Raw genomic sequence first — 144,179 nt, forward strand, 5'->3', positions numbered from 1 at the left:
GGAGATAACTAGTGTGGGGAGTAGGCCTACAAGGCCTTGGGTGGTACTTGGAGAGAAAAATTTTGGCAACAACCAAATTCTCTTTTGGAAACCCTCCATTTCAATGGGATTTGTCATACCAGCCATAAAAACAGGTGTGTATGTAGGTGTGGGGAGATAAAACAGGTGTGGGGAGTAGCCCTACAAGGCCTAATAGTTATTCCGAAACTAACACAGTCGCATATAAACGTTTATAACCCTCAGGGACATCAAAATAAAGTTGACTAATGCTATAAATGCATGCATGAGAAATGGGCAAAAAAAACAGTAATTTGCTTCCGATTTCTCGTTTTACTGTCCCAACTTCTCTTTACACATTTATCACATCATTACAATTATCACATTATCATTACACTTCATCACAATTATCGTTACAGTTTCGGCAACAACCAAATTCTCTTGTGGACACTCTCAATTTCATTGGAATTTATCACACCAGCCATGAAAACAGGTGTGTTTGTATGTGTGGGGAGATGAAACAGGTGCGGGGTATAGCCCTACAAGGCCTCATATTCTTTCGAAAACTAACACAGATGGACACTACTCAGAGGTGCTAATCTGGGCAGGTAGGGAGAATGAAAAAAATAAAAAATAAAATAAGATGCGTCGTATGTAATACAACATACGGCATTCTCCAACTACGTACGTACAGAAACTGGTAGGTACGAAGTGAGAAATGAACAGAGTGAGGCGTAAAAATTTGAGAAGTAGAAATAATATGAAACAGGTACGCACATCAGGCCTGACACTCGGGGGCCTGTTGGGGGTTGGAAGGGTAGTGAGGGACAAGGAGGGAGAGATGGGGTGGGGTTTGGGGGGGGGGGACGAGGCTAGCAGGGAGGGAGGAGGGGTAAGAGAGGGTGGGAAGGGACGCAGGTTGTTGTGGGAGGAGAGATGCAGTTGCGTGGAGGGGTGGGAGAGTGATGGGGGACAAGGAGGGCGTGAGGGAGTGGAGTAGAGGGTGGCATGGAGGCTGCCGAGAGGGGGGTGCCCCCCCACCGCCCAGGTTGGTCCAATCCCCCCTCACGCCACATCAGGGGCGAGTTCTCATTGGCCTGAGGCCATGTACGTCATAATCGGGGTGGAGCAAGTGCTCCACAGTTTTTTACAGGCCGCGTTCAATTGATGTGATTAGGCATTTTGACATAAAACTAAATCGCATCAATTGATCCAATTAGGACTTAAGGGATTAATCAGGAAACGTTCCCGACCGTTTTCCCATGCCATTGTTAAGTGATGTCCTGCACAGTAATGGACCTGAAAATATGGTCTTTTCTACAATCGATTTATTAAGTGGCTATCATCAGATAGGCTTAGATTTAGAATCCCGCAAATACACTGCTTTCTCTACAGACAGTGGGCATTATCAGTATAAGAGAATGCCGATGGGATTAAGGACAGCTCCAGGCACATTCCAGCAATTAATGCATAGCGTATTGGCTGAAATATTAGGTGACGGTATATTTGTCTACTTGGACGACATCATAACTGCAACACACACAATAGATGAACATGTACAGAAATTAGACCAGCTCTTGCACAAGTTAGCCAATGCAGGTTTAAAACTTAAGCTGTCTAAATGCAAATTTTGTTTTGAGGAGTAAAATTCTTAGATCACAGAGTAGATACGGAGGGGATCCACACCTCTGAGGATAAAATACAAGCAGAAATGGATTCCCCTGAACCAACAAATGTGGATGAAGTAAGACAATTTTTAGGGCATTTATAAAACGATTCTTTCATATAGCACAACCATTATTTCTCCTACTGAAACAACAAGTGGCATTTCAATGGGGAGAGGAACAAAAAATTGCATTTAATGAAGTAAAAGATAAACTTACATGTGCACCTTGCTTGGTCTATGCTAATTTCACAAACCCATTCATAATTTGCACAGATGCTTCATCAAAGGTTTTAATTGCTGTACTGATGCAAAAGGATAAATGAGGTTAATACCAACCAATTGCTTTTGCCAGTAGACAAATAAAAGGAGTTGAGAAAAATTACTGTACAGAAGACTTAGAAGCCCTAGCAGTAATATTTGCTCTACAGAAATTTCGTGACCTTGTGTATGGATACGAAATTCACCTATACACAGACCACAAGCCTCTCGTGGGCATGTTCTAAGAAAAACTCCTTTGTGGAGGAGAGCATGATGGTAATGTAAAATCCAGAATTACAATGTAAATATTCACTACATAAAAGGTAAATTTGGCAGCAGATGCCTTATACCATACTCCATTAGCCAATGTTGCTACAATAAGTTCACGTGAATCACTCTCCAACAATGGGGAAACGATCCCTACAAATTAAGAAATCTCACAGGCATAGAGACAGGAACCAGTATGGTCTAAAGTAATATATCATCTCGGAGTCAGGCAGTGATGTACCATTACCCTAGTTACATGTACAATTGATATAATTCACAGTGATAAACAATGCCTTATATAGGATAAATCCAGGACAACCAAATCATAAAAAAAAAAAAATAGGCAATTAGTTATTCCTAATACAATGATATCACACATTTTAAGGATAATACATAGCAGTCCACATGCAGGGCATCCTGGCAAGGACAGGACAGTCAGGCAGGCCAGGCCCGGATGTCATATTATTAGCCAACGTTACGCAAAGACATACATAATCACAACGACAAAATAATGTGAATCATGTGCAAGGCACAGAGGTTACACTTTATCACCTGCGCCTATAGGGAAATATCCTGTACCTAAACAACCGTGGGACACTGTCATAGTTGATTTACTTAAATTACCCTTAACTACCAATCACAATCAGTATCATTTTGTTGCTACCGATCATTTCTCACGATATGTGATCTTGGTTCCTATTAAGGATAAAACAAAAGAAACAGTCACACAGGTATTCACTGATAGTGTGATCTGTAGGTTCACCACACCGAAGGTGCTAAGAAGTGACAATGGTGGTGAATTTAACTCTGAAATTTTGAAAGAAATATGTAAACAATATATTATAATGAATGTTAAAAAAAATATATTAGATGTACTACGGCACATTCTCAATGAAAGTTATGGAAACTGGGATGACTGGATCCCCAGAGTTGAAGCATCACTCAATTGTGCAATTAATATACCCGTAGGAGATACACCTCATTTCAACATTTACGGGTCAGACAAAAGTCTGCCTTACGAGACGTTAGAAGGTGAACAAATTCCCGTATATAATCATGACGATTATCCTAAACTTCACTGACGTGAATTTCAAGAAATACACACAGAGATAAAGAAACAGTTAACGATGTCCAAGGAAGAAATGACAGAATCATTTAACAAGAGGGCAAAAGAATCAAACATCAGCATAGGTGATATTGTCTATGGCCTCATTCACACTAGACAATAAAGTGTCCTCAAATTTTGAAGGCCCATACAGGGTAATTAAGAGAAGAGACAATAAGGTAGTGGTTAAGTCACTATCGAGTGACAGCATTAGAAATACATATTGATCACTTAAAAAAGGTCTCAAGAAATTTAGCTTGCAACTCTGTAACACCAGACACGACAGAAAAGCCTAGTACACACGGTGAAAATAAGCTGCAGTTAACACATATCAGAATAAATTGTGGTCGCATAGCAGACAGACAAACATGGGTGAAACCATATCAGCTCTCACCTTAACAAGGCATTTACATGACTTAGGAATCGATTTAGACTCCTTTTTTGGGTAGTAATATTAAACAAGTCGAGATAACTGTAGTATTCATCATCACTATCATCACCCTTAGCATAACTTGCTAATAATAGTGGATTATCTAATATAATTATTCTTTCGAGAGGTAAAGATGAGGAGAATTATTCCATGGATCATATTCCTGTTGATATCAGGAGGATCCTCTCACTTACACCCTCAACATGTAGTCAGAGGAGGGTGACTGATTTCACCAACAACCTCAACGGCAATTGTACAGGACATAATAAGTACCGAAATTAGTTTGGACGTACTGCAAGACCTACCAAGAATGCTACAGAAAATATCAGGACCACTGTGAACTCTGGAAGCGGTATTAATCAATGGACTTTATTTTAGGTGCCAAGGTAGGCTTCGTAGCACCTCTTCCTTGGCGATTTGTTTTGCATGTTACACCTTGATGTTCTCTTGTATGTTATTTGTTTGTTTTTTATATCAACATACTTTGTATCAGTAACATAGAAGAGGATACTGAGGTGCAATGTGCAGAATAAATCACTAAGGAAAAGGTGTTACGAAAACTCCAAGATCACTTATAAAACGACCCAATGTGTGTTATGCATCATAGAGCCAGGTGGGACATTAGTTAGCAAATATTGCTCGCAAATGATGCTGGAATGTGACGTCTTCAAGTGGTGGCACCGACATGACCGGGTAGTGGAGCTGCCCTGTTATACGAAAGTTTCTCACTGTCCCTCCTATACCCCAAAAGGGACTGGAGGAGGAGAGCAGCTTTAACCTGCAGTCCACTGGGTTAACACTTTGGTGATCCAGGGGTTGCAGTAGCTACAACAATTAAAACAACACCTAGCTCACAAATGGAAGAACCCCATTTTGATTCTTGGGCCGATCAGACTTTTGAAAAAAGTTGTTTTTTCCCCCTTGTACTTGTTTCATTGGTGCTGGAGAGGGACGCCCTCACTCTGTGGCGCTGATAAACCGGAAAAGCTTTTCTTTCCAGTGATATAAACTTCCTCCAGCTCCTTTTCTACCAGTGATATAAACTTCCTCCAGCTCCTTTTCTACCAGTGATATAAACTTCCTCCAGCTCCTTTTCTACCTGAAATGAGGATGGTGGACTGCAGAGAAAGGGCAACTTCAGCCTGCACTTCACCGAGTTCACCATCCACATAAACCCTGACCCACAACAACGACATCAACTACTACTACTACTACTATTGTTTGTTTACCTAGCAGTATAATTAGGAGCCTGGATATAACAACGAAACTTACGGGTTATATTCTAGGAGAAGACCGAGATTTAGCAAAACTGTTTATTATCGTTAACCACCTCCGTGAAGCTGATATGCATTAATTTAACGCCATGTCTTTTGCAACTGATGGGTCACTGGATACAGCGTTTCTGAAAAGGATGGAGTCAAAGTTTTCTCTCACATCCACCCCTCTCCTCTTAATGACTCTCTCTCTCTCTCGCTCTGTCTCTCTCTCTCTCTCTCCACTGCAGTGTTGCATCTCTTTCCCGAGCACATCGTTGTGTCGATGATCACTGAGTATCTGCACTGTCTGCTTGCATACCTCCCCAGTTAAAGGCGAGTATGGAGCACTTAACCCTTTTTTTCTCTTTTTAGATCATTTGTAGTAGTAGTAGTAGTAGTAGTAGTAGTAGTAGTAAAACGAGCCTCAGGTCCTTCTGAAACGTGAACCCATTGGGCTGGAGCTGAGGTTGTTCTGCGGTCCATCCTCCTCCTTTCGGGGGCTAGCGAGGGATCTGAGGGATGTTCATGTAACCCGGCGGTAAAGCCAACCAGTTCGGTGACACCACATGAAGGCGTCCTTCCTTGGTATCGTCCTAGTGACCCAGTTTCTAGTAGCAGTAGTTATCTGATGCTCTTAGTCCTTCACGTAGCCTATGCAAACGATCACGTTTGGAATTATCTTCTTTAGTTCCTATTTCCCTCATCATATGAATTCGAGTCGTTCAAATGTGTCTAGGTGTCTAGAAATTAAAGAATTTTTATTTGGGGTCTCTTTTATTAATATTAACTTCCTTTAAATGGAGGAGAAACATTTCAAGAACTTAACCTTCGGTTCATTCATTCTGCCATTAAAAAAAAAAAAAAAAAAAAAAAAAAAACTTTTCCACCTCCTCAGCCTTGGCGATTTAATTGGCATATTATACTTCTGTTTGATAAATTAGGCGTAATACTCTTGGGTTTGATAAATTTGGCATATTACTCATGTGGTTGATAAATTTGGCATATTACACTTATGTTGGATTAACGTCTCATTAGTGCAAAAACAGAGTGGATAAACAAGATATACCGGTATGGAATTATTACACAGCTACAATTAGAAACAAACCGGTAAGAAGGAGGTGCTCAAGTATCTCCTAAGCCGATGAAAATTCCGCCCGTGGAGCCGTGTTATCATCAGTTAAAGACCAGTTAAGGAAATGAATATGAAATCGGAGTTCTATATAGGATCAGATATTTTTATTCGTCTTCTGCCATCGTGCTGAGTGAAAATCGATATTTTTTTTTTTCCTCTTTAACAATCCACTATACACTGATTAAAAATATACTAATCAGCAACTCGCATTCGAGAACCAACGTCGCCTACTTAGACTCAGCGTCACAGGAGCCAGTTACAAACATGGTGTTGGTTTGTCTAGGAGACACATCAGGCCGTGCTACAACACATTTTTCGTCACTAGACACCCATGTTTCATTTTGTATTTACATACACTCCAGTATAGCTTCTGGACACACACACACACACACACACACACACACACAAAGGCTGGTGATGCCATTGGAGATTTTTTTTCCCTTAACGTTTCGGTGCCAGACGCTGCGTTCTGAACAGGTCTGGCATATGATATAATGCTTTTTAGTACTGTTGAAATATTATGCTCCAGTACAAAAAATTTTTCTACCAAGGCATTGTTTCTGCTGAACAGAACTTCATGCACAGGTTCATCTGCATATTTGACCTTAAAGGAGTCTCCGTAGCTCAAGCTGCTCACCAGTTTACTTTTGCGTGTGACGCGTTAGTATTCTCCTATAGGGTATTTATGCAATCCATGATCTCGTAAAAGAAATGTAAAAGACATTAAGGTAAAATGGGGAAAATAAATCAATAAGGAAGAAGAAAAAGACAAACCTAAAGTCCGTACTTCCACTGGCTAAGGCAGTTCCTTAACACATTTCTCTTGATGATTCATTCAGAATATTACACATACAAAACAAAAATCTTATGTGTTATTTATACCACATTAATGTCAACATTATTTACATAAGAAACGTATTACAGAGCTAGAATGGTGAGTGAATAAGTGTGACCCATACAACTGGTCAGACCTTGGTTAGCTCTCATTTTGTCAAGTGGTTTTGTTCCTTGGACATTTCCTCACGTCATCTTTGGGGAGAAAAGGAGGTCTGGGTGATGATGATGACGATGATGATGAACGTACACGAGAACAATAACCACTCGTATGCAGAGATAAACTAGGAAGGAATAAGTGATGGGCAGCCTTGTTCACGGGGTAGAATATGGGCCTTGTAGAGCTTGTGCATCTACAGCTCAGTCTTGACAGGTGTCCTTGGCTCCACGAGGTAAGGGTGGAGAGCTTTGTTGGTTGGCGTGGGCAGAGACGAGAGGAAGTTGCGCACCTGAAACACATCACAGATATTTGCTCATCGCTATCATATAGTTGGAAGATCTAGTTTAAGGCTTACTGCTGTTTATGGTGTACCACATATCATAGTAAGCAGGAAATCTTATTTAAAACCTCTCTCCCTCCTCTTCCTAATTATGCTTTAGGTTAGATAAGGGTACACCAGCTTAGGTTAGATAGAATTTTGGTTGAATTACATACTGTAAGTCTAGGTTAAATTAGGTTAGGTTAGGTTAAATTTTGTTGCTAGGTAAGGTTACGTTAGGCTAAGTTAGAATACATTTTGGTTAGAATAAGAAAAAGATTGGTTATGTCAGCTCAGGTTAAGTCTGGTTAGGTTAAATTAGGTTAGATTAATACTACCTGTAACAAGTCCTATTTCCTCTCCGACATTACTATCCATGGACGTACACAACATATGTAGCTAAAGTGAAAGAGCTGCTAATGACGCTAATCCATGGGTAAATATATTCATGAGTGTTGCTAGAGATTCATGAGGTTGGCTGTCAGATTCCATGGAGAGAGAAGTAAGAAACGCGATTGCATTTTTATTTTAGAACAAAAATCATGTAGTTTTAAGCTTTATAACAAGAGTGTTGTTCGATATATTTCATAAAATCTTTCTCATCGACATGCTAAAAAATTTTGCAGGTGTTCACACATTTTAATTCATTCTTGCAAACTCCAATAATATTCAGTATAAGCCACATTTCACAAGTAAGACGTCACAGGGAAACGATTAATTGAAAGAAAAATTAAGAAAAAGATGCAGCTGTCATCTGTACTTCGGACTATATAATATTCGTACAATTTTCAGCATCAGTGCGTATCAAGAATTTTTTTTTTTTTCCATATAAGGGTGAACAGTCCACAAAAGTGGCTCGTTCTTTTTTAGCAAAATTTAATGAAACTTTCAAACACACACACACACACACACACACACACACACACACACACACACACACACACACACACACACACACACACACATATCTATCTATTTATCTATCTATTTATCTCTATCTATCTATCTATCTATCTATCTATATATGTAGTATAATATATATATATATATATATATATATATATATATATATATATATATATATATATATATATATATATATATATATATATATATATATATATACATATATATATTATTTTCCTTAAATATATAAAATATGACTATATTCCTTAAACATATATATATATATATATATATATATATATATATATCATCAGCCGTTTGAGTGTCCACTGCAGGACCGGCCTATCCTGACCAAAGTGGGGACGATACAACCAATGTATCTCTACCAAGTGGCTTAGGCTGTCTAGTAGAGATTGTATGTAGGGTGAGAAGTGCTTGCAAGTGTAACTGCAGTGTTGGAGTGGCTTTGGATGTGTGTGTAGTCTGTGAACCAAGTGTAATCGGCCCGCATAAGCCGATTGGGTGCAAACATACTTTATGGTATGCGCCACTGGTTCAACCACAGCATCCCTTATGTCCGCCAATGCAGTTCGTGGCCTAACGAACGCTCCCAAAGTTTATTACCCTGGCGGGGCGCGAACCCTCGTTCTTCAGTGTATGAAAACGCACACTTTACCACTGTACCACAGAGGCTCCATTTATATATATATATTTATTTATATATATATATATATATATATATATATATATATATATATATATATATATCTCTCTCTCTCTCTCTCTCTCTCTCTCTCTCTCTCTCTATATATATATATATATATATATATATATATATATATATATATATATATATATATATATATATATATATATATATATATATATATATTTTACAGGGAATTCGTGCAACCAGCGATTTCATGAAATCCCTTGGAAATTCATGAAATAAGTTTAAATTGGGATGGGTTAATTACAGTAAGATTAGGTTATTTTAGGCTGCGGTTAGGTTAAGCTGGGATAATCTACTGTAAGTTTAGGTTAGGGTTGGCTAGGATAGTTAGGTTACGGTAGGTTAGGTTCGGTTACATTTGATTAGATTAGGTTAACTGAGATGGACGATTAACATAACTTAGCATTTATCAAAACTAACCTAACTCAGCCTAACCTAGCCTAACCTAACCTAAACTTTGATTATCCAAGCCTAATCTAAATGCTGCCTAAAATTAACTACGGTAACTTTTTTTTAACCCATCCCAATTTAAACTCATTTCACCATTTCCCTAGGAATTTCATGAAGACACTGGTTACACAAAATCACTGTAATATATATATATATATATATATATATATATATATATATATATATATATATATATATATATATATATATATATATATATTAAAACACTTAGCGCAGTAAAAAGCGGGAGAGATAATATAATAATGGTTTCCATAGTTAGTTTGAATTTCAGAACAGCAGCAGATTCAGAACAGTAGCAGATTTTGTGACAGAAACAGGAGTACAAGTTGAAAACCGGCCCGCCCACTTATTTACCCTAAGTAAACTGAAGACAGAACTTCCCAAAATATGGTGTGATGCAGTAGTTAGTTTGCTTTTCTAGGAAGGCGGCTCAAAAGAGCTTAGAAACTACTGACCAATTTGCTTATTATCAGATATTTACAAACTTGAGAGAAGAAACATTATCAACAAATTTGAAAGAGAATCAGCCTCCTGAACAAGCAGAATTCTGAAACAGATATTCGACTACAGATCATCTCCACACAATGAATCAACTAACGGAGAAAACAACAGAATACAGTAAAGTACTGTGCTTAGGCCGGGTCTGTCACTTTCGAGAAGCCCTTCAACTCAGTGGAGCACATAGCTAATGTACATTCATCACGGGAACAATGAGTAAAGAAGGACATTGTCAAACTGATCGTAAACAAGTACAAGAAGTTAACTGCTATAGTAAAGTTATATAAATTCTAAGAAAAACTTAAGGCTCAGAAAGGCGTGCGTAAGGGAGATACAGTTTCACCATAAAATTTATGACATGATTTGAAAGCATTTTCAGTCTAGAATGGGACAACAAGAGAGTAAACATTGATGGAGAAAACTTAAACCATTTATGATTTGCACATGACATTGTCCTAATCTCAGAAACAGCAGCGACATTGCAAGAAATGTTAAATGGCATGAAAAGAGAAAGCCTCAGTGAAGGGTTAAAGAATAACTGAAATAAAATTAATGTTTCATCCAAATACACCAAAGAGAGTGAAAAAAAATAAATTAATAAATAAATGAAGAAATTCTCAAAGAAGTTAAGAAGTACAGATTCCTGGGGAAGTACCAAAACTAACAGAAGACTTCCAGTATATTACCACTACGCCGGGAATCGAACCCGGGACTCTCAAGTGAGAGCCAGGCAGCATACCACTACACCACAACTAGGTAAAAGTTATCTCACATTTGTCACAATCTTGTAACCAATGTCCCTCCAACCCCACTGCGGGCCTGAAGAGGATGAGATAACCCCCTGGCACTCGGGCAAGTAGATGCTTTTACTCTATCCCAAGCACTTATGGCAAGTCAGAATGAAGAGAGAAACCTGTACTTTACACGGGAAAATTCATCCAATATATTACCACTATGCCAGGAATCGAACCCAGGATACTCAAGTGAGAGCCAGGCAGCATACCACCACACTACGACCAGGTAAAAGTTAGCTCACATTGTAACAATCTTGTAACCAATGTCCCTCCGCCCCGATCGTGGGCCTGGCCCCGAGTACCAGGGGGTAGTAGTAGTAGTTGTTCCCAAGGCAGTCTGGCCGAACAGCACCGAGTCCCTTAGGAAGGCCTTGACCGAGACCGGGCTCTCCCACAGAGCTCTCAAAGAGTGTATGTTGTGTTGTTGGTATAGGTGATTGTGTGCAATGCAGTCTTCAATAATGTGCTTAATAGAATGGGGTGCTGTGTTGTATCCTGGACAGGCATCAGCAACGGAGTCATCTAGCCTCTTCTGGTAGCTTAAGAGGGCTGGATGGTACCCACATCTCAGCCTGGCCAAGTGGACCCTGTCTTCACGAGGGAGATAGGATTCAGAAGGGTGGATATCACGAGGCCGTGCATGCAGCTGTGTGTTGTCTTTAAGTGACTGAATGGAGCGGTGAGTGATTTGAGTGTGGATATGCTTCTGGAAGCTGGTCTGAGGTGGGCGAGGGGGGAGAGATGACAGTATTTGTGTATGGTATCGTGTGCTGGGTGTTGTTTTGATGTTTCTTGGTGTGGGTGGATGTGCTGCCATGTAATATAGTGGATGTTGTGGGTTTGTGGAGGCTGCAGCAAGAAACTAGGTGCCTCTCATGTCTAGGTGATCCTTGACTTTGAGGACTTTGGTTTCTTGATGTAGGTGGTCTGTGGGTGTGGTAGCTGTGCAGCCTGTGATTATTTTTAGGGCCTTGTTCTGTATGGTCTGTAGAGTGTTGTAGTGTGTTTTGGTGAGGCTAGAAGCCCAGGCATGGCTTACATAATTCATCACTGAACGTATGTATTGTTTGTATACTGTGGTGGTGGTTTCTTTGTTGTGTCCGAATGTTATATGGGCAAGTGACCTCAAAACATTGAGTCTTGGTGTTATTTTGTTTTTAATGTTTGTGATGTGTTGTTTAAATGACATTGATGTATTGTATGTAACACCAAGGATTTTGTGTGTGTGTGTGTGTGTGTGTGTGTGTGTGTGTGTGTGTGTGTGTGTGTGTGTGTGTGTGTGTGTGTGTGTGTGTGGTGGGGGAGTGTTGTTTATGGTGAGGTGTGGGATGTGACTGTTCTGCTGTCCAGTTTGTGGGAAGGGTCACTGTAGATTTGGCTGGGGCTATTTTGAGCCTGTTTGTGGTGAACCATTCGTGTAGTGTGTTGAGGTAAGGTTGAATGATGTGTGCAGCTGTGTTTGCGTTTTGGTGCGTACATGTAAGTGTTATATTATCTGCATAGGAGGCTATGTGTATCTGTGGTGTGTGGGGTGTGGGTATGTCATGCATGTATAGGTTAAAAACTGTAGGGGACAAAACAGATCCTTGGGGGACACCGTTTGTGAAGTTTCTGATGGTAGAAGACTGACAGGCAAATGTTACGTGTGCACATCTGCCTGCTAAGTAGATTGCCAGCCATCTCTTTGTGTTATTATGCATGTTTGTGTTGAATATTTTGTTCGTGAGGTTGTGGTTGGGGATGGCATCAAAAGCTTTGCTAATGTCTAGTGTGATTAGGAGTGTTCTGTGTGGTGGCCTAGCTGAATTCATGCCATCGAAAACTCTCTGTGTAAGGTCTGTAAGAAGGGTGTTTGTGTAGTGTAGTGACCTAAAGCCATGCTGTGACTGGGCATGGGGAATGTGAGGTGTGACTTGTTGTAGTACCAGTCGTTCAGTGACTTTAGACGGGGTGCAGAGGAGTGTAATGGGGCGGTGTGAGGAGGGTAACGTGGGGTCTTTGTTGAGTTTAGGGATAGTGATGATAATGCCATGCTTCCAGATGTTGGGTATTATGTTGTGTGAGTAGCTGTAATTTGATATTTTGGTGAGTGCTTGTATGCCTTGTGGTCCAAGGTGTTTAAGGTGAATGTTGCTTATGTTGTCTGGTCCACAGGCAGATGAGTGCTTGAGGTTGTTAATGATGTGTTTCGTCTGGTTGTAAGTGAAAGGTGCGTAGTTTGGGTCTGTGGGGAACTGTCTTTTATGTCGGATGATACGTCGGTCTTCGGGATGGGGGTTTAGATGGCTGACTTGTGAAATGTGATCGATGAGTGTTTGCTTGTTGTTTGTTTGAGGGTATGGTGTCTGCTGTTGTGATGGCAGCATGTGATTGTGTTGTGTTGCTGTTGGAAAGTGTGATGCTGTTTAGTGTTTTGTAGAGTTTGCTGATGTTTGTTTTGTGGTCAAATGTTTGGAGGTAATTTTTCAAGTTTAGTGTTTGCTGTTCTGATATTTTATTGTTTATCTGAGTGTTGAGTTCTTTTATTTGTTGTATGGTGTCTTGTGTATGGGGTGTTGGGGAGTGTCGCAGTGTGTCCCGTTGTCTGATGAGGCCTTGAATTTCTGGTGTGAAGTTGGGGTTGTGTCTCTTTCTGCTGCCTCTAGGGATGTGTCTTTTGTCTGCGTTTTGTATAATTGTATTGAAAGTGTGCACAGCGGTGTTGATGTTTGTGATGGGTGTACTGTTTAGTGTTTCGAAATGTTGTTCTGTTTCAGTTACAAAGGCCTCCCAGTTAGCTCTCTTATAATTAGTGTATGTGTGTTTGTGGCCAAGGTAAAGATGTAAAGAAAGTGGTTGAGGAGGTGAAGGGGAAGACAGGAGGAAGCAGCTCCTGTGAGAAGAGTGGAGAAATTGCAAGATAGTGAGAAAATGACAGAGTATAAGAGCATAGTGGAAGAAAGATTGGGAAGGTATGAGCTAGAGCAGATGGAAGGGGTGGAAGACGTATGTAAGATATTCACGGAAGAGATAGGCGCAGCGTGTGAGGCGGTTTGTGGAGTGAGGAGGAGATGCAAGGGTGTGCAAGGGACAGCATGGTGGAATGATGAGGTGAAACGAGCTGGGGAACAAAAGAAGAAGGCATATAGTAAATGGTTGGCGAGTAGAGGTAGGGGAGAAGATGAGAGAGAGAAGAGAGAGGTATATGTGTGTGCAGGAGAAGGGAGGTTAAGAGACTGGTGAAGGAGAGTAAGAAGAAAGTGGATGAAGAGTTTGGGAGGAATCTGAGTGTGAAATGGAGGGAGAGTAAGAAATTGTTTTGGAAGGAGGTAAAGAAAGTAAGGCAGTGTGAAAGGGGAAATAATAGGGGAGTGAAAGATAGGAATAATAGATTGTTAGTGGAGAAGAGAGAGAAATTGAGGAGATGGAAGGAGCACTTTGAGGATTTGTTGAATGTAGAGAGTGAGAGCAGTGTGAGTATAAGTGGTTGGGGAATAGCTGGGAGAAGAAGAGATGAGAGGAGGGAGGAAGAGATCAGTAGGGCGGAAGTAGTGGAAGCGATGAAGAAGATTAAGCTGGGAAAGGCCCCAGGAATTGATGGAGTGTGTGGTGAAATGCTTAGGTATGGGGGTGAGATTGTTGTGGAGTGTATATGGAAGTTGTGTAGATTGGCTTGGGAAGAGGGAAGGTTCCAGAGGACTGGAAATCAGGTATAATTGTTCCTCTGTACAAAGGGAAAGGGGAGAGAGAAGTATGTGGTAACCATAGGGGTATTTGCCTTCTTAGTGTGACTGGTAAAATATATGGTAGAATACTCATTGATAGGGTTAGGCATATGACAGAGGAGCTAGTTGGAGAAGAACAAGGGGGATTTAGGAAGGGAAAAGGGTGTGTAGATCAGATATTTGTTCTAAGATGTTTAGTGGAGAAGTATCTAGAGAAGGGAAGGAAAGTGTATGCTGCCTTCATGGACCTGGAGAAAGCTTATGACAGAATAGATAGGCAAGGTATGTGGAAGGTATTAAGAATATATGGAGTGGAGGGGAAATTGTTGAGTGCTGTGAAGAGTATGTACGAGGGGGCTAGGGCTACGGTGCGAGTGGATGGTGAGCTGAGTGAGTTCTTTGATCTCAATGTGGGACTGAAACAGGGGTGTGTGATGTCTCCATGGCTGTTTAATATATATATATGGATGGGGTTGTAAAGGAGGTGCAAGGTAGGGCAGTGGATGTGGGGCTGGCCCTAATGAATGAGGGTGAGATTTGGAAGCTTCCGGTGTTGCTGTTTGCTGATGATATAGTATTGTTGAGTGAAGATGAATGGGAGTTGCAAGGTTTGGTGAATGAATTTGGGACAGTGTGTAGGAGGAGGAAGCTGAAAGTTAATGTAAACAAAAGTAAAGTTATGGTGTTTGAGAGGAATGAAGTCACAGAGTGTGCAGTGAGGTTGGGTGGTGAGGATATGGAGAATGTGAGTGCATTCAAGTACTTGGGTAGTGTGATGAGTAAGGATGGAACTTTGAGGGATGAAGTACGTGAAAGGGTACAGCAGGGAAGGAAGGTTGTTGGTACACTGAAAGCAGTGATGAGAAATAGGGAGGTGAGTATGGAAGTTAAGAAGTCACTGCATGATGGTACTGTGATCCCTACCCTGACGTATGGAAGCGAGGCGTGGACCTTGCAAGAGGGGAAATAGTCAAGAGTGAGAGCAGTGGAAATGAGTTACCTGAGAGGAGCATGTGGAGTGACGTGGAGGGACAGGTTGACGAATGAAGAAGTGAAGGAACGTTGTGGGGTAGATGTGGATGTGGTTGAGAAGATTACTCGTAGGAGAAATACACTGAGGTGGTTTGGACATGTGGAGAGAATGGAGAATGAAAGACTGACTAAGAGGGTGTATGTAGGTGAGGTGGAGGGAGGGAGAGGGAGGAGTAGACAGAGGATGAGGTGGAGGGATGGAGTTGAGAGGTATTTGAGGGGGGGGGGTGAGTTGGGGGGAGGGTAGTCAAATGGTGGGTGACGGAGTGACTTGGAGGCGTTTTGTCTGCGGTCACCCTTTGCGGGATTAGGGCGTCGGGCTATAGATAGATAGATAGTGTTTGTGGCCAGCTGGGGTGATTCTGATTTTGGTACTGATGATGATTGGGAGGTGATCAGAACCTAAGGTTTTGACCACTCTCCATGATGTAGTGGGGGCGAGGTTTGGGGAGCAGAAGGTGATGTCTGGAGATGATGGGAGGAAGAGGGCTTGGTGTGGCATATGGGTATGTTGGTCTGGATTGTTCAGTATGACAAGATGATCTGTTTGGGATTGTAGTACCAGCCCTCTGTCTGTGTCAGGGTTGTTGACATGCCAGGCCGACGACTTGGCGTTGAAATCACCACCCTGGATGATGTTGGGTATGTTGGTAATGTGGTGTATCTGTGGAGAGTAATTGTGTGGTACCATGGGGGATGATTGGGAGGGAATGTATGTGTTAGCGATTGTTATGTGTGATTTGTAACCAGTGTGTATTTTAACTGATTGTATTTCTGTTGTGGAGTCATGTGGGGGGAGAAGTGACTTTGTGCGTGCACTGGTATCTGCAAAGTTGATGGATTTGTGTACCAGGGTGATGAGTCCACAGCCACCGCCGTCGGCCTGGTCTTGTCGAATGGTGGTGAAGTTATGAAATGTCAGTGTTTTCTGTGCTCTGTGTAGTTTTGTTTCTTGTAAGATGGCAATGTGTATGTTCTGTTGTTTGATGAATTGTGTGAGTTCTTGTTTTTTGGTGTTTATGCCATCTATGTTTAACTGAAGGATGTTTATGTTGTGTGTGCGATGTGTGTATTGGCTGCTGCAGCACGGAGGGGAGGTGGTGTCGGTGGAGGGGAAGAGGTAGGAGGAGGTTGTGCTGGAGGTAAGGGTTGAGGTGGATTAGGATGGGTTGGAATGGGAGGAGTTGGGGGACTGGATGGTGTGCGAAGGATCGGTGGGTTTGGCTGTGGAGGTGTGAAGGAAGTAGCAGTAGGATTGGTAGGAGGGTTGGTGAGTGGGGGGAAGGAGCAGGTCCAGGTGTTTGTGTAATATTTTCTGGATGCAGGTGTTGTGCAGGTGTAATGGGTCCAGTTCTCGCAGGAATTGCACTGAACTGAACCCTTTGTCTGTCGGTTCGACATGATAGGTTTTGAGCATGTTGAACATATGTATTTGTTGGTGGGTCCTAGATTGCCCTCAATGTCCCAGGAAAGAAGGAGTCGTCGAGAAATGACAGCCGGGGAGTCATTTCTCGGTGTAGAAATAAAGGTGTTGTTGTGTGTGTTGTGTTGGGAGATGTGGTACTTGCCCGGGCGACCGAAGCCACTCCCAGGTACTCGAGCCCCCGTGAGGGGCCGGGGGGGTTTGCGGTGGTTATCTCATCCTCTTCAGGCCCACAGTGGGGGTGGAGAGACATTGGTTACAAGATTGTGACAATGTGAGATAAGGTGTAGTGGTATGCTGCCTGGCTCTCACTTGAGAGTCCCAGGTTCAATTCCCGGCATAGTGGTAATGTAGTGGTATGCTGCCTGGCTGTCACCTGAGAGTCCAAGGCTCGATTTCTGGAGAGTGGTAATATATTGGATGATTTTTCCTGTGTAAAGTACAGGTTTCTCTCTTCTAATGGAAGACCATGAAAAAGAATAAAAATACAATTGGATGGACAGCATTCTATAAACACAGACATATCATGGAAAGTAGCTTGCAGTGTGTATGGAACGAAAAGTATACAACGAATGTGTATGGAAGAAAAGTATATAATGAATGTATACCGCACCGTTGTGAGACATAGACATTGACATTGACATTGACAAAATCATTCCCAAAGAAGAAAGAGAAGGTCAGTGTTGAGAATATCTTTGGGAGACAGGAAGAGATCAGCTTGGATGAGATGACAGGCAAAAGTCAGTCATTATGGAAATTATAAAACAACAGAAATGGAGGTGGGTATATGATTTAGAAAGAACAAGATATAACCGATAGGACAAGTGGCTGACTGACTGGACTCAAGGAGATTTTAAGCGTAGCAGAAAAAAGCCAGCCAGGGGGCAGAGACATGAGACAGACAAGTTTGTTGGCAAAACCTGGCAGAGACTGACTCAGTCAAAGAATTCATGGATAAGGTTGGGGGAGTGGACTTGCAACGGCAGATGATGATGATGATGATGATGATGATTATCTATCTTTCTATATACAGTATGTACCGCATGTGTGTGTGTGTGTGTGGATACATATATATATATATATATATATATATATATATATATATATATATATATATATATATATATATATATATATATATATAATGTTGTTACATAGCCTATGATTTCATCATCCTTTGTGTAATTTTAACGCACAGTATGCTGCATGTTTGATCACGAGCGTGTTCTGCCTCAGTCCCCCCTTCTACCGTTATAGTAGAGTAAGTCGTCCTTTCTGTTGTTCAGAATAGGATTGTCAACTCTTTGTCCCTATGGCTTCATTTGCGCGTCCTTCTTACAAGTTGTATCAAGCTCTGCCGGCCCCTATATAATGAGCTCAGTCTCTACATTAATTGCCACTTAGATCTACTCCTCATTTTGTTCACATCTCTGTCCTCCCCTGTACAGTTATTATTGTGAGTGCTCAGGAAGTCTCCAACCATCTAGCAGCTGTGTAATTTGAGTGTGGGTGTTATTGCATTTTGTTCTTGTACTGTGTAGCATGGGTTGTTGATTTGTGGGCCTAGTGAGGTTTTTGTAATTCATGTAAGGTTCTTATTGTTAGCCATTGTTCATAATAGTTTGTATCTGTAATAATTTATCTTGCATTAACTGAGCATTACCCAGTGTATTTTCATTTTATCAGGGCTGACTTAGGTAAATTTACTCCTGCTAATTTCGTGTTAGTAGAGGCTATTGCAGTTAACCATTTATTTAACCTGTTTTTTGCCATTACATTATCCTTATGAGTCCTGAATGTTTTGTTGTTAGTTTGATCATTAAACTTTAACTTGTAATTTTACCTAACTCTTTTGTTTTGAACCTGGAACTTTACGGGACAGTAGTGATTTTTAGTATTCTCACTTAAAGTGTACATTATCTTTCGCTGTTCCATAACATTAAACTTGGCGACCTCTTATCAGGATATTCAGGATATTATCATAAGGATATTGCTTGATATTTTGTGACTGTGATTTATTCATGATGTCTACTATTCCTACACTTGATGAAGCCAAAGATTTTTTGTCAAATGTGCAAACAGTGTGTGATGTAAAAAACAGAACAAAGAATGAACTTAAGCTTGTTGCTCAGCAATTGGGAATTGCTGTTCGATCTCATCATTCTAAAGATCAAATTGTTGGTATGATTAATGAAAGCTTGTTTAATGAAACTCCTCCAAATGAGCAACCGCAGATTGAATTAGCTAAGTTACAGCTAGCCCTGCAGGAAGCTCAGGCTAAGGAGGCGGAGTTTCGTGCTAAGGAGGCTGAATTTCAGGCCTGTTCTAAGGAGGCTGAGGCACAAGTTGAACTTGCTAGGATTCAGGCAGACCATGAGTATCGCATGAAACAAGGGGGAACTGGATCATCTAGCTCTGATGATTTTGATGTGGCTAAAAATGTTAAACTTGTCCCTCCTTTTAATGAATCTGATTTAACAAAGTATTTTCAGTTGTTTGAGAGGGTAGCTACAGGTTTTAATTGGCCCAAAAAGTATTGGCCAATACTCCTTCAAACTGTTCTCACCGGTAAAGCTCAAGTAACTTATGCATCTTTGCCTCAGGATCAATCTGATAATTATGATGTAGTTAAGAGCTTGATTCTGAAGGCCTATGAGCTTGTTCCTGAAGCCTATAGAGTAAAATTTAGGGCAACTTACAAGCAAGATAAGCAATCCCATGTTGAGTATGCAAAAATCAAAGAAGATCTGTTAGAGCAGTGGTTAAATTCTAAGAATGTGGATTCTGATTTTGACAAATTTAAGCAGATGATTTTGCTGGAGGACTTCAAAAGGTGTATTAGTAAAGATGTAAGCCTATATCTTGATGAGAAAAGAATAGATAATTTGTCTGATGCTGCAGTTTTAGCTGATGAATTTCTCACTTCCAAGAGATATTCTAAAGAAAAAGGGAAAGCTGAGAGCAAGTACGTTGCCTCTACTCAGAGTACAGGTAACAGGAAAGAGAATAAAGATGATGTTTCTCAGGAAGTAAATACCAGCTTCACCTCTAGATTTCAGAAAAGTAAATGTACTTATTGTAGTAAGCTTGGTCATACTACGGAGAGATGTTTCAGGAGACAGCGTGATGTGAACAAAAAGGAGTCTTTAAATATTCAGTCAACTGGTCTAGTGTCCACTCTTGAGAGTTCCCAGAATTCTTTCACTGAGTTAACTGAACCTGCTTTGAGGGGTAAATTAAATCCTCATGATGAAGCTCCTCTTTTGAGCAGTAACGTGGGTGACACTCTCAAGAGTTCATGTGCTAATTTCCTGTCTGATGGTTTTGTCAGTCCTCTGGACAGTAACGACAGGAAATCAGTTAAAATATATCGTGATACAGGTGCTTGCCAATCCCTTATGCTGACCAGTGTTCTAGGCTCTAATGTTAATTCCTCTGATGAAACTGTACAGGGTGTAGGGAATAATTACTTCTCTGTCCCTCTGTGCAGAGTGAATTTAGAGTCTGGTTTTGTTAATGGTTCCGTTATGGTTGGGTTGGTTGAGACACTCCCAATGTCAGGTGTAACTTTCTTACTTGGAAATGATATTGGTGGAAGTCAAGTGTGTCCAGCTCCTCAGTTGTCTAGTGAACCAGTGGCTGCGACCCGGGATTGTGATGTCCCTGATGTGTTCCCTGCATGTGCTGTCACTAGGGCTAAGTCTAAAGTTACTGGTGATTTAGAGGATAATGATGATGATGATGTTATCCTAGCTGACACTTTTCTTGCTAATTTGGACCACTTACCAGATGAGGCAGTACCCCGTAGTGTTGATAATTTGTCTCGTCAAGAGTTGGTTGAGTTGCAGGTTACTGACCCTGAGTTGAAAGGTCTAGCTAACTCTGCTTACAGTGAAGAAGAGTCAGCCGGTGCTTCTACTTGTTATTACGTAAAATCAGGAGTACTTATGAGGAAGTGGAGACCCCCAACAGCATCAGCCGACTGTGAATGGGAGGTTGTACATCAAGTTGTCATCCCTCGTGTTTGTAGGCAGGATATCATTAGAGTGGCTCATGATTCCAGTTTGGCAGGACACCTTGGAGTGAGGAAGACTGTGGCACGCATTTTGAAACACTTCTACTGGCCAGGTATCTTCAGGGATGTTTCCTGGTATTGTAAGTCTTATCACACCTGTCAAGTTGTGGGGAAGTGTAATCAGACCGAAAAGGTTGCACCTCTAGTTCCCATTCCTCCTTTTGAGGCGTCTTTCACCCGTGTGTTGGTGGATATTGTGGGCCCTCTTCCTAAGACTTCTTCAGGATTTTCTTATGTGTTGACCCTGATTGATATGGCTACTCGTTATCCTGAAGCCATTCCACTTAGAAATATCTAAGCAAAGAACGTGGTTCAGGAAATGCCAGGGTTCTTCACAAAGTTTGGTATGCCCAAGGAGGTACAGTCAGACCGGGGAAGTAATTTCATGTCAAATGTTTTCAAGCAGTCCCTGAAAGAGTTGGGCATCACCCAGATCACGTCTTCAGCTTACCATCCCCAGACCCAAGGAGCGTTGGAGAGATATCATCAAACACTCAAATCGATGCTCAAGAAATACTGTTTGGAACATCAGAAAGACTGGGATAAAGGTCTTCCATTTGTTGTATTTGCCGCAAGAGAATCTCCAAATGAATCACTGGGCTTCTCACCTTTTGAACTACTGTTTGGCCATGAAGTAAGAGGACCCCTTAAGCTACTCAAGGAATGCTGGCTGTCGGAGGAAGATGACGTCAACCTGCTGGAGTATGTGATGAAGTTCAAAGAACGGCTGTCCACTGCTTTACAGCTGGCGAGAGAGAATTTAGGAGCTGCTCAGGAGAAGATGAAGACTTGGTATGATAAGAAGTCCAGGTTACGCCACTTTCAGCCAGGAGATCAGGTTTTGATTCTGCTACCGGTTCATGGGCAACCTCTTCAAGCCAAGTTTAGTGGTCCTTATTTCGTGGAGAAGAAACTCAGTGATATCAACTATGTCATCGCCACACCAGAACGTAGAAAGAACTACTCAACTGTTGAGAAAGAGCTTTTGGCCTTGATTTTGGGTTTACAGCATTTTTCATTTTATTTGTGTTCTGGTTTTGACCCCATAGTCATTTATACTGATCATAACCCACTGAAATTCCTTAGTAAGTTTAAAGATAAAAATCAGAGATTGACAAGATGGAGTCTACTTCTTCAGGAGTATTCATTAGACATACAACATGTCAAGGGGAAAGAAAATGTTATTGCAGATTGCTTATCTAGACTTTAGACAGATTGTTTTAGAGTAATAAGAAATTTCCTTTGTAAATTTCTTTTTCTTTGTGGGGAGGTGTTACATAGCCTATGATTTCATCATCCTTTGTGTAATTTTAACGCACAGTATGCTGCATGTTTGATCACGAGCGTGTTCTGCCTCAGTCCCCCCTTCTACCGTTATAGTAGAGTAAGTCGTCCTTTCTGTTGTTCAGAATAGGATTGTCAACTCTTTGTCCCTATGGCTTCATTTGCGCGTCCTTCTTACAAGTTGTATCAAGCTCTGCCGGCCCTTATATAATGAGCTCAGTCTCTACATTAATTGCCACTTAGATCTACTCCTCATTTTGTTCACATCTCTGTCCTCCCCTGTACAGTTATTATTGTGAGTGCTCAGGAAGTCTCCAACCATCTAGCAGCTGTGTAATTTGAGTGTGGGTGTTATTGCATTTTGTTCTTGTACTGTGTAGCATGGGTTGTTGATTTGTGGGCCTAGTGAGGTTTTTGTAATTCATGTAAGGTTCTTATTGTTAGCCATTGTTCATAATAGTTTGTATCTGTAATAATTTATCTTGCATTAACTGAGCATTACCCAGTGTATTTTCATTTTATCAGGGCTGAGTTAGGTAAATTTACTCTTGCTAATTTCGTGTTAGTAGAGGCTATTGCAGATAACCATATATTTAACTTGTTTTTTGCCATTACATTATCCTTATGAGTCCTGAATGTTTTGTTGTTAGTTTGAGCATTAAACTTTAACTTGTAATTTTACCTAACTCTTTTGTTTTGAACCTGGAACTTTACGGGACAGTAGTGATTTTTAGTATTCTCACTTAAAGTTTACATTATCTTTCGCTGTTCCGTAACGATAGATAGATAGATAGATAGATATAGATATATATATATATGTGTGTGTATATATAGTCATCATCATCACCATCACCAGCAGTTTGAGTGTCCATTGTAGAACCGGCCAATCCCGACCGACGTGGGGACGATACAGCCTATGTATCTGTACATAGTGTCTTAGAATGTCAAATAGAGATTGTATGTAGGGTGAGAAGTGTTTGTAAGTGTGATTGTAATGTTCGAGTGGCTTTGGATGTGTGTGTAGTCTGTGAACCAAGTGTAATCAGCCCGCTCAAGCCGACTAGTTGCAAGCATACTCTATAATATGCGACACTGGGTCAACCACAGCACACTTTATGTCTGCCAAAACAGTACGTGGCCGGGTAAACACTCCCAAAGCTTCCTAAACTGGCGGGGCGCGAACCCTTGTTCTCCAATTTATATATATATATATATATATATATATATATATATATATATATATATATATTATATTCCCCTGTGGCGAGGGGGACACACTCTGGCCGCACTATGGGATGGTACTACTACAAGCGGCCAGGTTGTGTTAGGAAGAATACTGCCACCGTATTCCCTGCATGTCGTAAAAGGCGACTAAAAGGGGCGGGGTGAGGGGACTAGGGACCCCCTCCTCTGTTTTTTAGTTCCTAAAAAGAGACAGGCCAGAGAAAGGGATGGGGGATGGAGTTATCCGCATACCCTGAAGACTGGGTCTATGAATGTGCGTGGATGTAGTACGATTGAGGCTAAAAGGGAGGAGATTGGGAGAATGTTTGTGGGAAGAAAGTTGGATGTGTTAGCTTTGAGTAAAACGAAGATGAAAGGGAAGGGTGAGTCTATGTTTGGAAGTGTGAATGAAAGATTGTCAGGTGTTGATAGAGGAAGGGCAAGAGAAGGTGTGGCCTTGTTAGTGAGTCCGGAATTACAGCAGTGTGTGATTGAATGGAAGGAGCTGTCATCGAGACTGATGTGGGTGAAAGCGAAATTTGAACGTGAGTTGTGGGTGTTTGTGAGTGCATATGGGCCTGGTAGTGAAAGGAATGAAGAAGAGAGGGAATCTTTCTGGAATGATGTTGATCAGTGTCTGCAGAGTTTTGGAGCGAATGTGAATGTGGTAATGATAGGAGATCTGAATGCTAGAGTGGGAAATATAGCAGTTGAAGGTGTAGTTGGTATGCATGGTGTGCCTGGAAGAAATGAAAATGGGGGACGAATGATAGGGATGTGTGTTGAGCGAGAGATGGTGATTGGAAATACGGTGTTCGAGAAGAAAGATATTTATAAGTATACATGGGTGAGACAGGAGGGTGGAATAGTTGTGGATAAAACACTGATGGTCTATGTGATTGTGTCTAGGAATGTAATAGGAAGATTGTTGGATGTGAGAGTTCTGAGAGGGAAGAGTGGAGGTATGTCTGACCACTACCTGGTGGAGGGAAAGTTAAGAGTACGGTAGGTAAGAGATGGGTGACAGCAAGGAGGGTTAGGTGTGGCAGGGAGGTTTTGAAAGTGAGTGAGTTGGATAAAAGGGAAAAAAATGATAGAGTATCAGGAGAAATTGAATGATGAGTGGAACGCAGTGAAAGATCAGAAAAATGGTAGTCTGGAGGAGGAATGGCACTTGTTTAAGAGTGCTGTGGTGGGGCATGCAGAAGAGGTGTGTGGTGTGAGACGTGTGGGTGGTGGTGTAAAAAAAGGAAGTGAATGATGGTGCGAGGAAGTAAGTATGGCTGTGGCTGAGAACAGACGTGCATATGAAGTGTGGCTGCAGAGGAAGGATGAGGTGTCATATGTGAGGTATGAGGAAAAGAGGAATAGAGCGAGAAGGGCTGTGCGCAATGCTAAAGTGGCAGCAGATCAGAGGTGGGGTAGGCGGCTGACTGAGAATTTTCAACAGAATAAGAAAATATTTTGGAAGGAGGTTAAAAGGGTGCGAAAGGGAGAGTCTGGGAAGGAATAGCAAGTAAAAGCAGAGGATGGAAGGATGTTAATTAAGATGGATGCGGTAAGGAAGAGATGGGCAGAGTATTTTGAAAGATTGTTAAATGAAAAGGAGGAAAGGGTAGCTGAGATTGTGGCGGATGGAAGGGTGCAATGAATAAATGTGTTGGGAGAGTTGAATGATTCTTTGATAACGAAGGAGGAAGTGGAGAAGGCAGTAAAAGAGATGAAAACAGGGAAAGCTGCAAGTATGGATGGGTGTGCTGTGGAATGCCTGAAGGGTGGTGGAGAGACTATTGTTGACTGGTTAGTAAGATGGTTGAATGTGTGCTTTGTGAAAGGTATGGTACCAATTGACTGGGCAAGTGCTTGTGTGGTCCCGTTGTATAAAGGCAATGGTGTTAAGTATGAATGTACTAGCTTTAGGAGTATGTAGGTAAGGTGTATGGCAGAGTGTTAATTATGAGAGTTAGAGAGGGTACAGAGGGAGTGATTGGTGATGAGCAGTGTGGCTTTAGGAGAGAGAGAGGATAGGTGGATCAGGTGTTCGCTGTGAGACAAGTGTGTGAAAAGTGTTTAGCGAAAGGCAAGGATGTGTTTAGCGAAAGGCAAGGATGTGTTTTCGGCATTCATGGATTTAGAGAAAGCGTATAATAGAATTGATAGGGAGGCTTTGTGGACTGTTTTAAGATTGTATGGACTTAATGGTAGGTTACCAAAAGGGGTGAAAAGTTTTTAAGTAAATAGTAGAGCGTGTGTAAGAGTGGGAAATGCTGTGAGTGATCGGTTTCCCGTGAGAGTGGGGCTGCGACAGGGATGTGTGATGTTGCCTTGGTTGTTTAATATTTATAGAGATGGTGTTGTAAGGGAGGTGAATGCAAGAGTTTTAGGTGGAGGTCTGAGTCTGGTGAATGTTGATGGTGGAGAGTGGGATTTGAAGCAGCTGCTGTTTGCAGATAATACTGCACTGGTGGCTGATTCAGAGGAGAGATTGAGACAGTTGGCAGAGGAGTTTGGAAGGGTGTGTGAAAGGAGGAAATTGAAAGTAAATGAGAATAAGAGTAAAGTGATGTAGGGTACGAAGTCGGTAGATGGCAGAGGGATGAATATAGTTTTAAATGGTGAGTTGCTTGAGGAGGTAGAGTGTTTTAAATATTTAGGGTCACATGTTGCTGTGGATGGAAGAATAGATGCAGAAGTGAAGTTTAGAATGAATGAAGTCGGTAGGGTGCTGGGAAGAATGAAAAAAGTGTTTAGATGTCGTTCGCTTAGAATGGATGTAAACAGAAGGCTGTATGAGGGTGTTGTGGTACCGACTGCATTTTATGGGGCTGAAACATAGAATATGGGTGTAGCAGAGAGGAAAAGTTTGAATGTAATGGAGATTAGGTGTCTGTGGAGTATATGTGGAGTGACGCATATGGATCGAGTGCGAAATGATGAAGTGCGATGGGGAACTGGAGTTGTTCGGGAGATGGCTGGTAGAGCTGAGCAGAGGGTGTTGTGATGGTTTGAGTATATGGAGAGAATGGGTAATAAGCAATTGCTGAAAAAGATAACTAGATCTGATGTGAGAGGTGTAAAGCTCAGAGGGACACCACAAATAGGATGGATGGACAGTGTGAATAGAGCGTTGGATGCAAGAGGCATGTCTGTTGAGCAAGGAAGAGTGGCTGTGCATGACAGAAATATATGGAGAGAAATCGTTAATAAATAAATGATGACGCAGCCCTGAGGGGATATTCTCCCGCATTTGGTCTGATCAGCTAGTCAGGTAAGGTGCGCATAAGGGGATGGGTCTATTATGATGTGGCAGGGGTAAACCAGCTCTGCTGTCTGGCCCTGCTGCGGATGTCACTGATTGCACTGCGCCGTTGACCCTTGTGTGGTGTGTTGTGGTGAGGATCTGTCCCTCCTCCACTTTGGGGCTAAGATGCGAATGAATGTGTTTGAATGGATGAGTAAATGGGGAGTGTGTCGTCCTGTCTCGGCTACCTCCCTTTCCTTGGGGAAAGCAGCCTAGGTATATATATATATATATATATATATATATATATATATATATATATATATATATATATATATATATATATATATATATATATATATATATATATATATATATATATATATATATATATGTATATATATATAATATATATATATATATATATATATATATATATATATATATATATATATATATATATATAATATATATATATATATATATATATATATATATATATATATATATATATATATACATACAGTATATATATATATATATATATATATATATATATATATATATATATATATATATATATATATGTATACATATATATATATATATATATATATATATATATATATATATATATATATATATATATATATATAAATATATATAAATATATATACATATAGTATATATATATATATATATATATATATATATATATATATATATATATATATAATCATCCGGACTTCCTTTCCCACCCTCGGCCGGGGTGAGGAGTAACATATCTCCAGACAGCCCAAATTTGCCCAGTCCAATGGGCCATGTGCTTTCATTCACTCATCATTCAAGCTCTCGGAATCCTGGCTCTATCAGATAAGCCAAAAACAGTCAGCACGTTCTCTAGTTTCACATGAACGTATCCAGTAGAGTCAATCCGTACTGTCACGTTAAAAAGGGATGCCAAATCTCACACACACCACAAAGCCAGCCAGGAGACAGGACGTGTGTGGTGGGCAATCCCCAGGTCATGTCCTCCCCCCTTACTGTTTTTTAACCAGCCCATACCCCACTGACCAGGCTAATTTATTGCCCGGCCTGCACAATAGGTGCAGGGAATCTTTAAACAAACGAACGAACCTGATCATGCACTTCTCTTCACAACATTCATCCAGCCAGCTCTATCTCTTGTCAGTTCCCTAACCTCACCCTCTTCCAAACCCCTTTTCCTCACACATTCATCCACCATATCTCTCCAACTTCTCCTTGGCCTTCCTCGCCTCCTCCCTCCTTCAAATTCGCTCAGATATACCTTTTTCACTACTGTATTGTTATCCATTCTCTCCACATGACCATACCATCTCAGTACACTCTCTTCGATTCAGGTGTCCATCGACTTCCTCGCTCCAGGTGTCTCACGAATCACACTATTTCGTATCCCATTCACCTTCTGTACCCCACATATATTCCTCAGCAGTCTCATCTCCAGTGCTCTTACTCTTGACTTTTCACTTTCATGGCACATCCATTATGTTAAAGTTGGCACTATCACTCTCTCGTGTAAACCTCGTGCAGCTGCAGCACTCCTCTGTTTCTTATCAAGGCCTTCATTGCATCAGCTACTTTTCTTCCTTGTGTCACTCTACTTTCAACATCTTTTACACACACACACACACACACACACACACACACACACATATATATATATATATATATATATATATATATATATATATATATATATACACAGTAATCCCTCCAATATCCGACATAATAGGGCCATAGGCAGGTCCGGATACTGGTCCTGTCCGGATATTGGGCCCCAGCTTATGGACTTGTACTTATGGACCCTAACTCAGAGAAACAACTATACAACTCCTTCTGGACATGCATAGCACCTATTTATGACACAAATCACACCAATAAGGCACATAAATGACTGAAGTAAATGCAAAAGAAGCATAAAATGAGGGTTTAGAGGTAGGTTCATACAATATTAAACATTCTGGTTACTGGCTCCTGGACTGGTACTTATGGACCCTAACCTAGCCTAACTCAGAAAAGCACCTTCCTACTGCACATGCAATGTGAAAAATGTTTAATAGTTCTGGTAAACAAATCGGGGCCCTCTTTCTGGGCACCAAAATGTGAAAAATATTTAATGTATACAAGTCGGTATCCCTGCCTGGGCACCGCTATGTAAGAAATTTCTGGTATTTACTAATAAACAACTCATAAGTCGTTACTTGTCTATAAAGTTGTTCTTAAGTAAATCAAACAAGTCTCATAGAGTTAGGCGAAACTTAACCTTAACTCACCTACAATAACTATTTCTCTTCTATCTCATAGCTAATCCCCCCTTGAATTGGCCAATTCGTAAAGGTTACTTAGCTAGTGAAGAGGGAGTGATCGATAACCGATGATGATGAGGCTGCTTAGTGTAATTGCTTGAGCAAGCAAGCGTCCTTATGGTGTGTATATACAACCTAGCTTGAGGATGACTAGGAACAAAGTGTTAACTCCACAAGGTCTGGGAGCAGAGTGAGTGAACGCGGCAATCTCTACCTCCCTCATAGAATGATAGGTTGTCAACTTTTAATTATTTACAGTACCAAATACAGTTAGATTACATCATGATATGTACAGGGTAAATCTAACAAATTAATCTTAGTTTTACTTAAACTAAGGTTAGACCAAATATTTCCTTTAACTGTGTAAATATCTTAATTCCACATCTGCCTTAACAGGAGAATCTTTCCCTGCTTGCCACATCAACTAACGCGCAGACGCAGTTTAGGTCAGTGGAAAATACCACATAATTACATGTATTTACAATGTATAGTTGTCCACGGGGGTTAAATGCAGTAGCATTTAATTTATCAACAACAAGAATTATTAAAGAGAACGTAAGTTCTGGGTTATTAAAACCGCTTGAACAATTAACAATGGTCTCAATTTTTCCTCTGCCTTTAACCAGGGATAACTATGATAAAAATAGATAGCGCAACTGCTCTGGGGGAAAATATTTCCCACATGCATAGCTCCTAACAAACTATTCACACCAATAAAGGACATTAAAGAGTGAAATGAGGTGTTTGAGGTAAGTATAGTATGGAAAAAAGTACAGTATGAAACATTCAGCCTACTTACAGCAAGTCCATAGCCATCTCGATGAATAACCGCCTCCTCTCGGACTCTGACAGTAAGAAGGATTTCTTGAAGCACTTCCAGTACACTGTTCATGAAGTCTTGCGCTGAACTTAGTCAATCGCACTCAGAAGTCCGTTCTATTCACAGTGCGCACTCTTGTCTAACTAATGCTCCATTGTAACTTACTAAGTGTTGCACTCTGCACTTTAACTTTTCCCATTCTTCTAATAATTTTCTAAAGCAAAACAAGCAAGTCTATTTACGTTAAATTTTGTTCCAAATTAGTCTTTTCACTCACAACTGTAAATCCTTAACACAACACACTGTTTTTTTTCACTGCACAACACTGTAAATTCCCGTGTGGTCTAGTGGAGAAGTTCTTGCTGTTTAATCACTGTCAGAGTCCGAGAGTATCACTGGCAGGTGACCTAGGGGTGCGTCGCTGGGTCGTGGTGATGGCGTACCCACTGCAGACGACTCTGAAGACAGACGCAAACTCACGTCGAGCGGTGACTCCACCGTGGCTGTGCTGGGCTGTGGCTCGGAGCATGAGGGCCTGTCTTGGGGAGGCAACGGAGTGGAGCCAGGGCTGGGCACAGCGGGGGTCACGGGCCTGGAAAAACTGTCAATCGTTGATTGACGCAAGGACCGACGATTCTGACGATTGATGATGTGCTGCCTGAAAGCATGCACTTCCTCCACAAGTCCCAAGGGCCCCATCTCCCCGTCACAGTCCGGGTGTTCCAGGTAGTCAAGTACGAACTCTAGGTACTCCCGGAGTGCACTCAGCTTGGGGATGGCTGGAGTAGTGTCCTGCTAAGAGGAGTCGCATCATCTTCGCCTTCCTCGTCTGAACCTTCAAGCTCGGTACTGACACCTGCAACTGAAGACACGATCTCGATATCAGACAATGTCTGATACTCAGGATCGCCCTCGTCTTCATCCAACCACTCACGCACATCGTCCACATCAACATCATCGCCATGCGTACGTAGCCATGCATGGAAGTCATCCACGTCAAACCCTAGAAAATCGTACTCCACATCCGTTCTGAGAAGCAGACGAGACCAACCATTTTCTAGAGTCTTGACAGGGAGTTCCTTCCATGCACTGGCCCAGTTGTAGAGTGCAGACTTGATGTTGTAGCGGCGAAGGTTTTCCAAAGTCCACTGGCCTCGTGTGTCCCGTCCCTCCCTGCGCTCGTCCTCGTCCTCGAGAACAACCATCACCTCGTCCAGGAACTTCCGGCAGTATAGGCGCTTTGTTGCCACAATCACTCCTTGGTCCATTGGTTGGATGAGAGCAGTCGTATTAGGTGGCAGAAACATGCACCTAATCCGGCCATTCTCAGCCACCAAGTCCTTGTTGCACGGTTGGGCAGGTGCATTGTCAAGGAGGAGGGCCTTTACCTGGTCACGCGGGATTCCCAGTGTCTTCGTCTGGTAATGTATGACCTCCTTGACGAAGTGGCTGTGGAACCAGTCTTTGAAGATCTGGGCTGTAAACCATGCCTTCAAAGAATGGTACCAGACAACAGGAAGGACATCCATCACCCCACGAAAACACCGAGGCTGCTTTGCACGGCCAACAATAACGGGCTTAAGCCGGTGCATGCCGTTAGCATTGGCACAACACAAAGCAGATATCCGTTCCTTGGAGGGCTTGCGGCCAGGTACACGCTTCTCCGTCTCCTCGGCTAGAGTGTTCGTTGGCAAAGAGCAATAGAATAAACCGGTTTCGTCAGCATTGTACACTTGACCGAGAGTGAGGCCCTCCCTGTCGATCAAGCCCTTCACCTTGTGCCGAAACTCGTCAACTCCATCCTCGTTAGCATCCAAAGCTTCGCCATGAGCTTTACGGTTGGTAAGGCCATGCCGTAACTTGAACGTGAAGAGCCAACCCTCGGATGCCTTGAAGTCTAGGGCGTTGTGAAGCCTTGCGAACTTCTCAGCAGCAGCCTTCAGCTCCGTTCCATGTACCATCACACCAGCAGCACGTTGCTGTTGATACCAAATCAATGTGGAGCGGTTGATTTCAGCAAACTTGGGAGTAAACATCACCTTCCTCTCCACGTTGCGTTTGCTTCTCGACGAAAAGTCAGCCGTGTACTGCATGAGTTTGTCTTGGGATCTCTTGATATCGAACAAAGTAGATCGGGCCAGGTTGAACTTGCGGAGGATGCGGGAAGAAGACCACCCCGCATCTACTTTCTCCAATATCTCCCGTTTCTTCTCCAGAGTCAACACCACTCTCTTCCTCTTCTCAGGCGGCAGGGCCATCATCACACACACTAATAGGAGGCCCGAGAGCAGCAGGAGTGCCTGCAGCAGGTAAGGCACCACCACAAAAGCGAGCACGTGGGCAGCCATAACGACGAGCGTGCACTCGCGGCGAGAGACAGGAGGAAAGTGGGGAGGATGCAGCAGCGCTCTATCGGACGTCGGAGGAATGATGCGCCACAACAAAGCTGTCTCGCGCCGTGCACGGCAAGTTCAAATTACGGACGGGAAAATTTCATTTTTTTTTTTTTGGTTTTTGGACCATTTTGGGAATGTTGGATCCCGGGACGATTATGTCCAGTTAATGGGGATGTTCGGATATTGGGCGTTCGGATATTAGAGGGATTACTTGTGTGTATATATATATATATATATATATATATTTTCTTTCAACATCTTTTGCATATCTATCTATCTATCTATCTATATATAAATATATATATTCTATCAACATCTTTTGCTATATATATATATATATATATATATATATATATATATATATATATATATATATTCTTTCAACATCATTTGCATATGTATATGTATATATATGTATATATATGCAAAAGATGTTGATAGAATATATATATATATATATATATATATATATATATATATATATAATGTCCCACTCTGGGCAAAGGCTTCGGGGCCTATTGCCAGGGTATATTCCCAAGGCCCGGTAGTCTTCCATCATCTCCACGTCACCATTGAGGCGCTAACACCACCGTCCATATTGAATACATGCTAGGGCTGTCTCATACGTATATGGTGTATTGTTATTTTCGGGGATGTTTTCACATGTCGGGGGGTCTTCTGGTAGATCAGTAAAGTCTGTTTTTTTATGAAAATCAAATACGTAAACTGTTCCTTGTCCCCGCGGGAATTTGAACCACGGTACGTTAGGAATGCAAACAACCTCTCTTTCAATGAAGCTGCCTATCTATCTATCGATCAAGTTGGCCATCTCTCTCTCTCTCTCTCTCTCTCTCAACACACACACACACACACACACACACACACATATATATATATATATATATATATACACACACACACACACACACACACACACGCGAACACCTGCATAAGGGTAAGGTTTTGATTCTCTCACGAATCGTCTTCAGGCCTTGGTTTAGACAATAAAGTGGAAGTGAAGATTGAGCTCGGCCTTGAGAAACCTGAGGTAAAAGGCTAGACCTCAGGTTTCATCATCTTTTCCTTACCATCTGTGTCAACCAAGATCTGGTGGTGATATATATATATATATATATATACACACACACACACACACACAGTGTACGAGAGTGCTATAAACAAACGTTGTGAAATCGTTGCACCTCGGTTTCTGTCTAGTGTCCGCGGTTCTGATGGCCAGGTGTGTGAACGTGTCGGGCAAGGTGTTCCAGGGTGTCAGGTAAGATGATTATGGTGAGGATGAGCGTCTTGCCTTCCATCTCACAACGTACTAAAGATGGTGATGCTGATGATAATGGTGATGATGGTGATGATGATGATCGCTTTACCTTCTGCCTGGTGTCCGGGATCATCTTTGGGTTGGGTGTGATGGCCAGGTGTTGGAAGGTGTCAGGAGTTGTGGCCTCCCATATGAAGCCCAGCGTGGCATCTGGCGTCGGATGCCTGAACAAAAGTAAATACGTAAATGATCATATATCTATATCTATCTATCTATAAAATAGATAGATAGAGAGATATAGATAAATAGACAGATAAAGATAAACAGATAGATAGATAGAATGATAAATAGTTACAGATAGATATATACAGTATAAATAGTGAGGGCAGACTGAAGCACCAGTCGAGCAGGGCAGTACTTCCAATGTGGATGGAAAGCTGATAAAAGGGAGAACTAGAACTCCCGTTTCATCAGCCCTCGGGGCTACTTCCTGACCATCCCCTTTTGCTAAACCTTTTCAGTGTTTCAGTAACACAGAGAGTAGGCCAGCATGCTTTCCAATACAAGTGTCTTTATCTGTCTACACCAATCTACATGCACAGTACACGCTACATTTACTTTTGAAAATTAAAATGAAAAATGGCACACATTAACAATGCCTCGGAGTCCCGGGGTGGGGGGACCATAAATACCCTCACTATCCACCCCTCTCCTGGTGACAACTCAACGAGCTGCCTGGAACCACTGCCTGACTCACTTCTTCATTTCTGCAACATTCGCGGTCTTTCCTCTAACTTTCTCTCTGCTGAATACCACCTCTCTTCCTCTAAAGCTCACCTTCTCTTCCTAACTGAGACTCAGCTGTCTGAGGCAACTGACAGCAAACCCTTTTCTGTATCCTCCTAATTTATACTCATTTCAAAGCCAAAGGTGGCTGTTGTGTATATGTACGCAACGACTTATCTTGCTCTCGTGTTCCTGAACTTCATTCTTCTGAATTCTCTACTCTCTGGCATCGGCTCTCATGTCATTCTCTGACTAAATATATCTGCGCTGTTTATTTATCCCCTAATTCTATTGACAATCAAAAATTCTTTGACCATCTCACTTCAATGATGGAACACATTCTATCCATGTCTCCTTTTTCCGAAATCTCCATTCTAGGAGATCTCAATGTTTACCACCACCTGTCGCTCTCCTCTCCTTTCACTGATCCACCTGGTGAACAAGCCTATATCTTTTCTATCCGTAATGACCTAGAGCAGCTTGTACAGTACCCTACCCGTATCCCTGACCACCATGTAGAGAGCTCCAACATACTTGACCTCTTCCTTACAATTAATCCTTCTGCATACACTCCGTTAGGCTCGTCCGATCACAACCTTATTACCTTAACCTGTCCTATCATTACGGTACAGCATGTTGACCCTTCAGAGAAACGTCGACTTTGACACTTTGGAGGTGAGGATTGGGAGGCTCTCAGGCAGTACTTCTTTGATTTTCCTTGGAATGATTATTGCTTCCATGGCGGGGAGCCATCTTAGTGTGTCTTGCGCATTAGGGGGGTTATTTTCTCGGGCATGGAAGCATACATTCTCTTCTCATATCTTTTGACTACTGCAGAAAACCCCTGGTTTAATCACGCTTGTCCTAATACTGTCCGCAAAAAGGAGAGGGCCTATGAAAGGTACCATTGCCAACCCACCCCTGAATCACATTTTTATGTTTCTGGCAGGAATCATGCTAAGTCTGTTCTTCGCTCTGCTAAAAATAATTTCATCCATACTGAATGCTCTCAGCTCTCCAACTCGAATTCTTCCCGCTCCTTCTGGGACCTTGCCAAAAACCTTTCTAACAACTTTACCTCATCATCCTTCCCTCCTATTTTGTACTCTGATCGCTCTGTAGCTATTTCTTCTACTGATAAAGCAGATCTCTTCATTCCGACTTCCTTCTCCAATTCCACCTTAGACGATTCCGTTGCTGTTCCGCCATCATTTCCCCACTCTGACTTCCTCATGGCTGACATTAAAATTTCTACAGCAGATGTAGTTTCTCCCATCACTGGTCTCAATACTGACAAGGCATATGGGCCTGGTGGAGTCCTTCCTGTTGTCCTTAAGAACTGTGCCTGTATGCTTACATCATGCCTACGTAAACTCTTTCGCCTTTGTCTTTCAACTTGTTCCTTTCCTTCTTGCTGGAAGTTTGCTCTCATTCAGCCAGTCCCAAAGAAGGGTGACCATTCCCAACCCTCTAACTATCGTCCAGTTCCTTTAACATCGTGTGTCTCAAAAGTTTTTGAGTCTTTTCTTAAAAACAAAAATAAAGAATTTTTCCTATCACAACCTTCTTTCTGATAGTCAGTATGGGTTCCATCAGCGACACTCCACTGGCAATTTTCTCACCTACCTTTCAGACTCCTTGTCATCCTCCTTTCGGGACTTCGTGAAAGCTTTGCCATTGCACTTGACATCTCAAAGGCTTTCGATCGAGTCTGGCATAAATATTTAATTTCCAAACTGCCCTCTTTCGGTTTCTTGCATTCTATCTGTGCCTTGACCTATAGCTTCATTTCTGGTTGTTCTACAGCCGCTGTTGTAGACGGCCATCGTTTTTCTCCTAGATCTATAAACAGTGGTGTTCCTCAGGGCTGTGTCCTATCACCAGCTCTCTTCCATTTATTCATCAATGAACTTCTGAGCTGTACATCTAACCTTATCCACTCGTACACTGATGATCCACCCTTCATCTTTCCATTCGGTTCCCGCAACGTCCATCCCAGCAATTACTTCAACAAACAAGGGATGAGTCTATGGCACACCTAATATCTGACTTGGCTCATACCTCTGACTGGGGTAAAAAATAATCTTGTTTTTAATGCATCTAAGACTCAGTTTTTACACCTATCTAGCCGGCACAGTCTTCCACAGGAGTACCCACTAATGTTTAATAATATCCAGCTCAATCTTTCACCATCCTTGAACTTGCTCTCATCCATTTTCTGTTCAATTCTCTAATGCAAGAGGTAACCGTTACTCCCAGTCCTTCATTTATGCAACAGGTCAGTTCTGGAACTGTCTCCCTCTGTCTGTATTTCCTTCTTCCTATGATCTTTAGTCTTCCGAACGCAGTGTGTTCAGCATCTCGAAATGAACGGATCCTGAATTTGGCTCGCTTTTGTATTTTTTTTTTCTTTCTTGGAAGGAACTGTTTGCGGGCTCCTAGTCTTTGGTTCCTTCTTCCTCGCATAAAAAAGATATATACATTATATATATATATATATATATATATATATATATATATATATATATATATATATAACCCATTTGAGCCCAATGTCCTCAGGATACGACGGAACCGGGAATTTTCAAAAGTTATTAATGGAGGAAATCCCCAGGTAGAGGCCTATGAGCTTCGTGACTATGAGCCGGTAGGCGGAGGGCGTACGCTTAGTACCCACCCAGCAGAATCTCTCGTCCAGGAACTCTGGAAGCCAATGGGATATATATATATATATATATATATATATACACAGTATATACAAAATGAGAGAGAGAGAGAGAGAGCGAGAGAGAGCGAGAGAGCAAGACGTGTATTCTCGTCATCGTCCTATGAGGCTCTTTTCTCCTAAACATAGCCTACAATTGCCATCATCAATCTTGAATGCTGAGTTGCACAAGTTGAATAAGACTGATCTATGGTGATAGTTACAAAGAAGTGAAAGCCACAGCATTGTCTGCTGCCTATGAACTATGTGAAATAGGCCGCCGAATGAATAACCGTCTTGATCAGTTGATGTAAGAAGGAAGAATGACTCCTTTCCCTTACCAATTAAGAGTTGTTGAGATTCAATAATATCATGTATATTACTTTATACAGTTCCTGTCAATATCACAAAGGCATCAACATCGTACAAGAGAATGCGGAATAGTATCATGGAAAATGGATCTCTGAGGAAGAGGTGTTATAATACTCCACCATGGCGAAGATCATTACCTCTTTAAGCTAGGTTAAATATTAAGTGTTGTCAGACTAGAAGCTTGATATGATTAATAACCAAGGAGACATTCTTATAAATAAATCTCACTGAATTTTATTCAACCACGGCTTAGTATTGAAGCTGTGGGAATGGTCCAGTTTAATCAAACAAGGGCAAACGCAGCTGGGCGCATAACCTCACTCATGCTCCGACTCTGCCCACAAGGGTCCCTTCCCGCAACCCTCCTGGCAGCAACTCTTCCTCCTCTAAGTATCTTTCGACAGGAGTGATCGATTTGCTTCAGCCATGAGTTACGTGGCCTTCCTTTGGCCTCCTCCTCCCTAGGTTAGATTGCTCAAAGTTCACCCTGTGAGCAGGAATGGCCTCAGGAAAGCGGACCATGTGCCCATATAGCTGGAGTTTGCATTGACGACTTAAGTGTGTAATGGGCCTCCATTCAGTTTCATGGCGTAGACACTCGTTACGCGCCTGGTTGTACCAGGAATATCTCATGATCCTGCGAAGACACTTAGTCCCAAAGGAGCCAATTCAGCACCTCAAGTAACTGTTTAGTGTCCATGTCTCACAGCCATAAAAACAGGGAGCACCAGCACCCTGAAGATGCAAACTTGCGTCCTTCTACACAAATAACAACTGTGCGAAATACCCGAATTGATTAAATCCATAATGCTGTAGGCCAAACCAGTGTGGCAAGAGATCTCACTGTCTGATCTACACTTGTTATGGACCACACTTCCAACATAAGTGAATCTTTCCAAAACTTCTATATCCTCATCACATGCTTGGACGGACTGAATGCTTCATTTTGCAAGCCACCATATGTCTGGTCCTCAGTCCTGGCCCAGAAGACCTTTAATTCCAATGGCTTCTCATGAAATTCGTCGAGGGCACTTAGTAGTGTCTCCAGTGACTTTGCTAGGATAACTGTATCATCAGCCAAGGTCGGTAACCCTGAAATCGCCAACTGATTCCTTACAGTGACTGCAACTCACAGTCCAGTCCAGTACCTAATCCATACATGTGTTGAATAGTGTGGGGGCAAGGACGTGCTGGGAAGAAGTAGGATGTTCTCCCTCCCCCACACTTGACAGCACTCTCAGTGTTTAGGTAAAAGCCATCAATCAGTCAGATTATCAGTATGGGGATCCCGTGGAGTTGCAGGAATTCCCATACTACCTCCCAATTTACTGAGAAACGCCTTCTTGAGATCCTCACTGGTTGGTAGCAGACCTTGCTGAAACTCAGGATGGTGTTCCACAAGAGCTAAAAAAAAACTAGGATATCGTCAACAGTACAATTCTTGGGCATGAATCCGTATTGCTCAAGCCTCTGAAACTTTAACAAATGGTCCCGGATACGCATCAGGAGAATGTGCCCGTCACACTGAGCACTGTAAAACCACAATAGTTACTTCAGCCAATGCTGGTCTCCTTTCCAGATAGGGGTGGCTAAACCCTTTGTACAGTCAGGAGGAAAGATACCAGTCTGCCAAACAGCTTCTGTGACTGCATGTAACCCCTGATCATCGTCTCACCCCAAGCGTTGATCAGTTCTGCTGGGATGTCACAAACACAAGCTCCTCTACCACTTTTCAACATAGCCATCTGCCTTCTTGAATTCCTTCAGAGAAGACACGGCTTTGTCAAATGGTGAGACAGCAGTAAGTGGTTGTACACCATCTGACGAAAGCTCTCCACTGGGAGGTTCGGCCATATACAGCTGCTCAAAGTACTCAACCCAACGAGATCTACACTCAATTGCCCCCGGCACAAGTCGTCTATCTGCTGTCGAAACAGAGTTAGCCTGAGAGGTGAGTCTGGAGTGAATCTTCTTCATGGTTTGGTAGGTCGGTCGAAGGTCATTTGCATGCAAATGGCGTTCCACCTCCTCAGCGAATTCCCTGACGTGAACTCCTTGTCCCTTCTCAGTGAAAATCGTGCCCGTTGAGACAGAAATCTGTGCTGTTCCCGATACCCACCCCGTCTGGCAGCACAACTCTCATCAATTATGGTCAGCATTTTCCGTGAGATGAATCCGGTCCTTGGTCTAAGGTGGTCTCCAGTACACTCCTTAGCTGCTGCCAGGGTGGCATGCTTAACCCGCCCCATCCCGACGTTTTCTGGGCAGTGGTACGCCCCAGTCCCGACAATTTTGGACCTTTTTTTTTTTAGGCTCAAACATTCGCTTTTGGTGAGAAACATCGAAAATTCATAGAGAAATCGCTCACCTGAGGTTTAAAATACTCGATCCAGGTACGAGTACCTCCTTACCTGACTGGGTTTTCTAACAGGCTGGCACCAAAGAAAACGAGTTCTATGGGAGGGTAACTATTTTATCCACTCATAAACTGTATTTATTTACTTGGTACGAATTTATATGTAGTACAAGAGTATATTGGTTTTCAAACAGTAATATAGGCATTATAAGCATTGTTGCACTCACTAACCCATCACCATTCATGACCTTTTTTTTCCACATTACCTGATCATCATTTCTGACTGTTTCCTACTCTAATGCTATGTAAACTTTGTCCTCCACATTGTCATCGATTGGGGAATCACTCTGGCCCTGAATGTCTTTATTGGCCAGGTCACTGGTAACAGGTGAATTGCCGAGACAATAGCGTGCAGAGGGGAGGAGAGGTTATGCGGTGTAAAGCATTGTCCCTGCTTGGCATCTTGCAGAGGAATAGAGGAAGGTGTCCCGTGTATACATGCCAAAAATCACTCGCGAAATCACTCGTGAAAATTGAAAATTGTGCAAATTAGGGACCTTGCAATGTTGCCGCATTTAATTTACGTCTCCGGGATATAGTGCACATCATGTGAGGACGTGAAATGACGTCTCCGGGACGGGGCGGATTAAAGGTATCCCATCGTTCCACAGGATCCTCAACAGTACTGAGCACTTCAAACCGATTAGAGATGCATATTCATAAGCGCACTCCTCATCCCTGAGTTTCTCAAGATGGAACCTTTTTTAGTGGCATATTGAAAATCTCTTAGTTTTGATTTGTAGCCTTAGAGTACCAACAACAAGTCTGATCAGTAGCAAAGAACTCTGTTTTCCAGAAAACCCTGCAGTTCTGAAGGATCCTCCAGCGAGTACTAACGAGATTGTGATAAATCTCCACAACAACCCATCTGGTACTGGGATACCAAGTACAGCAGTGAAGATTTGGCTGCTGGAACCAGGATCCAGCAATTCCTAACATACGGGATTTTGAGAAATCCAGAAGGTAAGAACTATTGGAATTCCTGCTCAAGTTCCATCAAATGAAAACGAAACCAAGTATACTAAGCTTCCTGAACCCAAGAAAATGGGGGCAGGTTGTCAGTAAGGCCGTATTATAGCTGGCACAGGAGGCTTCGTTGCTCCTCATCCGTTGCAATTTCTTTGGCATCATGCACCTTCTTACCTCCTCTGTGTTACTGAAACAAACCTCTCAGTGTGGAGAGAATAGCGATACATATATTTAAAAATTTCTCACACTACAGAATCTCACAGTTTCTCTAAATCTCTCACTCACTCACTCACTCGCTAGCTCACTCACTCACCCAGTAGCAGCAAAGTTGGTCCAGAGTTTAGTGATGATGTCCCTAACTTCCAGGTCCTCAGCAGTGACCAGTTCTTGAGGGCGTGAGGGTACGGAAGGTATTGCCAAGGGACCTCCGGGGAATAGGTAGAGTAACTCGTCGCCGTGCGATACCCCTGTGGAGAGAGAGAGAGAGAGAGAGAGCGACTTATGTTGGAATAAGGAAGTGTATTGCTAAAGCAGTGACTGACTATAATATTATTCACAGTATCAGAGAGGGGATAGAGAGAGACTTTGATAAAAAGAACTTGAGGCTTTATTACCAAAGCTGAGGAAACGAAATTATAATCAGGCCGCGAGTTTTGATGATCATTAACTAGTTTAGTTGCTTGTTATTAGCATTGCATCTCATATTTATGAGTGTTGTCAGCAGTAATACAGAATGATCCGATATATTATAGCATCAGCAACACACGCTACAGTACAAGTTGTAAAAAATGTATGGCTTGTCTAGCCTTCACACTCTTCTTTATATCCCTGTGGTTACTTATTGCCTGGTGTGCAGTGTTTAATTTTTAGCTGAAAGCACGGTGGTTTTACCACATTTTTTGCTGCTATTACTACTACTACTACTAGTAATAATAATAATAATAATAATAATAATAATAATAATAATACCAATATTAAAAATAATAATAATAATAATAACGATAATAACAACAACAACAACAACAACAATAATAATAATAATAATAATAATAATAATAATAATAGTTCAAAAGGTCATTTATTTAACCATTAAGCAAGCCTGCGTCTGCCTTGGTCAGGCAGTGGCGAACCTGCACACTGCTTTATCTGTAGAGCCGCTTGTATTCTATTATTGAAAAATAAAAAATGAAAGGTTGTGATGGACCACAGGCCCAGCCCGTACAGCTCCGAGCCCAAATACTGCTACTACTACTACTACTACTGCTCCTGCTACTACTATTACAATTGCTACTACTGTCACTACAGCTATTACTTCTCCTGCTACTACTACTACTACTACTACTAATACTACTGCTGCTGCGGCTGCTCCTACTACTATTACAATTGCTACTACTGTCACCACTACTATTACTACTGCTACTATTGCTGCTGCTGCTGCTGCTGCTGCTACTACTACTATTACTATTAGTAACGCGGCTACTACTACCACTACTACTACTACTACTACTACTCTATTGCCAGACGCTTTAATCCCGTAAGGGATGGTCACAAACAAACCGCCTACATGTCGCCTTGTCCCCCGTCATTTCACTGCCTTGCTCCCAGTGCACACCCCCCTCTCTAATATACCTCTCCATTCCATCCCTCCATCTCATCCTTGGCCTCCTCCTCCCTCTCCCCCCTCCACCTCACTCACATACACTCTCCTCGTCAGTCTTTCGCTCTTCTTCCTCTCCTAATGCCCAAACCACCTCAATGTGTTTCTCCTAACGCTTCCTATCACATCCACAAGCACACCACAACGATCCTTCACATCCTCATTTGTCAGTCTGTCTCGCCATGTGACTCCAAATGCTCCTCTCAAATAACTCATTTCTACTGCTCTCACTCTTGACTTATGTCGCTCTAAAAAGGTCCAAGCTTCACTTCCATTCGTTAGAGATGATACCACAATATTGTCGAGATGTAACATTTTCACATCCATGCTCACTTCCCTGTTTCTTATCACTGCTTTCAAGGAACCAGCTACCTTTCTTCCATGTTGTATCCTTTCAAGCCCTTCATCCTCTAAACTTCCATCCTTACTCATCACACTACCTAAGTACTTAAACACACTCATATTTTCCATTTCCTCCTCATCTGCCGCACTGTACATTCACTGACTTAAAATCTTTTGAAGACCATAACCTTACTCTTCCCAACATTCACCTTTAGTTTCCGTTTCTTACACACTCTCCTAAACTCATCCACCAAGCTTTGCAGCTCTCCTTCGTCTTCATTTAACGACACAGTATCATCTGCAAACAACAGTACATGGAGATCCCAAACACTGCCCTCTCTCATTAGGGCCGCTCCAACATCCACTGTCCTACTTTGTATCTCTTTTATACCCCCATACATATACAGACTGAACAACCATGGAGACATGACATATCCCTGTATCAATCCAACCTTCAAATAGAAAAATTCACTCAGTTCACTATGTACACGCACTGCAGTGTTAGCACCCTCATTCATAATAATCGTAATAATAATCATCATCATCATCATCATCATCAATAATAATAATAATAATAATAATAATAATAAATAATAATAATAATAATAATAATAATAATAATAAATAATAATAATAATAATAATAATAATAATAATAATAAGAAGAAGAATGAATGAATAGAGAAACGTGTACTATACACAGGAAAAAAGTCATTATTTATATTACTATCATGCCGGGAATCGAACCCAGAACTCTCTGGTGCGGGCCAAGCAGCAATCCACTACGCAATGACCAGGTAAAATTTATCTCACATTGTCATATTCTTGTAACCAATATCCCTCCGCCGCGACTGTGGGCCTTAAGAGGGTAAGATAACCCCCTGGCACTCGGGGGTTATCTCACCCTCTTTAGGCCCATTGTGGGAGTGGAGGGACATTGGTTACATGTTGGTGACAATGTGAGATAACTTTTACCTGGTCATGGCGTAGTGTATTGCTGCCTGGCTCTCACCTGAGAGTTTCGGGCTCTATTCCCAGCATAGTGGTAATATACTGGATAATAATAATATTAGTTCATCTGGACCTCCTTTCCCACCCAAGGGCAGGGTGGGGAGTAGCAATGTCCAAACAGAACAAACTTGCCCAATCCTATAGGCCACGCTTCTATTCACTCATCATTCAAGCCACCAGAATCCTGGCTCTACCGGATATGCCAAAAACATTCACCACATTCTGCAGCTTCACACAAACATATCCGATTGAGTCAATCCGGATGCTGTCATGCTCACAAGGGGTGCCAAAATCCCTGATCATGCACTTCTCCTCACAACATTCGTCCAGCCAGCTCGATCTCTTATCAGTTCCCTAGTCTCGCCGACTTCCAAACCTCGCTTCCTTAAACACTCATCCACCATATCTCTCCACCTTCTCCTTGGCCTACCTCGCCTCCTCTCTCCTTCAAATTCGCTCAGTTATACCTTTTTCACCATTCTATTGTTATTCATTCTTTCCACTTGACCATACCATCTCAGGATTCTCTCTTCGATTCTGGTGTCCACCGACTTCCTCACTCCACACCTTTCACGAATCACATTATTTCGTATCCTATCCACCCTCTGTACTCCACATATATTCCTCAGCAGTCTCTTCTCGACTGCTTTTACTCTTGATTATTCATTTTCATGCCACACCATAGTCTCACACCCATATGTTAAAGTTGGCACTAACACTCCCTCATGTAAGCCTCGTGCAGCTCCAACACTCAAGCCTCTGTTTCTTATCAAGGCCTTCATTGCACCAGCTACTTTTCTTCCTTGTGACACTCTACTTTCAACTTCTTTTGCACATTTTCCTCTCTTTTCTATCACTGTACCCAAGTATTTGAACTCTCTCACCAATTCCAGTCTCTCTCCACTCTCTGTGACATCACACTGGGAGTCACCTTCTCTCTCAATAACCATCATTTTACTCTTCTCTACAATTACTCTCAAGGCACGACGCTCACAGACATCAGCAAAACTCTGCACTAGCCTACCAAGTTCTTGACCAGTACTTGCAAGCAGTACTACATCATCAGCATACAACAAATTTGAGATATTCCATCTATCACCATTCATTACCAACGCCATCCCTCTCTCCATTACTCGTGTTTTTACTTTTCTCATCACCCCATCCATATACATATTGAACAACCATGGGGACATCACAAAACCTTGTCGCACGCCCACACTGATTGTGAACCACTCACTTAGATGCCCATTAACCGTTACATATCCTTCGCTACCATCATAAAAGCTCTTGACAGCACCTAGCAGCTTACCATCTACACCACATATGCGCAAAACTTTCCACAATCCCTCTCTGTCTACTTTGTCGTATGCTTTTTCCAGATCCATGAATGCCATAAACACCTTCTAGTCCTTCTCACAAGCCTTCTCTGCTATCTGTCTGACTGTAAATACTTGATCCACACATCCTCTGCCCTTCCTAAAGCCACCCTGTTCATCACTCATTATGATTTCTGATACCTCTCTTACTTTCTCTATAATAATTCTTCCATATACCTTCCCAACAAAACTCAATAAACTTATGCCACGATAATTCTTACACTCACTTCGCTCACCTTTATTTTCGTACAAGGGTACAATCACAGCTTTTATCCACTCTGCAGGCACAGTTTCACCCACCCATGGTAGGTGGGGGCACCCATCATCCATTCACTCAATGTAGAGTGATGCCATATGAGCTCTACACTGAGTGACAAGCCAAATGGTTTCCTGTACCCAGGGAACCATTTATTACGCTGGGGGGTAACCATATAACCGCGGTTTCTGGCACGGTTAAGTGTCCTCTAGATTCCCCTATCCAAAATCACTACTACTACTACTACTAATAATAATAATAATAATAATAATAATAATCTATCTATCTATATACCTAGGCTGCTTCCCCCAAGGAAAGGAAAGTAGCCGAGACTGGATGACACACTCCCCATTTACTCATCCATTCAAACACACTCATTCGTATCTTAGCCTCCAAAAGGAGAAGGGAGAGATCCTAACCACACCACACCACACGAGGGTCAACTGCGCAATGTAATTAGTGACATCCGCAGCAGGGCCCAACAGCAGAGCTGGTTTACCCTTCCCACATCATAATAGATCCATCCCCTTACCTGGACCTGACCTGATTAGCTGATCAGAACAAGTGCGGGAGAATATCCCCCGAGGGCTGTGTCATCAATTATTTATTCACAATTTCTGTCCATTTATTTCTGTCATGCACAGCCACTCTTCCTTGCTCAACAGACATCCCTCTCGCATCCAACGCTCTCTTCACACTGTCCATCCATCCTATTCGTGTCTCCCTCTCAGCCTTACACTTCTCACATCAGATCTAGTTATTTTTTTCATCAATCACTCATTATCCATTCTCTCCATATGCCCAAACCATCGCAACATCCTTTGCTCAACTCGATCAGCCATCTCCCGAACAACTCCAGTTCTCCTTCGCACTTCATCATTTCTCACTCTATCCACATGCATCACTCCACACATACTCCTCGGACACCTCATCTCCATTTCATTCAAACTTTTCCTCTCTGCTGCACCCATATTCCATGTTTCAGCCCCATATAATGGAGTCAGTACCACAACACCCTCATACAGCCTTCTCTTTACATCCATTCTAAGCGAACGACATCTAAACACTTTTTCATTCCTCCCAGCACCTTTCCCACTTCAGTCATTCTACACTTCACTTCTGCATCTATTCTTCCATCCACAGCGACATGTGACCCTAAATACTTAAAACACTCTACCTCCTCAAGCAACTCACCATTCAAAACTATATTCATCCCCCTACCACCTACCGACCTCGTGCCCTGCATCACTTTACTCTTATTCTCATTTACTTTCAATTTCCTCCTTTCACACACCCTTCCAAACTCGTCTACCAACTGTCTCAATCTCTCCTCTGAATCAGCCACCAGTGCAGTATCATCTGCAAACAGCAGCTGCTTCAGATTCCACTCTCTACCATCAACATTCACCAGACTCAGAGCTCCACCAAAAACTCTTACATTCACCTCCCTTACAACACCATCCCTATAAATATTAAACAACCAAGGCAACATCACACATCCCTGTCGTAGCCCCACTCTCACGGGAAACCAATCGCTCACAGTATTTCCCACTCTTACACACGCTCCACTATTTACATAAAAACTTTTCACCCCTTTTAGTAACCTACCATCAAGTCCATACAAGCTTAATACAGTCCACAAAGCCTCCCTATCAGTTCTATCATACGCCTTCTCTAAATCCATGAATGCCCAATGCACATCCTTGCCTTTCGCTAAATACTTTTCACACACTTGTCTCGCAGCAAACACCTGATCCACACATCCCATCCCTTTCCTAAAGCCGCACTGCTCATCACTAATCACTCCCTCTGTACCCTCTCTAACTCTCTTAATTAACGCTCTACCATACACCTTACCTACATCACTCAACAGACTTTTACCCCTAAAGCTAGTACATTCATACTTATCACCCTTGCCTTTATACAACGGGACCACACAAGCAGTCAATTGGCACCATACCTTTCACAAAGCACACATTCAACAGTCTTACTAACCAGTCAACAATAGTCGCTCCACCACCCTTCAGACATTCCACAGCACACCCATCCATACCTACAGCTTTCCGTTTTTTCATCTCCTTTACTGCCTCATGCATTTCCTCCTTTGTGATCAAAGAATCATTCAACTCTCCCAACACATTTATTCCTTGCACCCTTCCATCTGCCACAATCTCAGCCACGCTTTCCTCCTCTACATTTAATATTAATGATAGTAATAATAATAATAATAATAATAATAATAATAATAAATAATAATAATAATAATAATAATAACAACAATAATAACTAATAGTAATAATAATAATAATCTTATCATCTGTTTCTCATAAGCGCCGATTCTAATAAAGAATTTCCTAAGCTCTGGAAATACATTTACATCTTTATAGTGACATGAATTCCGAAATAACACTGATAAGGAACGCTGCGGAGCACATACCTCCACTCATCCTTTGACCCCACCCATGGGAACTTCTCTCTGAAAGCTTCAAGGCTGCGACTCTTCCTACCCTAAGAATCTCCCAACAGGAGCGACTGACTTGCTCCATCTTTGAGTTTTATGGCCATCCCTCGGTTTCCTCCACATGAGGTTGACTCTTTCAGACATCATCCAATGAGCAGAGTCAGCTTTAGGGAAATGTGCCACGTGTTCACATAACTGGAACTGACATTCTGGTGTTATGTGCATGATTGGTTTTGAGTCAGTTTCACAAAGCAATTGCCTGTTGTAAATTTCGTCGTATCAGTGATATCTCTTGATCCTGTGAAGGTGATCAGTGTCAATAGAATCAATTCTTCTGTCCAAGGCACCATTTAGTGCCCATGTCTCACAGTCATACAGCAAGAAACACAGCACCTACACCCTGAAGATGCAGATTGTCGACCTTTCAAACAAATGTCAGTAATGCCCAATACTCAGACTGAGTCTATCCATAACACCATATGCCAGACCAATGCAGCTAGAGATGTTATTATTTGATATACCGTTACTGTGGATCACAACTACCGACCTACACTGCCAAAATAAGCAAATATTTAAAAGAATTCTTCGTCAGCATCACAAGCATGCACAGACTGTACTGCTACAAATGACAGGCCAACAAAAATGTCTGGACCTTTCTCTAGGCCCAGGTGATCTATGGTTCCAGTGGCTTCATATGCCTCGAGATCACCAGGGAGTGTTTCCAGTGACTCTGAAAGGTAAATTCATCACCATTAACGTTATGATGAGTGGCAAGGACACGTCCGTTTCACTCAAGCTCTTACTGAAAGGAAATCTGTTGTCTCTCCCTCTCCCCCCACACACACTTGACAGCACTATCGGTGTTTAAATACAATCCAGCCTTCAGCTGAATAAACTCTGTTGTGATCCCATGGAATCGCGGGAGTTTCCATATTGCCACCCGATTTACTGAGTCAAACGTCCTCTTGAGATTGACACAGGCAACAAGTAGTCCTTGCTGAAACTCAAAACAACATTCCATGAGAACTCAAAGTGCTAGGATCAAGTCAACTATAGACTTCGGCGTCAGTCCGGTTTACTCAGGTCTCAGAAAATTCAACAAATGACCTTGGATACACATCAAGAGGACATAAGCAAGAAACTTGCCTGGCACACTGAGCACTGTAATACCAAGGTAATTACTACAGCCACGTTGGTCTAATTTCCCTTTCCAGACTGGGATAACCAAACCTCTTGTCCAGTCAGGTGAAATGCATTCATCAGCTACTGCAGAAGTAACGCACTTGAACGTATCCCAGTGTTCAGTATGATCCTCGACAACATGGAGCACCTGAAACCAATTTCAGACTACAAATTAACCCTCTCAGGCACAGTTGCGCGATTCGTGTTCCATGTGGATTGTTCTAAAGAAGCACAGTCACGCAAATCGCATTCCTAAGCAAGAAAACATTTGCCAAAAATTAAGTTTCTGGCCGATTTAGGTCAAATTTTGATGCGTCCTAGCGAGCGCCTCGCTTTCCCATGGTAAGGCATTAGTAACACTGAGCTGCCTCACGGGGCCCAGCATGTAGCGATAAACATCAGTCTTATCCAAGCAGCCAGGTGGTAGGGTTGCGTGGCATGTCCTGTCCCTTTAAACTCCTACTAATTCTCCCCCTCCTGCCCAAGCCGAAGCCCCTATGGACTCAGTGTGATAATCCAATATTTGTGAGCATATTTGTATGTGATATTGTCGATCGAACATAGATATATGTCAGGAAAAGAAATTGTGCCCGTTATCATTCGTTAGCTTAGAGGTGATATGTGTGTTCACTGTTGCGGGGTTTCGCCTCTCGCCCTCCCCAAGGCCCTATGGTGTAATTACAAATACGTATATAATAAAGCCAATGCCTAAACTGTATTTTGTGTGAAAGATATTGTGGCTGGCTTGGTGAAATTATGGAACTAGTTAGCGTTATTGACCCCATAAACCATAGTGTGGAATGGGGCAGGCATCATATACAGTTTTTATAGTGGGGAAGGAGGAATTAGAGGTGTTTAGGGATGGAATTATTGTGATTCTGATAGTGAAAATGCGTATGGAATTGTGTGAAATATATGTCAAACATACTGCGAGTGTTTGTGAAGGAGTGTGGTTTGTGCCAATACAGTAGAGTTGCATTGTACTCTCCCGGTGAAGGATGCTGCATCACAGTCACGTTGAAACGTAGTAAGGAAGGGAATAATTGCGGAGGTTGGAGTGGAATCATTGTGGTAGTCATGTATTTGTGTATGATATAGCGTGAAGTGTAAGTGAAATGTGCCATGTATCCTCGTAATGGCATAAATTGTGGTGCATGGCGTAGGTTTGCAATACCTTAGCAGCAGGTGTCCTCAGGAGATAGGGACGCCTAGGAACGACGGACGTCATTGAACAGGTACCTTACCTTGGTCTGACATTGAGTGATAACTTATACTTAATGTAAAATATATGTGAACTGTGCCACGAGTGTTTGTTTAGGTGCGTAGCGTAGGTGAGCAATACATTAGTGGCAGGTGTGCTGTGAAAGGTAACGATGCCAAGGAACGAGGGACGTCATTGAACAGGTACTGTACCTTGGTCTGACATTCAGTGATAAATCATACTTTATGTAAAATATACGTGAACTGTGCCGCGAGTGTTCATTTAGGTACGTAGCGTAGGTGAGCAATACTTTAGCGGCAGGTGTGCTATGAAAGGTAATGATGCCAAGGAATGAGGGACATCATTGAGCAGGTAATGTACCTTGGTCTGACATTTAGTGATAATTTATACTTTATGTTAAATATACGTGAACTGTGCTGCGAGTGTTCGTTTAGGTGTGTAGTGTAGGTGAGCTATACTTTAGCGACAGGTGTGCTAGGAAAGGTAATAACGCCAAGGTACGAGGGACGTCAGTGGAAAAGTACTGTATCTGGCAACGCCGGGAAACCACGGACGTCAGTGGACAGGTACTTTACCTATCTAAAACAATTGTTGAAATTTATGATTCTTATCTAAAATGTTTGTGATATGTGCCACGAGTGTTCGTGGAAAATATTGTATCATGTGTTGGAGGAACGTTTGGGGAAGGAAGGGAAAATATGTCTGTATATATATATATATATATATATATATATATATATATATATTATTTATTTTATTTTTCGGCCCTCCTTCCCCTAAGTTTCACCACACACATGATATACTCCCTCACACACACACACACACACACAAACACACACACACAAACACACACACACAAACACACACATCATCATCATCATCATCATCATGAGCCGTTTGAGTATCCACTGCAGGACCGGCTTATCCCAACCGAAGTAGGGACGATACAGCCTATGTATCTCTACCAAGTGGCTTAGGCTGTCTGGTAGAGATTGTATGTAGGGTGAGAAGTGTTTGTAAGTGTGATTGTAGTGTTGTAGTGATTGGAGTGTTGTAGTGGCTTTCGATGTGTGTGTAGTCTGTGAACCAAGTGTAATCGGCCCGCACAAGCCGACTGAGTGCAAAAATACTTTACAGTATGCGACACTGGTTCAACTACAGCACCCCTGGTGTCCGCCAAAGCAACGCATGGCCCGGAGCAGACCCTCGCTCTCCAGTGTACGAAAACGAAAAGGCACACTTTACCACTGTACCACGGAGGTATATATATATATATATATATATATATATATATATATATATGTGTGTGTGTGTGTGTGTGTGTGTGTGTGTGTGTGTGTGAGGAAGTATATTATGTGTGATGAAACTTAGGGGAAGGAGGGCCGAGAAATAAAATAAATAAAATACATTATATATATATATATATATATATATATATATATATATATATATATATATATATATATATATATATATACAGTGCTCAACAAAAGCTTTGCGTGCCCTGCGCCCCTCCTACGAAACAAACCTTTAACTATGGAAAAAACATATAAATAATGCATTATAATTACCTTTAATGCTTGGTAGGGTTTCCTTTGTGTTTCTTCACGAACCTGAGACGTCGTGGAAGTGAAAGGGCGAGGTTCCTCAGGTGCTGGGGTGATAAACTTGCCCAGGACTCATGAATCACTGCTTCCAGCTTATGCAGAAAGCTCACGTCGTTCCCTTGGAGATTCTTTTTTGCAGGGTACCAGAGGTTTTCTGTTGGGTTGATGTCTGGGCTATTGCCTGGCCAATCGTTCATGAAAGAGACCTCGCAGTCACGAAGCCAGTTGGTGACAGATTTGGCTTTATGAACAGGTGCACAGTCCTGCTGAAACACTCGTGCTCCTGTGAGCTCGAAGGACTCAGGTAAATGATCACAAAGCTGCTCCAGATAAACGTCCTGATTCACTCAGCAGTTCCTGGGAAGCACAACAAGCTTCTCCAAACCCTCACCAGAGATCAACCCCATATCATTAGTGAATCAGGGTGCTTAACTGCGCTCTCCACATAATGGGGATCAAGCGAGTCACTACCTCTTCGCTGGTACACGTGCGCTGCTCGATTACAGGTAACGATAAACATTGTCTTATCAGACCACAGCACCGACAACCATTGGTCCTCACCCCAGTTAAGGTACTTGTTAGCAAATGCAATTGTACGAAGTCGCTGGTTACGTGTAAGAAGGGGCTTTCTCACAGGCCTGTGGCTTGTGTAACCAAGTTCATTGACTCTTTGAGAAACTGTGCACACTGAAACCTCGCCAAACACTTCCGAGTTGCCCTCCTTAATTCTCCTTGCAGTCACACGAGGATTAGACTCCACTGCACGTTTTAGCACATTAACAGACCTCGGGGAAATTTTCCTGGGCCTACCAGACCGAGGTTTCTTTGTAGGAACGTCACCACTATTTTCCACTCGGTAACGGGCACACCACCTCCGCACGGTCAACCGAGCCACACCAACCAAATCACTAATTTCCTTCGTGGGGTGGCCTGCCTCCTTTAGAGCAATGATCTGTGATATTATTTCACTCGACAATTCACAGGTAGGGGCCATATTACAATAGCGAAAGCCAAAACACTGTGGGTCACTAGGTAAAAAATGGCGCAACAAGAGAGGGAGGAGCAGCCGGGTTCCCCTCTCTCATGCAGCCCGCTGGCAACTGAGGTGCCAGCCAACCAGTGTGTAGTAAGGTCTCAGGCTGCCGTGATGTCATGTTAGCTCCCAAAACTTCTGGCTAAATTTTTTCTCCTATAAAAGGGTGATTCTTTTTTTGCCAAAAGTATTGCGCACCTTGACATAGGCGTGCAATACTTTTGTCGAGCACTGTATATATATATATATATATATATATATATATATATAGATATATATATATATATATATATATTTGTGAGGGAGAATATCATGTGTGTGATGAAACTTAGGGGAAGGAGGGCCGAGAAATAAAACAAATGAAATACATACACACACACACACACACATATATATATATATATATATATATATATATATATATATATATATGTATATAGATAAATATATATATATATATATATATATATATATATATATATATATATATATATATATATATATATATATATATATATATAATCATCATCAGCCGTTTGAGTATCCACTGCAGGACCGGCCTATCCTGACCGATGGCGGGACGATACAGCCAATGTATCTCTACGAAGTGGCTTAGGCTGTCTGGTAGACATTGTATGTAGAGTGAGAAGTGCTTGTAAGTGTAATTATAGTGGCTTTGGATGTGTGTGTAGTCTGTGAACCAAGTGTAATCGGCCCGCACAAGCCGTCTGAGTGCAAGCATACTTTATTGTAAGCGACACTGGTTCAACCACAGCACCCCTCATGTCCGCCAATGCAGCACGTGGCCAGGTGAACACTCCTAAAGTTTATTACCCTGGTGGGGTGCGAACCCTGGCACACCAGCGTACGAAACGCACGCTTTACCACTGTACCACAGAGGCTCATATATATATATATATATATATATATATATATATATATATATATATATATATATATGTGTGTGTGTGTGTGTGTGTGTGTGTGTGTGTGAGGGAGTATATCATGTGTGGGGGAACCTTTTTATTTTATATATATATATATATATATATATATATATATATATATATATATATATATATAGATAGATAGATAGATATGTGTGTGTGTGTATGTGTGTGTGTGTGTGTGTGTGTGTGAGGGAGTATATCGTGTGTGGGGAATCTTTTATTTTATACATATATATATATATATATATATATATATATATATATATATATATATATATATATATAGTATATATACAGTATATATATATATATATATATGGCACACACCCACGGACGCCAGTAAACAGTTATGAGACCGTGGAAAAGACACTGAAAAGATATCCTTTATGTGAACTGTTTGTAAATGGTGCAGTGACTGGCAGTACGGAAAGATATAACATGACGTGTGTAGTGCTACTCTGAATGGAAGGTGTTGCGTGACAGTGAATAATATCTCTTCTTTTTCAGCAGACACCCTAAAAAGCTCATACTTGACTTTTTGTGTCAGTGCTTGCCAAAATGGAGAAGAAAAGTTTGTCTTTTGACCAGTGGCAAAAGGTTCTCTTCGAGGAGGAGACCGAGAGCAAAGCAGAGAACGAGCTGAGCGATGTTTCAAGGAAGGAGGACTGGGACGATGTTCAAGAGCTTTTCCCTCAAGGGGCATTGCCCATACTTCAAGCACGACGGGGGCAGACACCACCACCAGTGTCAGAACTATCGGCCCAGCCATCATCTTCACTTGGATGACAGACATCGCCTTGACTTGGACCTCTCACTCCTACAGCCATCGTGGTCTCTCCACCTTGGCCGAGCCTATGTCACCAGTAGCAGGGCCTAGTTACACGACACTAGCACCTGCATGCGGCGCAGTGTCTGCAGCGCAACTGGTGCAGGAGGCGACTGTGTCGTCGTCCCCTGCCCGGTCGACAAGGGCACTATCTCCGACAGCATTCATTCCCCCCCGACGTTTTCCAGCAGCCGGAGACAGTCTTGTCCTCCTCATCATTGGAACCCTCACCACCTCGATAAGGCCGGCGTGGTCCACAGCCCAGCTATGGGGGGCGGCCAAGGGGTTTCCGAAGAGGCACAAGGGTGTCGGTACGCCGACCCACTGCCACCACTGCGGGAGGTGTTGCCACAACGGATCCAGGGTGGAGCAGTGGCCCTTTCACACCAGGTAATGGGCCCTTCACAGGATCCCCGGGAATGAAGGTGGATCCGTCAACAACTCCTCTCCAGTTCTTCCAGCTGTTCTTCACGAGGGAGTTGTTGACATATTTCACCCACGAGACCAACAGCTACGCGTCATTCCTGGTGACTGCATTGGACACATGGTTCATCTGCAATGAAGAGGAGATGGCCAAGTTCCTGGGGCTTTACTTTTTCAAGGGGGTGATGAATCTGCCAAGCATCCGGCGCTACTGGATGAGATCCCACCTCCACAACTACCCCCTCTTTACAGAAGTGATGAGTGAACAGCGTTTCAGGGCGATCCCAGGACAATCAAGACAGGCTCATCAGGATTCGCATGGTGATTGAGTACCTCCTTCAGCAGTTCCAGAACACCTACTTACCCGAGGAGCATCTCAGCCTGGACGAGGGCTCACTGCCGTGGAAGGGGCGCCTAAGCTTCCGCATTCACAACCCAATGAAGCCGTCAAAGTATTCCATCAAGCTGTATATCCTGGCTGAAGCTTCCTCAGGTTACATCTGGAATTTCAAGGTGTATGCAGGGCAGAAGAGGGTGCAGGAGACCACCGTGTGGAGCCTCGTAGAACCGCTGAAGGATCAGGGATACAGAGTTTACATGGACAACTATTATAACTCTGTATCCCTGTGCGAACGCCTCTTCAGTGCAGGAACCTACGTGTGTGGGACCCTACACCTGGCAAGAGGAGCACTAAAGTAGCTGCAGGACATTGCCAGGGCCAAGAACCTGCCAGAGGGGGGCATGACAGCGATGCACAAGGACAACGTGATGGTGTTGTTGTGGAGGGACAAGCACATTGTCAACATGGTCTCCACCTTCTACAGCATAAATACCATCCAGAAGCAGGTTCGAAGGAAGACCAGGGTTCCTGACGGGAGGACAACCTATGTCCAGAAGACCGTGGACAAGCCCGTCGTGGTGGCTGACTACAATCGACACATGGGTAGGGTGGACGATGGTCCAATACTACCCCATCCAGCGGTGGACCGTGAAACGGACCAAGAAGATCACCTTCTACTTCATCCACATGGCCATTTTCAACACGTTCGCCTTGTTCAAGAAGTGCTCACGCAGGTCAGTCAGTCTGCTCGAATTCGTGGAGGAGATAGTGGACAAGCTCCTCTACTTTGATGAAGCAGAGTGGCCTGCATCAGGCATGTCATCCACCATGCCCCTGACCTTCCAACCCGACAGCCAGCAGGACATCCAGGACCTGTGGCACCTGCTGCAGCGCCAGCACAGGTGCCATCACCACTGGCTCCTGCCCCAACACCATCATCTCCAGGAGGAGGGCCAGGACAGGAGTCAGCACCAACATCGCCTGCAGGACCAGCACAGGTGCTAAGAGAACCTTCACCGGTTCCTGGTCCGTCAGGAGAACCTGCTGCCGTTGCCATGCCCAGGCCTACAGCTGCACCTCCAGGACAACAGGACCAGGGAACGCCAGCAGGACATCCAGCCAAGCATCATCATTTCATCAATGACAGAGTGCAGTTGGATAACACACTGGGTCACCGACGGAAGAGGATCCCTAACCGGAGGAGGCTATGGTGCACCATGTGTTCCCTGGCGAAGTTAAGGAGGGACACAAGTCACATGTGTTCTGTTTGTGATGTGGCATTGTGCGTGGGTGATTGCTTCGAACGGTTCCATGCCATGCAAAGTATTCCCTAGTCCAGTGTACATACACACACACACACACACACACACACACACACACACACACACACACACCGCTCGCTGGTGCAGTGGTAACGTTCTCGCTTGCCAACTGGTGGACGGGAGTTCGCGCCTCGCTCAGGTTGCGAAAAGTTTCACTGACGAAGTGGGTGGTTACTGTCCCCCTTGAGCAAGGGGACGGGTGTGTGTGTGTGTGAAGGTCACAGCCTTGCCCTTTGATCGGACTATATGAGCTCCCAGCTCCCTTCCGGGAGGGTAAAAGCTGACAATCACGACCATCAAGTGATCCTGACCGACCCGGTGAATTACACACACACACACACACACACACACACACACACACTCACTCACACACACACACACACACACACACACACACACACACACACACACACACACTCACACTCACACACACACTAACACAGACACTCACACACACACTCACACACACACAACCACAGTTACACACACACTAACACAGACACACACACACACACAGTCGCACGCACACTAACACACTTACATACACAGTAACACAGACACACACACACAATCACACACACACTAACACAATTACACACACACACACACACACACACACACACACACACACACACACACACACTCACACTCACACACACTACATAACTCCTCATCTTCCAATCCCAGAAGGTCCTACAACTCCATCAACATCCCTGGAGGAAGTGAGTTCTCTGAATTTTGTTGATATGTATATTGACCTATTATCATTACCCCTATAATTTTCAGGCAAATAACCGTATTCTCCTACATATTACACATATGATAGATAGTAAAGCTTCATTAGCAGTAACTTGGACAAAGTAGTGTTCATGTGTAGTAGGATACAACCATAAAAAAACAACCTTGGATGATTTTACAGTCTGGACATTTAAAAAAAAAAAAAAAAAAAAAAAGGCTTTGGCAGCATAGTCTTCAGGCAAATGGGGAGAAAACCCTTTTTTTTTTTTTTTGCTTATGGTAAAAGTAGGTACCGACCGGAAGAGTAATCTACCTTTGTTGTCCTATTACTCGAAAACTATTGGGCGTATCGACTTCCTGTAAGAACCATGATAAAGAGCAGTACATTCTACGTATGTTCATTACCAGAATATAAGCCTTTGGGAGCATTTTTGGTAGGAAAAGGCGGGGGAACAGACTTCGTTTTTTCCCTCGCTTCCGGTAAAAAGTCGAAAGCACTCGGAGGAATTATTTCACTTTGTCGGCCAATTTCTCGAAAACTATTGGACGTATCGATTTCCTGTAAGAACCATGATAAAGAGCAGTAAATTCTACGTATGTACAAGACATAACAATGTAATACCTATGATAAGATTTCGTTGTTACGTAGGCGGGAATATTGTGTATGCTATGCGCACATCACAAAAGTGACGTATTGACGTGAGTTCCCAGTCGTTTTTGGCGATTTACTCGAAAACTATAAGGCGTATCGATAACATTTTTATCTCATAAGAAAGCTCGTGAAATTCTGCACATATTATGCAATAAAAACATAACATGTGCGAGAAAAGTTCAGAATAGGAGCGTTTGTGCGAAGAGGAAAATCTGCCAGACACAGCCAGAAACTATGTCTCGTTTTCGTTTCTGCGGGCTAAGGGCCTCTTAGTTAAATTTCAATGTTATTTTTCTAATCAATAATTACGATATTGGTTAAGCAAATAGCTTTAAAAAAATGTAAATCACTCTTATGTTGTTTGACCCAAAATATCACCAATAAAATAATATATTTGTATATTCTTCCCTAAGAAGATTAGTACAATATTTGCCAAAAAAAAACGGTTTTTGGACTGTTAGAAGTAATAAAGGCATATGAATATTGACATTTGTATATAATCTTACTTGTAAAAAAAATGGCACATATGGTCTATCCATAGTTTAATATTTATTAGACTCTAAAATATTAGGGTGTACCTATGCTTAGCACTGCCAGACGTACGAAGTAGGCACAGGTGATGAGCAGATCAGCCAGTGAAGATAGACCGCTGTTTGGGTTTCCTCGGAAAACTTATTTTACTGGAGGCAGCATATAAATATCGAGTTTTTTTTTTTTTTTTTTAGTGAATTGAGTTTTATTCTTACTCATAGGGAGTTTAATTTGTTAGTATAAATTATAACTAATTTCTGTTACAGTAAGCCCCCGCGTTTGGCGATCCAATTAGTCTGGCGAAACTACCGCCAAATGCGAATTTCGCCAAAGACGAGTTCTTTTTACCATATAAATTGCCTATAAAGTGCCTCAATCAGTCTTTGGTCATTGCCAAAGTCCCCCTTTTGACCCCTAAAACACCATCTTTCGAGCTGAAATAAAATCTTTTGCCTTCACATATTAATACACATGTAGAAAACAGACCAATAAACAATAAATAAAGCTAATAAGACATGATATAAAGGTTGTAACTAACCATAAATAGAGTGAAGATAGGCTTGCTTGGCTGGGGACGTCGGAGTGGCTGTGGGGGCAGCTTAGTTGCTACCACCACTTTCCTCATCACTCTCCCCCTCCTCTCCCATAACCCCCTTAGCAACCATTTGTCTCGCTTGATCATCCACTTCATCGAAGCCAGAAAAGTCAGCATCCAGCCTAAAGAGGGCAGTGAAGCTTGGCTGGGGAGGTTGGGGAGGTTGGGGTGGCTGGGGAGGTTGGGATGGCTGGGGAGGTTGCGGCTGTTCTTGTGGCTGTTCTTGTGGCTGCTTTTGGGGCTGTTCTTGTGGCACATCGAGTGGGGGGGACCGCCAGGGGACCGCCAAGTTGGAATTCAAATCGTCAAGCGCGCATTCGGTGGTCCGTGGCCACCCTACCGCCAAAAGTGAGTTTCGCCAAGTTCAAATTCGCCAAACGCGGGGGCTTACTGTATTGGATAAAGATATACATATATATTTCTATGCATGCATAAACCAGGCTGCAATCGCTGTGGAGTATTTTTTTATAATTACTTTTGTTAATGCTGCATTGACACAATACTGTTTAAAAGAGAAGAAATAGAATATTTATGTATTTTTACAACAAGTAAGATGCATGAAAAAGGACATTAAATACATTTTCCTGTATGATGGAAAGCATTCGAATGGTGATGTTTGGAAGTGAATATGACATAGCGAAATGTTTATTCACGGCCGCCTAATGTTGTTTTATTCGCGTTTTCCTGTTTTTTTTTTGTTTTTTTTTTTGTGGTGCTTATCAGCTAGAACAAACATCGACGAATAAGATGACATAGGTTTCATGGCAGTATATTGATGTTTGGGTGGCGAAAATAAGTCGAGAATACGTGTTATTTGCCGCACACGGGCAGCCGGGCCGGGCAGCCTAGCAGAAAAAATCGTGCGCCGGAAAACTTTCTGAAACTTATCGTGCGCGAGAGGGCTAATACTAATACACACACCTCTTACTCCTGAGTATCTGAAGGTGAAACTTGTTTAAGTGAGCATCATCAGCTTCTCTCAGTTTTGATTTGCAGCTTCAGAGTAGCAACAAGAGGACTAAGCAGTAGAATATAATAATTTCAGAATTGAGATCGAAGCAGTTCTGAATGATATTCCATAAAGTACTTATGGGTATGTGGTCAGCCTCCTTGTCAGCCCCTCCGACACAGGAAAACAATGGCCAGCAATAAATATCAGGCCAGTGGAACTAGAGATCCAGAAATTATTAGTTTACAGAATTATGTGAAATCTATTAGGTAAGACGAAATGAAATTTTTGGTTCCAGAACCATGAGATCTTGCAGGTTCCTCGAAGCTTACTCTAACAGTACCAGCAGCTGGAGTGGTCATCAAAGACCGGTAGTGTATACCACAAGAAGCACTGTCCACAACAGAGTTGGTTTGGCACAAAATTGCTCATCTCAGGAACATGCTGTACACTGCAGTAAGAAAGATGTAGCTGAAAGTGTGTTTCAGCCTCATCAGTGTTATACATTTACCAGTTGAGATAACATTATCAACCGAAGAGACAAAGTAGAAATCGTCACAGCACCACCCAAGAGACAAAGTAGAAATCGTCACAGCACCACCCTTAAAATGGATTTTCTCACAGACAAAACAGTATGATGTATAACCATCACCACCAAAAGGGCCATGCCCAAGCCGCTTCACCTCAGATAGTGCAGCTTTGCCGACCCTTAGTTACCTAATCTCTAGTGACAATAAAGGCAGGTGGAGATGTTAAGAGAGCCTTTGAGCATCCAAAATTTCAGCACAAAGGGCCCTTCAAAGGCTAAAGCCCTTAAGGTCCACTGCAGGATCGGCCCATCCCTATCGAAGCAGGGACTATACAGCCAATGTACAGTATCTTTACCCAATGGCTTAGGCTGTCTCATAGAGAGTGTATGTAGGGTGAGAAGTGCTTGTGAGTGTGATTGTAGTGTTGCTGTGGCTCTGAATGTGTATGTAGTCTGTGAACCAAGTGTAATCGGCCCGCTTTAAGCCGACTGGGTGTGGGCATACTAGTATGCGACACTGATTGAACCACAGGACCCCTTATGTCTGCCAAAGTGGTCAGTGGCTCGATGAATGCTTCCCAAAGTTTTTACAACTCTGGCGGGAGGCGAACCCTCGTCCACCAGCGTGTGAGGCGCACACTTTACCACTGTACCACAGAGGCTTCATATATATATATATATATATATATATATATATATATATATATTGTTACATAGCCTATGATTTCATCATCCTTTGTGTAATTTTAACGCACAGTATGCTGCCTGTTTGATCACAAGCGTGTTCTGCCTCAGTCCCCCCCTTCTACCGTTATAGTAGAGTAAGTCGTCCTTTCTGTTGTTCAGTGCAGGATTGTCAACTCTTTATCCCCATGGCTTCATTTGCGCGTCCTTCTTACAAGTTGTATCAAGCTCTGCTGGCCCCTATATAATGAGCTCAGTCTCTGCATCATTGCCACTTAGATCTGCTCCTCATTTTGTTCACATCTCTGTCCTCCCCTTTACCGTTATTATTATTGTGGGTGCTCCGGAAGTCTCCAACCATCTAGCAGCTGTGTAATTTGAGTATAACTGTTGTTGCATTTTTCCTTGTACTGTGTAGCATAAGGTGTTGATTTGTGGGCCTAGTGAGTTTTTTTTTTGTAATTTATGTAGGATTCATTTTGTCAGCCAGATTTAATATTATTTTGTATCTGTAATAATTTATCTTGCATTAACTGAGCATTACCCAGTGTATTTTCATTTTCTCAGGGCTGACTTAGATAAATTTACTCTTGCTAATTTCGTGTTAATAGAGGCTATTGCAGTTAACCATATATTTAACCTGTTTTTTGCCATTACATTATCCTTATGAGTCCTGAATGTTTTGTTGTTAGTTTGAGCATTAAACTTTAACTTGTAATTTTACCTAACTCTTGTTTTGAACCTGGAACTTTACGGGACAGTAGTGATTTTTAGTATTCTCACTTAAAGTGTACATTATCTTTCTCTGTTACGTAACATAAATTTGGCGACCTCGCCAGGATATTCAGGATATGATCATAAGGATATTGTTTGATATTTTGTGACTGTGATTTATTCATGATGTCTACTATTTCTACACTTGATGAAGCCAAAGATTTTTTGTCAAATGTGCAAACAGTGTGTGATGTAGAAAAAGAACAAAGAATGAACTTAAGCTTGTTGCTCAACAATTGGGAATTGCTGTTCGCTCTCATCATTCTAAAGATCAAATTGTTGACATGATTAATGAAAGCTTGTTTAATGTAACTCCTCCAAATGAGCAAATGCAGATTGAATTAGCTAAGTTGCAGCTAGCCCTGCAGGAGTCTCGTGCTAAGGAGGCGGAGGCTCGTATTCAGGAGGCACAGATACACGCACAAGTTGAACTTGCCAGGATTCAGGCAGACCATGAGTATCGCATGAAACAAGGTGGAACTGGATCATCTAGCTCTGATGATTTTGATGTGGCTATAAATGTTAAACTTGTCCCTCCTTTTAATGAATCTGATTTAACAAAGTATTTTCAGTTGTTTGAGAGGGTAGCTACAGGTTTTAATTGGCCCAAAAAGTATTGGCCAGTACTCCTTCAAACTGTTCTCACCGGTAAAGCTCAAGTAACTTATGCATCTTTGCCTCAGGATCAATCTGATAATTATTTTGTAGTTAAGAGCTTGATTCTTAAGGCCTATGAGCTTGTTCCTGAAGCCTATAGAGTAAAATTTAGGACAACTTACAAGCAAGATAAGCAATCCCATGTTGAGTATGCAAAAATCAAAGAAGATCTGTTAGACCAGTGGTTAAATTCTAAGAATGTGGATTCTGATTTTGGTAAATTTAAGCAGATGATTTTGCTGGAGGACTTCAAAAGGTGTATTAGTAAAGATGTAAGCCTATATCTTGATGAGAAAAGAATAGATAATTTGTCTGATGCTGCAGTTTTAGCTGATGAATATGTTCTCACTCACAAGAGATATTCTAGAGGAAAAGGGAAAGCTGAGAGTAAGTACGTTGCCTTTACTCAGAGTACAGGTAACAGGAAGGAGAATAAAGATGATGTTTCTCAGAAAGTAAATACCAGCTCCACCTCTAGATTTCAGAAAAGTAAATGTACTTATTGTAGTAAGCTTGGTCATACTACAGAGAAATGTTTCAGGAGACAGCGTGATGTGAACAAAAAGGAGTCTTAAAATATTCAGTCAATTGGTCTAGTGTCCACTCTTGAGAGTTCCCAGAATTCTTTAACTGAGTTAACTGAACCTGCTTTGAGGGGTAACTTAAATTCTTATGATGGAGCTCCTCTTTTGAGCAGTAACGTGGGTGACACTCTCAAGAGTTCATGTGCTAATTTCCTGTCTGATGGTTTTGTCAGTCCTCTGGACAGTAATGACAGGAAATCAGTTAAAATATATCGTGATACAGGTGCTTGCCAATCCCTTATGCTGACCAGTGTTCTAGGCTCTAATGTTAATTCCTCTGATGAAACTGTAATCTTACAAGGTGTAGGGAATAATTACTTCTCTGTCCCTCTGTGCAGAGTGAATTTAGAGTCTGGTTTTGTTAATGGTTCCGTTATGGTTGGGTTGGTTGGGACACTCCCAATGTCAGGTGTAACTTTCTTACTTGGAAATGATATTGGTGGAGGTCAGGCATGTCCAGCTCCTCAGTTGTCTAGTGAGCCAGTGGCTGCGTCCCAGGATTGTGATGTCCCTAATGTGTTCCCTGCATGTGCTGTCACTAGGGCTAAGTCTAAAGTTACTGGTGATTTAGAGGATAATGATGATGATGATGTTATGCTAGCTGACACTTTTCTTGCTAATTTGGACCACTAGAGAGATGAGGCAGTACCCCGTAGTGTTGATAATTTGTCTCGTCAAGAGTTGGTTGAGTTGCAGGTTGCTGACCCTGAGTTGAAAGGTCTAGCTAACTCTGCTTGCAGTGAGAAAGAGTCAGCCGGTGCTTCTACTTGTTATTATATAAAGTCAGGAGTGTTTATGAGGAAGTGGAGACTCCCAACAGCATCAGCCGACTGTGAATGGGAGGTTGTACATCAAGTTGTCATCCCTCATGTTTGTAGGCAGGATATCATTAGAGTGGCTCATGATTCCAGTTTGGCAGGACACCTTGGAGTTAGGAAGACTGTGGCACGCATTTTGAAACACTTCTACTGGCCAGGTATCTTCAGGGATGCTTCCTGGTATTGTAAGTCTTGTCACACCTGTCAAGTTGTGGGGAAGTGTAATCAGACCGAAAAGGTTGCACCTCTAGTTCCCATTCCTCCTTTTGAGGCGCCTTTCACCCGTGTGTTGGTGGATATTGTGGGCCCCCTTCCTAAGACTTCTTCAGGATTTTCTTATGTGTTGACCATGATTGATATGGCTACTCATTATCCTGAAGCCATTCCACTTAGAAATATCTCAGCAAAGAACGTGGTTCAGGAAATGCTAGGGTTCTTCACAAAGTTTGGTCTGCCCAAGGAGGTACAGTCAGACCGGGGAAGTAATTTTATGTCAAATGTTTTCAAGCAGTCTCTGAAAGAGTTGGGCATCTCCCAGATCACGTCCTCAGCTTACCATCCCCAGACCCAAGGAGCATTGGAGAGATATCATCAAACACTCAAATCGATGCTCAAGAAATACTGTTTGGAACATCAGAAAGACTGGGATAAAGATCTTCCATTCGTTGTGTTTGCTGCAACAGAATCTCCAAATGAATCACTGGGCTTCTCACCTTTTGAACTACTGTTTGGCCATGAAGTAAGAGGACCCCTTAAGCTACTCAAGGAATGCTGGCTGTCGGAGGAAGATGACGTCAACCTGCTGGAGTATGTGATGAAGTTCAAAGAACGGCTGTCCACTGCTTTACAGCTGGCGAGAGAGAATTTAGGAGCTGCTCAGGAGAAGATGAAAACTTGGTATGATAAGAAGGCCAGGTTACGCCACTTTCAGCCAGGAGATCAGGTTTTGATTCTGCTACCAGTTCATGGGCAACCTCTTCAAGCCAAGTTTAATGGTCCTTATTTGGTGGAGAAGAAACTCAGTGATGTCAACTATGTCATCGCCACACCAGATCGTAGAAAGAGCAAGCAACTATGTCACATCAACATGCTAAAGTTATATCACAGGCGGGACGAAAATAATCCAGTCTGCACTGTAGCTGTTCCACCCGAGTCTGCAAGTGAAGCTCTCCCATGCAGTATGAGCCTGAGTGATAGTTTGGGGAAGAATCCTGATATCATGAATGATCTCCAGACTAAGCTTTCTCATCTACCTCCCAAGGAAAGGCAGGAGTTTTCGGCATTACTGCAGGAATGCCCGCAAGTGTTCCGTGCCACTCCAGGAAGAACCACTGTGTTGATGCATGATGTCGATGTTGGAAACGCAGAGCCAATTAAATTGCCTCCTTACCGTGTGAACCCAGTGAAAGTTCCTCTCATCGAGAAGGAGCTTGGCTACCTGTTGGACCACAAGATGATTGAGCCCTGTCAGAGCGAGTGGAGTTCTGTCACTCTAGTCCCTAAGCCAGGTGGGTCACAGCGGCTTTGCATTGACTACAGACGTGTTGATCAGATAACCGAAACAGACACTTACCCTCTCCCTCGTGTGGAAGATTGCATAGACAAGATCGGAAAGGCTAGGTACATAAGTAAGTTTGATTTGTTAAAGGGATACTGGCAAGTACCTATGACTGAACGTGGTAGGGAGATCTCATGTTTTGTAACACTAGGAAAGAAAATGTTATTGCAGATTGCTTATCTAGACTTTAGACAGATTGTTTTAGAGTAATAAGAAATTTCCTTTGTAAATTTCTTTTTCTTTGTGGGGAGGTGTTACATAGCCTATGATTTCATCATCCTTTGTGTAATTTTAACGCACAGTATGCTGCCTGTTTGATCACGAGCGTGTTCTGCCTCAGTCCCCCCCTTCTACCGTTATAGTAGAGTAAGTCGTCCTTTCTGTTGTTCAGTGCGGGATTGTCAACTCTTTATCCCCATGGCTTCATTTGCGCGTCCTTTTTACAAGTTGTATCAAACTCTGCCGGCCCCTATATAATGAGCTCAGTCTCTGCATCATTGCCACTTAGATCTGCTCCTCATTTTGCTTGCATCTCTGTCCTCCCCTTTACCGTTATTATTATTGTGGGTGCTCCGGAAGTCTCCAACCATCTAGCAGCTGTGTAATTTGAGTATAACTGTTGTTGCATTTTTCCTTGTACTGTGTAGCATAAGGTGTTGATTTGTGGGCCTAGTGAGTTTTTTTTTGTGATTTATGTAGGATTCATTTTGTCAGCCAGATTTAATATTATTTTGTATCTGTAATAATTTATCTTGCATTAACTGAGCATTACCCAGTGTATTTTCATTTTATCAGGGCTGACTTAGATAAATTTACTCTTGCTAATTTCGTGTTAATAGAGGCTATTGCAGTTAACCATATATTTAACCTGTTTTTTGCCATTACATTATCCTTATGAGTCCTGAATGTTTTGTTGTTAGTTTGAGCATTAAACTTTAACTTGTAATTTTACCTAACTCTTTTGTTTTGAACCTGGAACTTTACGGGACAGTAGTGATTTTTAGTATTCTCACTTAAAGTGTACATTATCTTTCTCTGTTACGTAACAATATATATATATATATATATATATTCTCTATTTCATCATTCTTTGTTTTTACTTTCACTTCCTTTCGTTTTTGCATAAGTTAGAGTGTCTTTTCCGAATATTCCTTGGTTTTGGTTGTATTAGGTTTTTCTACTACCTCCGAGGAGCTTATCAACAAAAGACAAAGAGAAGAAGAAAAGAGAAACATAGATCAGATCAAAGAAACCATCAAAAATGGAAAAAGTCTGAAACAAGTCCGAAGTAAAATGGCACCAAGAAAGCAACAAATGACATAACTGAAAAAAAAAAAAATCGGTGAAATCATAAAATGCAGAGATAAGATGGTGGAGAGAGTTGATGAATTTGACAAAGTACTCTATGCATCAAAGACAGTAGTACCAATAGCTAACTTTTCCTTTGACACAAGTGAAATACCTGAGGTAACACCAGACGAAGTAAATATTTGTCTTAAAAATATGAAATGAGGGAAGGCTCCGGGAGAAGATGGAATAGTAACAGATTTACTGTTGGATGCAGGAGTTGAAGTACAAAATAGGCTTGCTTACTTATTTACCCACTGTGTAAAACAATAAAATTCCCGAAACATGGTATAATGCAATAGTTATTTTACACTACAAAAAAGGTGACTCAAAAGACCTTAGTAACTATCGACCCATTAGCTTATTATCAGTCATTTACAAACTCTTCACTAATGTCCTTATGAACAGAATAACAAAAATTTTGGAGGAAAACAACCTCGTGAACAGGCAGGATTCCGAAGCGGGTATTCGACCACTGATCATCTACATACAATGAATCAGCTAATTGAGAAAACTACAGATTATAATAAACCACTGTGCTTAGGTTTTGTTGATTACGAAAAGGCTTTTGATTCAGTGGAGCACATAGCAATTATAAATTCATTGCGAGAACAAGGAGTAAATGAGAACATTGTAAAACTGCTCAAAGACATATATAAAGAGGGAACTGCAACAGTTAAATTACATAAGGACTCAGAAAAAATTAAGATTGAGAAGGGCGTGCGTCAGGGAGATACACTTTCACCAAAATTATTTACAGCATGCCTAATAAGTATTTTCAGAAAGCTACAGTAGACTGGGAAAACAAAGGAGTGAACATAGATGGAGAAAAAGTAAACCATTTAAGATTTGCAGACGACGTTGTCCTAATCTCAGAAGCAGCGGAGGCATTGCATGAAATGTTAACCTGCCCCGTCCCGTCAACATATGGGTATGTTGCAATGTTTTGCATTTGCCAGTCCCGGCGACGTAGCATTACGTCGTGCAATTGCAAAGTGCATAATTTCCACAATTTTCAAATTTCGCGCTTGATTTTTGGTACGTATCGTCGCTTGACCTTCCCCTACCTGCCACCAGGCAGGGACACTCGGCGACCCCGCACGACCCGCGTTCACCCACGGCTCGTTCACTCACCTGTTAGCAATGGTCCTGCTGAGACATGGTGATGAGAGGTCTCTCAGAGGTCGAAATTCAAGCCACCCTGGACGCCTTTACAGGCGACAGTGATTTCCCACTGGACGACGAGGTTGTTGACAAAGATTATGTGCAGCCAGAGGAGAAGGAAACCACCAGCAGTGATGAAGAAGTCCCGTCCCCCAAGAAGCGCCAGTATAAGACTTACCGTGCTGCTAGAGAGGGGCAGCCGGCCAAAAAACCACGTGCAACATCCTATGCCCAGCCCCAACGTGATGTGGAACCCGAATTTGATGACGAGGACGAGGCTGAAGCCGTGGGACGTGCTGCCATGTGGTATGGACGTGAGGTGATTACTTATCGTGGCCCCGAGCGCAAACCACATCGGACAAGCAGGTATGGGCTTAGTATTTTGTTTGGGGAGGTAGGAAGTGCCGTGGAGGGAGTGGGAAGTGAAAGGGAAAGTGCAGGGAGGAGTATGGAAAGTGAGAGTGGCGTGAGTGAGTCATCGCTCTCCCAAGGTAGTGTGAGGCAGCAGGGTGTATCACGTGGGCGAGTGCGGGTGCGTTCTGTATCATGTGGGGTTGTGATGGAGGGGGAAGGTGGGGAGGATCCACTCCCAACCACGTCTTATGCTCCCCAATATCCCCAAACACGTGGGCGAGTAAGGGTGCATGAAAAATCACGTGGTGTTGTGATGGAGGGGAAAGGGGGGGTAGGAACCACTCCCCAGCACGTCTTATGCTCCCCAATATTCCCGAACTTCATCCCCACAGCCCCCTAATATTCCTCAAGGCCGTGAGGGTAAGGGAAAGGGAAAGGGTAAAGGCAGAGGGAAGAGGAGTGAGAGTGGGGAAGCCCTCTGCACTCCTTCTCCCCAACCTCCCCCACCAGCATCTCCTCCCCACCCAGACGAAGGCGATGATGGGGATGATGGGGACGAGGGATTTGTGGGATGAAATTGGGAGGATGGGAGTGATTTTCCTCCCCTCATTCACCCCTTCACTGAGCATGGGGGTGCTGGCTGCATTGCTCCCGGAATTCACCGTAATTCCACCAGGATGGATTTTTTCCATCTGTTTTTTAGTGAGGCATTCGTGGAGCAGATTGTCGACCAAACCAACCGTTTTGCAAGCACCCAGCGCCGTGAGAGTGAAAGATTGGGAACAAGGAGCAGGCGTTCTATCATATATGATTACCCTGTCTCCCTTTCAGAAATGTTTCTATTTTTTGCCCTGGTCCTTTTGATGGGTATTATACGAAAGAACAGAATTCCGGCTTACTGGACAAGGGACCCTGTTATGCTTACACCAATATTTGGGCAAGTCATGAGCCGTAATCGCTTCCAGTAAATTCTAAGTCGCCTCCATTTCTATGATGCTGATGATCCTGCAAATGCGAACAACACAGATAAGATGAGGCGAATTAGTTTGGTCTTAGATCACCTGAGGCAAACCTTTCGTTCGTCATTTTATCCCTATAGAGACCTCGTCATAAATGAGAGTCTCGTGCTGAGGAGAGGTAATATTTCATTTAAGCAGTATATACCCAGCAAAAGGCACCGTTTTGGATTCAAGATCTTTGTTATGTGCGACTGTAGGACTGGATACGTGCAAGACATAGTCTCGTACACCGGTGCACAGACAGACATAACAGAAGATCGGAGTATTGGACTGTCAGGAGCAGTGGTAAAGACAATGATAGAAGACTACCTTCATCGTGGTCACGTCCTCTACCTGGACAATTGGTACACTAGCCCTCTTCTCGCTCGTTATCTACACATGCATGAAACAGGAATCTGTGGAACAGTGAAGGTGAACCGGCATCACATGCTCAAGGTAGAGCGTAAACTTGACAGGAATGAGGTTGTCTTCTTCAAAGCCAACAACATACTTGCAACTGTGTGGAGCCATAATATAGAAGTAAGCCTCTTGTCAACGGTTCACCGCCCCTTGATGCACCGTACTGATTCCATTGATTACCGGAGCGAGAACAGGCATCACATTTGGAAACCTGAGTGTGTCATGGACCTGGTGGACCAGTCAAACTCCATGATATCGACGGTGGAGTGAGCCAGGACCACGATGAAGTGGTATAAGAAACTGTTCTTTCACTTGCTAGACATCATTGCTCTGAATTGCCACCACCTTCACGCCATGACAACAGGATTTCAGGAAACCTTTGAAGGGTTTGTGAGGGAGCTCACAAGAGAGATGTTTGCACAGTATGCTGTTGAAAGGCCCCAACATCGCACCCGCACTGCCCATATTGCCCAAACTCCCCTGAGAATATCCGGCCGCCATTTCCCCACTCCTATCCCTCCCCAGCCAAACAGACCTAGGCCCCAACTCAGGTGTCACGTGTGTAGCAATTCCCGGGTGAAACTTACCACACAGAGGAAGGACACCCACTATGAGTGCGTTGAGTGTGACGTGGGTCTCTGTATTCACCCACGTTTCAGCGAGTATCACACCCTGATGCAATTCTAATATGGTGTGAATACGATAGGACGCTGAAACTATGAAGTAAATGCGACAAACAGACGCTCAGTTAAATTATCAGTCCTGTTGATCTGAAAATATTAGTATAAAGTGCATACAGGTATAACATAAGTGCAAAAATAGTATGTAAGTGTATAAATATGCTGTAAGTGGAAACATACCTAGCGAGGGTTTTTTGATGCGATATTCTGTCGCTCAGTGCAATAAATACGGCCCGTAAATATGTAATTATTATTATTGGAAATGCTAACGGGTATAATATAAGTTCAAATTATTGTAAGTGCTGAAATATATTGTAAGTCAAAATATTCCTAGCGTGTGTATAGAGATGCGATATCCTGACGCTCAGTGGAATGAATAAGGCCCGTAATAATGAAAATAGAAGTCAACAAGTGGGAGAGTGTGTAATATATGTGAAGAATTTGTATGTAAGTGTTTGAGTTTTATGTTGGTCGAAACATTCATTGCAAGGGTATTTTCATGCGATATTCTGACGCTCACTTGAATAAATAAAGCCAGTAACTATGTATAGTGCAGTATAGGGGTGTAAACGTGTGTAATGTAAGTGGGAAAGTATAATTGGAGTGAAAAATTAAAGTAGAAGATGAAACACGAGTGTTTGAGATAGTGCTTGCTACGTGAATATGCGCTAGCATTTCGCTAAATGCCCTAGTAATGAATGGAAATAATTGAAAACATTTACAGTGGTGGAGGAAAGGTTCTATGTAAAGGAAAAAATAACAGGAAAGTGATAAAACAATTGGGTATGTTGAAATACGAGTCACAGCGAGTGCGCTTAGTAAGCCGATGTGCACTAAACTTATGCTGCATGTCATCGTAATGAATGAAAACATCTGAAAACATTTACAAACAGTAAAAATAGGTAAAATGTCATTGAAACAGAAGTACCGGTATACAAGTAGAATAAATGATATGTTGACTGATACAAGAAACTTAGCACATAGCATGTTACCACTTGGACCTAACTCACTATGCTCGCGCGAAGGTACAATGCATATTTTTCATATATATGTGTTTGAAATTCATTATATTGCTACTCTTATTGTTTATTAGTTCAAATTCAATAAATGTTAAGGTGCTGTTTGTTGTTTCTCCCAATATTTCCTACCATACAAAACGTGAGCGCCTCACACGTCAGTGATAGAATACGATACCTGGCGCGGGGGACATCACCTGTTCCGACCACTTATGGATCACGGTAAGCCCTTTCTTGGTGATTTTCCTTTGTTTCTCAACAAAAGCGGAAGTTTTAGCCAAAAATTTTTTTTTCCAAAATAGCTCGGGATTGGGGGATGTCGGAGGTGCGGAAAACCTCGGGACGTGACGGGTTAAATGACCTGAACAGAGAAAGTCTGAAAGTAGGACTGAAGATGAACCCGAGTAAAACTAAAGCAATGTTTAATCCACAAACACCAAGGAGCGTCATCAGTATCAGCGATGAAATTCTTGAGAAGTTGAGGAGTACAACTACTTGGGACAAATACTAAAATTAACGAAAGATCATGATAGCGAAATAAAAAGACGCATTACAATTGGATGGAAAGCTATCAGTAAACATAGAGACATTATGAAAAGTAGCTTGCCAGTTTGTATGAAGCGAAAAATATATTACGAATGTATAATTCCAGCTATGACGTATGGCTGTGAGACCTGGGAACTGAAAAAATCAATGGAAAATAAATTAATCCGTTCTCAGAGAGCAATGGAAAGGTCAGTGTTGGGAATATCTTTAAGAGACAGGAAAAGATCAACGTGGGTGAGAGAGCAGACTAAAGTCAAAGCTATTATAGAAGTTATAACAGAACAGAAATGGAGGTGGACAGGCCATACAGCAAGAAAAAGGGATAACCGATGAAGCAGGAGGCTGATTGACTGGACAAAGAGAATGTAAGCGTAGCAGAAAAAGGCCAGACAGGAGATGGAGAGATAAGATAGAGAAATTTGCAGGTAAAACGTGGCAAAGATTGGCTCAGTCAAGGAATTCGTTGAAAAGGTTGGGGGAGGCTTTTGTTCAGCAGTGGACTAGTTATGGTTGATGATGATATATATATATATATATATATATATATATATATATATATATATATATATATATATATATATATATATACACTAATCTATGGACAGGGTTTTGGTAACCCTGGACACTTGGCCTGAATATCCATGTCTGGAATCAGTTTTCCTTCTCCTTGGTGAACTGCCAATCGCTCATACACAAGACAAATCTGGCGAACCAGTAGTGCTAAAATGGATCATACATGAACTTTTGACCAAGAATAAAGTACTTTGAGTATTATTACATCCAATAACGGATGACGGATCTTAAAGAAAGTCTTCACAGCCTAAGTGCAAAGAATTCAGTTTCTCAGTTCTGGGATCATTAGTGGCTTTGGGGATTTCATGTTTTCCTTAAGCGATTTTTGCTCAGCCTTGCACTTCATTTTCTCTTGCTTGTTACTGATGCTGCCTATGATGACGCAAGCAGTGAAGAAGGGTGTGGTAATATGTAACATTCAAATTAAATTACAAAGGATGAAGTGCTACTTAGCCTACTTTGCCACCCATTGTACGTTCTTTTTCACTTACATTCCTTGCCCAAGTCAGTCGGGATGCCGTCCAAAATTGCCAGTTGTCCTCTGTGGCCGAATTCGTAGCTGAAAGTTTTTTTGTTCTCGGTAATGGAGGCGTGGTGAATGGCGGTAAGATCTTGGCATACGTGGAAAAAGTTGTCGCTCATCATCTGTCAGAGAAGATGGATGGGAATTAAAATACGCCCATCAATCGCTTATATATAGTAGGTGAAAAAGAAGTTTATATTTACGCTTAATTCTGAAGTCGAGACATCCAGTTCACAGCCAAAGTCCTGTCACATCTCTACCATCGCATTCCATTGACTCCAAAAGTAAATCTGATTACCCAGGAACCTATTCTGCTGACTTTTTCCTTTACCTACAGTATATTTTCAATGCATCTGATGTGGAATACATACCTAATGATCCGATCCCTAAAACTCAGCAGCCCTAAATGCCACAACTTTTTACATGTCATCACTTTGGCAATAATATCTACTGTCCCTATTAAACATATGTTAGGGTTCTCATTCTGGACTAGTTTGATGGTATTAGTGAGATGTTTTCATGACGTCGTTGGGTATTTTGGAAGGTAAGTAATGTCTGTCGTAATGCAATTTAATTTATTAGACAGATTCCCTGTCCCAGTCTGGAATCAAAGTGGCGTCCTCTCAGACAGCAGAGTATTTCTGCAATCACCTAACGGCTACCTTCCACATACAAGTGGTCAATGTCATCACTCTAGATTGCTGTCGACTCGCTACATTGCTTTTCGAAGTTTAATGAGAGTGAAAAAAGAAATGCGAGAGAAAAAGTAAGTTCTGATATTCCACTACATCTGCTTCACACAAATGTGGCACGTCTGTTACTTTCATGTCTAATTCATCACACAAAAGAGAAAGATATGAACCTCTTTCTGCTTAGGAAGATAAGCTACAGAGGAAGATAAGAATTAAAGAGTTACAATATTTCACGAATTGTTGTCCATTACTTTAAATTGGTTCTGCTTCATTGAACAGGAAAAGGGACAGTGAAAATCGCTGAAACAACATCTGTGTCTGTGTTGTTACCTGGGTGACCTGTTCAGCATTGTCTGTGGTGATGTGTGTGCCTCCAAGGTAATATTCGTACACTTCCCTGGCCAAGCTTTCTCTGCCAGGGATGTCTTCTGTGAGGAGAGTTGTGGTGGGTCCAGCCACAGAAAAGTTATCCTCAACTGCTTTCCTGAGATTCTCGAAAGCATACAGAGCTGAAAGTAAAAACAAAAGAGAAAAGAGTTTGAGTACATACATAAATAACTCATGCATGGAAAAAATTCTTTATAAATGTGGTAGGCATCTTCCGGCGTACGATCTCCCAGTATGGAATATTTCACTAACGAATTTCAACATTTGTCACCACCTTTCCTGTTAGTGATCGGCCACATCCCTGTTCAAGGAATACTGTTGTGGAGAAACATTAACATTTGAGATAATGCTGCAGCCCACCACCAAAACAACATCACCTCGAGTGAAAGTGTACCTGAATTACCCTCAGTATGGAGTATGCATTACAATTCTGAAAAAAAATAAAATAAAAAAAAATTCAGCTTTAATGTTACAAAAGAAAGTAAAATGTGTGAACAAGTATGTAGCAGTACTGACTGCCTAATTACTGGACGAGAACTGTCTGTCTATCTATCTACTGCCAGACGCCTTAATCCCTTATACGGGGTGACCACAAAACAAATCGCCTCCACGTCAACCTGTCCTCTGCTATTTCACTGCCCTGCTCCCAGTTCACATCCCCCTCTCTCATATGCCTCTCCACTCCATCCCTCCATCTCATCCTTGGCCTTCCCCTCCTTCTCTCCCCTTCCACCTCATTCACATACACTCTCCTTGTCAGTCTCTCACTCTCCATCCTCTCCACATGGCCAAACCACCTCATTGTGTTTCTGCTAACGCTTCCTATCACATCCACATCCACACCACAAGGCTCTTTCACATCCTCATTTGTGAGTCTATCTCTCCACGTGACTCCACAGACTCCTCTCAAATAACTCATTTCCACTGCTCCCACTCTTGACTTGTGTCCCTCCAACAACGTCTAAGCTTCACTTCCATACGTTGTAGTTGGTGTCACAATACTGTTATTTAATAACTTTTTCACTTCCATGCTCACTTCCCTGTTTCTTATCACTGCCTTCAAGGAACCAGCAACCTTTCATCCTTGTTGTACGCTTTCAAGCACTTCGCCCTCCAAACTTCCATCCTTCCTCATCACACTACTTAAGTACTTAAACATACTCCCATTTTCCATTTCCTCATCATCCAACCTCACTGTACATTCACTGACTTCACCTCTCTCGAAGACCATAACTTTACTCTTCCCTACAATCACCTTTAAATTCCGTTTCTTACACACTCTCCCAAATTCATCCACCAAGCCTTGCAACTCCCCTTCGTCTTCACCTAACAACACAATATCATCTGCAAACAACAGTACAGGGAGTTTCCAAACACTGCCCTCTCTCATTAGGGCCACACCAACATCCACTGCCCTACCTTGTATCTCATTTATAACCCCATCCATATACAAATTGAACAACCATGGAGACATGACATATCCCTGTTTCAACCCAACCTTCAAATAGAAAAACTCAATTCTCTATCCACACGCACTGCAGCCAGCACCCTCATACATACTCTTCACAGCATTCAACAACTTCCCAGCTACTCCATATATTCTTAAGACTTTCCACAATCCTTGTCTATCCACCCTGTCATATGCTTTCTCCAAATCCATGAAGGCCACATACAAGTTCTTTCCCTTCTCTAGAAACTTTTCCACTAAAGATCTAAGAATGAATATCTGATCTACACAACCTCTTCCCTTCCTAAAACCTCCCTGTTCTTCTCCAACTAATTCCTCTGTTATTTTCCAAACTCTGTATATAAGTATCCTACCATATACTTTTCTTGTTACACTAAGAAGACAAATACCCCTATGATTACCACACACTTCTTTTTCCCCTTTCCCTTTGTACAAGGGAATAATTATACATGACTTCCAATCCTCCGGGACTCTACCTTCCTCCCAGGCCAATCTGCACATCTTCCACATCCATTCTATTACTGTCTTTCCCCCATGCTTCAGCATTTCACCACACACTCCACCAATTCCCGGGGCTTTCCCCATTTTGACTATCTTCATTGCTTCCACAACTTCCATCTTACTGATTTCTTCATATCTTCTCACCTCCCTCCTTCTCCCAGCCATTCCCCAGTCACTTATACTCGCATTAGTTTCATTCTCTATGTTCAACAATTCATTAAAATGTTCTCTCCATTTGCTCACTTCTCCCTTCTCAACTAGTAATCTACCATTTTTGTCTTTCACTTCCCTACTAACTTCATTGCCACCCTGTCTGGCTCTCTTTACCTCATTCCAGAACATTTTCTTACATTCCCTCCATTTGACACTCAAATTCCTTCCAAATTCCTCATCCACTCTCTTCTTACTTTCTCTTACTAATCTTTTCATCTCTCTCTTCCTTTCTACATATAACTCTCTCTTCCGTCTCTCAGCTTCCTCCATGCCCCTATTTCTCATCCATTCATTATATGCTTTTCTCTTTTGTGCCACAGCCTGTCTCACCTCTTCATTCCACCATGCTGTTCCTAGCACCCCCTGTTGTCTTCTCTTCACCCCCACACACCACCTCACATGCTGCACATATTTCTTCTGTGAATATCTTGCACACACCTTCCACGTCCCCCATCTGCTCCAATTCATATTTACCCAATCGTTCCTCCTTTTCTCTCTTATACTGTCTTTTTCTCATCCTTTTGTAACCTTTCCACTCTCCTTGCATATACTGCTTCATTCTGTCCTTCCCTTCTTCTATTTCTCCATTTTACTTGGACCTTGATTCTGACCACCACCAAGTGGTGGTCAGAAAGTCCACTCCCCCAACCTCTATATGCTCTTGCATCCATTACACATCTCCGCATCCTTTCATCGACACACACATAATCAATCATTGCCTTCCTTTCATTCAGTTCACCATCCACCCTTCTCATCACTCGCCATGTATACCTGTGGATCATCTTGTGCCTGAAGAGGGTATTGACTATCTCCAACCCCCTCCCAGCACAAATGTCCACTAAAGCACTGCCATTATCATCTATCTCAGCAGGCACACCCCACTCACCAACTACTCCATCTACCCTCACATTCCCTACTTTACCATTCATATCACCAATCAAAAACACTCTCTCATTCCTTTTTTTACTTTTCCATGCACACTTCCACATTTGTCCAGAACTCTTCTGTCACCCTGCTTGCAAGATCTTGTGTTGGCACATATACGCACACAATCACCCACATTTGTAGTCCAACTTTCAGTCTTACCCTCACAATCCTTGAGCCAACTGATCCATACTCTCTTATATTCTCCTTCCATCTGTTACGAGAACTGCTTGGGAAATAACCCATAAAAATAGCTAACCATTAAACAGTTCCTACGTCAACACAGTCCAGTCTTTTACCATAATGTCCTCAAACATGATTTTTGCATTAGCGGGTACGAAATCTCGGACTTTGGTGAGGGTGATTCATCAAAGTTTTCTGCCCATCAACCCATTCATCTGCACTATATAGGTCGAGTTTATGAACCGGTCTTGACAACTGAGATGACGAATCCTCTCCAGCTGAAGGTGTGCATTCGTTTTAGCCATCGACATGTTCGGGTCAACCCCAAGGGCACAATGACCAATTAAAAAGGTATGGGCCAGATAGGTGAGAATCCCCCTGTAACATGTATGTCACAGCTAGACAACCAACCAACTGCCATCACCTCCCTGTCTTGCTCACTCTCCACTCACCCACATTTCAGTTAAAGAATTATTTGTCAATTCATTTATTTGAGAGAGAGAGAGAGAGAGAGAGAGAGAGAGAGAGAGAGAGAGAGAGAGAGAGAGAGAGAGAGAGAGAGAGAGAGAGTCAAGGTTGAAGAACAATAGAACCTGGAGTGTTTGTAAGTATCCGATGAAGAAGTTTCTGAAGGTGTGTTTTGCATGCAATATACTAATAATCTGCGTCATATTATTCCTTTTGTTAATCCTGCCTTTGCTAATACAAGAAACATTGTGACAGTGTTATGTTGTATTGATTTTGTTCTTTTTTTCCTAACTGCATGCTGTTAAGCCCGGTGGCATGGTTTTTATCCAATAAGAATATATAAATGTAACTAAGACGTATTTGCTTGCATTTGTCCACCACATCCCCCATATTATTATCAAAACAAATATACTTTTTTCCTGAAGTCTATGAACGACTCAGTTGCCCATAACTACAATATTCATGATTATCATTGGTATTTTGATAACCCATGAGTGACCGTGAAGGCAATACCTCAGATTTCGATGCTCATATATACAATCCCTGAAAGGACAAGATGTGGGTAACATGACACAATCAAGAGTAAAGTGTAGAGAAAAAATTACCTTCTCCCCATATCATGTACGTCATAAATATTGCAAAAATAAAAGTTCGGTGGAGGTTCGCACTTATTGTACTGTCCTCTCTCAGTTTCAACCCCTTCAGGTCTTTGGTAATTTGATTTATTCGTATTAGGCCTACCTCAGACAATTTTAAACCAGGAACGATATTCTGTTCAGAATGGAACAGTTGCAGGATACATAAATTCTCCAGCTCAAATAACCACGCTTAACCTGGACATAATTATCTGGTAGCAGCAAGAATATGCTGGGAAAGAATAACCCAGCTTAAAGGGGTTAAGGATACGGTCGTTTAACCCGTGACAGTGGATACATACAGCACTGTCCATGTAATACCTACAGAGCGAAAAGAAAGCGCCATCGTCCTTGTTGGTGCCTGACATGAGGTCCACCTTGGCCATTTTTCCTTCTCTCATCAGCTTACCAGGCTCGTCAGGCAGGTACACCCCGTCCACTCTGGGTGCCATCAGCAGTGGCATCAAGAACCAGTCCTGTCAATGATAAAATATTCATACGTCTGTCAGCAACAACATATATTAGCATACCTCTTAGCAACATTACATATACTCCTATCAACAACAAAAATATATATTTCCCTTATCAGCCACAATCATACTGTAGAATCCATTTCTGCAACATATACAATCCTCTCATCACCAAATTCTCCGACTGTACTTAACAAGCAAGGTTTAGAATTTGAGCAAAATTCTTATATCGAGAAGAGTCAACTGATGGTGGTTAGTTGTCTAGATTCAATGCTATGCTTCCTTTAATGATGCATATCCAAACGGATACGAATCACTATAACACTGAGACTTTTCGATGATAGAAGCCTGCCTGTAAATCTTCAGCTAAAGGGATGGGAATAGCGTTGAGGGACTGTGACACTCCACTCAGCAACAGTGCACACACACACACACACACACACACACACACACACACACACACACACACACACACACACCTGCATTCTCATCCATAGATTCAACAGCAACAAGATGTACTGTCAGTATCAAAAGTTCACCGACACTTCCCTGCTTGCTGTGACGACGAAAGGAACTAGATGAAATAGTTTTGTGTGCCATTATAAAGCACACACAAAATATACATATGCAGGAAGGATAATCTCAGCTATTCGGGGATGAATAAGAATTATGGAAGGGACACAGTACTGACAGGGGACTGTCGACGACATTCGCTCGTGCTGCTGAATCCTGACATGACGATATAATCATCATCACTACCCATGACTAATTTAAGAGTCTGTCCCATAAGGTCAATATAGTTAACATCTTCACATATCACACATACTTTCTGCTGATCCTCTACTCCCTTCCCTGGCTGAAAGTCATAGCCAGAGTTTCATAGTAAACAAAGACATCTTGGCGGTGATTCGAAGCTTCTCTATACAGCACGAGTGTTAGTGTCACCACATTCTGTTTCTCATACATCTAGCAAAACTGAAAATTGCCATCATAACACTAAGCAACGGTACTTCCTTTAGTGCGAAACCCTTCCTACAACTTCCCTCTAGCTACAGTCATGACAGTAGTGTAAGTAGAAACGATGGCTCGAGAATGCAGCAGCCTTGAAAACAGCAGCAACACCACCTACTAACACTCACAGGATCAGCATCGGCAGCATGCGCCTACGGCAAAGAAAGTCCCGCTGCTTTTCATGTTTTCTTCTCTGTAGACATTGAAATCAGTCTCTTGAATCAGAAGCAAACAGTATTTATGTAGGTTTTTTTTTTCTAACAGAGGATGAAGAAACAATGGAAAAGCAAAACTGGAAAAAATAATTCCATGAACTTCAATATAGGTGTCCCACGTCTATATAAAAAAAAAAACTGGAACAGTTAGACTTGAACTACTGTGGGTTGAAGTTATGGGAAACTATTATGGGAGAGCAAATTTCAATGTGAAGCCATTCAGTGAAAGAAAGAATTCTGGCAGGCAGAAGCTCTGGAATATAACAGTGTGACGGTCATCATGAGTGCTAGTAGATGCCTATGTAGAACTGTGTAAGGCATGGAGAGGTGGCATGAAGGATGCAAGTATATCTGAATATTTGCCATAGAAGTATCTAAAATCTTGCAGGGGAGGTAGTTCATTTGTAATTACTGGGTTATTATTTGTTCTTATAGCTTTGTTTTGAATTTTGTCCAGTTGTTTTAGTGCAACATTCGTTCCACAAGGGTGAGCAGTAATCGAACTGAGAGCGTAGGTGACTTATATATGTCTGATTGTTCATTAGTGAAGAAGCTACAGTACGTTCTCTGAACAATAAACCAAGTTTCTTTGAGGCAGTTTTAGCAAGTGATCTAACACGAGGGTGCTGCTAAGCGAAACACAGAGAATTGCAGCATTTTTAGAGACAGTAATATTGGTTGCACTGAAGGCATCGTAGGAATCAGGCAATATCTGTATACTGGTAAACTGGATATATATGATTTTCGTAGCATCAAATGAGCTAGTGTTATTTTGTTCTCATCCTATGATCTTAGGTAAGTTTTGCTTTAATTAGAATGCTGTGCTGAGTTGGAAGTAAAAGATATTAAGTTTCATGACAGCGTAAAGAAAAAATGAATCGTTGAGTCACCTATATATTAGTGTGAATGAGATTGTGGGTGACAGGCAAGAGATCATTGATATGAATGAGGAAAATGGTTGGATCCAAAACTGGTCCATGTAGCACATCAGTATTAATTGAGTCGAAACTTGAAAATGCATCATCTACCGTCACTTATACCTGAAATAAGAGATGATTGACCGTAGGAAGGGAGTCTGGATAACAAGGAATTCTGCAATACTCTGTCGAGAGCTTTAGATGTATCACAGGATACTGCATGGGTTTCTCCACTTTGGCCACTTGACATGGGCTGCAGGAGTAACTGCATTCATGATGGCAACAGTGTATCTTGTGTCGCGAAAACCATACCGTCTTTCACTAATTAAGCTGTTGCATTAAATATATATAACAAAATGCTTATTAAAGACAGTCTCATATACTTTACCAAGAGATGTAATAATTACCTCCGCCAAGGAGGTTATGTTTTCACCCCTGTCAGTTTGTTTGTTGGTTGGTTGGTTTGTGAGCAAGAATACACAAAAACTACTCAACGGATTTCCACGAGATTTGGTAGAAGAATGGGCCTTGGCCCAGAATACACTCCAGTATATTTTGGTGCGGATCAGGATAAAGGTGCGGATACAAGATTTTTTTTTTTTTTTTCACTTTCTTTAACACTGGGAGATAGGGCGTTGGAGGAAGTATGCTCTCTACTGAGTGTCATTCTAGTTGGAAATGTAAACACAGTTATCAGAAGAACTTGCGTACTTTGAAACAGATGGGTGTTGGCATTTTTCCAAGAATTAGGGAATGAAAACTGAAGTGTGCAGAGCCTGAATAATTTAGCTTGAACAGGAGCATGTTCGAAGAAACATTTCTTCAATACTAATGGAGGAATTCCATCTGCACCTGAAGGTTTGTAAGTTAGTAAACTGTCCAGGACTGATTTTACTTTTCTTGTCTGTATCCTTAGTAGAGCAATTTCCGGTGCGTCAAGTTCTAGTACAGGAACGTTTTGACTGATTTCCACTGAGGTAGAATGTCTATGAGGAGTACTGGCAAGAATGTTAACTTTCCATGGACGTCATTTACAGAATTTCCGTCTGATTATTTTCATGGGGGAAAAGATGATTTGAAAAAAAAAAAAAAAAATCTTGCTCTTGACGGAACGGAGAGTTGACTAGAATATTCTACAGTCATTAGGATTATTTAATAGTATGGGTGCTTGGTTGTGAACAAAGTTTGATTTATATCAATTTATTATTGTTTTTGAGTGATTTCTAGCAATTTTGAAGCCTTTAAGGGACTCTGTAGTTTTTTAAAGTAATATACATGCTAAAGTTTTTAAAAGGAATATATATATATATATATATATATATATATATATATATATATATATATATATATATATATATATATATATATATATATATATATATGCTAAAGACTTTGTGTGGTTTCTCTAACACAAATGAAGCTGAACCATTTGGGGGAGCCCAATCTCTTTGTAAATTGTCAGCAGGATATGAACAGTTCCATAGCAACTTCTATTAAGTCTCAAAATTGACACTAAATTGTGGTCAGTTATCTTCAAGTATCAGATGCTGGAGATTCATTAGCCTGATTTTCAATGTCCAAGGACAGAGAAGCAGGAGAGGCGACAGAACTTTTGTTGCTGATGTTACCAATCCTGACATGAAGCCCACACATCACCACTCTTACCAATATTATTGTTTTAATCATCATCATCATCATCATCATCATCAGCAGCAGCAGCAGCAGCAGCAGCAGCAGCAGCAGCAGCAGCAGCAGCAACAACAACGACAACAACAAGATCGACAACAACAACAACAGAATCAGCAGCAACAGCAGCAGCATTATCCTTGCGTAAACGTGACATTCAACAGCCACACATAAGCAGTCTCACTTGTATGATTTTGTTCCTCCTTATCATCCTGGCATTTTCTACCCACCTAAGGATAAGGAACACAATGAAAAAGTAGTCACAAAAGAGGGAAACTATCAACAACATCCCTACCGTTATGGGACAGACACTCATTCAAGCCCTTAATAATCTGGCTTCTCTTCTTTAAGCCAAACACAATATCTGTTTGGAAAAGCTAGGCCCGCTTCACTTAACCACTTTGCTGCTAGACACCATCCCAGAGTTGAATAAACTCGTCTGGAATTAATAACAGACGAAAATATTATGTTATGATATGAAAGGGTTATAAATTTTGCTAGTCTTCCAAGAGCAAATATAACCATCAGACTACACAGCAAAATTAGTTAGCAGAGATCAGACACAGATGAAAGTTCCACCAACAACTGCTGTTATGCATTTTTTTTTCTCGCAACACTGGAGTACTCCATAGTATCTACCAGTGCCTTGTGGCCCCTCCGTGCCGCTCAGCACTAGTCCAAATGAAAGTCGATTCCGAACCGTGGAAGTCCCCAAAGCACTTGCCCAAATGAGAGCCAGTTCTGAACAGCTACCTCCATCACCACCACCATTACCACCACTGCCAATACCACCACCACTACTACCATCACTGCTACCACCACCGCCATCATCACACCTACCATCATCATCAGAGTTACCAACACCACTGCCATCACCACAGCTACCACTACCACCACCATTACCACCACTGCCAATACCACCACCACTACTACCATCACTGTTACCACCACCGCCATCACCACACCTACCATCATCATCAGAGTTACCAATACCACCGCCATCACCACAGCTACCACTACCACGACCATTACCACCACTGCCAATACCACCACCACTGCTACCATCACTGCTACCACCACCGCCATCACCACACCTACCATCATCATCAGAGTTACCAATACCACCGCCATCACCACAGCTACCACTACCACCACCATTACCACCACTGCCAATACCACCACCACTACTACCATCACTGCTACCACCACCGCCATCACCACACCTACCATCATCATCAGAGTTACCAACACCACCGCCATCTCCACAGCTACCACTACCACCACCATTACCACCACTGCCAATACCACCACCACTGCTACCATCACTGCTACCACCACCGCCATCACCACACCTACCATCATCATCAGAGTTACCAACACCACCGCCATCACCACAGCTACCACTACCACGACCATTACCACCACTGCCAATATCACCACCACTACTACCATCACTGCTACCACCACCGCCATCACCACACCTACCATCATCATCAGAGTTACCAATACCACCGCCATCACCACAGCTACCACTACCACCACCATTACCACCACTGCCAATACCACCACCACTACTACCATCACTGCTACCACCACCGCCATCACCACACCTACCATCATCATCAGAGTTACCAACACCACCGCCATCACCACAGCTACCACTACCACCACCATCACAGCTACCACCACCACTACCATTTTCTGCTGAATAAAGTCGTCTGTTTGTAGCATCAGTGAATTAACTGACATCGGACTGTAAATGCCCCCTCCCCCCATCTCTCTCCCTTTCTGTGTGTGTGTGTGTGTGTGTGTGTGTGTGTGTGTGTGTGTGTGTGTGTGTGTGTGTGTGTGCCACATTATTTTACCGCGTATGAGATATGTACCACACCAATGGGGACATTTATTATGGGACAAACACCCCTTCACAAAATTTTAATTGACGTGGAAGTGAAACTAGACAATCAGGGACCCAATTCCAACCGTCCTGCCAAGTTCTCATTTTCCATTTTTGGCTGCATCACACACACACACACACACACACACACACACACACACACACACACACACACACACACATACACGAGCGCGGGCCTAGGATTATATTCCTCAGCAATCTTTTTAACCTTAATATTCGTTTGTATGTTATTTAAGTCTCTACCACAATCATGGCACAAATATGGGGATAATCTGACACAGTTATGACAAGCACATGGGCAACATAAGCCCGTCATCGGCTACACTCCTTAGGGGTCATCTAATCCATCTATTCTTCCTCCATGGACTTGTTCCTGCGTCGGCCATTTTCCCTGAGCCCAACTTCTTCATGGACCTACTGACCTTCATGAAATTTTCCTCTCCATAAACCCTTATTCTCATTATTTGGAGACAGACAGCTACTCCCTCCATGAGCTACTTTCTCATGTGTATTTCTTTCCTCCACAGACTTAGTTTAACTCAGTGATCCTATTTTTCAATTGTGGCCCATTTCCTCAAGGGACCTACTCGTCCACCGATGTTTCTCTCACTGATGTATTTCCACCATGGACATATTTTTCTCATCTCAGATAACTTACCTATTCCTCATGGACCATTTTTTCCCTTACAATGAGGATCTTCTCATTACCTCAGGGACGCATTGTCCTTAATGTAAAACATACCTATTTCCCCATGGACTTATTGTTCCACTTGAGAGGATTTACTACATTCTCTGATGGACCTTCTTAATCTCCATAAGAGGATATTAATGCTCACTACTTGGGCCTACATTCCCCATGATTCTGCTTTCCCCATGGACCTACTCCCCAAGGCATCTACTTCCAATGGACCTAATCCAAAAGGCTCTGCCAGCAGGATGAAACTGTTTTCTTTGCTGAGACAGAGAGGGTCAGCAGAACAGCTTTTGTAGAAAAAATACTACAGGTATTACTTGTGTAAAATAAATTGTGGTTGTACAGATGCTACCAATCATTCAGAGCCAATGTTTTAAGGTTCATGCAGTGCTAATCATGGCTGAGATTCAAGAACAAACTAACAACTCCCTCTGGATCTTAGATTTGTTTTTGCAGATATTTTAAAGAGTAGAGTCCTCTCACTTCCTCCTCTTTCTACAAAATCAAATCCCAGTGACAGTATTAATAAGAGAGTTCTTTTATCGATGAAAGGATAGGGAAGTGACGAGGCAGTAACCTCGATTTTTTTTCTGCAAATAAAAATATGAGATGACCTACGAGATTAAGCTTAGCTCTGTTGATCTGGACCCGCAAATGTTACACTATCAGTACGGACACTCACGAACAGTTCGTATGTTTGGTAGACGATCTGGCGTGCGTCGAGAGCCTGGAGACACGTCAGCAATTTCTGGCTGCCTTGGTCGGTGGGGCAAGATAGGGCCTCGGCGACCCTCTTGGCGGTCTGGGCAGCAGTACGGGTGACAGCCCAAGGACACAGGGCGCTACCAGACTGAGCGATCACTCGGGAGAATAGTCCTGTTGGGGAGTAGATATTGCATTTACTGCAACCTGACAATGATGTATACCCTCTTTTCAACTCAGTTAAAGGCTGTATAATCAGACTGGGGGATCGATTTTCTCAATAGTCAAGTAGACTTTTTTTTTCCCTCATAACTAAGGCTCACAAATTTCGTGCATGCACGACTAAGTACTAGAGTTATGGGAGTGACTCAGCTCCGTTAAGCAGAAACAAACCGACAATAGTTGGATCTACTTCTCATAGCTGTATCTAAGAGCTTCTCTAACCGAACGAATTTTGTATTAACATAAGTAATAGTTCACCGACAGTCCCTTGCCAACATTGTGCACATGAACGTTTCTCACATCTTCCTACATACCAGAGAATATACATACTTAAACCAGTTTGTTCTGTACTTCATAGTTCTACGGTAAATATTTCATACCCAAATGCCTCGTGAAATACCTTACATGGTCAGAGTCGGGAAGAGAATTGTCGGTAAACTGATGATCATAATAATGCATGACAATATCATATATTCAAGGGTTCTCAGGTAAAAATGTAAACGTATACATATTTCCAGTAATATTACAGCTGTAATATATGGAGAAAAAAAAATCTTAACTACGAGTATCACTTAAGCCATTCTGTCTTCCACCATCAAGTGTAAATTGGAAGGAAGGCAGCCTAGATGCAGAGACGGGGTGACAAGAATGTGATTTGTTTGTTGCCACCCCCTTTAGGATTAAAGCGTCTGTAGGTAAAGAGATAGACAGATAGAGGGATAGATAGGTACAGCAGCTCGGTAGAAGGATAGATGAATGAATTTTCCTTACCTTTCGCGGCTGGTGTCAACATTTGGTGGATGACAGATGCTCCTCCTGCGCTCTCACCGAAAATAGTAACTTGGTTTTCGTCACCGCCGAAGTGGTCGATGTTCTTGTGGATCCAGTGCAGAGCTTGTGTCTGGGGAAGTGTTGACAAAGGCTTTTAAAGTAGATTCCCTAACGACCCTTCCATCAACTCCGCTTCTTATCTTTATTTTTGCAGGAAGGGCAAGAAATGTTTCAAAGTAGGATCATAATAGCCAGACACTGAATCACAAACATAACAAATTAGTTTCTGCATCTAGGACTAGGAATGAAGACTGCAGAATTATCCCGGATCTCTTGTTCTTTCAGATATAATAGTTTTCTTCTTTTTTTTAAATGTGAGGAAGAAGGAACCAAAGGCCGCAAGCCCGCAATTGTTGTTCCTTCCAAGAGAAAAACAAAATACCAGAGAGAGCCAAATTCAAGATCCGAATCTTTCGAGATGCCTGGACACACTGTGTTTGAAAGACTGGAGATCATAGGAAGCAGGAAATACAGACGGAGGGAGACAGTTCCAGAGATGACCTGTTGCATAAATGAAGGACCGGGAGTAAGAGTTAACTCTTGCATCAGAGAGCTGGACAGAAAAGAGATGAGAGTTTGCTGCTAGACGGGTGCTATGCGCCCGTCGTAGTGATGGAGGAATGCATGCAGACAGTTCAGAGGAGCAGTGACCATTGAAGTAGCGATAGAAAAGAGATAAAGATGCAACAGTGCGGTGAAGAGACAGAGGTTGAAGGGAGCCAGTAAGAGGAGGAGAGTTAATGAGACGAAAAGCCTTTGACTCCACTCTATTGAGAAGACCTGTATGTGGGGAGCCTCCCCACATATGAGGGTTGTACTCCACACAGGGGCGGATAAGACCCCTGTATAGAGTCAACAATTGTGCAGAAGTAAAGAAGCTACGGAGTCGGCTTAGCACACCTAATCTCTTGGAAGCAGATTTTACAAGAGATGTAATATGATCTTTCCAAGATAAGTCCAAAGTAAATGAAACCCCAAGCATGTTCAAGGATGATGAGGGATTAAACTGAATATTATTAAACATTAGTGGGTATACCTGTGGAAGATTTTGCCGGGTTGACAGGTGTAAAAACTGTCTTTGATGCATTAAAAACAACCAGATTATTTTTACCCCAGTCAGAGAAGCAAGCTAAGTCAGATATTAGGTGTGCCATAGCCTCATCCCTTGTCTGTTGAAGTAACTGCTGAGATGGACATTGCGGGAACCGAATGGAAATGTGAAGAGTGGAATCATCAGCATACGAGTGGATAGGGTTAGATGTACAGTTTAGAAGGTCATTGATGAATAAAAGGAAGAGAGTTGGTGATAGGACAGTGCCCTGAGGAACACTATTGTTGATAGATCTAGGAGAAGAACGATGGCCGTCTACAACAGCGGCTATAGAACGACCAGAAAGGAAGCTAGAGATGAAGGAACAGATAAAAAGATATAAACCGTAAGAGGGCAGTTTGGAAATTAAATATTTATGCCGGGCTCGATCGAAAGCATTAGAGATGTCAAGTGCAATGGCAAAGCTTTTGCCAAAGTCCCGAAAGGAGGATGACCAGGAGTCTGAAAGGTAGGTGAGAAGATCGCCAGTGAAGCGTCCCTGATGGAACCCATACTGACGATCAGAAAGAAGATTGTGGCAGGAAAGATGCTTTAAAATTTTTCTATTAAGAATTGACTCGAAAACTTTTGAGATACAGGATGTTAAAGCAATTGGACGATAGTTAGAGGGTTGGGAATGGTCACCCTTCTTTGGGACTGGCTGAATGAGAGCAAACTTCCAGCAATAAGGAAAGGTACAAGTTGATAGACAATGGCGAAAGAGCTTGCCTAGGCAGGGTGTAAGCACAGAAGCACAGTTCTTGAGGACAACATGAGGGACTCCATCAGGCCAATATGCCTTATTAGTATTAGCAACGGCAGAAAATACAACAGCTGAAGAAATTTTAATGTCAGCCATGAGGAAGTCAGAGGGGGGAAGTGATGGAGGAACAGCACCGGAATCGTCTAAGGTGGAATTGAAGGAGAAAGTCTGAGCGAAGAGATCTGCTTTATCAGTAGAAGAAATGGCTACAGAGCCATCATAGTAGAAAAAACGAGTGAACGATGATGAGGTAAAGTTGTCAGAAAGGTTTTTGGCAAGGTGCCAGAAGGTGTGGGAAGAATTGGAGTTGTAGAGTTGAGAGCATTTAGTACGGATGAAATTATTTTTTGCAAAGTGAAGAACAGACTTAGCACGATTCCGGGCAGAAAGGTATAAAAAATGTGATTCAGGAGTTGGTTGGCTCCGGTAACTTTTATAGGCCCTCTCCTTGTTGCGGACAGTATTAGAACAAGCGTGATTAAACCAAGGCTTTCTTGCATTAGTCAGAGGATATGAGAAAGGAATGTATGCTTCCATGCCCGAGAGAATAATCTCTGTAATGCGCAAGGCACACTCAGATGGCTCCCGGCCATGGAAGCAATAATCATTCCAGGGAAAATCAAAGAAGTATTGCAGGAAGGCCTCCCAATCTGCAGCTCCAAAGTGCCACAGATGACGTTTCTTTGGAGGGTCCACAAGCCGTACCGGAGCGATAGGACAGGTTAAGGTGATAAGGTTGTGATTGGAGGAGCCCAACGGAGAGAAAAGATTAACAGTGTAAGGAGAAGGATTAGTTGTAAGGAAGAGGTCAAGTATCTTGTAGCCCCTCCAAGGTGATCAGGGATACGGTAGGGTGCTGTACAAGCTGCTCTAGGAATATATCGTTCTTAGGCAAAGAATCTCTGTCAGTAATTACCCTTTTGATAAGTAAATCTTCAGAGCAGATCATTATAACTAGTAATCATTTGTTTGTCAAGACAATTTTATGCAGCCCTGAAGAGACTTCTGAAACTGTGGTGTTAGATAAAGCCTTCAGTTACCCCATCACCACTAAAGTTCCTTCCACTTGAAAATGAGTATCTTTATGGTAGCACGCTTAAAATGATAAATACGTCATCGGTATGTGTAGACACTTTTCGCACGTGGTTGGTTGTTACGTATTCTTACCTAGTTAAGGGATATATATATATATATATATATATATATATATATATATATATATATATATATATATATATATATATATATATATATATATGAATATATATACATATATATATATATATATATATATATATATATATATATATATATATATATATATATATATATATATATATATATATATATATATATATATATATATATATATATATATATATATATATATATATATATATATATATATATATATATATATATATATATATATATATATATATATATATATATATATATATATATATATATATATATATATATATATATACACACACACATATACCTGTGTGTGTGTGTGTGTGTTTGTGTGTGTGTGTGTGTGTGTGTGTGTGTGTGTGTGTGTTTGTGTGTGTAAGATTGTACATTAACACACAATATGTATCCATTTATCTGGGAGGGTACCCAACACTGCCTCTTCCTCCTCTTTTATATTTTATGTTTTCCAGTACCACTTCAACACACACGTTGGTCGAATGTTAGTCTGGAATTGGCCTTATTCAAGGGCGATTCTCACCTGCAAAAGAAAAAAACTGCAGATTTATAAGCTGTCAAACATGTGTGTACCGATATCTATCTATCTATCTACTGTATGTATGTATGTATCTATCTATCTATACATATTTAAATACATAGGTTTCCTAGATGTCTGGACTCTGCTTCACCTTAAAATGGAAGAAAGAAGTCTGGATGGTGATGAAGGTGAGGTAGATGATCGTGGTAAGAATATAAATTCATGAATCAGCAACCTTATGAACAAGTTAAGCTCAAGAATACTAACTCTAGCTTGACTGTGAAGTGTTTCATCAAAGACAGATGAATAATAAGCATTGATATACATAACGCATGCCGGAAAAATATTGACTGTGGTCTGGTTACGAATTATTTAGATAGCTGTTGTCATTGAAAATATAGTTATCATACACACGTGACGCTCAAGAGAGATAAAATGATAAACAAGCAATGCTATACACGACTGAAGATAAAAGTACACAAAAGTAATCTCATACGCAACTTAACCCTTTAGTGGCAAGGGTTCCTGCGTGGGAGAGTTCGCTAGAAAGGTACTCAGCGTACTGCCCTCCACCTATCGGCTCCTAGTCGGTTCCCCTTCTTTATTAACTTTTGAAAATGACTAATTCCTTCCCTCTTAAAGACCCTAGGCATCACTAGGTTAATAATGTATAATTTAAACAAGCGATCTTTGCAGCAGATAAACTAATAAACAAGCAGCCTTACACACAATTTGAACTTAGTAATATAAAATTATGAACAAATAGTCTTACACACAACCTTGCTAAAGCTTAAGCACTACTAGCACATAAACCTGCCTTCATCTGCACCCCATAGGTATCAACCCTCGTCCACTTGTTTTCCCCCAGGGACCCGGTCCTGTGCTGGCATATAGCATTTCCGCTGTCAGCCTGTTTTTCTCCATTGACCTATTTCCCCGATGGACATATTTTCTTCATGGATCTATTTTCACTCCTATACCTATTATCCCATCGACCTATTTTCCCTCATGGAGGTATTTTCCCTAGACCACTTCCCTTGAACCTTTTCTCATCATGAACCTATATTCCTTAGACCATTTCCCTTGAGCCTTTTTTCATCATGATCCTTTTTTTCTTCTACAGGACACTTGTCTCATGAACCAATTCTCCATCAAGGACCTAATTTATCCCCTTGCGAAATCACAAGATCATCAGATGGACTTTTTTTTTCAGCCATGAACCTATTTCCCACACAGACCTATTTTTACCTGGTGGACCTATGTTCATACTTGGGCACATTTCCTCAGTGGTGTATTCCAAACGGGCCATTTTTTCCTAAATGGATCAATTCCTACCCTGGATCCATTCACACCATGAACCCATCCACTATGGCTCTATTTTTCCAGTACTCAACCACCATTCACATACCCACAGCATCATCCAACGTACTCTGTCTCATAGGTGTGGCAAAGACTCAGAAAGATTCAACACAAACACACACACACACACACACACACACACACACACACACACACACACACAGGTTCGGTGAATATAAAATGCAGATTTTGAATACAGTACCTGGTCTTTGAGTCCTAAATTGCCAGGCATCACTTGGTCTTCAGTCGACATGAAGCCTGTGTGATAAAGCAGTAGCCATTTAGTTGTAAATATTGTGGGGTTTATCTGCCTCTCTTTCTCTGTCTGTCTCTTTCTCTGTTTATTGCTCATGACATTTCCTAATCAGTACTGCTATTACAGTAGGTGCACATTCTGATGGCAATAGATTAATGTTTGTTTTTATACCTGCCAGCTATACTCATACTGTAATTTACTGGTCAACAAAGATTTTGTCCCATGGAAAATAATATCTGTTTCTTATGTATATTTGCACGCTGAATCCAAATATATTTTCTGAATTTCTCTATCTCATTATTTTCTAGCATACTAGCATTTCATTACGTATAGTAAGTGTCCTACGGACCATTTGAAACAAAAATTAACAAACACAGCTGCAGTATTTTCATTGCTTGTGAAGCACAAGCCTTGATAAATGGGTCACCAGGGGCCTGCAGAAACACGACTGGACATGTTGGGACATTCAAACGGTGCCCACTCCTGAGTAGCAGTTCTCTGTTGGTTCCAGGCTAGAACTCAATATGTAAACAGTGTCTTCACCAATCATTTGAAACATTGTGTTTTTGTGTATTCAGATGTTGTGCTGATACCCTATCCATAATTATAATGACGGGAAACTATGGAAATAGTTCGTATTCTTTCTGCTACATCTGCGGTGAATTGCCATTCATATTGCAAAAACGTTCTTTCGCAACCCTCATTAAAAAAAAATAATAATAATAATGGTATGAGCATTACTTTGGTTGTAAAGTGGGTGACTAGGATAAATGTTGGGCCCCCCATTTTTGTTTTGTTACATGTGTCAGGCTTCTCACGGTATCGCAAAAGGTTCAAGCCGTACGCCATTTGCCATGCCTATGGTTTGGAGAGAACGCAAATATCACGCTTTGGATTGCTACATCTGCCTGACATATATAAATGGTAAAACATCTAAATCCAAGTATGCTGTTAAATATCCTAATTTACCACCGGCTATGAGGCCAGTACCTCACGATCAGGCCGGAGCCTCCAAGAAACATGCCACAGAGTGACGATGAGTCTGGTGAAGAGATAATAAACCAAGTAGAGGACAAAATGAATCCAACGTTTTGAAGCAAGGTGTTCCTACAGTGAACCAAATTTGCTGAGTCAAGGGTATCTCGTCCGCGATTTAACTTTGTCTAAGAAGCAAGCCGAACTTTGGGGTTCCAGGCTAAAGGGCTCGTATATTCTCTAGAAAGAAAGTAAAGTTTGTTTCTTATCGTGATCCCCATGACGTTTTCAAAGAATTTTCTCTCTTGAAGACTGTCTGGTGTTTTGCAATGAAGTTCGTTCTGTTATGGAGGCACTTGGGCACGAATATAGCACAGGTGAGTGACGCTTGTGTACTGACTTATCAAAAGTAAGCTGGAGAGCGGTTTTGCTCCACAACGGAAATAAGTTACCCTCCGTTCCTGTGGTTCACGCAGCTGACATGAAGGAATCGTATTATAACATGAAGCTTCTTTTGAAAAAAAAATAAATAAATAAATAAAATAAGTATGGGGACTTTTTAACGGAATGTATGTGGTGACCTAAAGGTTGTGGCACTTTTACTTGGAATGCAACTTGGATACACGAAGTTCTGTTGTTTCCTCTGTGAGTGGGACAGCCGGGACACGAAAATCGTTATGGAAAGAAAGTGTGGCCAAAATGAACATCACTGACTCTAAGGAAGAAGAATGTCATCAGTCCTCCTCTTGTTGATCCTAAGAAAATTTATTTGCCTGCTTTGTACATTAAGCTCGGGTTGCTGAAGAACTTCGTCAAAAGTATTGATAAAACTGGCCATGGATTGACATATTTAAGGAATAAATTCCCTAGAATCAGTGATGCAAAAACCAAGGAGAATATTATTGTGAAACCACAGATCAGGGAACTGGATCGAGATGAAAAGTTCGATGAAGAGCTAACTGAAGTTGAAAATACTGCATGGCGGTCAATTAAGAGAGTTTTTAAAGATTTTATGGGAAATTACAGATCAGAAAATTACTGTGATGTTGTAAAAGATCTACTGACTTCATATAAAGCTCTGAGGTGCAACATGAATCTAAAAACCTACTTTTTGGACTCGCACTTGGAGTTTTATCCGGAAAATCTTAGGGCAGTCAGTGATGAGCACGGCGAAAGTTTTCACCAGGAGATTTTGAACATGGAGGAGCGGTACCAAGGAAAGTGGAACCCCTCTATGTTGACAAATTACTGCTGGACAGTGGCGTACCAAGGGGGGGAGGGGGGCATGCAGCCATGACCCCGCTTTTGCAATATATATATATATATATATATATATATATATATATATATATATATATATAAAGTGTGTGTGTGTGTGTGTGTGTGTGTGTGTGTGTGTGTGTTTGTATACTGTATATTTTGTCACACTGTCCTGTCAGTTCTGCTGAAGATTTATGAAAACAAAAAAAAAGTGAGCATTTGAATTTTAGTAGTATAAGGTTATTGAAGAGACTAAATCATAACTCAGTGGCACAGAGTACTTACAGTAATAATGACTTTAGATGCTATATTTATGTCATATACCCATTCCATATGGCCTTAATATGATTATGAAATTGGCCAAAATGAAAAATTTTCTCGGGGGGGCTTACAGCGCCCCCCCGAACCCCCCATCTGTACGGGCTCGCTGCGCTCGCCAAAGTCATGGGCTGCACAGTTAAAAAGATAAAAAAAAAAAAAAAAAAAAAAGCCCCCCTTTTCAACTTTCTGGGTACGCCACTGCTGCTGGACATAAAAGAGTGATGTTCCTGAGGTGAAATATAGCCGAAACTCATACACTTCTATATTATACAGATACGTTTTTAAATATAATTCCAGTATTACTTATGAATGATAGACATACACTTACTGTAAAATTTAATTGCTTTGTCACTTAAATACCATACTGATAGAAAATTTCTAAAAGCAGATTCAAGCGTAAAAAGTACTAAAGGGTCAACCTATTTTAGTTTGTGGGGCAATAAAAAGTAAAAACTGTGTTGACCATTATAATTTTGTATGTCATCTGACCTCTCCAATGAGACACATTTTTGACCGTGTGAGCTTTCAGAAGCAAAGGTTTACCCACAATCCATTGACACCCTTAGGTTAAAACTTCCGTATTTCTCATTTCTCCCCATACATAAGAGAGCATCCTTGCTCCTCCTCATGATTTACTGTGTTCTTAATATTGCCATTACAAGTTTATTTCATGTTACACTTTCAAACGCAAGAGCTGACAAGCAAGTTTTACAAGTATAACTGTGGTCAGTAATTTTGCTCAAATTTCTAGCCCAACAATTTCAAAACTATTAAGCAAATATCTGGTAAGTTTCTTGGATTTTCAAGAGCTCACGTTAGAGTATTAGGTTACTGTTCACTCTAAATATTTCATGGTATAAAGTGTATTTATTGCTACGTCCAAAAACTGTACTTTCCATTGAAATATAATCTGTGCATATTCCATGTGAAACAATTGGACACCATGTCCAATGACTTTTGGAACATGCCAGATTAATCTTTCCCATGTCAGAAAACCTGTTATCACAAGAATGCCATGTATCACTTGCTTATATTTCCTCGTCAGTATTGTTGTTGGATCTTCCCAGAGCCAGTCGTAGAAACTCCTTTATCACTGAATTATTAAGTTAATGAAATACCATCATACATCAGTCATGCAAACACCCGGCATGCTCACATTGTTATATCATAGGATTAGTACACAAACTTAATGTTAGCAAAGTTTAAAATTTTTGAGAAATCAGTGTTTAACCTTTAGGAATGTGAGAAGGTTAAAAACTGATTGGCTAGTTTTGGAATGGGGCTGACATTCCTTAGTTTTGCTCTAGGATGTATGGTGAGTAGTAATTTACTTTCTCTATATCAGCTTACTTTTTAGTCTGGGCAAGTTTGGATATATATTGTTTTAAAATTGGGTGAGATAGGTCTCTCGGTAGTTTGTGGGTAAATCTTAGTGGAAGAAGTTTGTGCAGGAACAAGCGTTAGGATAAGATGGATAGATAGACAGGAAGACAGATGGGAGGATAAAGATGAAGAATGTTACGTGAGTGAATGGAAGCATGCACAGATAGATGAATTTGTGGGAAGTGATTCAAATAGATTAGTGAATGGGCAGGAGGACAGATATATAGGTTAGATACTGATGTACAGATGTATGAATGGAAGGCGAAATATATGAGTAGTGATGACTCTGGCGAAGGGGAGGGAGCCAAGTGCCGATATATTATATGCTCTGTTTTCCAAGGGGAGGCCAAGGATGAGATGGAGGGATGGAGTGGAGAGGTATATGAGAGAGGGAGATTTGAGCTGGGAGCAGGAAATGAAATGGAGGGGGACAGGGCGACATGGAGTCGATTTGTTTGTGGCCACCCCTTGAGGAATTAAGGCGTCTGCCAATAGATAGATAGATGGATAGTTTTCCACTTTGTATCAGGCCATCCTTTTTTTATTTTTCTCTTTGAGCCCGGCAGAAGCAGCCACTGGACATGCTAGCTGCCATGCACATTCGGATGATAACAGATTAAGTTTCTTGGGATATCATGAGATGATGATCATGAAGAACATTATCACTCCTCCCATGCATGATACCTTTTTAAATGTATAAACAGTTGGGGTAGGTACCATCAGTCAAACAGTTAAACAAGTAGTGCCAATCACAACAAACCCCGCCCAACAGCAGTTATATGTACTGATTCACTGCCTCCATTTAGTGGTGTTCAACGATTAAAGTCTAAGGTAATGGTGCAAACGTTTTCAAGTTAAAGCCCTCAGATAATCCGTGATCTTGCATTTGACCTTTCAGGTCACTCAAGGTTAAAGGTCATGATGCCAAATGTAAGCCTGTATGTGACTTCCTATATATTCACAATAGTAAATATATCTTCAATCAGATTCGAGTTATAGGTCAAAGGTCTTGGTACCAATTAAAAACCCACATAGGACTTCCTAAATATTAATTATAATAAATAGCTCTATATTAATCCAGTTTTAAGTCAGCCTCTTTAATAACCGTGACCTTGAGTTTTACCTTCCAAGGTTACTCAGAGTCAAAAATCTTGGTGCCAAATGACATCCCTTATGGGGGATCCTGTATGTTGATAATAGTAAGTATCCCTGTCTGCAACAAGTGGTGCCAGGCACAACAAACCTCGCCCAACCACTCACGGTCAAAGATCATGGTTCCAATCAAAAACCCATATGACTTCCTACAATGTTGATAATAGTAAATATCTATCTGCAACCAGTTTCAAGTTATAGGCCACTGAATATCCGTGACCTTGAGTTTGACCTTTCAAGGTCACTCAAGGTCAGAGGTCTTGGTGTCAAATAAAAGCCCTTATGGGAGTTCTTGTATGCTGATAATAGTAAATAATCTGTCTTCAATCGGTTTCAAGTTATAACCCTCTGAAAATTGATGACCTTGAATTTGACCATTCAAGACCACTCGATTACCTTTAAAATTCAGTCACTTTCTTTTGAGACCAGTGCCCATTTATTTTGAAAGTTTCGTGTATTTTCATTCCGCCGTTATTCCGTAATGCTGCTAACAAACAAGAAACAAATAAACTTGACCATACCTCGCGGGACTTGATCCCGGGCGAGGTAACCAGTTTCGAGTTACAGCCCTCTGAAAATCCGTGACCTTCATTTTCACCTTTCGAGGCCAATCAATTTCCTCCAAAATATATTCACTTTCTTTTGGGATTAGTGCCTGAATATCCTGATAATTTCATGTAATTTCATTCAGCCGTTTTTCCATAATACTGCTAACAAACAAACAAACAAACTAGCAAACAATCTCAAAAAAATAACAACAACAACATCGGACTCTGTCCCGGACAAGGTAAAAACCTTGTAAATAATTCTTAGAAGTCTGTTGAATTCTGAATATCTCATGATTGGGTTCAAAAGTCAGTGTTCACTTTCCTGTTATTAATCAGTATTAAGTGTAACAATATTTCTGACCATAACTGTAATGTCAGGGCTAAATGTTCACCTAGTATTCTACTAAATGTGTTTTATATAGCCTATGGCACGTTTTATTCCACAATGGAACATTATCAGTCATCTGTGGTCAGAGAACCGTACCACTTCCTCTCAGCTAAGGAACAATAACCATGAGAGGAAAGATGGAACTAGGGTATGTATCGAAGGAGAAACATACCAAACCTCGCTCACCTTCAGAGCATTAGTCAACAGAGGGAGGTGAGAAATAAATGAGTTTAGACAGGTTAACATACGTCGGCAACAATGCGTACCGAAGATGCCAAGGCGGTATTGCACCACCACCAGCACCACATCCTGATCCAGAAGGACGTGTGGGAGGTACATGTTGGCACCCTCTGAGAAAAATCCACCTCCATGGAACCACACCATCACCGGTAGATTCTGAGGGTCGTCCCTTGGCTGTATCAAGAGCACTTGATTAGCACCAGGAATCAGATAACATGGTGTGATTAGAAATGTATAAGTATTTTCTTTTAATTTTCAAACGATTTTATTCTGGCTATATTATTTTAAATCTGAAAGACATAGACAACAAGCGTACTCCATACGTACTAAAGTAATATTAAATAAATTGCTTGAACAGAATACAGTGTAGCAAGAGAAAATGCGAAATAAATTGTTTGTGAAATTGTTAAAATCTTCACTTTGAAGGTTATTTCCTATACTGAATAAAGCCACCTGAAACTAGCCAGAATAAAAACTAAACGTCTTTTAGCAAGATGTTCATTTGAAACTAGCCATAGCTTCGTCCCTCGGTAAACCGCTGTATTCTACAGCGTACGAGTAAAACGAAATATCAGTGTCTTATGTATTGCTCCCAAGTGATCCAGTATAGCTGTTTAAGAAGTTTTGTGATATTCTATATAATATTTAATCTGAAACTTGGGCACCCAATTTACCCATTTCACACGACGAATACACTACATAAAGCCTTTAAGCTTGTGGTAACCTCAACTCGAAAAACACTTTTTAAAGTAAAATGTGCGTCAAACCCGTGAGAAGGTCAACAAGTTGGATGTGGTAGGCTAAATAGCACCTCGTTCATTGAGAATTGTTATGCACAATACACCTGTGTTCTCTTGTATCTTATTTTTATCACATTAAATTTTGATACCGAAGCAGTTTGTGTCAATAACGTACAAGAGGATAACTGGGTGTAATGTACTGAATGAAATGAGAAGGAAAAAGTGCAGTATTGTATAATGAAATCCTCATAATTACATAGAATAAGACCAACCGTTTACCTTAGGTGTGAAGACATTGAGGTAGAGACAGTCTTCACTGCCATAGTAGTCCTTCTCCTCAGCTTTGCGATTAGTGGCAAATGGTTCGAAGCCGAGTTGTAAACAAGGCTCAGGCATCACCGACCCGTCTCGCACACCCGACCACTTCTCACTTGGTTCTGGGTCCTGGAGCGGGTGGCTCATCATTATCATCATCATCATCAAACAAGAGACAGTTTGCATGAAATTAGATGAAAGTTTGCTATGAGGTCGTAATGGATCTCCTTCCTCACTAGTCAAATCAACCTTGTAACTTGATTACACTTGTCCATTAACGGATTATCAGCTATAACGTGTGCAGTACCATACCTGCACTAAAACTGTTAATGCTATTGATATTCATCAACATTTCAACAATTTCTCAGAAAAGCTTCGTAAAATGACTTTCTAACATTTATTCAGAGCATGAATGGCGATAGCGAAGCACCATATAAGATCAGGTGTGGTGGTATTTTGACACTATTGAAGGGGGACTATAACAGCATACTAACACTGAAAGTCATATAAAGCGACATTCTAATATTCTAATACTTTTTAACATATGTTAGGGTGACATCATAACCCTTTTTGAAAGGCAATTCTTGCAGCATTCCAGCACTTTAAGAGGCAACCTTAGGAACATTATAACACATTTGACAGCATGTTGCGCTACAGTCTAGAAACTGACACCCCGGGTAGTAAGTGGTCTAACACGACGACATGGTGTACCTTGAAACGTAGGGGTCCGAGGGGAGGCCTGGCGAAGGGTATGCCGTAGTAGGAGTAGAATGTCCTGCCCTTAACCGCCTGCTCCACCACGCCAGAGACATGCCCTTGTTTGGTCTTCAGTACCGGAGCCTGTCCAGTCACTCCTAAGGCCGCCACAAGTACCAGCATCGCCGCCACAAGGATGCCAACCCTCATTGTTCCTCCTCTTTGATCAACCTGAGAAAAAAAAGTCAGTGGCGCACTAGGCAATTGTAGCTTGGCCTACAATTGCCATATCTACGCCTTAAATGCTGGAACTAAAATTGCCCTTTCTTCGTCTCGAATGCTGAGCAGTCCATAATTTTAATTTGATTATGGTGCTAATAATGAATACAATGCAATCCAAAGGTGGTGGAGCCAGATTATAGTTATATTCTGCTACTGAGTAATGAGAAATAACCAGTCAAGGAACGAAATTGTCACAAAAGTAGAGGCCGACGGACTGAAGTTATATCGACTGGCTTATTATAACTGTTCTTTGTCACCATAAGCAAGAATTGTATGGTTGCAGTATGTGATTCTGGTCAGGCTACAGGAAGATGATTTTCCTCACCTGAGGCAAATTCAAGAAGTCCTAGAGTTGAAAACAGTTCCTTGTTAGCCCTGGTATATTTGATTTCCCCTCGTGTGAATATATTAGTCTGCAGTTAGCCTGAAGAATTAGCAAAGTATGTTCATAACTGCATAGATTTCACACACACACACACACACACACACACACACACACACACCGCTCGCTGGTGCGGTGGTAACGCTCTCGCTTGCCAACTGGTGGACGGGAGTTCGCGCCTCGCTCAGGTTGCAAAAAGTTTCATTGACGAAGTGGGTGGTTACTGTCCCCCTTGAGCAAGGGGACGGGTGTGTGCATGTGTGAAGGTCACAGCCTTGCCCTTAGATCGGACTATATGAGCTCTCAGCTCCCTTCCGGGAGGGTAAAAAGCTGACGATCACGACCATCAAGTGATCCTGACCGACCCGGTGAATTACACACACACACACACACACACACACACACACACACACACACACTATAAACCTGACGTGGGATCAAGGTTGAATTATATTGGAACTGACAGGGAAAACAGGAGCACTGGAATTAAACTGAAATAGATTCGATGATCTAATATGAACTGATGATATGCTGGATACTTTTTTTTTTTTAATAATAGATTAGCGCTGTTAAATCTTACTTCACCTTACTTGAAGTTCATAAAATGTTTTTTTGTTATGTTTTCTAACATTTCTAAAAGTTATGGTTTATCTGTACACTATTTACAAATTAGTGTGTATTTTTTATATTATTTTGGAATATCTATCCATGTTTTAGTTTTGGACTTTTGGTGGAAAAGGCAGGAGATGCCATATTCCTATGGTTTTGTGTGGATGTTTTTTACCCTGTTAATTTGTATCAAAAGTTATCTACTTTTCAAAAGTATTACTCTCTTTTCTCTTTAGAATGTGTTCTTCACTGCTTTAATGCGGTAGTGAATCAGTTACTCCACACTAAAATGCTTATAATAGTACCATGTTTCTCTTTCATGAAATTTACATATATTATACCCTGTTTGATTGACCTGTGTGACTGAGATGTATGGGGCGAGTAGGGTGTTTGATATGCGGCTGCTGATTGTCCGCCGAAGTTTTAATCTACAAGTCTTCTTATTTTAACACATATATATTTATATGTTTAAATTGCCTTCAATACAAGCAGCCAGTTTAAATATAGAATTATTTACGAAGCTGAAGAGGTCAAAATTAGCTTTAAAATTTTTCTGTTATTAAAGAGAAATAAACTTGATTATAAAGATTTATAAAACGATGAGTGATGTTTCAAGCAAATTATCCACCCATGGCGTACACCCACGTCTGCATGTTGCACTGCGTCCACCGACGGTGTACACCCACGTCCGCACGTTGCACTACAATACATGAATGCATTTACTTCAGTGACATCATCGGCGGCCAATCAGCAGCCGCGGAACAAACATATCCTACTTGCCCCATACTTCTCAGGTGCACAGGTCAATCAAAACGTCTGTAGCTGAATTGTAAATAAACATAGCCTTAACCTCTTAACTTACAGCATTACCATATGACAGCATCCGTCAGAAATATGAAACCCTTTTTTCTTTCCTATTTTTAGCACCACCTTCTTATACAACATACATGTCGCCTTCCACGCTATACAGGTGCTGACCCAAAGTTGCCAAGTGGAAGTCAGTCCCCATGGAAAATAGATGTATTTATTTGTTTTACTGAGCTATAAGACAGCGAAACCGAAAGGGTTAACATTCATTAATCTGCAGTAAATAAATATATTCCTGTTACCACTGGTATATGATGTACGACTTTTGCTATGCATAATTGTTGCTGCTGATCACCCCTGGTCTGTCTAGTTAAGCAGACCTACCAACTTCAGGCAAGCAGCCGCCCCTGCGGGACAGTCCCGTGCAGTGAACCGATGCTCCCCCCGCAGTGTTGCGAGACTCAGGGAAAAGTGTGGAGGGGTGGGTACTGAATGGACGCCACATTTGCTTCTGTCCACCCAGTTAACAAGATCATCAGAGTAGGGTCCACATCACCCTGTTATCTGGTTATACTGCATTATCACCAACCAGAGTTGTATCATCTGAATTGGATTTAAAAATGACAGGAAGGAAAGGAAAAAGGTAGACACCATGACAAGAAGTGAAGGATGATGGTCAGCACCACATACCACCATGCTTTGTACAGTGCTAGTGTTAAATGTTGTCATATGACCACTTCTGTTATTGGTGGTGGTACATGGTGGCGACCCTCATGTACTACATGTACTTCATTCATTTTCATCATTATTTTTTCTGCGCCTGCCCTCTTCTCATCCTGTTTCTCCCATTCTACCTGTTATTTTACATTATACATTTTTATCACTTCAGATGCCCCTACAGTGAGTCCCAAGTCATATGGTTTCCTGCAGTTCAAGAAACAATTTACAACACTGGGTGGTAACCGTATAGCCAAATAACGGGGTGATGTGGAGTCTACTATGAATCCCGTGTTAACTGGATGGAGAGATACAAATACTGTATCCATCCAGAAATCAAACCTCTGCACTCTTCTGTGCTCTGCTATGGTAAGGAGCTGTTTCCCGCGGATACGCAGTGGTTCTGTACATGGGATGGCCCTGCAAGAGGGTTATATGTCTGTGGTTGATTGTTCTGCCCGGCAAGACACACTGGGGTTGCTCAACAGCAACAACAATCTCTTGTTGAGTGTATTTGCCATTCAGTGAGATATGAAACATTAATGGTCAAGAGAATCACTTCTGACATGAATATTTGGAGTCTCCTAAATTATAGGCTGACTGATGAAGCTTCTGCTGGTAAGCATGATGAAGAACTTTCTGAAAGACCTGACAACCAGCTCTCAACAGAAAAAGAAGTTTATTGCTTCAGAAGGACAAATTATAATAATTAATATTACCTGGATTTTGAAATGATTTGATCTTAGCCTTCTTCATAGAAACAGTGCACGAAAGAAACTGCCCCTCTGCAATATACTCCAGGTGAGAGATGGAAGAGTTTACCTGTGCTTCCAGGCCAAATTATTGCATTTATAGTTACTCCTATAGAATATTTTGCAGTTTTATTTATTTTTTTCCTGAGGAAAACAAGCTATTGTCTAGTCTGCATCTTATAACTGGTCTGATATCAATGTGGCCAAAGAGGAGTCAACGTCTTGTGTCGGATTTTGATAAAATCAGGATAAAGTCCCTTGCCAAACAAAGTTTTTTGTACTTTAGCAGTCTAGATCCCTCGGCAGGGATAGTTTTAAATAATAATGAAGTGTGTGACTTTACATTAGATGCTTAATATTTTACTGAAGATGACAGAATGTAAAAAATCTTCGGCTATGATCATGTAACGCAGTGTTTGCGGAGGATATCCAGTGTGTTACGAAAGATATTACCACATCTTAACCTGCCGTGTCCCAACCGATTTTTTCACCACTGACCCCCCCCCCTTCCTCCCCAGTCCCGGCAGATTTTCTATTTTTCTTTTTTGCTGAAACATCCTCTTTTTATGAGAAACATTGGAATATGCCACCAAAAGTGCTCACCTGAGCTTAGAAGTGGTCTAAACAGGTGACCCTTTAAACACTTGGTACTGTACCATGTTCTTTAGAGCCGTGCTGGGAGTGTTGCAGTTTCTGTTTAGCGGTAACTATTGCAAACCACTAAGAATAGGTAGATATTTGTTCATTTGGTATGAATTTATATGTAGCACAAGAATATATTGGTCTTCCCACAATAATATAGGCGATATAAGCGTTGCTTCACTCACTGAACACATCAACATACTACACCTTCCTTGGTGACGTTACCTCCTCATCGCCTCTGCTCGCTTCTCCCTCTTGCACCACGTAATTTGTCCTCCACATCGTCATCGATTAGGGAATCACTCTAGCCCTGAATTTCGTACCGTGGCGTGACATGTCCATACTGGCCAGGTCACTGGTAACAGGTGAATTGCCAAGACAGTGGCATGCAAGGGGGGGGGGAGAGGTCACGCGGGGTAAGGTATTGTTCCTGCCTGGCGGCTGGTAGAGGAGGTGTCCCACTTATATGTACCAAAAACCACGCGCAAAATTTGAAGAATGTGCAAATGACGGACCTTGCAATTGCAAAATGTATCAATGCATCAATGGGTGTCACCGTGACAAAATGTGGTGACATATCCACACGCCAGCGGGACGTGGTGGGTTAATGCAAACTGTTGTTTGATTTTTTTATAACCATATTATCTGCGGAATACATGGTGATGATTTACTGTGTATATTCGAAGCATTAAAACGAAGCACAAGTATTTGAATACTAACGAACATTTATACTCATATTTCATCTGTCGTTGTCACATGGCAGTATTCTTGTCGTTGTCACATGGCAGTATTCAATACCATCGGAACTATTGATGGGTAACCATGTAGCTCATAAAACTCACATTATATAATAATAATAAAGATTTATATGTTAAAACAATATAGATAGAGAGATTGAGAGATATATCTGCAGATATATATTTTTTCTTGTAAGCAAACGAGGTTGAATGGAATGCAACTGCTATTTCTGCATTTTTTTTTTTCAGTATTTTCATTGAGTCAGGCTAACCTACGCTGATTTTCATTTAAACTTCTGAGTTGCTGTTCAAAAGTTGGTGTACTTGGTAACGTTTAATTCCTTCCTGGGAACATCTTCTGACCAATCTGAAGGCGATGGCAGGTGAGTGAGTGGTGTCAGCCTTCACTCGTAAGTTGAAAAGAAGAATTTTATTAGCAGAACCAGTCAGGAATATGACGAATTTGAGATTTAAAAGGTGGTGGGCTCTCCACCTTGCAGTTTTTATTCATTTCTTATACTGAATTGTATTCTTCAGTCTCCCTCGTGCACCATGGTGCTATTGTCTTCACGACATCTAGCTTCTTGGTGGGAAGGCTTTTAGCACTTGTTAACTGAAGAACTGACTGGGACATAATTTATATATGTATTTTTTTGTTTATCATTGTTTTTTTCTTTATTTTTAATTAGTTTTTTATTTTATTTGTGTTTTTATATTTCATTTACATTTTTATTAATGACCTGGCATTCAAGAATGCACCAAATCTTCCATTGTTCTCATTCACATCCTCGTATGTAATGTAATACATAATACCTTACCCGACATGCATACCTCATTCATGCTGTAGTCCCACTTATACACATTGTCTCCACATTCTTAATACGGTTCTCTCTCACTCACTATGTCTTGACACCATATATACAGTATTGTTCTCAGTCTAACATTCATTATGACATTCACTCTGAATAATTATCAGTTCAGTAATAAAGTCCATTCTGTCTCACTCATAGCTGACTCATGCAGATTCTGTCTCACTTATACTTATGACTCATACAGTACTCACACTTACAATCTTATCATCCATACTTACATATGTACATTTGTTAATTATGCTATGTAAATTCCATCAGGAGAGTCCCCATCGGTCACCTAAAGTGCCCACGGGAACCAGCCATGATCCTTTTCGTTTTGTTCGTTAATAAGATTTGCAAAGTTTGGGTCATGTACTTGTGCTAGTTTTTACCATACTAGTTTTGCGTGCTTATACAGTGTGGTGTTTAGTGGTATTAATTTAGCTGATGCATGTAACTCCTGACTGTTTCGTCAATATGGGTATCTTTCATTGCATACAAATCTCAGTGCTTCATTTTGCACTCCTTGTAGTTTATGCATGTCGGCTTTATTAGTTTTTACAAGTTGTATAGTTGGATATTCAGTGACATGTAATATAAGAGTTTTGATTAAATGCAGCTTCAGATTTTCCGGTAAGATATGGAGTTTTCTCAAGTCTTTTAATGCCTGACGTCTTTTCCCCACATTTTCATTTATGTGTTGGTTGATCCCTCTGTCTGTTAATGTTAGCACCAAGACTCTTCCTTTTTTTGGTATGGTATTTTTTCGCCTTTATTGTGGTAGGTGGTGGCGACCATTATCTACTCACTTGATGTAGTGCTGCCTACTTCTTCCTTAGCCTGTATCATTCTTTTTCTGTGCCTACCCTCCTCTCTTCCTATTTCTCCCATCTTTCCTGTCACTTCTTATTGCTCTTCTTTCCTTTACAGGTGGCTTTACATTGAGTGACAAGCCAAATGGTTTCCTGTAAGCCAAGGAACCATTTACAACTCTGGGTGGTAACCATATAACCAAATCATACGTGTTCCCTACGTGTCAACAAGTGGGTTGGTGGAGGGTTAGTGCCCCTCCCCGTAAAACAACTAACTCAAAGTCAAATGGCCACCCCTTATGGGATTGTGGCATCTGGCAATAGATAGATAGATAGATTATTTCGCCTTCAGCACTTACTTCCTCTGTCTTTGGTACAGCCATTGAGATAATTGTGAACTTGCCTTGGTTTGCTTTCGTTTTCCAGTTCTTTTTTGTACATATTTAGTGTCACGAGTTGGCGCGATTAAGTATTTGAATAAACTCGTGACATTAACTTTGGTGGGAAACCATGAATTCTAGTGGAATCCCAGTATTCATCGCTCAATTTAACCGCTACGTATTCACCCGATCGGGAGTGTTTTTTCAGGACATTTTTCACTATTTGATAAGTGATCGTCCTTGTGCGCGCTGTTAGCACCTTTCCTGAGTGAATTGCGGGTGTGTATTGCTCACACTCGTTGGCCGTTAGTGCGGCCACGACATTCGCCTCTCTCCCACAATTTGGATCATTCAAGATTTGTGCGCCGTGGAAGCAGGTAGTGTGTGGCAGCGTCCTTCCTCAACGACGCCTAGTCCCCACTGCCGTCGTTGGATTCCCACCTAGCGTGATCGGCGAGAGACTCAGCGTGTGCAGTGTCCTTCCTCAGTAACGACACCCAGTCATCCACTTAGTCCACTTTTTGACCATTATTTCTTTTCGTTTTTTCTAGGTTTAAGAGTTAGCTTCTGAGTGAGCGAGTGAGTGCGATCTCCTTATTTTGAATTCATTTTGAGATGTAAAATAAATATATTTCTTTGTAATCAATAAATTTAACAGTTCTTTTTCTTGAGCTTAATGTAATGTAAACTCGTGATTTATTTTCCATATTAGGCATATTTCACTTATAGTTCCTAGTTTGCATAAACGCTTTGCGATTCATAACTGATACTTAGGCCAGTCCTTTTGTATTAAGCTTAAAATCCGTTGCGCAACTAAGAGTTAATGCATCAGCAAGAACCTGCTTATTATTAATAGCATTAGATATTGATTGTCGGGTGGAGTCACTTTCTCCAGAGGCCAACAGTACTAATAAACAGCAATTGTGAGGAATTAGTTTCTGCTGTGTACTGTTGAGAAAGTTTATAAATTCTCGTCCTTAGAGAATCGGCGAAGTAAGCCGATAAAGTAATCATTGCTTGATTTTCACAAGACAATTCATGGTACTGTTCTTAAGTATTATTGAATATTATCCTTTAATATTGCATATTCTTAAAAACCCCATGACATTTGGCGACCTCATTTCAGGATATTAACTCCTACCTCTAAAGTTATTCACGAGATAATACTCACTCGCTCATACTTAGGTATTTATCATTAAAGTCTATTGGCACTATCTTACTGGTGATTATTGATTCAGTTCTATTAATTTACGTATTAGTTTTCACAGTCAGCTGTTTGTTTAATTTTCTTTCTTTACCAGTTTAATTAGATAAAACTGGTCACCACTAACCTGTCCCTATATTCTTTATTCTCAATTATTGGCATCTTTCTTTGCAAATTGCAGTCAGTACTGAGTCGCTAGTTTACTTAGGTTGAGTTAGCATCATGTCTACCAGCGTCTATGTACAGGAAGCCAAAGATATGGGGTTTACGGATCCGGAGAAAATAAAGGACTTTGTCCTCTCTCGGTTTAATTACGAACAGCAACGCGAGAATGATGCTCGTCAAGAGCGTCAAATTCAGCGTGAGGAACGCGAAAAGGAGTGCGAATACGAGCAAGAACAGCGCAAGGAACGCGAGAGAGAACGAGAACACGAGCGAAAACAACACGAACTCGAGTTAGAACACGAGCGAAAACAACGCGAACTCGAGTTAGAACATGAGCGAGAACAATGTGAGGAACAAGAGAATGAGAACACGAACGTGCCAAGTGACAAGCACGTGAAAAACATGAATTTGAAATGCTGAAGCTCAAGCGAGATTCCTTTGCTTCAGACACATCTGGTGCAGCTGGCCCAAGCTCCACGAGCGTTATCCCTGCTCATATTATGGCGACCCCACACATCAAGCTTCCCCCATACAAGAAAGGCGAGCGAATCGAGCCATACATAGCTCGTTTTGAAGATATGGCTCAACTGTATCGGCTGGATGATGCAGCTAAGTGGCTTCAGTTTCTTAGCCTGTTTGAGGGCCTTGCCCTCGATTTTCTCCACAGAATTCGTGGAGACAATCTCACGTATGAGATGATGAAGGCTGCACTTGTCAAAGCGTATGGTCTCACAGTTGACGACGCCAAGAGTCAGTTCATGAGGGCACGTTTACAGGAAAAAGAGACTACCGTTTAGTTTCTTGACCGGCTTACTGCTTACTTAAGTGAGTGGATGGAGAAAGATGAAACTCCTTTCACGTGTGAGGGGATAATCAACCTTATGCTGCGCATGCAGCTAGAAAAGTCGTGGCCTACTGAACTTATGGCTCAGCTTAAGATCTGCAAGGTAAAGGATGCCAGCCAAATGGTGGAGAAGGCTGACGCATTCTTTACTGCATACGGGTATCAAACTCGCAAGCAGCATACCTGGAACAGGAAACCTGATAAATCTGGGAAACCATCTCAGACTGAACATCAGCAACAAGGCCATTCCCAGAATAATGGCCAAGGTCCAAAACCGCAGAAGGACAAGTGGCAAAACACTCAGAAACCTGAGTGGAAGCGGTATGATAAGCAGAACCCTAACCAGCAGCAGTACCGGTATTTCAAGCAGCAGCAGGGCAAGGACAAACCACGTAACCCTCAGTCAGGACAATCGACTTTAGTGTATCGGAGGCATGATGCAAATGCAGCCCTTATGCCACAACAAGTGTGCAGCGGTGCCAACCCCACCAGTACAGGTACTTCCCCGCAGTTCACTAGTTCCCCAGCGACAGTGAACCCTCCTCCACAGGTGGTCAATGCTCCAGCTCCTCAGATGGTGAGCACGACCCCTCAGGTATCAAGTTCTCAGGGCACCACATTTGCTGCATCGTTTGTTCCGCAGTCTCACCAATGACTGGCTGCCACCTCCTCAGACCCTTCCACCAGTAACACCGCCTTTCTTGTTCAGCCAGGGTTTGTGGGAGGTGTTTCTGTAAATGTCCTGAGTGATAATGGTTCTTCAGGTTGCTCTGTCAAGCAAAGTTTAGTTCGGCCCGACGAGTACACGGGTAAGCAGATCCAAGTTAGACTTATTGATGGGTCAGTGAGACTGTTCCCTGAGGCATGTATCCAAGTGGCATCTCCTTTCTACACTGGCTTGACAGCTGCTGTTGTCATGCCAGAACCCTTGTTTGACCTCATTATTGGCAACATACCGGGCGTCAAAAACAGTTGCGCTGTAGATGTTGCTACTCAGACTTCGGCTGTTGCAGTAACACGAGCCATGGCCAAAGCTCCAAATCGTGTCACCCCGTTGACCATTGCAACGCCGCAAGATTTGATTCATACTCAAGACGTTGTCCAAGAACAACAGTCTGACCCAACACTTGCCTCAGTGCGTAAGAAGCTGGAGGGTAAAGTGATTAAGTATTCATGGGGAGGTCAAGCCAGGTTCCTTCGCAAGTGAGGACGGCTGTACTGTGAGTCACGAACACCCCAGGGCGAGGTTCGACTGCAGTTCGTCGTTCCCGCGAAGTATCGCCGGGCAGTGTTCGAATTGGGTCATTGTTCAGTCATGGGAGGTCACATGGGCCAAAAGAAAACCTCTGACCGCATCCATGCTGACTTTTTCTGGCCAGGAATGGGACAGGAAATAAAAAGGCTTGTGCGTTCCTGTGATGTGTGTCAGTGTACCACTGACCGGGGACATGTCCGTCCTGCGCCATTGAATCCAATGCCTGTAATCTCTGAGCCATTCAAGAGAGTAGCAGTTGACATTGTTGGGCCAATCTTTCCTAGGGCAAGAGATGGATCAAGGTATATCCTCACTATTGTTGATTTCAGCACACGGTGGCCTGAAGCCGTGGCCCTTAAGAATATAGAGGCCGTCACTGTTGCTGAAGCATTGATCAAAGTGTTCTGTCGCGTAGGTATCCCCAAAGAGGTCTTAAGCGACCGGGGTTCGCAGTTCACCTCGGCAATGATGAACGAAGCATTCAGGTTGTTGTCCATCCGAGGCCTGCGAACTACGCCTTATCATCCCATGTGTAACGGGCTGTGTGAGAGGTTCAATGGGACTCTCGAGATGTTAAAGCACATGGCCGCTGAACAGCCAAAGGAATGGCCACGGTTCATTGCTCCTCTTCTGTTTGCTTATCGAGAAGCCCCACAGCACTCCTTGAAGTTCTCACCCTTTGAACTGGTGTATGGAAGGTCGGTCCATGGACCACTTCAAGTCCTTCGCGAGTTATGGGACGATGAAGAACCCGACCCTGAAGTCAAGACCACCTACACCAACGTCCTTGATCTAGCTGACCGCCTCCAGTCAACGTGCGAGTTAGCTAAGGAAGAATTGATCAAGGCGCGTGAAGTTCAGGAAGCCTATTATGATAAGAAGGCAAAACTTCGAAAGTTTAGTCCAGGCGATAAGTGCTTGGTGTTACTCCCCACTGCCCAGAACAAGTTGTTGGCGCAGTGGAAGGGTCCATTTGATGTAGTAGAGCGCATTTCAGACCTCAACTACATAATTCAGATGGGGAATCTTTGCAAAAGGTTCCACATTAACATGTTGAAGGCTTATCATGAATCAAACCCGGAGGAGACTGGCCTACGAGTAGCTGATGATAGTGACCAGCCACTGGAAGAAACCGGAGCAGCCGCGGTGATCCCAGCTGATGACCATGATGACGAGCTCTTAACCGCTCAGTCCCGTCAGGAAAAGACTGTTGGAGATGTTTTACTTAACACTGACTTAGCACTGGGTGATCAGAATGCCATAAGGTCACTGTCATTATGCTGATGTCTTCTCTGACCAACCTAGACTTGCAAAGGTTGATTGTCACAAAATTGAGTTGACCAGCGATACTCCTGTAAAGGTTAAGCCATATCCGATTCCCATGCGACTACTGGGAGCAGTGGACAACGAAATTGCTGACATGGAGATTGCAGGTATTATTGAAAAGTCCTTATCTCCTTACTGCAGTCCAATGGTAGTAGTTCGCAAGAAAGATGGTGGAGTCAGGATTTGTGGTGACTATAGGAGGCTCAATGCAATCACCAAAGTGGATGCTGAGCCGATGGGTGACCACATTGCCATCTTCTCCAAGCTGGCAGGGTCACGATATTTCACAAAGCTCGATTTGGCAAAGGGATTCTTCCAGATTCCCCTTCACCCCGAGAGCCGTCAGTTCACTGCCTTTGCTACTCCTAAGGGGTTGTATCAGTATAAAGTCCTCCCATTTGGACTTACCAATTCCTCAGCAGTATTCAATCGTGCCATGAGACAAGTGCTCCATGGTATTGTAGGAGTAGAAATGTTCGTTGATGATGTCCTCATTCATTCCGCCACATTGGAGGAGCACCTCAGACTCTTGGAAATTGTCTTCAGTAGACTCCAGAGTTTCAGCATGACTGTGAAGCCTAGCAAATGTAAGATTGCTCACAGTGAGGTGGAGTTCCTTGGACATACTGTTGGCAACAATCACTGCAGGTGTCAGGGTGACAAGATCAGGAAGGTTAGAGAAGCCCCGAGACCCATGACCAAGAAACAGGTTAGGGCATTCCTTGGCCTAGTGGGGTATTATAGGAGTTTTATCCCCAACTTTGCTCTTATTGCCCAACCGTTGTACGAGGTGCTACAGAAATATGCTCCAAACACCATTGAATGGGGAGAAGCACAAGAGAGATCTTTTACTGCCCTTAAGAACATATTGTGCAAGGAGCCTATCTTCCAGTTGCCTGATTCCAACAAACCTTTCATACTGCACACTGATGCTTCACAAGATGGAGTAGGTGCCGTATTGATGCAGGAATCAGAAGGTGGAATCTTCCCAGTGGCATACCACAGCCGTAAGCTAAAACCCGCCAAGAGGAATTACAGTACTGTTGAGAAGGAACTCTTGGCCATGGTTGATGGTGTTAAGAAATATTACTGTTATTTATATGGAGCACTTTTCACTCAGGAAACTGATCATATGCCACTCACTAGTCTCAGCACAACCAAGACGGCTAATGCAAGATTGACACGCTGGACACTGTATTTACAGCAGTTTAACCTTGCTGTGAGATTCATCAAGGGATGTGATAACGTAGGTGCTGACCTGATGTCTCGCCTGCTAACTGCTGACTAACACGGGCAACTGTTGTATGCTGGGTTCCGTAAGATAGGCGTCCTCAGAGATTTGAGTAATCCAAGGACCAGCCTGGTTACCAGTTGAAAGTGTACCAGTAATTGCTGACGACTTGCCCTTTGGTCCCACAGGACACGTTACGTCCAGGACTTGTACATACATGTATACCATAAGTTAAGGGGGAAGTTTGAGAACCCTGCAGAGACAGTCCGAGGCTGTGTATGAATTACCTTGTGGAACGTCTCGAGCTGTGGGCCTCTCTGAGGATTCCCGGAGAATGCATATTATCCACATGAGTGTTCACACCCACGGTGGGTGTTAAAACATGACCTGCCCGAGATTGCGTAGCGATTCTCAGCTTCCTGTTATTAGTCATAAGTGTAGTGTTACGTTAACCAGTAAACTGCCCGTTCTAAGAGATTTGAGCAATTCAAGAACTGGCACATTTCCTGGTTAATAATGTTAGGTTAACTAGTAAACTGCCCATTCTAAGAGATTTGAGCAATTCAAGAACTGGCATGTTTCCTAGTTAATAAGCTTTAACCAGTAAACTATGAGGGTCCTGAGAGATTTGTGAATTCTAAGACTACGTTTCCTGGTTAATAATGACATAAGTACTGACTGCTAGGCAGGGAGAGAGAAATGAAACTTTTGATGCTCCATCTTGATTCCTTTCGCAGGTGCAGCTGGCGGGTGCAGCATTGCCGTGCAGAACAGCTGATCATCCCTGACACATGCTGCCGCCTCTTCTCTTCTGCCTCGTCGTCATCATTTATTATTGATTTGCATTATGTAATTTTACACATAAGTACAGTTACACCGCAACTGTCACACCTACACCATGTATTACATACATCACGATACATAACAATTAGTTGTTAATGTAAATGTAGCGAACTTTTCGTTCAGTTTGACCTGAGTACAGGATTTTTCACCGTCATCATGGAGTTTTTCCCTCAAGGTTGCTTCTATTAATGTAAATACGAGGTTTTTTCACTCACTGGCGACTGTGACTTTCTCCTGTAGCAGGATAGCATACACACACCACAGTGTGAATCTTGTGTGACTGAATTAGGATTTATATGTATGTATATTGAAATTTTTAAATCTGATTTTCATGGGGCATAATCTCACTAGTCGGCGTGATTAAGTATTTGAATAAACTCGTGACATTAACTTTGGTGGGAAACCGCGAATTCTAGTGGAATCCCAGTATTTATCGCTCAATTTAACCGCTACGTATTCACCCGATCGGGAGTGTTTTTTCAGGACATTTTTCACTATTTCATAAGTGATCGTCCTTGTGTGCGATGTTAGCACCTTTGCTGAGTGAATTGCGGGTGTGTATTGCTCACACTCGTTGGCTGTTAGTGCAGCCACGACACTCGCTTCTCTCCCACAATTTGGATCAGTCAAGATTTGTGCGCCGTGGAAGCAGGTAGTGTGTGGCAGCATCCTTCCTCAACGACGCCTAGTTCCCACCGCCGCCGTTGGATTCCCACCTAGCGTGATTGGTGAGAGACTCAGCGTGTGCAGTGTCCTTCCTCAGTAACGACACCCAGTCATCCACTTAGTCCACTTTTGACCAGTATTTCTTTTCGTTTTTTCTAGGTGTAAGAGTTAGCTTTTGAGTGAGCGAGTGAGTGCGATCTACTTATTTTGAATTCATTTTGAAATGTAACATAAATATATTTCTTTGCAATCAATAAATTTAACAGTTCTTTTTCTTGAGCTTAATGTAATGTAAACTCGTGTTTTATTTTCCACATTAAGCTTATTTCACTTATAGCTCCTAGTTTGCATAAACGCTTTGCGATTCATAACTGGTACTTAGGCCAGTCCTTTTGTATTAAGCTTAAAATCCGTTGTGCAACCAGGAGTTAATGCATCAGCAAGAACCTGCTTATTGTTAATAGCATTAGATACTGATTGTCAGGGGTGGAGTCACTTTCTCCAGAGGCCAACAGTACTAATAAACAGCAATTGTGAAGAATTAGTCTCTGCTGTGTACTGTTGAGAAAGTTTATAAATTCTCGTCCTTAGAGAATCGGCGAAGTAAGCCGGTAAAGAAATCATTGCTTGATTTTCACAAGACAATTCATTGTACTGTTCTTAAGTATTATTGATTATCCTTTAATATTGCATATTCTTAAAAACCCCATGACATTTGGCGACCTCATTTCAGGATATTAACTCCTACCTCTAAAGTTATTCACGAGATAATACTCACTCGCTCATACTTAGGTATTTATCATTAAAGTCTATTGGCACAATCTTACTGGTGATTATTGATTCAATTCTATTAATTTACGTAATAGTTTTCACAGTCAGCTGTTTGTTTAATTTTCTTTCTTTACCAGTTTAATTAGATAAAACTGGTCACCACTAACCTGTCCCTATATTCTTTATTCTCAATTATTGGCATCTTTCTTTGCAAATTGCAGTCAGTACTGAGTCGCTAGTTTACTTAGATTGAGTTAGCATCATGTCTACCAGCGTCTATGTACAGGAAGCCAAAGATATGGGTTTACGGATCCGGAGAAAATAAAGGACTTTGTCCTCTCTTGGTTTAATTACGAACAGCAACGCAAGAATGATGCTCGTCAAGAGCGTCAAATTCAGCGTGAGGAACGCGAAAAGGAGTGCGAATATGAGCGAGAACAGCACGAGGAACGCGAGAGAGAACGAGAACACGAGCGAAAACAACACGAACTCGAGTTAGAACATGAGCGAGAACAATGTGAAGAACAAGAGAGAGAATGAGAACATGAACGTGCCAAGTGACAAGTACGTGAAAAACATGAATTTGAAATGCTGAAGCTCAAGCGAGATTCCTTTGCTTCAGACACATCTGGTGCAGCTGGCCCAAGCTCCACGAGCGTTATCCCTGCTCATATTATGGCGACCCCACACATCAAGCTTCCCCCATACAAGAAAGGCGAGCGTATCGAGCCATACATAGCTCGTTTTGAAGATATGGCTCAACTGTACCAGCTGGATGATGCAGCTAAGTGGCTTCAGTTTCTTAGCCTGTTTGAGGGCCCTGCCCTCGATTTTCTCCACAGAATTCGTGGAGACAATCTCACGTATGAGATGATGAAGGCTGCACTTGTCAAAGCGTATGGTCTCACAGTTGACGACGCCAAGAGTCAGTTCATGAGGGCACGTTTACAGGAAAAAGAGACTGCCGTTTAGTTTCTTGACTGGCTTACTGCTTACTTAAGTGAGTGGATGGAGAAAGATGAAACTCCTTTCACGTGTGAGGGGATAATCAACCTTATGCTGCGCATGCAGCTAGAAAAGTCGTGGCCTACTGAACTTATGGCTCAGCTTAAGATCTGCAAGGTAAAGGATGCCAGCCAAATGGTGGAGATGGCTGACGCATTCTTTACTGCATACGGGTATCAAACTCGCAAGCAGCATACCTGGAACAGGAAACCTGATAAATCTGGGATACCGTCTCAGACTGAACACCAGCAACAAGGCCATTCCCAGAATAATGGCCAAGGTCCAAAACCGCAGAAGGACCAGTGGCAAAACACTCAGAAACCTGAGTGGAAGCGGTATGATAAGCAGAACCCTAACCAGCAGCAGTACCGGTATTTCAAGCAGCAGCAGGGCAAGGACAAACCACGTAACCCTCAGTCAGGACAATCGACTTTAGTGTATCGGAGGCATGATGCAAATGCAGCCCTTATGCCACAACAAGTGTGCAGCGGTGCCAACCCCACCAGTACAGGTACTTCCCCGCAGTTCACTAGTTCCCCAGCGACAGTGAACCCTCCTCCACAGGTGGTCAATGCTCCAGCTCCTCAGATGGTGAGCACGACCCCTCAGGTATCAAGTTCTCAGGGCGCCACATTTGCTGCATCGTTTGTTCCGCAGTCTCACCAATGACTGGCTGCCACCTCCTCAGACCCTTCCACCAGTAACACCGCCTTTCTTGTTCAGCCAGGGTTTGTGGGAGGTGTTTCTGTAAATGTCCTGAGAGATAATGGTTCTTCAGGTTGCTCTGTCAAGCAAAGTTTAGTTCGGCCCGACGAGTACACGGGTAAGCAGATCCAAGTTAGACCTATTGATGGGTCAGTGAGATTGTTCCCTGAGGCATGTATCCAAGTGGCATCTCCTTTCTACACTGGCTTGACAGCTGCTGTTGTCATGCCAGAACCCTTGTTTGACCTCATTATTGGCAACATACCGGGCGTCAAAAACAGTTGCGCTGTAGATGTTGCTACTCAGACTTCGGCTGTTGCAGTAACACGAGCCATGGCCAAAGCTCCGAATCGTGTCACCCCGTTGACCATCGCAACGCCGCAAGATTTGATTCGTACTCAAGACGTTGTCCAAGAACAACAGTCTGACCCAACACTTGCCTCAGTGCGTAAGAAGCTGGAGGGTAGAGTGATTAAGTATTCATGGGGAGGTCAAGCCAGGTTCTTTCGCAAGTGAGGACGGCTGTACTGTGAGTCACGAACACCCCAGGGCGAGGTTCGACTGCAGTTCGTCGTTCCCGCGAAGTATCGCCGGGCAGTGTTCGAATTGGGTCATTGTTCAGTCATGGGAGGTCACATGGGCGTAGGTATCCCCAAAGAGGTCTTAAGCGACCGGGGTTCGCAGTTCACCTCGGCAATGATGAACGAAGCATTCAGGTTGTTGTCCATCCGAGGCCTGCGAACTACGCCTTATCATCCCATGTGTAACGGGCTGTGTGAGAGGTTCAATGGGACTCTCGAGATGTTAAAGCACATGGCCGCTGAACAGCCAAAGGAATGGCCACGGTTCATTGCTCCTCTTCTGTTTGCTTATCGAGAAGCCCCACAGCACTCCATGAAGTTCTCACCCTTTGAACTGGTGTATGGAAGGTCGGTCCATGGACCACTTCAAGTCCTTCGCGAGTTATGGGACGATGAAGAACCCGACCCTGAAGTCAAGACCACCTACACCAACGTCCTTGATCTAGCTGACCGCCTCCAGTCAACGTGCGAGTTAGCTAAGGAAGAATTGATCAAGGCGCGTGAAGTTCAGAAAGCCTATTATGATAAGAAGGCAAAACTTCGAAAGTTTAGTCCAGGCGATAAGTGCTTGGTGTTACTCCCCACTGCCCAGAACAAGTTGTTGGCGCAGTGGAAGGGTCCATTTGATGTAGTAGAGCGCATTTCAGACCTCAACTACATAATTCAGATGGGGAATCTTTGCAAAAGGTTCCACATTAACATGTTGAAGGCTTATCATGAATCAAACCCCGAGGAGACTGGCCTACGAGTAGCTGATGATAGTGACCAGCCACTGGAAGAAACCGGAGCAGCCGCGGTGATCCCAGCTGATGACCATGATGACGAGCTCTTAACCGCTCAGTCCCGTCAGGAAAAGACTGTTGGAGATGTTTTACTTAACACTGACTTAGCACTGGGTGATCAGAATGCCATAAGGTCACTGTCGGTATGCTGATGTCTTCTCTGACCAACCTAGACTTGCAAAGGTTGATTGTCACAAAATTGAGTTGACCAGCGATACTCCTGTAAAGGTTAAGCCATATCCGATTCCCATGCGACTACTGGGAGCAGTGGACAACGAAATTGCTGACATGGAGATTGCAGGTATTATTGAAAAGTCCTTATCTCCTTACTGCAGTCCAATGGTAGTAGTTCGCAAGAAAGATGGTGGAGTCAGGATTTGTGGTGACTATAGGAGGCTCAATGCAATCACCAAAGTGGATGCTGAGCCGATGGGTGACCACATTGCCATCTTCTCCAAGCTGGCAGGGTCACGATATTTCACAAAGCTCGATTTGGAAAAGGGATTCTTCCAGATTCCCCTTCACCCCGAGAGCCGTCAGTTCACTGCCTTTGCTACTCCTAGGGGGTTGTATCAGTATAAAGTCCTCCCATTTGGACTTACCAATTCCTCAGCAGTATTCAATCGTGCCATGAGACAAGTGCTCCATGGTATTGTAGGAGTAGAAATGTTCGTTGATGATGTCCTCATTCATTCCGCCACATTGGAGGAGCACCTCAGACTCTTGGAAATTGTCTTCAGTAGACTCCAGAGTTTCAGCATGACTGTGAAGCCTAGCAAATGTAAGATTGCTCACAGTGAGGTGGAGTTCCTTGGACATACTGTTGGCAACAATCACTGCAGGTGTCAGGGTGACAAGATCAGGAAGGTTAGAGAAGCCCCGAGACCCATGACCAAGAAACAGGTTAGGGCATTCCTTGGCCTAGTGGGGTATTATAGGAGTTTTATCCCCAACTTTGCTCTTATTGCCCAACCGTTGTACGAGGCGCTACAGAAATATGCTCCAAACACCATTGAATGGGGAGAAGCACAAGAGAGATCTTTTACTGCCCTTAAGAACATATTGTGCAAGGAGCCTATCTTCCAGTTGCCTGATTCCAACAAACCTTTCATACTGCACACTGATGCTTCACAAGATGGAGTAGGTGCCGTATTGATGCAGGAATCAGAAGGTGGAATCTTCCCAGTGGCATACCACAGCCGTAAGCTAAAACCCGCCAAGAGGAATTACAGTACTGTTGAGAAGGAACTCTTGGCCATGGTTGATGGTGTTAAGAAATATTACTGTTATTTATATGGAGCACTTTTCACTCAGGAAACTGATCATATGCCACTCACTAGTCTCAGCACAACCAAGACGGCTAATGCAAGATTGACACGCTGGACACTGTATTTACAGCAGTTTAACCTTGCTGTGAGATTCATCAAGGGATGTGATAACGTAGGTGCTGACCTGATGTCTCGCCTGCTAACTGCTGACTAACACGGGCAACTGTTGTATGCTGGGTTCCGTAAGATAGGCGTCCTCAGAGATTTGAGTAATCCAAGGACCAGCCTGGTTACCAGTTGAAAGTGTACCAGTAATTGCTGACGACTTGCCCTTTGGTCCCACAGGACACTTTACGTCCAGGACTTGTACATACATGTATACCATAAGTTAAGGGGGAAGTTTGAGAACCCTGCAGAGACAGTCCGAGGCTGTGTATGAATTACCTTGTGGAACGTCTCGAGCTGTGGGCCTCTCTGAGGATTCCCGGAGAATGCATATTATCCACATGAGTGTTCACACCCACGGTGGGTGTTAAAACATGACCTGCCCGAGATTGCGTAGCGATTCTCAGCTTCCTGTTATTAGTCATAAGTGTAGTGTTACGTTAACCAGTAAACTGCCCGTTCTAAGAGATTTGAGCAATTCAAGAACTGGCACATTTCCTGGTTAATAATGTTAGGTTAACTAGTAAACTGCCCATTCTAAGAGATTTGAGCAATTCAAGAACTGGCATGTTTCCTAGTTAATAAGCTTTAACCAGTAAACTATGAGGGTCCTGAGAGATTTGTGAATTCTAAGACTACGTTTCCTGGTTAATAATGACATAAGTACTGACTGCTAGGCAGGGAGAGAGAAATGAAACTTTTGATGCTCCATCTTGATTCCTTTCGCAGGTGCAGCTGGCGGGTGCAGCATTGCCGTGCAGAACAGCTGATCATCCCTGACACATGCTGCCGCCTCTTCTCTTCTGCCTCGTCGTCATCATTTATTATTGATTTGCATTATGTAATTTTACACATAAGTACAGTTACACCGCAACTGTCACACCTACACCGTGTATTACATACATCACGATACATAACAATTAGTTGTTAATGTAAATGTAGCGAACTTTTCGTTCAGTTTGACCTGAGTACAGGATTTTTCACCGTCATCATGGAGTTTTTCCCTCAAGGTTGCTTCTATTAATGTAAATACGAGGTTTTTTCACTCACTGGCGACTGTGACTTTCTCCTGTAGCAGGATAGCATACACACACCACAGTGTGAATCTTGTGTGACTGAATTAGGATTTATATGTATGTATATTGAAATTTTTAAATCTGATTTTCATGGGGCATAATCTCACTAGTCGGCGTGATTAAGTATTTGAATAAACTCGTGACATTAACTTTGGTGGGAAACCGCGAATTCTAGTGGAATCCCAGTATTTATCGCTCAATTTAACCGCTACGTATTCACCCGATCGGGAGTGTTTTTTCAGGACATTTTTCACTATTTCATAAGTGATCGTCCTTGTGTGCGATGTTAGCACCTTTGCTGAGTGAATTGCGGGTGTGTATTGCTCACACTCGTTGGCTGTTAGTGCAGCCACGACACTCGCTTCTCTCCCACAATTTGGATCAGTCAAGATTTGTGCGCCGTGGAAGCAGGTAGTGTGTGGCAGCATCCTTCCTCAACGACGCCTAGTTCCCACCGCCGCCGTTGGATTCCCACCTAGCGTGATTGGTGAGAGACTCAGCGTGTGCAGTGTCCTTCCTCAGTAACGACACCCAGTCATCCACTTAGTCCACTTTTGACCAGTATTTCTTTTCGTTTTTCCTAGGTGTAAGAGTTAGCTTTTGAGTGAGCGAGTGAGTGCGATCTACTTATTTTGAATTCATTTTGAAATGTAACATAAATATATTTCTTTGCAATCAATAAATTTAACAGTTCTTTTTCTTGAGCTTAATGTAATGTAAACTCGTGTTTTATTTTCCACATTAAGCTTATTTCACTTATAGCTCCTAGTTTGCATAAACGCTTTGCGATTCATAACTGGTACTTAGGCCAGTCCTTTTGTATTAAGCTTAAAATCCGTTGTGCAACCAGGAGTTAACGCATCAGCAAGAACCTGCTTATTGTTAATAGCATTAGATACTGATTGTCAGGGGTGGAGTCACTTTCTCCAGAGGCCAACAGTACTAATAAACAGCAATTGTGAAGAATTAGTCTCTGCTGTGTACTGTTGAGAAAGTTTATAAATTCTCGTCCTTAGAGAATCGGCGAAGTAAGCCGGTAAAGTAATCATTGCTTGATTTTCACAAGACAATTCATTGTACTGTTCTTAAGTATTATTGATTATCCTTTAATATTGCATATTCTTAAAAACCCCATGACATTTGGCGACCTCATTTCAGGATATTAACTCCTACCTCTAAAGTTATTCACGAGATAATACTCACTCGCTCATACTTAGGTATTTATCATTAAAGTCTATTGGCACTATCTTACTGGTGATTATTGATTCAATTCTATTAATTTACGTAATAGTTTTCACAGTCAGCTGTTTGTTTAATTTTCTTTCTTTACCAGTTTAATTAGATAAAACTGGTCACCACTAACCTGTCCCTATATTCTTTATTCTCAATTATTGGCATCTTTCTTTGCAAATTGCAGTCAGTACTGAGTCGCTAGTTTACTTAGATTGAGTTAGCATCATGTCTACCAGCGTCTATGTACAGGAAGCCAAAGATATGGGTTTACGGATCCGGAGAAAATAAAGGACTTTGTCCTCTCTTGGTTTAATTACGAACAGCAACGCAAGAATGATGCTCGTCAAGAGCGTCAAATTCAGCGTGAGGAACGCGAAAAGGAGTGCGAATATGAGCGAGAACAGCACGAGGAACGCGAGAGAGAACGAGAACACGAGCGAAAACAACACGAACTCGAGTTAGAACATGAGCGAGAACAATGTGAAGAACAAGAGAGAGAATGAGAACATGAACGTGCCAAGTGACAAGTACGTGAAAAACATGAATTTGAAATGCTGAAGCTCAAGCGAGATTCCTTTGCTTCAGACACATCTGGTGCAGCTGGCCCAAGCTCCACGAGCGTTATCCCTGCTCATATTATGGCGACCCCACACATCAAGCTTCCCCCATACAAGAAAGGCGAGCGTATCGAGCCATACATAGCTCGTTTTGAAGATATGGCTCAACTGTACCAGCTGGATGATGCAGCTAAGTGGCTTCAGTTTCTTAGCCTGTTTGAGGGCCCTGCCCTCGATTTTCTCCACAGAATTCGTGGAGACAATCTCACGTATGAGATGATGAAGGCTGCACTTGTCAAAGCGTATGGTCTCACAGTTGACGACGCCAAGAGTCAGTTCATGAGGGCACGTTTACAGGAAAAAGAGACTGCCGTTTAGTTTCTTGACTGGCTTACTGCTTACTTAAGTGAGTGGATGGAGAAAGATGAAACTCCTTTCACGTGTGAGGGGATAATCAACCTTATGCTGCGCATGCAGCTAGAAAAGTCGTGGCCTACTGAACTTATGGCTCAGCTTAAGATCTGCAAGGTAAAGGATGCCAGCCAAATGGTGGAGAAGGCTGACGCATTCTTTACTGCATACGGGTATCAAACTCGCAAGCAGCATACCTGGAACAGGAAACCTGATAAATCTGGGATACCGTCTCAGACTGAACACCAGCAACAAGGCCATTCCCAGAATAATGGCCAAGGTCCAAAACCGCAGAAGGACCAGTGGCAAAACACTCAGAAACCTGAGTGGAAGCGGTATGATAAGCAGAACCCTAACCAGCAGCAGTACCGGTATTTCAAGCAGCAGCAGGGCAAGGACAAACCACGTAACCCTCAGTCAGGACAATCGACTTTAGTGTATCGGAGGCATGATGCAAATGCAGCCCTTATGCCACAACAAGTGTGCAGCGGTGCCAACCCCACCAGTACAGGTACTTCCCCGCAGTTCACTAGTTCCCCAGCGACAGTGAACCCTCCTCCACAGGTGGTCAATGCTCCAGCTCCTCAGATGGTGAGCACGACCCCTCAGGTATCAAGTTCTCAGGGCGCCACATTTGCTGCATCGTTTGTTCCGCAGTCTCACCAATGACTGGCTGCCACCTCCTCAGACCCTTCCACCAGTAACACCGCCTTTCTTGTTCAGCCAGGGTTTGTGGGAGGTGTTTCTGTAAATGTCCTGAGAGATAATGGTTCTTCAGGTTGCTCTGTCAAGCAAAGTTTAGTTCGGCCCGACGAGTACACGGGTAAGCAGATCCAAGTTAGACCTATTGATGGGTCAGTGAGATTGTTCCCTGAGGCATGTATCCAAGTGGCATCTCCTTTCTACACTGGCTTGACAGCTGCTGTTGTCATGCCAGAACCCTTGTTTGACCTCATTATTGGCAACATACCGGGCGTCAAAAACAGTTGCGCTGTAGATGTTGCTACTCAGACTTCGGCTGTTGCAGTAACACGAGCCATGGCCAAAGCTCCGAATCGTGTCACCCCGTTGACCATCGCAACGCCGCAAGATTTGATTCGTACTCAAGACGTTGTCCAAGAACAACAGTCTGACCCAACACTTGCCTCAGTGCGTAAGAAGCTGGAGGGTAAAGTGATTAAGTATTCATGGGGAGGTCAAGCCAGGTTCTTTCGCAAGTGAGGACGGCTGTACTGTGAGTCACGAACACCCCAGGGCGAGGTTCGACTGCAGTTCGTCGTTCCCGCGAAGTATCGCCGGGCAGTGTTCGAATTGGGTCATTGTTCAGTCATGGGAGGTCACATGGGCGTAGGTATCCCCAAAGAGGTCTTAAGCGACCGGGGTTCGCAGTTCACCTCGGCAATGATGAACGAAGCATTCAGGTTGTTGTCCATCCGAGGCCTGCGAACTACGCCTTATCATCCCATGTGTAACGGGCTGTGTGAGAGGTTCAATGGGACTCTCGAGATGTTAAAGCACATGGCCGCTGAACAGCCAAAGGAATGGCCACGGTTCATTGCTCCTCTTCTGTTTGCTTATCGAGAAGCCCCACAGCACTCCATGAAGTTCTCACCCTTTGAACTGGTGTATGGAAGGTCGGTCCATGGACCACTTCAAGTCCTTCGCGAGTTATGGGACGATGAAGAACCCGACCCTGAAGTCAAGACCACCTACACCAACGTCCTTGATCTAGCTGACCGCCTCCAGTCAACGTGCGAGTTAGCTAAGGAAGAATTGATCAAGGCGCGTGAAGTTCAGAAAGCCTATTATGATAAGAAGGCAAAACTTCGAAAGTTTAGTCCAGGCGATAAGTGCTTGGTGTTACTCCCCACTGCCCAGAACAAGTTGTTGGCGCAGTGGAAGGGTCCATTTGATGTAGTAGAGCGCATTTCAGACCTCAACTACATAATTCAGATGGGGAATCTTTGCAAAAGGTTCCACATTAACATGTTGAAGGCTTATCATGAATCAAACCCCGAGGAGACTGGCCTACGAGTAGCTGATGATAGTGACCAGCCACTGGAAGAAACCGGAGCAGCCGCGGTGATCCCAGCTGATGACCATGATGACGAGCTCTTAACCGCTCAGTCCCGTCAGGAAAAGACTGTTGGAGATGTTTTACTTAACACTGACTTAGCACTGGGTGATCAGAATGCCATAAGGTCACTGTCGGTATGCTGATGTCTTCTCTGACCAACCTAGACTTGCAAAGGTTGATTGTCACAAAATTGAGTTGACCAGCGATACTCCTGTAAAGGTTAAGCCATATCCGATTCCCATGCGACTACTGGGAGCAGTGGACAACGAAATTGCTGACATGGAGATTGCAGGTATTATTGAAAAGTCCTTATCTCCTTACTGCAGTCCAATGGTAGTAGTTCGCAAGAAAGATGGTGGAGTCAGGATTTGTGGTGACTATAGGAGGCTCAATGCAATCACCAAAGTGGATGCTGAGCCGATGGGTGACCACATTGCCATCTTCTCCAAGCTGGCAGGGTCACGATATTTCACAAAGCTCGATTTGGAAAAGGGATTCTTCCAGATTCCCCTTCACCCCGAGAGCCGTCAGTTCACTGCCTTTGCTACTCCTAGGTGGTTGTATCAGTATAAAGTCCTCCCATTTGGACTTACCAATTCCTCAGCAGTATTCAATCGTGCCATGAGACAAGTGCTCCATGGTATTGTAGGAGTAGAAATGTTCGTTGATGATGTCCTCATTCATTCCGCCACATTGGAGGAGCACCTCAGACTCTTGGAAATTGTCTTCAGTAGACTCCAGAGTTTCAGCATGACTGTGAAGCCTAGCAAATGTAAGATTGCTCACAGTGAGGTGGAGTTCCTTGGACATACTGTTGGCAACAATCACTGCAGGTGTCAGGGTGACAAGATCAGGAAGGTTAGAGAAGCCCCGAGACCCATGACCAAGAAACAGGTTAGGGCATTCCTTGGCCTAGTGGGGTATTATAGGAGTTTTATCCCCAACTTTGCTCTTATTGCCCAACCGTTGTACGAGGCGCTACAGAAATATGCTCCAAACACCATTGAATGGGGAGAAGCACAAGAGAGATCTTTTACTGCCCTTAAGAACATATTGTGCAAGGAGCCTATCTTCCAGTTGCCTGATTCCAACAAACCTTTCATACTGCACACTGATGCTTCACAAGATGGAGTAGGTGCCGTATTGATGCAGGAATCAGAAGGTGGAATCTTCCCAGTGGCATACCACAGCCGTAAGCTAAAACCCGCCAAGAGGAATTACAGTACTGTTGAGAAGGAACTCTTGGCCATGGTTGATGGTGTTAAGAAATATTACTGTTATTTATATGGAGCACTTTTCACTCAGGAAACTGATCATATGCCACTCACTAGTCTCAGCACAACCAAGACGGCTAATGCAAGATTGACACGCTGGACACTGTATTTACAGCAGTTTAACCTTGCTGTGAGATTCATCAAGGGATGTGATAACGTAGGTGCTGACCTGATGTCTCGCCTGCTAACTGCTGACTAACACGGGCAACTGTTGTATGCTGGGTTCCGTAAGATAGGCGTCCTCAGAGATTTGAGTAATCCAAGGACCAGCCTGGTTACCAGTTGAAAGTGTACCAGTAATTGCTGACGACTTGCCCTTTGGTCCCACAGGACACTTTACGTCCAGGACTTGTACATACATGTATACCATAAGTTAAGGGGGAAGTTTGAGAACCCTGCAGAGACAGTCCGAGGCTGTGTATGAATTACCTTGTGGAACGTCTCGAGCTGTGGGCCTCTCTGAGGATTCCCGGAGAATGCATATTATCCACATGAGTGTTCACACCCACGGTGGGTGTTAAAACATGACCTGCCCGAGATTGCGTAGCGATTCTCAGCTTCCTGTTATTAGTCATAAGTGTAGTGTTACGTTAACCAGTAAACTGCCCGTTCTAAGAGATTTGAGCAATTCAAGAACTGGCACATTTCCTGGTTAATAATGTTAGGTTAACTAGTAAACTGCCCATTCTAAGAGATTTGAGCAATTCAAGAACTGGCATGTTTCCTAGTTAATAAGCTTTAACCAGTAAACTATGAGGGTCCTGAGAGATTTGTGAATTCTAAGACTACGTTTCCTGGTTAATAATGACATAAGTACTGACTGCTAGGCAGGGAGAGAGAAATGAAACTTTTGATGCTCCATCTTGATTCCTTTCGCAGGTGCAGCTGGCGGGTGCAGCATTGCCGTGCAGAACAGCTGATCATCCCTGACACATGCTGCCGCCTCTTCTCTTCTGCCTCGTCGTCATCATTTATTATTGATTTGCATTATGTAATTTTACACATAAGTACAGTTACACCGCAACTGTCACACCTACACCGTGTATTACATACATCACGATACATAACAATTAGTTGTTAATGTAAATGTAGCGAACTTTTCGTTCAGTTTGACCTGAGTACAGGATTTTTCACCGTCATCATGGAGTTTTTCCCTCAAGGTTGCTTCTATTAATGTAAATACGAGGTTTTTTCACTCACTGGCGACTGTGACTTTCTCCTGTAGCAGGATAGCATACACACACCACAGTGTGAATCTTGTGTGACTGAATTAGGATTTATATGTATGTATATTGAAATTTTTAAATCTGATTTTCATGGGGCATAATCTCACTAGTCGGCGTGATTAAGTATTTGAATAAACTCGTGACATTAACTTTGGTGGGAAACCGCGAATTCTAGTGGAATCCCAGTATTTATCGCTCAATTTAACCGCTACGTATTCACCCGATCGGGAGTGTTTTTTCAGGACATTTTTCACTATTTCATAAGTGATCGTCCTTGTGTGCGATGTTAGCACCTTTGCTGAGTGAATTGCGGGTGTGTATTGCTCACACTCGTTGGCTGTTAGTGCAGCCACGACACTCGCTTCTCTCCCACAATTTGGATCAGTCAAGATTTGTGCACCGTGGAAGCAGGTAGTGTGTGGCAGCATCCTTCCTCAACGACGCCTAGTTCCCACCGCCGCCGTTGGATTCCCACCTAGCGTGATTGGTGAGAGACTCAGCGTGTGCAGTGTCCTTCCTCAGTAACGACACCCAGTCATCCACTTAGTCCACTTTTGACCAGTATTTCTTTTCGTTTTTTCTAGGTGTAAGAGTTAGCTTTTGAGTGAGCGAGTGAGTGCGATCTACTTATTTTGAATTCATTTTGAAATGTAACATAAATATATTTCTTTGCAATCAATAAATTTAACAGTTCTTTTTCTTGAGCTTAATGTAATGTAAACTCGTGTTTTATTTTCCACATTAAGCTTATTTCACTTATAGCTCCTAGTTTGCATAAACGCTTTGCGATTCATAACTGGTACTTAGGCCAGTCCTTTTGTATTAAGCTTAAAATCCGTTGTGCAACCAGGAGTTAACGCATCAGCAAGAACCTGCTTATTGTTAATAGCATTAGATACTGATTGTCAGGGGTGGAGTCACTTTCTCCAGAGGCCAACAGTACTAATAAACAGCAATTGTGAAGAATTAGTCTCTGCTGTGTACTGTTGAGAAAGTTTATAAATTCTCGTCCTTAGAGAATCGGCGAAGTAAGCCGGTAAAGTAATCATTGCTTGATTTTGACAAGACAATTCATTGTACTGTTCTTAAGTATTATTGATTATCCTTTAATATTGCATATTATTAAAAACTCCATGACATTTGGCGACCTCATTTCAGGATATTAACTCCTATCTCTAAAGTTATTCACGAGATAATACTCACTCGCTCATACTTAGGTATTTATCATTAAAGTCTATTGGCACTATCTTACTGGTGATTATTGATTCAATTCTATTAATTTACGTAATAGTTTTCACAGTCAGCTGTTTGTTTAATTTTCTTTCTTAACCAGTTTAATTAGATAAAACTGGTCACCACTAACCTGTCCCTATATTCTTTATTCTCAATTATTGGCATCTTTCTTTGCAAATTGCAGTCAGTACTGAGTCGCTAGTTTACTTAGATTGAGTTAGCATCATGTCTACCAGCGTCTATGTACAGGAAGCCAAAGATATGGGTTTACGGATCCGGAGAAAATAAAGGACTTTGTCCTCTCTTGGTTTAATTACGAACAGCAACGCAAGAATGATGCTCGTCAAGAGCGTCAAATTCAGCGTGAGGAACGCGAAAAGGAGTGCGAATATGAGCGAGAACAGCACGAGGAACGCGAGAGAGAACGAGAACACGAGCGAAAACAACACGAACTCGAGTTAGAACATGAGCGAGAACAATGTGAAGAACAAGAGAGAGAATGAGAACATGAACGTGCCAAGTGACAAGTACGTGAAAAACATGAATTTGAAATGCTGAAGCTCAAGCGAGATTCCTTTGCTTCAGACACATCTGGTGCAGCTGGCCCAAGCTCCACGAGCGTTATCCCTGCTCATATTATGGCGACCCCACACATCAAGCTTCCCCCATACAAGAAAGGCGAGCGAATCGAGCCATACATAGCTCGTTTTGAAGATATGGCTCAACTGTACCAGCTGGATGATGCAGCTAAGTGGCTTCAGTTTCTTAGCCTGTTTGAGGGCCCTGCCCTCGATTTTCTCCACAGAATTCGTGGAGACAATCTCACGTATGAGATGATGAAGGCTGCACTTGTCAAAGCGTATGGTCTCACAGTTGACGACGCCAAGAGTCAGTTCATGAGGGCACGTTTACAGGAAAAAGAGACTGCCGTTTAGTTTCTTGACTGGCTTACTGCTTACTTAAGTGAGTGGATGGAGAAAGATGAAACTCCTTTCACGTGTGAGGGGATAATCAACCTTATGCTGCGCATGCAGCTAGAAAAGTCGTGGCCTACTGAACTTATGGCTCAGCTTAAGATCTGCAAGGTAAAGGATGCCAGCCAAATGGTGGAGAAGGCTGACGCATTCTTTACTGCATACGGGTATCAAACCCGCAAGCAGCATACCTGGAACAGGAACCTGATAAATCTGGGATACCGTCTCAGACTGAACACCAGCAACAAGGCCATTCCCAGAATAATGGCCAAGGTCCAAAACCGCAGAAGGACCAGTGGCAAAACACTCAGAAACCTGAGTGGAAGCGGTATGATAAGCAGAACCCTAACCAGCAGCAGTACCGGTATTTCAAGCAGCAGCAGGGCAAGGACAAACCACGTAACCCTCAGTCAGGACAATCGACTTTAGTGTATCGGAGGCATGATGCAAATGCAGCCCTTATGCCACAACAAGTGTGCAGCGGTGCCAACCCCACCAGTACAGGTACTTCCCCGCAGTTCACTAGTTCCCCAGCGACAGTGAACCCTCCTCCACAGGTGGTCAATGCTCCAGCTCCTCAGATGGTGAGCACGACCCCTCAGGTATCAAGTTCTCAGGGCGCCACATTTGCTGCATCGTTTGTTCCGCAGTCTCACCAATGACTGGCTGCCACCTCCTCAGACCCTTCCACCAGTAACACCGCCTTTCTTGTTCAGCCAGGGTTTGTGGGAGGTGTTTCTGTAAATGTCCTGAGAGATAATGGTTCTTCAGGTTGCTCTGTCAAGCAAAGTTTAGTTCGGCCCGACGAGTACACGGGTAAGCAGATCCAAGTTAGACCTACTGATGGGTCAGTGAGATTGTTCCCTGAGGCATGTATCCAAGTGGCATCTCCTTTCTACACTGGCTTGACAGCTGCTGTTGTCATGCCAGAACCCTTGTTTGACCTCATTATTGGCAACATACCGGGCGTCAAAAACAGTTGCACTGTAGATGTTGCTACTCAGACTTCGGCTGTTGCAGTAACACGAGCCATGGCCAAAGCTCCGAATCGTGTCACCCCGTTGACCATCGCAACGCCGCAAGATTTGATTCGTACTCAAGACGTTGTCCAAGAACAACAGTCTGACCCAACACTTGCCTCAGTGCGTAAGAAGCTGGAGGGTAAAGTGACTAAGTATTCATGGGGAGGTCAAGCCAGGTTCCTTCGCAAGTGAGGACGGCTGTACTGTGAGTCACGAACACCCCAGGGCGAGGTTCGACTGCAGTTCGTCGTTCCCGCGAAGTATCGCCGGGCAGTGTTCGAATTGGGTCATTGTTCAGTCATGGGAGGTCACATGGGCGTAGGTATCCCCAAAGAGGTCTTAAGCGACCGGGGTTCGCAGTTCACCTCGGCAATGATGAACGAAGCATTCAGGTTGTTGTCCATCCGAGGCCTGCGAACTACGCCTTATCATCCCATGTGTAACGGGCTGTGTGAGAGGTTCAATGGGACTCTCGAGATGTTAAAGCACATGGCCGCTGAACAGCCAAAGGAATGGCCACGGTTCATTGCTCCTCTTCTGTTTGCTTATCGAGAAGCCCCACAGCACTCCTTGAAGTTCTCACCCTTTGAACTGGTGTATGGAAGGTCGGTCCATGGACCACTTCAAGTCCTTCGCGAGTTATGGGACGATGAAGAACCCGACCCTGAAGTCAAGACCACCTACACCAACGTCCTTGATCTAGCTGACCGCCTCCAGTCAACGTGCGAGTTAGCTAAGGAAGAATTGATCAAGGCGCGTGAAGTTCAGAAAGCCTATTATGATAAGAAGGCAAAACTTCGAAAGTTTAGTCCAGGCGATAAGTGCTTGGTGTTACTCCCCACTGCCCAGAACAAGTTGTTGGCGCAGTGGAAGGGTCCATTTGATGTAGTAGAGCGCATTTCAGACCTCAACTACATAATTCAGATGGGGAATCTTTGCAAAAGGTTCCACATTAACATGTTGAAGGCTTATCATGAATCAAACCCCGAGGAGACTGGCCTACGAGTAGCTGATGATAGTGACCAGCCACTGGAAGAAACCGGAGCAGCCGCGGTGATCCCAGCTGATGACCATGATGACGAGCTCTTAACCGCTCAGTCCCGTCAGGAAAAGACTGTTGGAGATGTTTTACTTAACACTGACTTAGCACTGGGTGATCAGAATGCCATAAGGTCACTGTCGGTATGCTGATGTCTTCTCTGACCAACCTAGACTTGCAAAGGTTGATTGTCACAAAATTGAGTTGACCAGCGATACTCCTGTAAAGGTTAAGCCATATCCGATTCCCATGCGACTACTGGGAGCAGTGGACAACGAAATTGCTGACATGGAGATTGCAGGTATTATTGAAAAGTCCTTATCTCCTTACTGCAGTCCAATGGTAGTAGTTCGCAAGAAAGATGGTGGAGTCAGGATTTGTGGTGACTATAGGAGGCTCAATGCAATCACCAAAGTGGATGCTGAGCCGATGGGTGACCACATTGCCATCTTCTCCAAGCTGGCAGGGTCACGATATTTCACAAAGCTCGATTTGGAAAAGGGATTCTTCCAGATTCCCCTTCACCCCGAGAGCCGTCAGTTCACTGCCTTTGCTACTCCTAGGGGGTTGTATCAGTATAAAGTCCTCCCATTTGGACTTACCAATTCCTCAGCAGTATTCAATCGTGCCATGAGACAAGTGCTCCATGGTATTGTAGGAGTAGAAATGTTCGTTGATGATGTCCTCATTCATTCCGCCACATTGGAGGAGCACCTCAGACTCTTGGAAATTGTCTTCAGTAGACTCCAGAGTTTCAGCATGACTGTGAAGCCTAGCAAATGTAAGATTGCTCACAGTGAGGTGGAGTTCCTTGGACATACTGTTGGCAACAATCACTGCAGGTGTCAGGATGACAAGATCAGGAAGGTTAGAGAAGCCCCGAGACCCATGACCAAGAAACAGGTTAGCGCATTCCTTGGCCTAGTGGGGTATTATAGGAGTTTTATCCCCAACTTTGCTCTTATTGCCCAACTGTTGTACGAGGTGCTACAGAAATATGCTCCAAACACCATTGAATGGGGAGAAGCACAAGAGAGATCTTTTACTGCCCTTAAGAACATATTGTGCAAGGAGCCTATCTTCCAGTTGCCTGATTCCAACAAACCTTTCATACTGCACACTGATGCTTCACAAGATGGAGTAGGTGCCGTATTGATGCAGGAATCAGAAGGTGGAATCTTCCCAGTGGCATACCACAGCCGTAAGCTAAAACCCGCCAAGAGGAATTACAGTACTGTTGAGAAGGAACTCTTGGCCATGGTTGATGGTGTTAAGAAATATTACTGTTATTTATATGGAGCACTTTTCACTCAGGAAACTGATCATATGCCACTCACTAGTCTCAGCACAACCAAGACGGCTAATGCAAGATTGACACGCTGGACACTGTATTTACAGCAGTTTAACCTTGCTGTGAGATTCATCAAGGGATGTGATAACGTAGGTGCTGACCTGATGTCTCGCCTGCTAACTGCTGACTAACACGGGCAACTGTTGTATGCTGGGTTCCGTAAGATAGGCGTCCTCAGAGATTTGAGTAATCCAAGGACCAGCCTGGTTACCAGTTGAAAGTGTACCAGTAATTGCTGACGACTTGCCCTTTGGTCCCACAGGACACGTTACGTCCAGGACTTGTACATACATGTATACCATAAGTTAAGGGGGAAGTTTGAGAACCCTGCAGAGACAGTCCGAGGCTGTGTATGAATTACCTTGTGGAACGTCTCGAGCTGTGGGCCTCTCTGAGGATTCCCGGAGAATGCATATTATCCACATGAGTGTTCACACCCACGGTGGGTGTTAAAACATGACCTGCCCGAGATTGCGTAGCGATTCTCAGCTTCCTGTTATTAGTCATAAGTGTAGTGTTACGTTAACCAGTAAACTGCCCGTTCTAAGAGATTTGAGCAATTCAAGAACTGGCACATTTCCTGGTTAATAATGTTAGGTTAACTAGTAAACTGCCCATTCTAAGAGATTTGAGCAATTCAAGAACTGGCATGTTTCCTAGTTAATAAGCTTTAACCAGTAAACTATGAGGGTTCTGAGAGATTTGTGAATTCTAAGACTACGTTTCCTGGTTAATAATGACATAAGTACTGACTGCTAGGCAGGGAGAGAGAAATGAAACTTTTGATGCTCCATCTTGATTCCTTTCGCAGGTGCAGCTGGCGGGTGCAGCATTGCCGTGCAGAACAGCTGATCATCCCTGACACATGCTGCCGCCTCTTCTCTTCTGCCTCGTCGTCATCATTTATTATTGATTTGCATTATGTAATTTTACACATAAGTACAGTTACACCGCAACTGTCACACCTACACCGTGTATTACATACATCACGATACATAACAATTAGTTGTTAATGTAAATGTAGCGAACTTTTCGTTCAGTTTGACCTGAGTACAGGATTTTTCACCGTCATCATGGAGTTTTTCCCTCAAGGTTGCTTCTATTAATGTAAATACGAGGTTTTTTCACTCACTGGCGACTGTGACTTTCTCCTGTAGCAGGATAGCATACACACACCACAGTGTGAATCTTGTGTGACTGAATTAGGATTTATATGTATGTATATTGAAATTTTTAAATCTGATTTTCATGGGGCATAATCTCACTAGTCGGCGTGATTAAGTATTTGAATAAACTCGTGACATTAACTTTGGTGGGAAACCGCGAATTCTAGTGGAATCCCAGTATTTATCGCTCAATTTAACCGCTACGTATTCACCCGATCGGGAGTGTTTTTTCAGGACATTTTTCACTATTTCATAAGTGATCGTCCTTGTGTGCGATGTTAGCACCTTTGCTGAGTGAATTGCGGGTGTGTATTGCTCACACTCGTTGGCTGTTAGTGCAGCCACGACACTCGCTTCTCTCCCACAATTTGGATCAGTCAAGATTTGTGCGCCGTGGAAGCAGGTAGTGTGTGGCAGCATCCTTCCTCAACGACGCCTAGTTCCCACCGCCGCCGTTGGATTCCCACCTAGCGTGATTGGTGAGAGACTCAGCGTGTGCAGTGTCCTTCCTCAGTAACGACACCCAGTCATCCACTTAGTCCACTTTTGACCAGTATTTCTTTTCGTTTTTCCTAGGTGTAAGAGTTAGCTTTTGAGTGAGCGAGTGAGTGCGATCTACTTATTTTGAATTCATTTTGAAATGTAACATAAATATATTTCTTTGCAATCAATAAATTTAACAGTTCTTTTTCTTGAGCTTAATGTAATGTAAACTCGTGTTTTATTTTCCACATTAAGCTTATTTCACTTATAGCTCCTAGTTTGCATAAAAGCTTTGCGATTCATAACTGGTACTTAGGCCAGTCCTTTTGTATTAAGCTTAAAATCCGTTGTGCAACCAGGAGTTAACGCATCAGCAAGAACCTGCTTATTGTTAATAGCATTAGATACTGATTGTCAGGGGTGGAGTCACTTTCTCCAGAGGCCAACAGTACTAATAAACAGCAATTGTGAAGAATTAGTCTCTGCTGTGTACTGTTGAGAAAGTTTATAAATTCTCGTCCTTAGAGAATCGGCGAAGTAAGCCGGTAAAGTAATCATTGCTTGATTTTCACAAGACAATTCATTGTACTGTTCTTAAGTATTATTGATTATCCTTTAATATTGCATATTCTTAAAAACCCCATGACATTTGGCGACCTCATTTCAGGATATTAACTCCTACCTCTAAAGTTATTCACGAGATAATACTCACTCGCTCATACTTAGGTATTTATCATTAAAGTCTATTGGCACTATCTTACTGGTGATTATTGATTCAATTCTATTAATTTACGTAATAGTTTTCACAGTCAGCTGTTTGTTTAATTTTCTTTCTTTACCAGTTTAATTAGATAAAACTGGTCACCACTAACCTGTCCCTATATTCTTTATTCTCAATTATTGGCATCTTTCTTTGCAAATTGCAGTCAGTACTGAGTCGCTAGTTTACTTAGATTGAGTTAGCATCATGTCTACCAGCGTCTATGTACAGGAAGCCAAAGATATGGGGTTTACGGATCCGGAGAAAATAAAGGACTTTGTCCTCTCTTGGTTTAATTACGAACAGCAACGCAAGAATGATGCTCGTCAAGAGCGTCAAATTCAGCGTGAGGAACGCGAAAAGGAGTGCGAATATGAGCGAGAACAGCACGAGGAACGCGAGAGAGAACGAGAACACGAGCGAAAACAACACGAACTCGAGTTAGAACACGAGCGAAAACAACACGAACTCGAGTTAGAACATGAGCGAGAACAATGTGAAGAACAAGAGAGAGAATGAGAACATGAACGTGCCAAGTGACAAGTACGTGAAAAACATGAATTTGAATTGCTGAAGCTCAAGCGAGATTCCTTTGCTTCAGACACATCTGGTGCAGCTGGCCCAAGCTCCACGAGCGTTATCCCTGCTCATATTATGGCGACCCCACACATCAAGCTTCCCCCATACAAGAAAGGCGAGCGAATCGAGCCATACATAGCTCGTTTTGAAGATATGGCTCAACTGTACCAGCTGGATGATGCAGCTAAGTGGCTTCAGTTTCTTAGCCTGTTTGAGGGCCCTGCCCTCGATTTTCTCCACAGAATTCGTGGAGACAATCTCACGTATGAGATGATGAAGGCTGCACTTGTCAAAGCGTATGGTCTCACAGTTGACGACGCCAAGAGTCAGTTCATGAGGGCACGTTTACAGGAAAAAGAGACTGCCGTTTAGTTTCTTGACTGGCTTACTGCTTACTTAAGTGAGTGGATGGAGAAAGATGAAACTCCTTTCACGTGTGAGGGGATAATCAACCTTATGCTGCGCATGCAGCTAGAAAAGTCGTGGCCTACTGAACTTATGGCTCAGCTTAAGATCTGCAAGGTAAAGGATGCCAGCCAAATGGTGGAGAAGGCTGACGCATTCTTTACTGCATACGGGTATCAAACTCGCAAGCAGCATACCTGGAACAGGAACCTGATAAATCTGGGATACTGTCTCAGACTGAACACCAGCAACAAGGCCATTCCCAGAATAATGGCCAAGGTCCAAAACCGCAGAAGGACCAGTGGCAAAACACTCAGAAACCTGAGTGGAAGCGGTATGATAAGCAGAACCCTAACCAGCAGCAGTACCGGTATTTCAAGCAGCAGCAGGGCAAGGACAAACCACGTAACCCTCAGTCAGGACAATCGACTTTAGTGTATCGGAGGCATGATGCAAATGCAGCCCTTATGCCACAACAAGTGTGCAGCGGTGCCAACCCCACCAGTACAGGTACTTCCCCGCAGTTCACTAGTTCCCCAGCGACAGTGAACCCTCCTCCACAGGTGGTCAATGCTCCAGCTCCTCAGATGGTGAGCACGACCCCTCAGGTATCAAGTTCTCAGGGCGCCACATTTGCTGCATCGTTTGTTCCGCAGTCTCACCAATGACTGGCTGCCACCTCCTCAGACCCTTCCACCAGTAACACCGCCTTTCTTGTTCAGCCAGGGTTTGTGGGAGGTGTTTCTGTAAATGTCCTGAGAGATAATGGTTCTTCAGGTTGCTCTGTCAAGCAAAGTTTAGTTCGGCCCGACGAGTACACGGGTAAGCAGATCCAAGTTAGACCTATTGATGGGTCAGTGAGATTGTTCCCTGAGGCATGTATCCAAGTGGCATCTCCTTTCTACACTGGCTTGACAGCTGCTGTTGTCATGCCAGAACCCTTGTTTGACCTCATTATTGGCAACATACCGGGCGTCAAAAACAGTTGCGCTGTAGATGTTGCTACTCAGACTTCGGCTGTTGCAGTAACACGAGCCATGGCCAAAGCTCCGAATCGTGTCACCCCGTTGACCATCGCAACGCCGCAAGATTTGATTCGTACTCAAGACGTTGTCCAAGAACAACAGTCTGACCCAACACTTGCCTCAGTGCGTAAGAAGCTGGAGGGTAAAGTGATTAAGTATTCATGGGGAGGTCAAGCCAGGTTCCTTCGCAAGTGAGGACGGCTGTACTGTGAGTCATGAACACCCCAGGGCGAGGTTCGACTGCAGTTCGTCGTTCCCGCGAAGTATCGCCGGGCAGTGTTCGAATTGGGTCATTGTTCAGTCATGGGAGGTCACATGGGCGTAGGTATCCCCAAAGAGGTCTTAAGCGACCGGGGTTCGCAGTTCACCTCGGCAATGATGAACGAAGCATTCAGGTTGTTGTCCATCCGAGGCCTGCGAACTACGCCTTATCATCCCATGTGTAACGGGCTGTGTGAGAGGTTCAATGGGACTCTCGAGATGTTAAAGCACATGGCCGCTGAACAGCCAAAGGAATGGCCACGGTTCATTGCTCCTCTTCTGTTTGCTTATCGAGAAGCCCCACAGCACTCCTTGAAGTTCTCACCCTTTGAACTGGTGTATGGAAGGTCGGTCCATGGACCACTTCAAGTCCTTCGCGAGTTATGGGACGATGAAGAACCCGACCCTGAAGTCAAGACCACCTACACCAACGTCCTTGATCTAGCTGACCGCCTCCAGTCAACGTGCGAGTTAGCTAAGGAAGAATTGATCAAGGCGCGTGAAGTTCAGAAAGCCTATTATGATAAGAAGGCAAAACTTCGAAAGTTTAGTCCAGGCGATAAGTGCTTGGTGTTACTCCCCACTGCCCAGAACAAGTTGTTGGCGCAGTGGAAGGGTCCATTTGATGTAGTAGAGCGCATTTCAGACCTCAACTACATAATTCAGATGGGGAATCTTTGCAAAAGGTTCCACATTAACATGTTGAAGGCTTATCATGAATCAAACCCCGAGGAGACTGGCCTACGAGTAGCTGATGATAGTGACCAGCCACTGGAAGAAACCGGAGCAGCCGCGGTGATCCCAGCTGATGACCATGATGACGAGCTCTTAACCGCTCAGTCCCGTCAGGAAAAGACTGTTGGAGATGTTTTACTTAACACTGACTTAGCACTGGGTGATCAGAATGCCATAAGGTCACTGTCGGTATGCTGATGTCTTCTCTGACCAACCTAGACTTGCAAAGGTTGATTGTCACAAAATTGAGTTGACCAGCGATACTCCTGTAAAGGTTAAGCCATATCCGATTCCCATGCGACTACTGGGAGCAGTGGACAACGAAATTGCTGACATGGAGATTGCAGGTATTATTGAAAAGTCCTTATCTCCTTACTGCAGTCCAATGGTAGTAGTTCGCAAGAAAGATGGTGGAGTCAGGATTTGTGGTGACTATAGGAGGCTCAATGCAATCACCAAAGTGGATGCTGAGCCGATGGGTGACCACATTGCCATCTTCTCCAAGCTGGCAGGGTCACGATATTTCACAAAGCTCGATTTGGCAAAGGGATTCTTCCAGATTCCCCTTCACCCCGAGAGCCGTCAGTTCACTGCCTTTGCTACTCCTAGGGGGTTGTATCAGTATAAAGTCCTCCCATTTGGACTTACCAATTCCTCAGCAGTATTCAATCGTGCCATGAGACAAGTGCTCCATGGTATTGTAGGAGTAGAAATGTTCGTTGATGATGTCCTCATTCATTCCGCCACATTGGAGGAGCACCTCAGACTCTTGGAAATTGTCTTCAGTAGACTCCAGAGTTTCAGCATGACTGTGAAGCCTAGCAAATGTAAGATTGCTCACAGTGAGGTGGAGTTCCTTGGACATACTGTTGGCAACAATCACTGCAGGTGTCAGGGTGACAAGATCAGGAAGGTTAGAGAAGCCCCGAGACCCATGACCAAGAAACAGGTTAGGGCATTCCTTGGCCTAGTGGGGTATTATAGGAGTTTTATCCCCAACTTTGCTCTTATTGCCCAGCTGTTGTACGAGGTGCTACAGAAATATGCTCCAAACACCATTGAATGGGGAGAAGCACAAGAGAGATCTTTTACTGCCCTTAAGAACATATTGTGCAAGGAGCCTATATTCCAGTTGCCTGATTCCAACAAACCTTTCATACTGCACACTGATGCTTCACAAGATGGAGTAGGTGCCGTATTGATGCAGGAATCGGAAGGTGGAATCTTCCCAGTGGCATACCACAGCCGTAAGCTAAAACCTGCCAAGAGGAATTACAGTACTGTTGAGAAGGAACTCTTGGCCATGGTTGATGGTGTTAAGAAATATTACTGTTATTCATATGGAGTACTTTTCACTCAGGAAACTGATCATATGCCACTCACTAGTCTCAGCACGACCAAGACGGCTAATGCAAGATTGACACGCTGGACACTGTATTTACAGCAGTTTAACCTTGCTGTGAGATTCATCAAGGGATGTGATAACGTAGGTGCTGACTTGATGTCTCGCCTGCTAACTGCTGACTAACACGGGCAACTGTTGTATGCTGGGTTCCGTAAGATAGGCGTCCTCAGAGATTTGAGTAATCCAAGGACCAGCCTGGTTACCAGTTGAAAGTGTACCAGTAATTGCTGACGACTTGCCCTTTGGTCCCACAGGACACGTTACGTCCAGGACTTGTACATACATGTATACTATAAGTTAAGGGGGAAGTTTGAGAACCCTGCAGAGACAGTCTGAGGCTGTGTATGAATTACCGTGTGGAACGTCTCGAGCTGTGGGCCTCTCTGAGGATTCCCGGAGAATGCATATTATCCACATGAGTGTTCACACCCACGGTGGGTGTTAAAACATGACCTGCCCGAGATTGCATAGCGATTCTCAGCTTCCTGTAATAGTCATAAGTGTGGTGTTACGTTAACCAGTAAACTGCCCGTTCTAAGAGATTTGAGCAATTCAAGAACTGGCACATTTCCTGGTTAATAATGTTAGGTTAACTAGTAAACCGCCCATTCTAAGAGATTTGAGCAATTCAAGAACTGGCATGTTTCCTAGTTAATAAGCTTTAACCAGTAAAATATGAGGGTCCTGAGAGATTTGTGAATTTTAAGACTACGTTTCCTGGTTAATAATGACATATATACTGACTGCTAGGCAAGGAGAGAGAAATGAAACTTTTGATGCTCCATTTTGATTCCTTTCGCAGGTGCAGCTGGCGGGTGCAGCATTGCCGTGCAGAACAGCTGATCATCCCTGACACATGCTGCCGCCTCTTCTCTTCTGCCTCGTCGTCATCATTTATTATTGATTTGCATTATGTAATTTTACACATAAGTACAGTTACACCGCAACTGTCACACCTACACCGTGTATTACATACATCACGATACATAACAATTAGTTGTTAATGTAAATGTAGCGAACTTTTCGTTCAGTTTGACCTGAGTACAGGATTTTTCACCGTCGTCATGGAGTTTTTCCCTCAAGGTTGCTTCTATTAATGTAAATACGAGGTTTTTTCACTCACTGGCGACTGTGACTTTCTCCTGTAGCAGGATAGCATACACACACCACAGTGTGAATCTTGTGTGACTGAATTAGGATTTATATGTATGTATATTGAAATTTTTAAATGTGATTTTCATGGGGCATAATATCACTAGTCGGCGCGATTAAGTATTTGAATAAACTCGTGATATTAACTTTGGTGGGAAACCGCGAATTCTAGTGGAATCCCAGTATTTATCGCTCAATTTAACCGCTACGTATTCACCCGATCGGGAGTGTTTTTTCAGGACATTTTTCACTATTTCATAAGTGATCGTCCTTGTGTGCGATGTTAGCACCTTTGCTGAGTGAATTGCGGGTGTGTATTGCTCACACTCGTTGGCTGTTAGTGCAGCCACGACACTCGCTTCTCTCCCACAATTTGGATCAGTCAAGATTTGTGCGCCGTGGAAGCAGGTAGTGTGTGGCAGCATCCTTCCTCAACGACGCCTAGTTCCCACCGCCGCCGTTGGATTCCCACCTAGCGTGATTGGTGAGAGACTCAGCGTGTGCAGTGTCCTTCCTCAGTAACGACACCCAGTCATCCACTTAGTCCACTTTTTGACCAGTATTTCTTTTCGTTTTTTCTAGGTGTAAGAGTTAGCTTTTGAGTGAGCGAGTGAGTGCGATCTACTTATTTTGAATTCATTTTGAAATGTAACATAAATATATTTCTTTGCAATCAATAAATTTAACAGTTCTTTTTCTTGAGCTTAATGTAATGTAAACTCGTGTTTTATTTTCCATATTAAGCTTATTTCACTTATAGCTCCTAGTTTGCATAAACGCTTTGCGATTCATAACTGGTACTTATGCCAGTCCTTTTGTATTAAGCTTAAAATCCGTTGTGCAACCAGGAGTTAATGCATCAGCAAGAACCTGCTTATTGTTAATAGCATTAGATACTGATTGTCAGGGGTGGAGTCACTTTCTCCAGAGGCCAACAGTACTAATAAACAGCAATTGTGAAGAATTAGTCTCTGCTGTGTACTGTTGAGAAAGTTTATAAATTCTCGTCCTTAGAGAATCGGCGAAGTAAGCCGGCAAAAAGTAATCATTGCTTTTCACAAGACAATTCATTGTCCTGTTCTTAAGTATTATTGAATATTATCCTTTAATATTGCATATTCTTAAAAACCCCATGACATTTAGTTTTGTTTTTCTTCTGCTAATTTTGGACCATTAACCCCTTTGTGGCTGCCGGCATCGAATGACGTTTAGCCAGTAAATGGCTGCAGGTGTCGTTTGAGCGTGGCGTATAAAAAATGGCGAAAATTTGGGGGAAGTGAATAAACATTCTGAACATCTTCAAACTGACCTACCCGACACACCCATACATCTCAAACGTCAGTACACTGCATACTTCCATGATGAGTGGACGTCTGAGTTCCGCCTATTTCCCTGCCCCTATCCCCACCCAGCGCCGCTTTCTCCAGCCCCATAGGCCGCTCACCAGCCCTGAGAGCAGGGCGTACCTGTTTCCCCGTGGGGGAGGAGACCGACAAGGACCGAACTGGGTCTGACCTGGAGGTGGAGAGTATTGTGGGGAGTAGTGACGAGAATGGTGATGAGTGGTATCACTCCTACTACGAAGAGGATGACAGAAACATCTCAGAGAGTGAGGAGACGCCTCCACCACCTCGCCGTACAGCTCCACCACCACCGAAGAGCAAACGGATGGTGGTGAAGCGGCTCTTCACTGAGAGAGAGGAGAAGGACGAAGGGGAGGTTGGAGTGCAGGTGCACTCACCCCGCACTGCCTCGCCACCACATCCTGCCACTGCACGCACCATCTCACCACCCCGCATCACCTCTCGTGCCACCTCACCACTTCCTACCACTTCACGGGCCACTCCACCAATCCCCACTATCATTCCATTGCTAAGTACTGACTGTGTGGACAAGTGCAGCGTGTATAGTTTATATTACTCAGTGTAGTGTTACAAAGTAAAATACAGAAGTGTAAGATACTGGTAGTGTTTAAATTAGATTATGTTTTGTAAGTGACTTTTGT

The 144,179-nt window shown here is 42.6% G+C and overlaps 1 protein-coding gene across 1 annotated transcript; it reads right to left on the reverse strand.

Moving 5' to 3' along the window:
* Positions 1–7,255: 7,255 nt before the first annotated feature.
* LOC145408099 (carboxylic ester hydrolase-like) lies at positions 7,256–101,134 on the reverse strand. The gene is made up of 12 exons (XM_080278907.1): positions 100,964–101,134; positions 100,217–100,381; positions 99,224–99,371; positions 92,877–92,932; positions 87,671–87,800; positions 86,658–86,851; positions 79,393–79,543; positions 74,619–74,797; positions 73,565–73,718; positions 41,213–41,366; positions 33,762–33,876; positions 7,256–7,394 (listed from the first exon to the last, which is right to left on the reverse strand). The coding sequence occupies exons 1-12, from the start codon at positions 101,129–101,131 to the stop codon at positions 7,299–7,301; spliced, it is 1,710 nt and encodes a 569-aa protein (XP_080135033.1). The 5' UTR covers positions 101,132–101,134; the 3' UTR covers positions 7,256–7,298.
* Positions 101,135–144,179: the final 43,045 nt, after the last annotated feature.

Source organism: Coenobita brevimanus, chromosome 8, assembly GCF_032717465.1.
Source record: "Coenobita brevimanus isolate Jiangsu-jjx chromosome 8, ASM3271746v2, whole genome shotgun sequence".
Taxonomy (NCBI): domain Eukaryota; kingdom Metazoa; phylum Arthropoda; class Malacostraca; order Decapoda; family Coenobitidae; genus Coenobita; species Coenobita brevimanus.

Coding starts and splice junctions, on each gene's coding strand:
- LOC145408099 (XM_080278907.1), bottom strand. CDS start 101,131: ATGCTGGTACTTGTGGCGGCCTTAGGAGTGACTGGACAGGCTCCGGTA. Junction 73,719..74,618: donor ATGCTGAACAGGTCACCCAG/GTAACAACACAG, acceptor CTTCTCTGACAG/ATGATGAGCGACAACTTTTT. Junction 41,367..73,564: donor GACTGACTTGGGCAAGGAAT/GTAAGTGAAAAA, acceptor CTCTCTCCACAG/GGGTATCGCACGGCGACGAG.